This window comes from Rana temporaria, chromosome 5 (assembly GCF_905171775.1).
Source record: "Rana temporaria chromosome 5, aRanTem1.1, whole genome shotgun sequence".
Taxonomy (NCBI): domain Eukaryota; kingdom Metazoa; phylum Chordata; class Amphibia; order Anura; family Ranidae; genus Rana; species Rana temporaria.
The window spans coordinates 346,066,641-346,210,819 of NC_053493.1; the positions used below are offsets into that span (position 1 = coordinate 346,066,641).

The following is a 144,179-nucleotide window of genomic DNA, read 5'->3' on the forward strand; positions in this document are numbered from 1 at the left end:
TGACAACACTGAAGAAATTACACTTTGCTACAATGTAAAGTAGTGAGTGTACAGCTTGTATAACAAAATAACGCAACACACAGCCATCAATGTCTCAACTGCTGGCAACAAAAGTGAGGACACCCCTAAGTGAAAATGTCCAAATTAGGCCCAAAGTGTCAAGATTTCGTGTGGACACCATTATTTTCCAGCACTGCCTTAACCCTCTTGGGCATGGAGTTCACCAGAGCTTCACAGGTTGCCACTGGAGTCCTCTTCCACTCTTCCATGATGTGGATGTTAGAGAACTTGCCCTCCTCCACCTTCTGTTTGAGGAAGCCCCACAGATGCTCAATAAGGTTTAGGTCTGGAGACATGCTTGACCAGTCCATCACCTTTACCCTCTGGTTCTTTAGCAAGGTATTGGTTGTCTTGGAAGTGTGTTTGGGGTCGTTATCATGTTTGAATACTGCCCTAGACCGAGTCTCCCAGGCAGGGGATCATGCTCAGTATGTCACAGTACATGTTGGCATTCATGGTTCCCTCAATGAACTGTAGCTCCTCAGTGCCGGCATCACTCATGCAGCCCCAGACCATGACACTCCCACCACCATGCTTGACAGTAGGCAAGACACACTTGTGTTTGTACTCCTCACCTGGTTGCCACCACACACGCTTGACACCATCTGAAGCACCAAATAAGGTGGTGTCATCAGACCACAGGACATGCTTCCAGTAATTCATGTCCTTAGTCTGCTTGTCTACAGAAAACTGTTTGCGGGCTTTCTTGTGCATCATCTTTAGAAGAGGCTTCCTTCTGGGATTACAGCCATGCAGACCAATTTGATGCAGTGTGCGGCGTATGGTCTGAGCACTGACAGGCTGACCCTCCACCCCTTCAACCTCTGCAGCAATGCTGGCAGAACTCATAGGTCTATTTCCCAAAGGCAACCTCTGGATATGAAGCTTAGCACGTGCACTCAACTTCTTTGGTCGACCTTGGTGAGGCCAGTTCTGAGTGGAACTTGTCCTGTTTATCAGCTGTATGGTCTTGGCCACCGTGCTGCAGCTCAGTTTCATGGTCTTGGAAATCTTCTTAGAGCCTAGGCCATCTTTATGTAGAGCAACAATTATTTGTTTAGATTCTCAGAGAGTTATTTGCCATGAGGTGTTGAGATCCAGTAAACTGGTATGAGAGAGTGAGAGCGATAACACCAAATTTAACACACCTGTTACCCATTCACACCTGAGACCTTGTAACACTAACGAGTCCCATGACACCGGGGAGGGAAAATGGCTAATTTGGCCCAATTTGGACATTTTTACTTAGGGGTACCCTCCTAGGAGCATACCATTTCCATTTGGACTTCTGGCAAAAAATTGAGAGTATACTCTGCCCTCATATGTTTTTAACTACAATACATTGAAAAGCGTTACATCAATTCAACATATGTAAGTGAAGAACTCTATATATAAAAAACCTGTCTAATTCAACGTATATCTATGAATGGTATTGGAATGTTATATATTTGTATTCATTCTCTTTAATATTCTATTTTAGAATGCAAAATATTATTGCTTAATTATACCCTTGAAGAAGGAGACACATATGCATTCTGAAACGCATCGGGTGCAAGAATTAAAGTATTTAAAATTATGTGATGATGTTGACAACATTGTAAATATGTTTAAGCATGCCATGTATTTGTATATATGTGAGTTTTATGCACACTTTTTTACATAAATATTTAATAAACAATTTACTACTTTGCATATTTTTTAAGAAGTTTGTGCCTTAAAAGTCCACTACAAGGGGAGTTTGTTTTTCTCTGTTGCCAACGGTTTAGACATTAATGTTTGTGTGTTATTTTGAGGGGACAGAACATTTACACTGTTATACAAGCTGTACACTCACTACTTTACATTGTAGCAAAGTGTCATTTCTTCAGTGTGGTCACATGAAAAGATAGAATAAAATATTTTCAAAAATGTGAGGGGTGTACTTACTTTTTTGAGATAATGTATGTGCTTCTACTATAGAGGCTCTAAAAAAGTGTATAGAGTTAGGACTGCAGATAATACTGGTGTGCTGTGAAGTGGCTCTGCAGCTTACGCATGTATTTGCAAATGTGTGCAAACTAAACCCCTGTTTTTAATTTCAATGTTTTCTTAGTAAGGTATAATGCCGCGTACACACGACCATTTTTAATGGTCTAGAAAATACAATGTTTTTTTTTCAACCCGATTGTTAAGCCTGCCTTGCCTACACACGACCGTGAAAAAAAATTCTCTAGCAAAGCGCGGTGACGTACAACACATACGACTGCACTAAAAAAGGGGAAGTTCCATTCGGATGGCGTCACCCTTGGGGCTGCTTTTGCTGATTCCGTGTTAGTAAAAGTTTTGTGAGAGACAAATCGTGCTTTTCAGTCTGTTACAGCGTGATGAATGTGTTATCTCCATTACGAAAGCTAGTTTTACCAGAACAACCGCTCCCATCTCAAAATTTGCTTCTGAGCATGCGCTTTTTTTTTTTAACATCGTTAAAGCCCACACACGACCATGTTTTACGACGTGAAAAACGACAACGTGAAAAACAACGCAAATAATTAGAGCATGTTCTAAATTTTTAATGCCCATTTTTAACGTCACGTAAAATGCTCTGGAGCCCACACACGATCGTTTTTAATGACATTAAAAAAAAAATCATTTTTCACATTGTGAAAAATGGTCGTGTGTACGCGGCGTAAGAAGTAACATCTTAGGGCAGCAGCAATTTTTGGTTGGATAGATAAAAAACAAGTTGTATTCCTTATTGTGCTCTAGTTTAGTCCTGATAAGTAAATCTGACCTTGTATGTTTAAGAACATATAGTAAATAAGCGAGCAATGTAAACAGAATTCAGGAAAACTAAAAAAAAATATGGAACCCTTCACAAATTTGCGTGTCATCTTTGCACAGGGGCCATGCTAATCTTCTCTGTATCGTTCCAATTTTAGTATATGTCCTGCCGAAGCGAGGACAAAAAAACAATTTTTTCAATGCATGCTGTTAGACATTATAATATGGTTGGTTGCATTGCAGGCTGGTCAGTAACTTGAGTTGGTTTTGTTTGACATGCGTTGCCCTTCCATGTGTTCCTTGCTCCAAAGACCAGGTATAGATGGGGAAAATGGCCATTTGTTTGTACTGTTGGAAGACTGGTGAGGGGCGCACTGGACACCTTTGATGCCATTATGATTTATGCTGGGTGTCCAGTGCACCCCTGTACCTTTAAGAAGGGGCGGGCTCCTTGCTGGCTCACCTGTCCTTTACCTATCCAATATAATGCATGTGCTTTTACTATGGAGGCTCTCAAAAATTGATAGTTAGGACTGCAGATAATACTGGTGTGCCGTGAAGTGGCTCTGTAGCTTACGCATGTACTTTCAAATACAGTGAAACCTCGGATTGCGAGTAACGCGGTTACCGAGCGTTTCGCAATACGAGCACTGTTTTAAAAAAAAATCCTGACTCGGTTTGCGAGTGTTGTCTCACAAAACTAGCAGGATTTAAGCCACAGCAGTACCACGTTTGGCCTGAGGTGGGGGTGCCAGAGCCGAACGGAGCCGTTCGAAAAAATTCTCAGTTGCCGAGCCTTTTCAAGGTTTTCCAAGTTCAGCCGAGCTGTCCTTGGGCCTTTCCGAGGTTCTCCAGCGCCCCCCTCCCCCACCTTCACATCAATGGCATGCAATACTGCATGTGGCCAGATGTGGAGGGGACAACCTGAAGTCTTCAGCTGCCATTTTTGCTGTGCTTCTGCAACTTTAACGTGGAATGGGCTTCATATATATATATATATATATATATATATGTGTATATATATGTATATATGCTGTCAATTTATGCCCTTCTATATATGCTCCAACATGGAGTATTTCAAAGATTGGAGTTAGGACCACATAACACAGAGAGGCCAGGTGGCAGCTTCTACAAAAAGATGAAAGGATAAGGGGTTGGGAAGGAAGGTAGCTGGCATCCCAGCTTATTATTAGAGACACAGATTTGTGCAGCCTATTGCATTATGGTGTGCACTCCGAAGCTCAAATGTGTGTATATAGAGAGAGAGAGAAAGAGACAATGCCAGTAGGGCAGTGGGCAGTGTAAGTAGAGCAGTTGATCAGTGGTGGAGTCAGTAGAGCAGTGGATGTGTCAGTACTCAGTAGGGTAGAGGTTGGTGTCAGTCGGACACTGGATGGTGTCAGTCAGTAGAGCATTGGATGTGTCAGTAGGAAGGTAGATGGTGTCAGTAGAGCAGTGGGTGTGTCAGTAGGAAGGTAGATGGTGTCAGTATAGAGGTGGATGTGTCAGTACTCAGTAAGTTAGAGGTTGGTGTCAGTCGGACACTGGATGGTGTCAGTCAGTAACACATTGGATGTGTCAGTAGGAAAGTAGATGGTGTCAGTAGAGCAGTGGATGGTGTTAGTTGAGGATGTGGACTTTGTCAGGTGTCACCCCAAAGCTCAAACACACATGTGTGTGTATATATATATATATATATATATATATATATAAAGAGAGAGAGAAAGAAAGAGAGACAGTGTCAGTAGAGCAGTGAGCAGTGTAAGTAGAGCAGTTGATCAGTGGACGGTGTCAGTAGAGCAGTGTGTGTGTCAGTAGGGCAGAGATTGGTGTCAGTAGGGCAGTGAACAGTATCAGTATTTTATTTAAAAAAAAAAATTCTATTATTCTTTTTACATTTTTTTAATGAGCTCTGTTGGTAGCCCTTAGTGAAATAATACCTATATATATATATATATATATATATATATATATATATATATATATATATATAAAATTAATATTTAATTAAATAAACATAAATTACATATTTACTGCCCTCTTCCCCCACTCTCCATCCTGAAACATCCCCCGGTGTGCCTGCAGCAGTAGCCAGTAGGAGAGGAGACGAGGGAAGCCAGCAGTGCTGTGGGTTGGGGGGCACAGGCAGCAGATCAGAGGGTTTATTGGAAATATTTTATAATGGAAGCCCTCATAAACTTGTCACAAACAGCTATGGCCCTCTATAATCATGCCTCAGGGGAATCTCTGGGCACACAGATATAAATAACGAGGGGCTGGTAGAATTCCATAATGACCTCTTTGAATCAAATCTAATGCTAGTATGATCTTTTTTCAAAAAGGAATTGACATTATGATGGCAAAATTAATTAATAGATGATTGAAAAGTAAATAGCGTAATACAACAATACAAAACTGCATAATGCATAAAATGTAAGATCTCTAAGGTTCACACTTGGTGCAATGTTAGACATCGCATGTGATTCGCACTGCTGTGCAGATCACATGTGATGTCTGTGCGATCCAAATTCAGCCATACAGATTGTATGGCTGAATTTGCATCGCATTCGCACCAAAATGGTGCATGACCCTTTTTTTGGTGCGCATTGGAACCGGATCACATGTGTATTCACACCTATGCAATGTAATTCCTGCACCATTTGACAGTTCGCACTGCGATCTGCGAACCAATCTGGGGGTGTCATTAACATTGCATTGACACCCGCAGCGGTTTGCAGATGTCAGTGTTACATGTGATGTGGAAACCCGCACAGGAATGATGCTGGTTGCCACATCGCATATATATGTGAACCGGGGGCTAAGTAGAAATTGAAGCACATGCCATAACTGTCAGGGTCTAACAATGTCACCATCATGGAGAGAAATGCTCCTAAAATGTACACATTGTAATAATTATCAGCCATGTATTTTTGTTTAGCAGTGATCCCCTTACAGCTATTTTATTCCCTATCAAAAATGACAAAGGAAAAGGATCATTGAAGATTTCACAGCTTCCATCTCCAAAACAGAACACATCCCAAGGGGAGGAAAGGGCTGGCTGCCTCTTCTCTCTCACACATGTCAGTGCTAATCCCTATACAAATCATTGCTGAACAAGAGCAAATCAAAGCACCTCCCATGATTATGCATTGTGGTGAAACCTGTTTAGTTGCATTGCATTAATGACAAATGACATTCTCTATTAGTAATCAGGTCAGCCTTGTCTCCGCAGAAAGGTATCAGAGATCTTGAATCCATCTTGTAGAATCTTGGTGAGTTCCTTTTCTTCCAGTGACAGAGCTAAACGTGTCTACAGCAGGGAGGTCTGCGCATGAGTCAGGGTGTGGTCAGAGGATGGAGTGTGCCAGCACAATGACAGGAGGGCGATGATGCTGGGTGCTGTGCCTTTGTCTTCCACCCACACATCTCACTCTGCAATCTCCTTCCCAGCACAATAAGGGTTAATTATCACCCCCTTCCACTCCACCGGCTATTCCCAAATACACTACAAAGTGTTCTCCTGCTGTGTCAGCTACACACACACAGGGTGCAATACACTGATCTGCTAGAAAATACAGCATGTCTTAAAAATATATATATATATATATATTGACTTGTGCACTATATGACTTGTGCACTATATACAGTATGAATATATAGATAGATATAGATATCTATCTATATAGATATATGTATATTATATATATATATATATATATATATATATATATATATATATATATATATATATATATATATATATATATAGATATGGATATATATATATATATATATATATATATATATATATATATATATATATATATATATATATATATATGTATATATTATACTGTATATAGTGCAAAGAAGTCATACTATCTCCAGGCACAGCCCATTTGATTTGATTGCTAACCCAGGAGTCTCAGCAGAGCTGTCCTTGGTGCTGAAATGCTCCTCTGAACACATTTCTCTTATTAGGCCTCCACTGAACCAGCGCTGGCTCATTACTGACATGCACACTTATACCACAACCAGAACACTATATAATCTATATAGACTCTTTTATCTATATATATTTGTGTATTAGAAGAGAGAGATATACTGATGTCTGCATGTCTTTTGCACATCAGAGTATTTATGGAGAATAGGAAAAAAATATATATAGGTATATAGTATATATACTGCATATATATATATATATATATATATATATATATATATATATATATATATATATATATATATATATATATATATATATATATATATATATAATATATATATATACAGATCATACATATATGCACATCAAAATATTTATGGAGACTATATATATATATGTATATGCAGTATATATACTGTATACCTATATATATTTTTTTCCTATATATATATATATATATATATATATATATATATATACACACATCAAAATATTTATGGAGATTATATATATATATATAGACTCCATAAATATTTAGATGTGTATATATATATATATATATATATATATATATATATATATATAAATTATCAGAAGATATACAGTATATATACAGTAGATGTATTGGTGTGTATGAGTGTGCATGTCAGTAATGAGCCAGCACTGGTTCAGCGGAGGCCTAATAATGCCGCGTACACACCATCACTTTATGTGATGAAAAAAAACGACGTTTTAAATCATGAAATAAAACAAAGTTTTTGAAACTTCATTTTCAAAAACGACGTTGCCTACACACCATCGTTTTTTTCAAAATGCTCTAGCAAAGCGCGGTTACGTTCCGCACTCTTTTCCATTGAAGCTAGCTTCATAACATGCTTCTGAGCATGTGCAGGTTTTAAAAACGTTGTTTTAAACGTCGTTTTGCCCACACACTATCATTTTAATTGACACAAAAAACGATGTTTTGAAAAACGACACAAAAAATTGAAGCATGCTTCAATTTTTTTTGTCGTTCTTCACAAGACATAAAACAACGTTTTCCCCCACACACAGTCATTTTAATTGACGTTTTTCAAAACGTTGTTTTTTTCATCACATAAAGTGATGGTGTGTACGCGGCATAAGAGTTCAGAGGAGCATTTCAGCACCAAGGACAGCTCTGCTGAGACTCCGATGTCAGCAATCAAACAATGGGCTGTTCCTGGAGATAGGATGACTTCTGCATATAACAGGTGCTAACAACTGTCTGGAATCATTTAGAAATGCATGCATTTATCATAATTATGTATATAGTATATATTCATCATACAGAATCTTGCACACATGGACACTTATAGGCAGGACCTGGGAGCACAAAAGCAGTGTATGTAATATATATCTAGATATAGATAGATACCTATATCTATATAGATATCTATCTATATATCTATATAGATATATTTTATATATATGTATATATATATATATATATATATATATATATATATATATATATATATATATATATACAGTAAATATACATATATGTATATACACTATATATATATATATATATATATATATATAGAGAGAGAGAGAGAGAGAGAGAGAGAGAGAGAGAGAGAGAGAGAGAGAGAGAGAGAGAGAGATAGTCTCTAATATATTCATTATATTATAATATTATTATTATATATTAATCTAGCAATGTCATGTAATATTAAATACAGTATATTCGATAATGTATTATTATTAGTATTATTAATATTAATATTAACAATAATATTAGTATTATTATTTGTCTGTATTATTATTTCTGTAGCACTTTTACTACTAGGCAAAGTGTTGCTGTGCTCTTAATAATTGGGTGTTTATGTATACAGTATATATTATGGTAAAGCACACATATGCACTTTTATACAATAAATGATATAATAGTGATATTTAGATTTTTTACTGTAATGCATTTAACAGCCCTTGTTTTAGCAACTCTTATGGGAAATTATACATCAGGTCCACTTGCCAGTATCAACCGGCTTCCATCCCAATTTTTATGGAAAAGCATCTCTATGGAATGTACTACTGAAATAAATGGGGGTGTTTGATTCTCGCAAAGATTCCCATGTCTTGCTGCATTATTCCATTTTATCTCTCAGCCCTATTGGTAGATCAATATTTAATGCTTAGAGATTGAAGCTTCAAATGAGTCATATCAGGGGACTAGTGGAACCAATCTGCTTCAGCCTAAGACTGCTAATTATTCATGGGCTCCTGCCTCTTGCTCTTTCTTTTGCACAGCCCTACAGTGCTGACTCAGTGCCTTATTCAGTCTTGTCTCCCTCTCCACTGCTGTAGCTGGATCTCTTGCCTTCACAACCTCTGAGCATCTGTATACATCGCCATGGCTAAAACAGCAATAGGTAAAGATTCAAGCCTATCTCTAGACTTCTAGCATTGCTTATCAGATCTGATTGTTCAATGCAGTTGCTATATTGGAACACTAGTATAATTTAGAATGTAAGCTTATTTTAAAATCAGAATTTTTTCATATTCATTTTAGGAGCTATTTTGTAAACTGCATGTTAGGTTTATTTTTGCTGCTTTTTATTGGAATAATACTTTGCTTTATAGGAAATATTCCTTAATGCATGTAATCATTTCATTCATTAGCAGGACTTGTTCTGTGTAACAGAATATACCTCTATGACTGCTCAGGCTGGTGAACAGGACACGCCCAGGGCACTCTCATATATCTATATCTATCTATATACACATATATATATATATATATATATATATATATATATATATATATATATATATATATATATATATATATATACTTTTATATCTATAAATATATATATTCATACAGTCATATATCTTAGTTGGTAATTAAGGTGTAGCCATATTGCCAAATTTAGCATTTTAATTTTAAACTTATTGTGTAATTCATTTTGTCAGTGACCATTCCTGCATTGAAATATTAGCTGAGACAATGATATACAAAGGATGCATAGTACCTGCTCTTCTATATTGCCAGCACTATAGCACAATGCAGACAGACCCCACCCATCTGCCTGCTTTCTTGTTCACAGGCAGCTCAATGTGGAGCACTTTCCAGTCTGTAATGTGTTGCTGCTGCCCTCTTTCTATTGTATAAGACAAGGTTCAGATCAAATACAGCCAATTCATCATTCTACAATAGCACCAACCTGTTTCTGTTAATCACATGTTGACACATATTCCCAATGAGATTGCTATGCATTTGATCTGTAGTAACATGGCACATGTAAGCATTTATATATATATATATATATATATATATATATATATATATATATATATATATATACTACATGTTGAATTTAGCCAGATTTAACACACAGCATGGTAAACGCAAACTACTTTGCAGCATTTATAGCTCTTTTCAATACTATTTAATTGCAAAGAAGGTGTACAGTGTATTCATTATGTTTAGTCTGAATTAGAAAGAAAGGTGTTATATAGAATAGATCTTGAATTCTACTGAAAAATCTGTTTAAATGTGTACAGATTTGTTTTTATAAACTGTAATGTCAAACTAATACATGAAATTATTTTAATAGATATATAAGAATGTTTGACCATGAGCATTTAAAGGCGTTGGCATTGCAATTTATTGATTTCAACTTTTAAGGTCCAGCCACATACATGTTATTAAGACAGAAGCTTATTGTTGCTAATGAATGGTCAGAAACCCCACCTGCCTATTAACGAGTGATTCTGACTCTCTGGCACCCTTCAGAGGTCCCCCAGGGAGGGGCGGGGGCCACATTGGAAGCTGAATATGTAAATGAAGCCAAAGTGGAGTTATGGGAGTCTGTCCAGCCCTGCAGTGCTGAACATGCCACCCCTCCCTATTGCAGCAATGTAATCAGTATTGATAATTTGTAGTCAGTGGGAGACTGATCACTGCAGAAGGCCACTATCTTATCAATCCTCCACCTGACATTATTTGATAGATGGCTCTACATTTCATCAATCATAAACTTGTCTTGGGTTTTCATTATGACGTTCCAAATCATTACAGTAGCTCATTAGACTTAATGATTTGTTTCCTTTAGTGTGTCTCGTGATTAGATTTGTTCATAGGCGTCTATATAAGTTTATGAAAAAAATAAATGATGAGCCTATTGGAGAACAGGCCAGCATTTTATGAAAATGTACATAAATTATATGACGCGGTTAGGTGTTGGTTGGTATTTTAGTTAAACCTAATTGTATTTTCGGTACATACATACCATGTAAGTTTTCATGATCTGTTATATTATAGATTTTCCTAAATTTGTATATAACGTCACTAGAAAAACAGACATAGATATTCTCAAAAGGCATGGGACTATATGTAATGTTTTATATTATATCTTCACAACAGGTAATCCAATCATATTTAGTAATTCGTTTACCTCCTTTTATTAATTAGAAACAGAAAAAAAATGTGTTCTTGCTTTTGGGAGTGTTTCTGTGTGATCCTGTCCATAATGGTGGGGACATGAGAGTGATCTACTGCCACCTGGTGAGCAGAAGAGAAACAGCAACTTATGTATAAAAAATATTAAAATCATTTCTGCTCCTTTGAATAAAAAGATCCACTATTTTCCTAGTTTATTCACAATGCTATTTCCTATTTTTATTGTATACACAGCTATTTTATGGTCCCAGATCTAGTACACTGATGTGAAACATAAACATGAGGCCAAGGGTCTTCATGTGTTGTAGCAGCGTGGGATAAATGGGTCTAGCGTAGCATGAATATTATGCAAAGTCATTACACAGCCTTATATCCACTGGATTATATATATCACAAAAGTGCTGAAATATTATATAATACAATAGAATTTATGATACAAAACGATATGTACATAAATATGCAAGGGCAGAATAATATATTACATTTTGCAGTAACATATTCCTACAAAAATTTAAGTGCAGTATTATACAGTAAACTATATTTAAAATATGTATTTGGGAGGAGGCTGGGGTTTGGACTTTGATGGTACCATATATCAACTGATTTCCGTATGTAAAAAATTTATATCCAGCACTTCTCCATATAGTAAACTATATTACATTATTGTGTTGCACCATATTTTTATAAAAAATTTAGGGCAGTTTTATGGTGTACTATATTATATTTTGTAGGACCATATTTTCATAATAAATAGGGTAAGTGCTGTTCTCTTATAGCTGACGTTTCAGGTTGAATATATATATATTTTATTGCCAAGTATGCAAGAAATACAATAGGTGAATGGAAAAAGGCAACACATTCACACATAGGTGTAGAAGTGTAACTTGACATTGATTATACAAGAAAGATCACATCCAGATAGAAGGATATCAATCTCTAACAAACATTGGTAAAGGGATAGGGACGTCTTCAAATATTCATCCGTTACTATGTTCTGAAAGTGGGTAGTTACGGGGTAAAGGGATAGGGACGTCTTCAAATATTCATCCATTACTATGTTCTGAAACGTGGGTAGTTACGGGGGTAAAGGGATAGGGACGTCTTCAAATATTCATCCATTACTATGTTCTGAAACGTGGGTAGTTACGGGGTAAAGGGATAGGGACGACTTCAAATATTCGTCCATTACTATGTTCTGAAATGTGGGTAGTTACGGTAACATCAGTTCAGTTATGAATATAACAAGGTCACATAATGTCAAGTTTAGCTGACATTTTAATAGAAATGTTTTACAACACCTTTAGCTTGTCTATTGAATACAGTTGCTGACTTTCTATACTGATGTGCTGAAAGATGTACTTTGCCTAAGGTGGAAGTAGCCATTTTGTGGGTGGGACTCATGGTTGGTCATAACCGTACGGTCTACCACCTGACCAAGAATCTGTGACATCACTGATTCATCATATGACCAGTTTTTCCAACCAGTTTTCATGCGGAACAGTTTCCTATACTAGGTTTAAACACTGTAATGTTTAGTCAATTTTAACAACTGATTTAACCAGATTTCAGCAGTTTTCTATCACAGAAATACCCAAACAGAACAATGCCTATCTGAGTTGTAAAACAAGCCATGCCTTGTTACTGCCTTTATCCATTCAATGGTAATTGCAACCACATTTCTTGAAAATTGCTGTTTGTGAAGCATTAGTTCAATACCCATTACACCACCTCTGAATGGACAGCCAGCATTCCGAGCCTGCCTGAGCATATGCATATACAGCAAAACCTTGGTTTGAGAGTAACTTGGTTTGAGAGTGTTTTGCAAGACAAGCAACATTTTTTAATACATTTTGACTTGATATACAAGCGATGTCTTGATATAAGAGTAGCGTCATGTCACAACTGAGTATAAAAGAGAGGCGCTAAGGTCGCGTACACACGATCGGTCAAAACCGATGAAAACGGACTGAAGGACCTTTTCATCGGTCCAAACCGATCGTGTGTGGGCCCCATCGGACCGTTTTCATCGGATGGACTAAACGTGTGTACACGGCCTTAGTGTAGCAATATGGTTAAATTTAATGAAGGTACAACATTTAGCAACATATTGCTACACATCTCTTTTATACTCTGTAGCTCCTTCTGGATAAATCCCCTTGTGGAGGCTTCCATTTGTGGATGGACATTTTATGGTTACACAACCTTGTCACATTGCTATAATCTTTTTATATGGACTATAAACTCAAGGACCTATGAATGTTGTGGGATGAATCATTTGAGCCTCCATTTTTTCGTATGGGGAAATTCCTTTGGATTACAAGCGTGTTTCCGGGACGAATTATGCTCGCAATCCAAGGTTTTACTGCATTGACTTTCAGAAAGTCGGGTGGAGGTATTTTTCATAAGATACATGTATGATCAGGCAATTGTGGTGGCTTCTGTTTAGCTCATATTCCTGTTGTTATTAGCAGTACTCATACACAATAAAAAAAAAAAAAAAGCCTGTGTGCATTCCTTATACCTATAACAGAAAATAGGATTTCAAGAATAAAAAATGTACAGTAATTAAAAGAAATATTTAATAGATGTGTTTTGTCAGTTACTTGCAAATTACATATTATTTGTGATTCGGTTATGAATTACAGCTAGTCAGTAAGTATTCCTCAGTGTACCTCTAGAGATGTACTTGCCATTGTTTTGCAACACTTCTGGGAGCGATGACCTCACCAGTGAGCCATTGTCTCGACAAGAGTCTCAGCGGTGAGATCAGCTATAACAGGAAAATATTTTTTAATACAGAAAATGCGTTGGTGAAAAAGTATAAGATAATATTTGGATTTTCTTTGTAAAGGTTATATATACAACCATACCCCACATTTAAGTACACAATGGGGTTTATTTACTAAAGCTGGAAAGCGCAAAATTAGGCTCACTTCTGCATAGAAAGCAATGAGATTCTAATCCCAGCTTGTTCAATTAAGCCTGGTAATAAAACTTGGAAGCTCATTGGTTTCTGTGCAGAAGTGAGCCTGATTTTGCCCTCTCCAGCTTTAGTAAATAAATCCCATTGTGTACTTAAAAGTGGGGTGTGCCTGTATTCCAGTTAATTGAATCTCTATGTGCACAGTGCAATAAATGGTGGCAGCCAGTCAGATCCTATCTTCTTTTCTTATCCTGTTATAGCAAACTGAAATCCGATTGGTTGCATATAATTACTGCATTGTCCATATACCTTCTCCTTTTAAGCAGACCAAATTGTGCTTATAGGAAAATATTAATGCAATGAATGCTCTGGGGATGTGAACTTTTTGATCCATGAAGCAAGTTTATTGAGTATCTCATGACAATTGACAGGCCACTGTTTTAGGATTTCTGTAATTAGCTGGCTATTCAACCTTTTAATCAGTTGGTATCACTCAAAATGACACAGTCCATTTATTATGAAAAGCTGCTTATCAATCATTTTCATAGCCAGGATTTTGAGATCTAAGGTGACGGTGGATGAAATGATAACCAAGGCTGGAAAGAAAACTTTTGATATACTGTATACAATCCTCATCTCAAAATTGTAGCCAATTGTAGAACGAGGATAAAATGATTTTAGTTTGTCTTGATTCAACTTAACCATATAGCACAATTACCATAAATCCTAAACAAATCTATAGCATTCAGATTAAATGTGTAAAACAAAAAGGTCTTATGTTAATTTGAAATGGGAAATAATCCTGCACAATATTTTTTATTACAGTTTAGCAAAGTTTTTTGAACCATAGTGTATACATACAGTGCCTTGAAAAAGTTTTTATACCCCTTGAAATTTTCCACATTTTGTCACGTTACAGCCAAAAACGTAAATGTATTTTATTGTGATTTTATGTGATAGACCAGTGGTCTCCAAACTGCGGCCCGAGGGCCGAATGTGACCCTTTGCTTGCCTTTATCCGGCCCTTGGAGCATTATCCCTCCCAATGATATGAGACCCTACTCTGCCATCTGATACCGACAATGGAACACCATTTCTCCCACTGACACCACTAATGGGGCACTATTCCTCCCTATGATACCAGCAATGGGGCAATATTCCTCCCCCTAATACCAGATGTTTACTCCCACTGATGCCAGGAAAGTTTTCACTCCCGCTGGCCAAAGTCCGGCCCTCCAAGAGTCTGAAGGACAATAAACCAGGCCTTTGTTTAGAATGTTTGGAGACCCCTGTGATAAACCATCACAAAGTGGCACATAATTGTGAAGTGAAAGGAAAATTACAAATAGTTTTCATAATTTTTTTACAAACAAATATGTAAAAAGTGTGGCGTGCATTTGTATTCAGCCCCCCTGAGTCAGTAGACTTTGTAGAACCACCTTTTGCTGCAATTACAGCTGCAAGTCTTTTTGGGGATGTCTCTACCAGCTTTGTGCATCTAGAGAGAGACATCTTTGCCAATTCTTCTTTTCAAAGTAGCTCAAGCTCTGTCAGATTGGATGGAGAGCATCTGTGAACAGCAATTTTCAAGTCTTGCCATAGATTCTCATTGGATTTAGGTCTGAACTTTGACTGGGCCATTCTAACACATTAATATTCTCTGATCTAAACCATTCCATTGTAGCTCTGGCTGTATGTTTTGAGGTTGAGGCCCTGCTGGAAGGTGAACCTCCACGCCACCCCAGTCTCAAGTATTTTGCAGACTCTAACAATTTGTCTTCTAAGATTGCCCTGTTTTTGGCTCCATCTATCTTCCCATCAACTCTGACCAGCTTCCCTGTCCCTGCCGAAGAAAAGCATCTCCACAGCATGATGCTGCCACCACCATGTTTCACAGTGGGGATGGTGTGTTCAGGGTGATGTGCAGTGTTCGTTTTCCGCCACACATAGCGTTTTGCTTTAAGGCCAAAAAGTTAAATTTTGGTCTCATCTGAGCAGAGCACCTTCTTCCACATGTTTGCTGTGTCCCCCATGTGGCTTCTCGCAAACTGAAAATGGGACTTCTTATGTCTTTCTTTCTACAATGGCTTTTTTCTTGCCACTTTTCAATAAATGCCAAATTTGTGGAGTGCACAACTAATAGTTGTCCTGTGGACAGATTCTCCCACCTGAGCTGTGGATCTCTGCAACTTTTCCAGAATTACCATGGGCCTCTTGGCTGCTTCTCTGATTAATGCTCACCTTGCCTGGCCTGTCGGTTTAGGTGGTAGGTTTGCAGTTGTGCCATACTTTGCATTTTCGGATGATGCATTGAACAGTGCTCCATGACATGTTCAAAGCTTTGGATATTTTATTATAACCTAACCCTGCTTTAAACGTAATCTCTAACCTGTCTGGTGTGTTCATTGGCCTTTATGATGCTGTTTGTTTATTAAGGTTCTCTAACAAACCTCTGAGGGCTTTACAGAACAGCTGTATTTATACAAAAGTTTAAGTTACACACAGATGGACTCGATTTACTAATTGGGTGACTTCTGAAGGCAATTGGTTCCACACGATTTTAGTTAGGGGTATCACAGTAAAGGGGGCTGAATACAAATGCACACCACACTTTTCAGATATTTATTTGTAAAAAATGTGGGAAACCATTTATAATTTTCCATCCACTTCACAATTATGTGCCACTTTGTGTTGGTCTATCACAGGGGTGACCAACCAGTGGCCCATGGAGCCCTCTGATGTGGCCCGTGACCTCCTGCTCTGGAATGGCGGGTTGGCAAGCCCAGATCGCAGGATGCTGACACGCCATACCACAGTGTCGGTGTTGTGAATGAAGCTGGTGGTAGAGGAAGAAAGAGCCCCATAAGCTGATGCATCCTACAGCGCTGGCTTTTGCCACAGGCAGAGCATATGTCAAAGTTCAGCTAACTCGCAGGATAGACACATGTGCACTATGCTGCACCTGTGGTGTGGGTAAACCACAGCACATCAGTGTGAAAGCAGTCTTGGGCCCTTTTCACACAATCAGCCCAACCAATCGGACCCTCAATTCACCTCTATAGAGCGTCAGATGTCCGTTTACGCTTGCCTGCCTCCAATCCGAAAAACAGATGGGAATTCATCCCCTTCCATCTTTGCAGATCAGAGAGTCTTTAGAGTAGCCGTGACCTGTCATCTGCCTGCTCCGCTCATTGTGGCCCGCAACTGGCTACCAAGTTGCTTAAGTGGCACTCGCTCTTCAAAAGGTTGGGCACCCCTGGTCTATCACATAAAATCCCAATAAAATATATTTACGTTTATGGTTGTAACATGACAAAATGTAGAAATTTTCAAGGAGTATGAAAACTTTTTCAAGGCACTGTATACTACATATATTGTGTTGCATGTGTTGGTATGTCAATATGGGGTAATTTGCAAAAGGGAAGTTGCACTTTGCAAGATAATTTTTCCCAGAGCTTAGTGAATGAGGTGAAGCTATGCTGACTTCCATCATCCAATCATGTGCAAGCTTTAAAGCTGTTATTTTTCATTTTTCTAGCACGTGATTAGGTATGCTATGCAAAAGTGAATATTTGCCTCCTTCACTAAGTTTTGGGGTGAATTCCTTTGCACAGTACAAATTCCAATGCAAAGGGGACAGTATGATTGCTTTAGTAAATCAACCCCAATGCCTCTAGAAAGAAAATTAAATGTCTTTTTTTTGGTGTCAGGCCACTGTCGGTAGTCTCATGAGGCCTGTGTAACATAATATATACAATATAAAATATGATATTTTGTCACATTGTCACAAAACACTGAGCAAAATCTAGAGAACAATCAGTGAGGCTTTTGGAATCTTCTTGTCAGCTTTTGTTTGAGTAATGTGAATCATCTATAAAGACAGGATATGGTTTCTAGATGTCAGTGAAAACCAACAGCATACACAGAACTCTGGAAAAGATCTGTCTGTCAGCAGTCACATGGAATTTTCCATTCTTTGTCATGTCTATCATGAGAATGTATCTGGTATGAAATGTATTTCTTAATTTCAAGGCCATTTTTTCAAATATAGTTTGCACAAGTCATTTAATATTTTCCTATACAAGGTAACAGGATAAAAAATAGAACTGTGTTGTGTTCGGCATTCATAAACCAAGAAGAATGTCATGTTCTATTGTCTATAGGTACTGTTTGGAAAATAAGGTCATAGGTTAGCTCATGAGATGGGTAGAGTCTAATATTAATATTTGGGATTAAAGCAATTGTAGAACCTTCATGGATAAAGGGAGGTGCCTTCTGGGTCTTTGAGCCATAACGAAGGCTGAACTTTGACCTTTGTGCTACCGAGGTGGGGAAAACTATTGTTACATCACTTGAGAAGGCTTCCATCAATAACATCAAGCAGATCTCTGTCATTAGATCATTGTTACCCTAAAGCGTTACAGTCTTGGTCCACTTAAATAAAGAGAAACATTTGAATATGTATTTTGGGGTAGCCAACTCTACATGGGACTGACACCTCTAGCTGAATAATTTAACACCCTAAACTGTTCCCAAATAAATTCTCATGGCTCCTAACAACAAGAGTTGTGCAGCTCTAACTTGTATGATTATGCCATTTCCTGGAATCCTTATTATCACATCAGCATTACCTTATGACATCATCACTACCTTATTATACTATAATTACTTGAAGACATTACATCATCATCTTTTGTCATTAAATCATAATTTCCATGGGATCGTTATAATCTCATTGTATTTCCCCTGTCTTTTGCTATTATATCACCATAATCATAATTAACAAGTGTTATTTAGTATTCCTCATTGCTTATGTATTATATAATTGTGACCTTAGATTATGAATTAATTGTTTAAAAAGTATTGGTTTTTACTTTAGCACAAAGATTTCAGCACTGTCAAATCTGGGTGTAGGAATATTATTTTTAAATTATCTTTTGAGTGCTGACACTTCATATGTCCAATAAGATTATTATGATCATGTAGGATTTAGGTTTGTGTTAGGAGTTAGGTTAATAGTTAGTATTAGAGGGTTAAGGGTTTAGGTTTTATTTTTAAAATAAGTGATAGGATACATTTTACTGTAAGCTTAACTGCTAATTGTTAATCTAAAGTGTTTAGTTGAAAATTAAGGTTAAGGTGAGTATTCAATTTTTTATATAATTTAGCTATAAAAAATGAAATTTATTTTGGGATAGAGTATAGAAGGGCAAGAGCCCTTTATGATGGGTGGCAGATAGTATAGGAAGTAAGAGGGTCATGTTTACAGTTATGAATAGGTTGGAGATCAGTGTGATCTGGGAAAATATGTTATTTTCAATTTTTCTTTAGCTCTAAATCTAATAAATACCATTATCAAAAATGAACGTGCCATCTCAACAATTAAGGTGGTTGTTAAGTTAGTTATTACAATTACTGGAAGCCAGTCTGTAAAAATAAGATATACTGTGCAGTAGGGGTGTAAGGGATCGTCACCGATCCGTGATCCGAACGGGCCACCCCGTTCGGATCGGCACACCCCGCGATCCGCGGAGCGCTCCGGAGCCTAGGCCTAGGAAAGTCCCTGGCTTCGGCCTAGCTCCGGAGCGGCGGCCAGTCTGCTTGCCAGAGCCCAGCGTGACACGCCTCCCCGCCTCCCCGGGGAGGCGTGTCACGCTGTGCACTGGGCTCTAGCAAGCTGAATGGGAATGTTAGCAGTGAAGCACTGGTGTGAGAGGAGGGGGGGGAAAGGGGGAAAAAAGAGCACAATAGCAATTCACAGGGGTGGATTAAAGAGGAAGCAGGTGAGGCTGTTTGGGACTTAAAGTACAATCTTGATGTTTTTACAGCAAAAAAAAAAAAAAAAAAAATATATATATATATATATATTAGGGCTGCGGAAATTAACGATTAATTGGTCGATTAATCGTTAATTTCTTTGGTCGATTAAAATTATTTTGATCGATTGACGATCCGCGGAGTGAGCTCCGCGGTCTCGCCCATAGGAAAGGCCGCGGCTTCGGCCTAGCTCCGGAGCCGCGGCGCGCTGACGTCATCATCACCTGCCCGCCTGCTTGCATCTTCTTCCCTTGCGCACGTGTGTCCATCAGCTACTCTGCAGATGGGTCTGCCTGCCTGATAGTCAGGTAAGAAAGGACAACCATCTGTGTGTGGTAACATTATGGGGCAGATGTATATATTCCTGGAGTATGGGGACAGATGTGTATATTAAAGCATGGGGGCAGATGCTGTAATGTACACATCTGCCCCCATGCTGTAATGTAAACATCTGCCCCCATGCTGTAATGTACACATCTGCCCCCATGCTGTAATATACACATCTGCCCCCATACTGCAAGAATATACACATCTGCCCCCATGCTGTAATGTACACATGGGGGCAGATGTGTATATTCTTGCAGTATGGGAGGCAGATGTGTATATTAAAGCATGGGGGCAGATGTGTATATTACAGCATGGAGGCAGATGCTGTAATGTACACATCTGCCCCCATGCTGTAATGTACACATCTGCCCCCATGCTGTAATGTACACATCTGCCCCCATGCTGTAATGTACACATCTGCCCCCATGCTGTAATGTACACATCTGACCCCATGCTGCAAGAATATACACATATGCCCCCATGCTGTAATGTACACATCTGACCCCATGCTGCAAGAATATACACATCTGCCCCCATGCTGTAATGTACACATGGGGGCAGATGTGTATATTCTTGCAGTATGGGGGCAGATGTGTATATTACAGCATGGGGGCAGATGTGTATATTACAGCATGGGGGCAGATGCTGTAATATACACATCTGCCCCCATACTGCAAGAATATACACATCTGCCCCCATACTGCCCCCACCACATTTACCAGTGGCTAATGCAGAGTTGCAATGCAAGGAGATCAGCTAAAAGTAGTTGTATCTGTATGTGCGTTAATTAATCGAAATTAGTCGATTAATCGATTAAAAAAAAAAACGATTAATCGAACACAAAAATTTTAATCAGTCACAGCCCTAATATATATATATATATATATATATATATTGCTGTAAAAACATCAAGATTGTACTTTAAGTCCCAAACAGCCTCACCTGCTTCCTCTTTAATCCACCCCTGTGAATTGCTATTGTGCTCTTTTTTCGGATCAGCAAAAAAAAAAAAAAAAAAAAGGTTCCTTTTTTTAATTGGTCCAAAAAAAAAAATATATTATTTTATTATATATATATATATATATATATATATATATATATATATATATATATATATATATATATATATATATATATATTTTTTTTTTTTTTTTTTTTTTTTTGGACCAATGAAAAAACGGACCCTTTTTTTTTTTTTTGCTGATCCGAAAATGATCCGATCCGTGACTCCTGATCCGAGGATCGATCCGATCCGTGAGTTTTTTGATCCGTTGCACCCCTACTGTGCAGTGTCTTTGTTTTTTGTTTTAATTATGCAGCTAAATACCTTCTTTCACATTGCCAGTGTGCAGTCACGTGACCGCCCACTGCTCTCTTTCCCCAATCTGAGGACTACAGCAGGAGGGGCTGAGATTCCCATCTGACATCAGCTGGGATGTCACATGACTGCACCCCAGTGATGTTTAGGAAGCTATTTAGCTGCATGATTTAGAAAAAACTAAAACTAAGACACTGCACTGTATATGTTATAATTACAGAGGGGCTGCCAGTAATTTTAATTACTAATTGTACAGACACCAGAGGAAAGGGGTGGGGAAGAGATGGTTCATAGACTAGAAACTGAAAAGGCAGGGAGGGAGAGAGGAGAGAGACTTTGAACACAGCGGGATGATGAAGGCATGTAAACTGACCACGTTATCATGGATCAGCAGCCATGATAATGTGGTCAGCACACCCAGGTGGGCCACAGGAACTGGCAGAATCAACCATGTGTTTTACAATGGGACACATTACATAGCACAAGCACTGTACTGTTTAACATGCATTAAAGGAACAGGATTTTTTTTTATTTCTACTTATTTCTATTTATCTTTAAGTTAACATCACCTCATCTAACACATTTATTTACAAAACATATTGTATATGGGAGTACATGTGGATCAAAAAGCAAACTTTTGTTCTACCAAACTAACTGACATTGCATGGACGGAAGAGGCTCAAGCCAGCGGCAGCATTGGTGTTAAAAGCATGCTGAATCTTCTGCCACAGTTTGCTAATTCTGAAGCAGAATTAATATTTGGCCTGTAGCCAGGGCCTCTGCCATCTTGGTTGAAGCTGGATCAAAACTGTGCTATGTAGAATATTGTAACAGGACAAAATCAAACTATTCCAGTTAGTTTACTCGCAAATAATATGTTTTAGGAGGGTCAAGTCAAATATTAAACCTTCAAATAACCATCAAACTATGTATATGTTCAATTATATCTAAAGCCAACGTTTTTTATTATTTTGGATAGAGTAGGTAATGATGAAACTTCCTGTCATCTGCGTACCATTGGGGAGATTTCCCTTCTTTTCCTGTCCTTTAGACACAAAAGGAAGTAAGAATATATCGAGAGTATATCTCTCCAAATTGAAGGAAATACCCTCTCAGATAGTTATCACAATAACAAGTGTTCCTGTTAGAAGATGTCTCCTCTCTTGTTTTGGTAACAACTCAAAAGTCCCATACTTTCTGTCTCAGTAACAACGGTTCTCAAATAGAGAGGGTGATTCTATTTATCAGGGATAAAGACAGCAAAACAGGGACTCTAAGAGCCGGTTCACACAGGGGCGACCTGGGATCCGACTTGAAGTCTCCCCAAGTCGTCCCAAGTCGGGTGGTTGAGAAAATCAATGGAAGTTAATGGAGCCGTCTTAATGTACACTACTGAAGTCGCTCCGACTTCAGAAAAGGTTCCTGTACTACTTCAATCTGACTTGTAGGCAACTTGTACCCATAGATTTCATTGGAAGTTGCCTCAGAAGTCTGATCACTGTCTTAACTGAAGCAACAATACAGGAAGATAACATACATTTCTCAGGCAAACCCCTCCCTGCCCCTCCCTCCCACAGAGCCGATTGTTATTTGATTGGCCACTGGAAAGCCTCCTGTCCTGGAGGCGAGTTGAAGTTGCCTTGTACTGTCCTGGAGGCAACTTGAAGTTGCCTTGTAAGTTGCCTGATGATTCATACTCAAGTCGTGTCCAAGTTGCCTCCCAAAGTCGTGCTGGAAGTCGTGTTGCCCCTGTGTGAACCGACTCTAACACCTCACCACACTACACAAGACTAAAAAACTGTTTGGCTTTAGGTACATTCTCAAGGCAAATCCAACAAAATGGTGGAAAAATGTATACAGCGGTGTAGACTTTGCCTTTATTTTTATTATTAATATTATACTAACTATAATTACATTCACATATGAATCATATGTCCATTATGTTATATATAAATGTTATATATAAAACTGCTTTCTAGGGATGTTTATCTAATTATGATATACTTAGTGGAATATAATATAATGATATAAAATACTTAGTCGAATATAATATAATTTTAATACAGAGATACATCTACCCATTTGGTATATATTACATTCAATTATTGCTATCCTGACAAGCATAATATAATTCACAGTGGGTGATATATGTTTCCATAGAAACAGGAGGTAGGAGAGTTGTGCAATCAGTTCTTGAATTTTCCATCTACTTACTTTCTTAAGCAAAAAACAAAAAAAGGGGTGTAAAAAATAAGGCTGTGCAATAAATGCTCTGCCTTATGTCCTGGCATGATTAGATTTATTTTTATTTCATTTGCATTTTTTTTTCAATAGCCAGAGGTCAGAATAGCACAAACAGAATCCTATGTATAATTGGACTTTTGTTCAGAGACATACTAAGCTGCACTAGAAATGCACATTAAAAGTTCATGATAAGGTTTTTATCAATGGGGCAGTTCATACATGTTCAATTTGGTGTGCTGTAAACATTTGTTTGAATCTGAGGACATTTACCATATTAAAAAGGAAAGCACAGACAAAATCATGTACATCCTACATTTCCCAAGTTCCCCTCATATGTAGGAAGTTTGAACAAAATATGTGACTTTCTGGTCTCTGTTGCTATGTAGATACCAACTCTAAATCTGGGACTGGAACAATGTAACTGGCTGCAAGTAATGAGGGTACTGGACTAGTAATTCCACAAACTCAGCATGAAATTTGCAAACACCAAATATAGTACTCAAACCCCCTTTCCCCCTAAACCATGACAGGCCACGAGTCCTCAGTGGGAGGGTGTCTTGCTCCAGGGGACTGCTGTAGACAAGGACCTCATCCCCAAATCCCTGGCTTGTAGATGTAGGCGCGCACACCCAGTGCATTATCAATAATAATTTAATGCTTAAAAAAAATCCATAAAAGTGGGTACTCACAAAGTGCAACTCTCAATAACCCCTAAAAACACACAGTGTATAGACATGTGCAGAACCCTAACACAGGGTAGAGTTGACAAGTTTTGGGGGCACTTTCCCTTACTCAGAGCTAGGCTAGTACCCTTTGTTACTTGTTAGAAATAAAATGTAAACTTTTAATAAGCACACAAACACCATTAAAAGTATTATTTGATTTATTTGTTTTTTTAAACTGCCCCATGGTGTACTTTAAATTTTCATCAATCACATTATCCAGTGATCCAGATGTGTTGCCAATCATGATGAAAAACACATAACTAACAGGAAAATTACATTTTTAAAAACTGATCCTTTGCCACTGGACTCTCATCACAGGAAATTCAGGGGGGCTAGCTGTCGAAATCGGGTAATTTAGTTCCACCTCCAAGTCTTGCACAGGTAGAGTTTGGTTTGAACTCCCCATCGACCCAAACCCACTATGTCCATCTGTTTAATATATGGTACTCCCCACAATTGCTGCTCTCAACATGATCCAGTTATTAAATTAACATATATATTTTCATTTTATGTGAAGAGAAAGTTAAATGAAAAAACATTGTTTTATTTATAGCATATTTTACATCTATTAGGACTAAATGGTAGTATGGAGATGAACCATAGCAAGTATTGATGAGTAATCACACAATTCATTCCATTTCTTGTTGCTGTACATCCTCAACTTGCTGCAGACTAGCAGTTGAATGTGGGGATAGACTCTGGTTTTTGGAGGATGGCCACATTATTGTTTGCTGTTTCAATTATGTGAAATGCCACTTGAATGTGTTTGCATGTGCCATCCATTGGTAGGTGCCTGCAGTTTACAATACTTATTTAAAGGGGTTTTAAAGGTAAATGTTTTTTCACCTTAATGCACCCTATGCATTAAGGTGAAAAAACATCCGACGGTACCGTCCCCCCCCCCCCCCGAACCTCCGTTTTACTTACCTGACCCCTCGAAAGTCCCGCGCGCGTCCACGTGATCCTCTTCGGTTCCCAGCCTGGCCGTTGATTGGCTAGGCTGGACGGATTGATAGCAGCGCAGCCATTGGCTGGCGCTGCTGTCAATCTCAGCGGATGACGTGGCGTTCCGGGGGGCGGGGCCGAGTGATACAGTCGGTGGCTATGCCCGCCGCTGTATCACGGGAGCCCCCTCGCAAAAGCTTTCCACCATGTGAGCTCGCTCGCATGAAGGTGGAAAGCGTTTGCGAGGAGGAGCCGAGACAGCCGCCGAGGGACCCCAGAAGACAAGGTTAGGGGACACTCTGTGCAAAACGAGATGCACAGTGGAGGTAAATATAACATGTTTGTTATTTAAAAAAAAAAAAGTTTGCCTTTAGTGACCCTTTAAGTCTTACATAATTTATTCTACAGAGCCAAAGTAGGCATGCAATATGTATCAAATAATATGTATCAAATAATATTTGTCGTCATTTCCCTTACTAGCTATACTGTATGACATGATGTTGATATAGTGGTCCATGGGTAAAATACATCTTTTTGTTTCAAGAGTGTGCAGATTTTCTTTCTTTTTGTTTTTTTACATTCAACATTAATTGAATATATAACATTACAAAACTAACAAAAATTTGCAAAACATTAAGCAAAATATAAAGAACTCCAAAAAGATATGTTTACAAATTAACATATAAGTGACAAAAAGAAAAGAATAAAGGAAGAGAAAAAAAAAGAAGCAGGTGGCTTATCAGTGCATCCAATGTTTATCAGTAAGCTGCCTATTATTACATGCAAGTATATTCTTATAGGAATCAGTTACAAAGCAAACTTTGCATATTTTTCCATTGGTGACATCAACAGATACATAATATGCTATTAAGACTCCTCTTAATTAAAACTTAATTTATTGCATAAATCCAATTATTACAAAAATGCCTTTTTAACTATTTTTTTGTAATGTTTTTATTATCACTTGGAAACATTTTAAAGCTTTTCTGGCATACAAGGTGGGTTGGTAATAAGAAGGGTACCATAACAAATGGCTTTGTACACTCAGAGATAAACATTAACATTCTTTGCACTAGTACTCCTGAACTTCCTGTGAACTGATTTATATACAGTAATAGTAATATGTAGCAGCATGAGAATTACTGTTATTATGGGGTTTTGCTTTGAATCATTTCAGTATACATATCTTAAATTATTTTTTTAAACATTTTTAGAATTGGATAGAATATGGAATGTAAAACTCGTTCCATGTTTATTTTTTTCCATCCCATTTGTAAGATGTCCCTTCATTTCCTGTCTTGTATGCACAACCGGAAAATAAATCTGTCCAAAGTTAGGGAAATCACCACTTGGATGGTTGTTGGATGGAAGATTTACCTTGCATTTTCCTCTCTTTCAATCCTTGTGATAGTGATTACTACAATAAATAAAGATCACAAATCTCTCCGGCAGCAATAAAATCCTGACAGAGGTTCTAACCCCTCACTACTCTAATCAAAACTAAAAGATTTTTGGCTTAAGATACGCTTTAGCTAACAAAAAGCATTACATAAACCATTAATTATTTTTATTAAATCCCACTATATTCAAATAAACATTTTCTAAGTAGACTCAAATACCATACGTTTTTTTTTGATTATTTACCGTGGAAATCTTGAGCATTTTTGTAAGGTGTTTTAACATTATTCGATAAACTATAAACTGCTTAACCTCTTCCATACCGGGCAGTTATACACCCATCCATACCGGGCCTATTCTGGCACTTCTCTCCTACATGTACAAATCATAATTTTTTTGCTAGAAAATTACGCAGAACCCCCAAACATTATATATGTTTTTTTTAGCAGACACCCTAGGGAATAAAACGACGGTCATTGAAACCTTTTATCTTGCACGGTATTTGCGCAATAATTTTTCAAACGCCTTTTTTTGGGAAAAAAATTGTTTCATGAATTAAAAAAATTTAAAAACAGTAAAGTTAGCCCAATTTTTTTGTAAAATATGAAATATGATGTTACACCGAGTAAATAGATACCTAACATGTCACGCTTTAAAATTGCGCACACTCATGGAATGGCGCCAAACTTCGGTACTTAAAAATCTCCATAGGCAACGATTTGAAATTTTTTACAGGTTACCAGTTTAGATTTACAGAGGAGATCTAGTGCTAGAATTGTTGCTGGCACTCTAACGCACGCGGCGATACCTCACATATGTGGTTTAAACGGCGTTTACATATGTCGGCGGGACTTGCGTGTGCGTTCGCTTCTGCGCGCAAGCTACCGGGGACAGGGGCGTTAAAAAAATAAATTTTTATTTCTTTTTTTTTTTATATATATTTATTTCTTTTTTACACTTTTTTTTTAATTTTTTTTTTTTTTTTATCACTTTTATTCCTATTACAAGGAATGTAAACATCCCTTGTAATAGGAATGTGTGTGACAGGTACTCTTTATGGAGAGATGCGGGGTCAGTAAGACCCCACATCTCTCCTCCAGGCTGGAAAGCATGAAATCGGTGAAAAAAAATTCACCGATCTCATGCTTGTGGTTGCTTAGCAGCCGCAATCGCGGCTTTGTTTACTTACGGGACCCGGGCGTGACGTCATCACATCGCGCCCGGGTCCTCCGACGGTCATAGAGATGACTGGTGACCATCTGGTCACCAGTCATCTCTATGCTTCCTGCGAGCGCCGGACGATTCGTTCTCCGGGCCCCCGATGGCACGGGAGAGCCCGGAGAAGCACCGGATGGCGGCGGGAGGGGGGGGATGTCCCCTCCCGCCGCCTGTAAGAACGATCTAGCGGCGGAACCGCCGCTATGATCGTTCTTACGTTGTGCAGAATCGCCGGCAGTTTAGAAGGATATCTGAATGATGCCTCTTAGCTGCAGGCATCATTCAGATATCCACCCGGAAAGCCCAGGACGTCACATGACGTCCACTCTGAACGGCAGAAGTTCTTTGTGGACGTCATTTTACTATGGGCCGGTAGGGAAGTGGTTAACAACCAAGGAAACACTTATCCAAAGCTGTTATAATAATGAAGATATTGTAATTATTTTACTAAAGAATGTTGACTTAGCATACATCAATCAGCCAAACCACTGACAGGTAAAGTGAATAATATTTATTATCTCATTACAATAGCATCTGCAAGTTGGTGGGATATAATAGGAAGTAAGTGAACATGTTGTCCCTGAAGTTGATGTGCTGAAAGCAAAAAAAATGGGTATACCAGTTTGTTGTGTATGAGGCTGCATAGCTGCAGACCAGTCAGGGTGCCCATGTTGACCATGTCCATAGCCAAAAGAACCTACAATGGGCACAGAACGAAACCATGGAGCAATGTAAGAAGGTTGCCTGGTCTGATTAATCAAATTTTTATTTATTATGTGGATGGCCAGGTGTGTGTGTGTCTCTTACCTGGGAAAAAGATGGCACCAGGATGCAGCATGGGAAGAAGGCAAGTTGGCGGAGGCAGTGTGATGCTTTGGACAATGTTCTGTTGGGAAACCTGCCATTCAAGTGGATGTTATTTTGACACTTACAACCTACCTAAACATTGTTGCTGACCAAGTACACCCCTTCATGGAAATCGTATTCCCTGTAGACAGTGGCCTCTTTCAGCAGGATAATGCACCCTGAATTTCAAGAATGGTTTTAGGAAAACAACATTGAGTTTGAGGTGTTGAATTGGCCTTCAAATTTTCCAGATCTCAATTCAATTAAGTATCTATAGCAGGGGTGTAAAAATCAATTTTATCGTGGGCCACATCATTATTGCCCTCAAAAGGGCCGGTTGTATCTGTAAGATTAGATGTCCAGCGCATCCCCTCCTCTTACATTAGATGACAAGAGCTGCCCCACCATCAGAAGTTGAGTCCCCTACTCTCCCTTACATTCCTTATATTCCTTACATTCCTTATGCTGCTGCTGGGAAGAAGCTGGATGCATTGCTTGAAAGCAGAAAGTAAGGGTCTGGAGCAGCTGCAGGAGAGGTGAAATGGCCTGAAGGGCCGGATTCGATCCACGGGCCTTGTGTTTGACACCTGTGATCTATAGGATGTGCTATAAAAGTCCGCTCCATGGAGGCCCCATGTCGCAACTTACAGGACATAAAGGATCTGCTACTGACAGATCGGTGCCAGATACCGCAGCATTCCTTTGGAGGTCTAGCTGCGTCGACGGGTCAAAGCTGTTTTGGCAGCAAAAGTGGGAATTACTCAATATTAGGTTACAAAATGTACAGCTCATCAGTGTAGTAAAACTATGTTCATTTTTAGTGCCCAGTCATGTATGTACAGGAGAATAAAAAAAATTGGATGACTGAAGTAAATATAACATCACTAAGCTAATTGCACATTCACTTTATTTAGTGATCATTCAGTGCCACTTCGTTAAATCTGAACTCCAGGCAGCCATAAAAGACACAGATTGATGTTGCTCTGTATTCATTAATACATAAATTATTTGATTTTTAAATGCATTCAGTGTAAGTACCTGCATTGGAATTGGTATCAGCTTCTTTCAGTCCCTATATAGCAGAGCTCAGACTGGAGGAGGGAGAAGCACTAAAAGTAGCAATCAGTTGTGCTGCAGTGCATTGTTAGTGTTAATGGAAGGAAAGTGCAAAGTGACAGAGAGGTGAGCTCAACAGTGTGCTGCTTCTCCTTTCACTGTCCATTCACAGGCTGGGGAAAGGACAAGACCTAAAAGCAGAGAAAAATCAGGTCTCCTGCCCTGACACATATTGCTGTGCTGTGTGGCAGGGCTGAGTAAATCTCAGGACTGGATGAATAAAAATTCACATCCTTTGGCACTCAAAACCCTTCTTGTATACAGTTAGGTCCATATATATTTGGACACAGGCACAATTTTCATTCTTTTGGCTCTGAATGCCACCAGAATAAAATTAAAGCAAAAAAATCCAAATTAATTTGAAGTGCAGACTTTCAGCTTTAATTCAAGGGATTAAACATTAATATCAAGTACAAATTTTAGGAACTGTAACCATTTGCATACACAGTCTCCCCATTTTCCAGGGCTCAAATGTAATTGGACAAATTAATCTAATGATAAATAATAATGTTAATTTTTAAAACTTTGTTGAGAATCCTTTCCTGGCAATGACTGCCTGAAATCTGGAACCATGGACATTACCAAAGACTGGCTTTTCTCCTTTCTGATGCTTTGTCTTCAGTTGTTCTTTGTTTGTGGGTCTGTCTGCCTTTAGTTTTGCCTTCAGCAAGTGAAATGAATGCTCAATTGGATTGAGATCAGGTGATTGACTCGGCCATTGCAGAATATTCCACTTCTTTTCCTTCAAAAGCTTCTGGGTTGCTTTTGCAGAGTCTTTTGGATCATTGTCCATCTGTAATGTGAAGCACCATCCAATCAACTTTGCTGCATTTGGCTGAATCTGGGCTGACAGTATATCGCTAAACACTGCAGAATTAATCCGGCTGCTTCTGTCTTCTGTTACATCATCAATAAACATCAATGACCCAGTGCCACTGGAAGCCATGCATGCCAATGCCATCACACTGCCTCCACCATGTTTTACAGATTATGTTGTGTGCTTTGGATGATGAGCTGTTCCAAGCCTTCTCCACACCTTTTTCTTCCCGTCATTCTGGTACAGATTAAGCTTAGTTTCATCTGTCCAAAGAATGCTTTTCCAGAACTGGTCTGGCTTTTTTAGATGTTTTTCGGCTAAGTCTAATCTGGCGTTTCTATTCTTCAGGCTTATGAATGGTTTGTATCTTGTGGTAACCCTCCGTATATGCTCTCGTGAAATCTTCTCTTGATTGTAGACTTTGACAATGATACGCCCACCTCCTGGAAAATGTCCTTGACTTGTCTGAATGTTGTGAATGGGTTTTTCTTTTGCAGGATCTTGCGATCATCCACCACTGTTGTCTTCCGTAGATGTTCAGGCCTTTTTATGTTGCTGAGCTCACCAGTGCGTTCATTATTTTCTCGGAATGTACCAAACTGTTGATTTGGCAACTCCTAATGTTACTGCTATCTCTTTGTTTTGTTTTTGAAGCCTTACAATGGCCTGTTTCACTTTTGTGGATATTTCCTTTGAACGTATGATGTAGGTTCACAGCAATAGATTCCAAATCCAAATTCCACACTTAGAATCAACTCCAGACCTTATACCTGCTTAATTGATGAAAAAATAACGAAGGAGTAGCCCACACCTGGACATAAAACAGCTTTTGATTCAATTGTCCAATTACTTTTGGTCCCTTAAAAAAGAAGGATGGCTATTCTTAAGAGCTGTAATTCTGAAATCCTTCCTCCGATTTGGATGTACATACCCTCAAATTAAACCTGAGAGTGTGCACTTTCAGTCAGTATCCATTATATAACTACAGCTTGAATATCTTTTATCCTTTAATATCTATCTAATTCCTTTTTTCCCTTCTTTTTCTTGCAATTCTATTTCTCCTCTCTTCTTTTGCCCCTCATCTATCCCCCCTCCTACTCTGAATCAATACAGCTTGAATATGTTTTTATAAATACATGAAAAAACGAAAATTGTACCTGTGTCCAAATATATATGGACCTAATGTATGTTTTTCATCTGTGTATATAGCTGTTTGCCTGGAGTTCACCTTATTGTCTCTGATTTAGTTTGTTTTAAAACAGTTGGTCCAATTTTTTTAAACACTTTACCAAGTGTTATAGTTTAAATGTTGTGTAAGCCCCTACCTTATAACTTTCTCTCATACAAGGATGCATGTGAAGATATATTTCAACTGAACAGAGCAACTGTAGGGCATTCCTTTTCCACGAGTGGGAGGTCTCAAAATAATAATAATACTATAATGACATTCATTGTTAAGGTATGCATATTTAGCTAACCAGAACCTATCAAGTATACTAAACAATAAAGAACAGATGTAGTGGCATAAAAATAATCATTTAAAACAAACTTTCTTCAGCAAACTTTTAAAGGCTTCCAGTTTTTTAGATGGGTCATTTGATGTGCTGTTACTTACTATAACCAGCCATAAGCTATCTATTGGAGACATCAAATACACAACCATTAAACAACTGATTTAATTGGTTTACTGTCATTATGTTAATTAGGCTGCTTCCCAATTGTTATAGAATTCTGCAAATTCTCATCTTTTGTACAAACGGTACCTTCATTTTACTTAATTGATTGTTACAATTATGGCATGCATGACACACATTTTTTTTTTGCATTCTTTATACATTTTCTTTTTTTAATACATGGCAAGAGAAAGCATACAGACTAAAAGAGTTAGGGAAGGCACATGGTGTAGTAATTTACATTATCCTTTAACATTTTAATAGCCAATACTAAAATACACAGGTTTACATTTTTGTGGAAACAGTAAATAAAGTTTTATTGGAACCACAGGTAAACAATGAACAAAGTAGTGGGTTGATGGGTTGGAAGGTTGGAAGTAGGTCCTACGCAAGAAGGACTGAATTCTACTTTTTGTGGAGTATACATGCTGCTGTACTAAAGCAGTGTCAAGCCTCGTACACACGACCGAGGAACTCAACGGGCGAAACACATAGTTTTCCTCGTCGAGTTCCTTGTGAGGCTGTCGAGGAACTCGACAAGGCAAGTTCCTCAGGCCTCGTACACATGACCGAGTTTCTCGGCAAAAAACAGCAAGAAACTTGCTGGGAGATATTTTTTTTGCCGAGGAAACCGGTCGTGTGTACATTTTCGTCAAGGAAACTGTCGAGAAACTCGACGAGCCAAAAAGAGAGCAAGTTCTCTATTTCCTCGACGGGAGTCTCAAATTGGCTCGTAGAGTTCCTGGTCGGGCTGGTTTCCGACGAGAAACTCGAGCGTGTGTATGCTAAGAAACCTGCGCTTGCTCAGAATAAAGTATGAGACGGGAGTAAAAGTAGCATTTGTAATGGAGATAACACATTTTTCAAGCTGTAACAGACTGAAAAGTGCAAATCGTCTCTTAACAAACTTTTACTTAACACGCAAACACATGAGAATAGCAAAACCAGCCCCAAGAGTCTAGCCAGTGGAATCGAACTTCCCCTGCCGTTGTATGTGTTGTATGTCACCGCGTTTGAGAACGAGGAGATTTTGTCTTGACTGTGTGTACGCAAAGCAAGCTTGTCGAGTTCCTCGAAAAGCCTAACAAGGAACTCGACGAGGAAAACGTTGTGTTTCGCCCGTCGAGTTTCTCGGTCGTGTGTCCGAGGCCTTACTGATGGTCCTGTGATTACAATGGTGGTGCTTGTCGAGGTGAACACAGAAAATCACCATACAAATGAGGGGCTGAGGTGTCTGTCTTGGATGTAGGGAGTATGGTGAAGAAAGAGTAGGAGGAACGTGAGGGCATGAAATGGAGTGGGGAGGAGTAAGGTGCAATGGCCAGGAAATCAGGCAGGGAGGACGAAAAAAAAAACTCTTCTTCAGCGATTATGGGTTTGATTCAGGGAGAACCTGCAGCTCTGATAGAAAACTGGCAAGGACTATGGAGCAATTGTTTGAAATCGTCTGTGCGGGTGAAATTTATCCAGTAAAACTGTTTTGTTCTTGTAATAAAACACTAAAACGTTACTCACAAACGAAGCACTTAAGCAGTGCGGGCTCAGAATGTATCAAACAACAAGATGCTCGCTGGATGACGTCACCACTACGACAAATGGGCGTGACTTTCTCAGTAAGGGGCCTTAAATGCTTTGTTTGTGAGTAACATTTTAATGTTTTATTGATGGAATAAACCCTTTGGCATACAGAGAGCACTAGATTTGGCTTTTTTATTCCTATGTTCACCGGATCCATTTGAGGGATTATTTTACCGGTTGATACTGAGGTGGAGGAGAGCACCTGCACTTTTGTTTATCTGCACTGATTGGTGTACTTTAGTTTGGAAGATATTAAGGACTTTTTATCACATTGAATTTTTTATGTCGCTTTGTTTGAATGTTTTTTTATTGTCTATTATTCCTACACAAGGAACACTTGTAGGGGGGAGGGTTCTAGTCACACCCCCCCCCTCTATCTGAATAATTGATTGTGTACCTTGTATCCTGATATTTTGCAAGTTGATCACTTATTCTTGTGAACACTAACATTCGGCAATTTTAGTTTGAAATTTAGGCAGCGTAGCACTGTTTTGTTATATATAGAAGTATTTTATTGTAACTTTATTTTATTATTACAAGTCTTTTAACCATGATTAGGTAAAACTAGATGGTGTAGTAGAAAGTAATGTGAATTCTACATTAGTAAAACAAGCATGGCTTATAAATGATATATGGAAAAAAAGGAAAAGATAAAATCTGCGGAATTTAATTATTGATTCTCTTGTCACACTGCTAAAATCAATCCTTTTTGACCTTTATAAAAGACATTTAAATGCATAAGTCACAGTACAAAAAAATAGCTATTTCAATTAAACTTTACAATTTATTGAAAGTCTGTTTGCTTCTCTGGCATTAGCGTCTGGGAATGTCAGTCTTCTATACTAATGACCCCTACTTTAATTTGCAAAGACATACTGGGAGAAATATCCACAGGATCTTAACATCACCTTCATTATATACAATCGTTTTGCTCCATTCCATCTATCAGTCTAACATTTTGATGCTTCATCATAATTTAGCAACAATTATATACACCAAATACCAATACATTTTAACATTACCAGGTCAGAACCAGTGGCGGCTGGTGAAGTTTTAGGATGGGGGGGCGCAAGATCCCGCCCTTCCTTTTTGACCCCTCCCATTTCCCATAAGCCCCACCCCTTATAGAATCCACCCACTCCGTCCAGTGTATTCCACCCATAGTGTCAGGATTATACAGCCCTAGCATCCCAGGACAGAGAATACAGCCCTAGCGTCATAGGACAGCGTATACCGCTCAGCCTCACAGATCAGGGTATGAAGGTATACATCATCTGTCCTGTATACAGCTAGATATATACACCCATCTTCCTTCCTGTATATAGAGACCTTCCTCCATCATCACTGACTGCATATATACATCATCTGTCCTGTATACAGCTAGCTATATACACCAACCTTCCTTCCTGTATATAGAGACCTTCCTCCATTATCACTGACTGCAGATATACATCATCTGTCCTGTATACAGCTATGTATACAGTAACAGGACATGCTGGTAGGTTAATTGAATCCTGTCTAAATTGGCCCTAGTATATGTATGAATGTGTGTTAGGGACCCTAGGTTGTAAGCTCCTTGAGGGTAGGAGCTAATGTATATGTAAAGCGTTGAGTAAATTGACGACGCCATAGAAGTACCTGAAATGAAATAAATAAATAATAATGATGTATATCTGCAGTCAGTGATGATGGAGGATGGTCTCTATATACAGATGGGTGTATATAGCTGTATACATTACAGGACATATGTACTCACAATTTGTGACTATTATGTAGTGTAAAGTAGTCCGTACATGGCATGGCAGAAATCCCCAAACTCATGTATTCCAAAGCAGCCAGCGAGACATGATGTGGCACACTCACTGACACCCTGATGCTCCAGTCATTGTATTATACACCCATCATCACTATGCTTATCCCCATTTTATACACCCATCATCATCCTCCAGTCCTCATCATTTTATAATACACCCATCATCACTATCCTTATCCCCATATTATACACCCGTCATCATACTTATCTTTGTATAATACACCTGTCGTCGTCATCATCATCATCCTCCTTGTATATTACACTCATCATCATCCTCCTCCTTGTATAATACACCCATCATCGCTATCCTCATCCTTGTATAATACACCCATCATCGCTATCCTCATCCTTGTATAATACACCCATCATCGCTATCCTCATCCTTGTATAATACACCCATCATCGCTATCCTCATCCTTGTATAATACACCCATCATCGCTATCCTCATCCTTGTATAATACACCCATCATCGCTATCCTCATCCTTGTATAATACACCCGTCATCATCATCCTTGTATAATACACCCATCATCATCATCCTTGTATAATACACCCATCATCGCTATCCTCATCCTTGTATAATACACCCATCATCGCTATCCTCATCCTTGTATAATACACCCATCATCGCTATCCTCATCCTTGTATAATACACCCATCATCGCTATCCTCATCCTTGTATAATACACCCGTCATCATCATCCTTGTATAATACACCCATCATCATCATCCTTGTATAATACACCCATCATCGCTATCCTCATCCTTGTATAATACACCCATCATCGCTATCCTCATCCTTGTATAATACACCCATCATCGCTATCCTCATCCTTGTATAATACACCCGTCATCATCATCCTTGTATAATACACCTGACATGATCCTCATCCTTGTAATACAACCGTCATCACTATCCTTGTATAATACACCCGTCATCATCATCCTCATAATACAACCGTCATCACCATCCTTGTATAATATACCTGACATCATCATCCTCATCCTTGTAATACACCTGGGTTCAACAAACAGTTGAATTCTAAAACAGTTGATGCTTCTAATCTAGAAGCATGGAGCACCAGCCCTGGTTTTATGAGATGATCCTTCTTCTCCTTTAGCCTGGGTTCACATTGATTGCGATGCGCGAACCAGTGCAATTTCAGCGTTGGTTCCCACATTGCATCTTTTCTGCAGGCAGTTCACACTGCCCTCTGCGAACCACTGCGGGTGTCATTACAATGTTAATGACACCCCCAGATCGGTTCGCAGTGTGAACTCGCACAGAAATTGCATCACATAGGTGAGAACACACATGTGATCTGATTTCAGTGTGGGGGAAAACAAGTCCCTCTCTGCACTTTTTTTCTTAAGCATCTAATGTGAGTTCAGCCATACAATAGTATGGCTGAACTCGCATTTCACAGACATCGCATGTGATTTGCACCGCAGTGCGGGTGCAAATCACATGCCATGTCTTAGATCGCAGTAGTCTGAACAGGGGCTCATACCCTACCTCCAGTAGGTAATAAGAGAAACCAACAAAACAAATGCAGGGATGTAAAGGGTTAACCTCTGTCCTCACGTGATAACAGAACATTCAGTGTACATTTAGGCTCAGTCTTATTTACTGCTGGGACAGTTTAACTGTAAATGGATGACAAGTTTTAACAGTCAGTGAGATAGCAGCACTTCAATGGCAACCTGTCACAGGGGAAGATCGGTATCTCTCTGTCCTGCAAAAAAATAGACTATGCCTGTGTGCAGAGAGCTGTTATCAGCTGTTATCACGAGTGAGTGAAACATTTACTTCCCTCAGTCCCTGTGCATATACAGAGCTGCTTCCCCTTCTCCCCCTCATAGGGGTTTACCTTTGCCGTTATGGATCCGTTGCTGGCACTCAGTCTCAGTCTATCATGTGTTTCCAGTGCACTTCACTTCACACTCCACTGCCTGTCCATCAAATGCATGGAGAAACCTGCTCCGCATACTTCCTGTCTTGTCTCTCGGGCGCAATGAGAGAGAAGACAGGAAGTGACATCATGATCCAACTCGGCTGTCAATCAAACTGCCTGGCCGTAGTAATAGATACTACGAGCGCCGGGCAGAAGCTGTGGCGATTCAGAAAGCGCCACAAGGCGGGACAAAAGCCCGCAAATGAAGCGCTGCGTCTGCAATCTTGTCATTGCATTGACGTAGCGCTTCCCATAGTGCACGTGGCCGGCGCCACGTAGTGCAGTATTAGTAAAAGGACATTTTAAGGGGAAAAAAAAAATCTTAAAGGGCCCGTTTTTTTTTTTTTTTTTTTTTTTTTTAATTTTTTTTTTTTGACTACAGGAGAGGGGGGGGGGCGGCGCCCGGGCGCCCCCTATGGACGGGCCGCCACTGGTCAGAACACAGAAAAATGAATGCTGATTGTTTTCTATGGGTTACTGTACTTTGCCCTTATTTTGCTTTAAAGCGGGGTTTCAACCACAATTAGCATTTTTTAAATGTATGTCCTTTCATCCTGCGTTTTTATAATATAAATCCGGTCACTTACTATTTTACAATCCGCTGCCGCTCCACATAGTTATTCAAAAAAGATAGTTTATAAAACTATGTCCACACCATTGTCATTTTGCTTGTGGGCAATGTGAACCCCACAAGCACTTACTTCCTGGACGTCTTGGATATGGAGTGATAATTGGGTAGCACACTGCATCCTGGGAAATGATGACACACATTTCCCAGGAGCATTAGAGGGAGATGATGTCAGGATCCTAGGTGATTACAAAGGCAGATTTTGTGGGACCGCATAGCAACAGGCATTTCCAGATGAGTAAAACCATTTTTTTTTCTTTTTTAGGTCTAATGAGCACAATAATGAAAAAAACTAATTTGGGATGGAAACTCCACTTTAAGGGATGTACCCATTTGATAGCTTTGATATATAGAAGGTTCAAAGTACTAAACCAGTGTCAGTGCCAGCAACACAGATTTGATACTACTGTGCTTGGCAATTTTTTATTTTTTTTAATATTCTAAATACATTACAAGACACGTTGGGTTGCCACTTAGGAATTTATGAATAGCAGTAGCTCATACTTGGCATATGTTCTAGGTCGTTTAGACATTCAGTAGTAACTCACAAATCCAAGTTTTCCAATTTTTGCTGTGTCAATGTTTATTTAATCTCATAATGGTGTTATTTATGGACTAAACATGACCTCCACAGAAGGCCAGTAATCATTCACAAACTTGGTTTAGATCACACAGGCTGCTCTTTGCAATATCAATAACCAATCATCAATCCCATGGGAAAACCAATGCAAGAGAAAAATATAAAGCTGTATTCAAGGCAATGGCTAAATATACAGAAGAAATACATATATGGAATCTGTTTCCCTGCCAAAAATGTGTCCTTCTGTCCATCTAGCCCAGGGGTGCCCAAACTTTTGAAGACAAAGGGTCACTTAAGCGACTTTGTAACCGGTCGCGGTCCACATCAAGCAGATGGATGGCAGTTCCGTGTCTGTATATGCGGAGCGGACACAGCCCACTATACTTTAATTAATTTTTTTTTAGCGGATTGCATTGGATTGGAGGTAAGACACAAGTCGGCTTACATCTGCCACTCCTTGTCAGGTCACCTGAGGTCAGGTGACAAGTGCACCCCGTTAGGGTCAGGGATGCACCACAGGGTAGTGAACCCTATAGCCGACTGCTGCAAACAGAGAGGAAGCGCGAGCTCAAGATTCCCCAGGGCGCGGAGTCTAAGACCCAGCTTGGTGTTCACCAGAGCCTCTGATGGTGAGGATGGCTCCAGGTTGCGACCCCTGGCGTCCCCTAGGTCACGCCTTGTAGGGAGAAAGGGGAAGCAGCCACTGAGAACACAAGGAATAGTGATGGGTAAGCCGAGGTCGGGGCAACAGGCAGACTAGGGTAACCAAGGGACAGGCCAAAAGGTCAGGGTCACAGGCAAACAAGAGTAGTCAGGGACGAGCCAAAATTGGTACACAGAAAGGTTAACGTATCACACGGCAGACAGGAACTCAAGCTACAAACAAAGTTGAACAGCACTGCAGACCTGTAGTGCAACAGTTAATATAGACTTCCTGGGATGGCCTGGGGTGGGGCCATACAGGAAGGAGAGATGATAAAAAGGCAGCCAGAACAGAGTCAGGCCTCTAATGAACAAATGGAGATGGGTAAGCTGCCAGACTTTATTGCATATCCATGACACTCCTTAGAGGTGAATGGAGGGTCCAATTGGGTCGGTCAGACAGACCGTGTGAAAGGGGCCCAAGGCTGCTTTTACACAGATGCACTGCAGTTTACCCTCACCAAACTCGCAGTTAATAACAGAAGTCTATGTCTCAGTGCAGGTAACCTGCAGGTGCACTGCTCTGCATCTGCGGATCAGTTTGAAAGCAGCCCAGTAACCACTGCAGAACACATATGCCCAGATATACCCTGTGATTTTAGTAATAAAACTGACCTTTAATAACAGTATTCTATTCTATTCCATCCCAGAGCAGGAGGTCACGGGCCACATCAGGGGGCTCCGCAGGCCACATGTGGCCCCCAGGCCACTGGTTGGGCACTCCTGATCTAGCCATACAATTTATACAGCTCTGCTATATAGCACAGCCCTGTCTGGCAGGGCAGGAGACCTGAGTTTTTTTTCTGCTGCAATTAGGCAACACATACATCTCTTGTCCCTCTCGAGCTTGTGATTGGACAATGAAAAGCAAAACAAGCACACCAATGAGCTCATCTAATGGTCACTACACTTTTTGCTCCTATCAGCAAACTCCTTGAACTGTAGCACAGCTGATTGGCTTCTTGTGCTGTTATTTCCTTCCCTAGTATTGGCTTTGCTAAACAGGGACTGCAAAAGGCTGATAGCAAGTCAAATCCAGGTACTAACAAGGTTCGCATTAAAGTGTTACTAAACCCAGGACCCTGCATTCACTATATCTGGTCTCACACAGTACACAGAACATGGAAATTAAATTATTTTAGTAAATATAAACTGCTAAATACATTTTTTCATCAGCATTATATAGCAGTCTTATGACTTCTATCAGTGTCCAGATGAGCACTGGTTAAAGCTTGTAGGAGGAGTTTTCATTCTCCTCTTACTGTCCTATGAGGCTACATAACCACTGTGCTGTTCACATGCACCCTCCCAAGAAAAACTCTCTAGCAATACCCACCAAACTGAGCATGTGCAGAGTACCCCCAAGGCTCTGTCCTATCAGAAAATGGATTGGGGACTGTGGAAGAAGGGGAGGATCAGAGAAAACATGATCAAACAGCCTTTGTACACAATGCAGAGGATTAACCCCTTAGGTTCCATAGTGAGTATAACACGCATGCTTTACTGCATATACTCTTGTGGGTTTAGTAACACTTTAAAGACATATTATTGAATACCGAGCTGCAAAATGTTGTGTCTTTGATATCCGCCTGGAATTCTATTTTATAGCCGAACTAAAGGAATTATGCTTAGTTCCTCTCTAATGGTCCGGGTCCCTTGCCAGAGCTACTATCTTTTTCCCGGGTTTTAATTTTTGAGTATCTTCATTGGGCAGCACAGGATGATGAAACTCCAGCACACAGGGACCATGCCAGCAATGTAAGCTGAGCCTCACATGCTCAGTTCTGTTTACATGCCACGTAAGACTGCTTGCAGGCAGGTAGGCATATTTTATTGCAGAAAAGAAATTGCATGTTCTTTCTGAGATAATAGCCTGCCTGTTCACAGACTTTTGAAAAATGCTTTTAGTTCTACTTTAGGTTCTTCAAAGGCAATATCAGGCCAGCTTAGAGATCCACAGGACGGTTCAGCTGAGAAATATGATCCCATCAGTGTGTGCTGGGTCTGCCCCAAATTCCCTTGTCTTAGGCCCTGTACACACGATCAGTCCAAACTGATGAAAACGGACTGAAGTTCAGTTTCATCGGTTAACCGATCGAGTCCAACGCGGTGACGTAAAACACAACGACGTGCAGAGAAAAATGAAGTTCAATGCTTCCAAGCATGCGTCGACTTGATTCTGAGCATGCCCGGGTTTGGAACCGATGCTTTTGCGTGCTAACCATCGGTTTTGACCTATCGGTTACCAATCCATCAGTTCAATTTTAAAGCAACTTCTAAATTTCTGGACCAAAGGATAACAGACTGATTGGGCCCACACACAATCGGTTTGGACCGATGAAACTGAACTTCAGTCCATTTTCATCAGTTTGGACTGATCGTGTGTACAGGGCCTTAGTTAATGCAGCTTCAGAATAGCTCCAGATCTCTACAATTTTTATTATATGATAGAGAGTAAGTCAAGCAACCCTGTGGAGCTGCATAATTTTTAGCGTTTACCTTATCTCCACCCTCAGTCATCATTACCTATGTCGATGAAATTTAGAAGAGGAGATTAAGAGAGGATATGATCAACATGTATAAATACATAAGTGGTCCATAAAGTGAACTTGGTGTTGAGTTATTTACTTTAAGGTCATCACAGAGGACAACGGGCACTCTTTATGTCTAGAGGAAAAGAGATTTAATTTCCAAGTACAGAAAGGTTTCTTCACAGTAAGAGCTATTAAAATGTGGAATATACTCCCTCAAGAGCTGGTTTTGACCAGCTCAGTAGATTGATTTTAAAAATGCCTGTATTCTTTCCTAAATGTACATAATATTACTAGATAATAACATTTATAGTATAGGATTATATATATAGGATTGTACGATTTTCATTTACTTTTTTTCTTAAGAATTTGTCCCCCACCCCCTCTTTTATTGGTTCAACTAGATGGACTTGTTTCTTTTTTCAACCAGACTAACTATGTATGTGTAGCACTACCCCTGCAGGAGCCACTTGAATATTGTTGGTCCCTTACTCTGCTTCTTCAACCCCAAGAAGAGACTCAACCCCACTGGCACACCTGGCAACAACGTAGTGTAAATACCACAGTAAATGGACACAGGTTATAGTGAACACAGAAAGTATCTTTACTGTGAACTTGCTTTGGGGAAATGAAACAAACAATAATAGTAATATAGCATAGTAAGCAAATATGTTATGGTAGAACAAAGAGCAAATGTTACTGAAAAAATAGACACGTGCAAATCTGCCTGCTTTCAAGGGACTACTTTAAGTTAACAAAATAGGATGTCACTTCAATTAATTTTCTTCCAACTCTACTCAGATTGGGCTATAGGAGTCCAGGCAGGAGGAGGGTGGAGGAATGACCTTGGTTTTTGTGTCAGTTCTCTCCCTTCTTCACCCCTGCATCACAGTCCCAGCAGGCCCTCTTAAACACAATACCTGACCCAGTGCACTGAATCAACCCCCAACCTGGATCCACTCATAAGTGACGAAAGTCCCGAATACAGATGGGGCCTGTAAGACTTTGGATGACTTTAAGGTGGTACACTTGTTGATTTCCTGTAATGGAATGAACAAAGTACATCCGAAGCGACCTGGTAGACAGCAAGGACTCTAATGGCTTTGGTAATCTTCAGTTAAATTGGACAGGTGCTTTCACTGCCAGGCAGAGTGTAACCACATCACAGTTCCTCCTAATTAAATGAGGCAGAGTAACATCAGTAAGTCAGTGTTCTGGCTTAGGGAGGATTTGGGCAACATCCCTCTCACCAAATCCTGTGGCCAGAGGCCCAAGGAGAGAATATTGTGGTACCGGTCCTTACGGGTGGTCACCTCCTCACGGAAACACCACACACTGACAAAGATGCCTAAAGATGCACACAGGGTCCTTGTTTTAGTTCTGGATGTCCGCCGCCAACCTCAGGGCTTTAACAGGAATGATCACACAAACATAGGACCGCAGCACCCTTCTCCAGCGTCCAGTCTCTCTCACACCTCGTGGTAACTCTCCCTTCTCCCGGGAAGCCTCTAGGGCAGTGTTTCTCAATTCCAGTCCTCAGGCCCCCCCAACAGGTCAGGTTTTCAGGATTTCCCTCAGATGAAAAGGCTGTGGTGATTACTAAGGCAGTGAAACTGATCAAATCACCTGTGCAAAATAATGGAAATCCTGAAAACCTGACCTGTTGGGGGGGGCCTGAGGACTGGAATTGAGAAACACTGCTCTAAGGTAAGATTCCTCCTATGCAACAATGCTTGTTGGGATGTGTAGCTCTCCCAATGCTGATTTCAATGAGGCAGAACTCCATCTCCCAGAGTTACTTGCCACTCCTGCAGTCCTCCCTTGATTGGCTAGCTTCCCTCTGCCAATGAGGAAACAGGAGAAATAGCAGAGTGGGTGGCCTTGCCTGTGAATATGTCTATGACTCATTCTACAGTGAGAAAAAAAAAGGGAGGAGGGAAATCCCTCCTGCAGAGCTGACAAGCTGTGTCTCCCTAGACCCGGCCAGCTTGACAATGTAGCGGGGATTCAGAGCAGCCGCTACATATTTAACTTAATGTAAGTGGATCAATTTACCTCCCCATCTACAAAACTGTAGCTAGTTACCAATCTATGTGTAAAATTACCGCCATCACCATCATCAGCTCTTCCAATTACTAGATAAAGATTTGACTCTTCTAACATTACAGAGTGCGCAGACATACTGTGTTTAGCTAGAAAATCTTCATGTTCAAAGCAAATTTGACAAGGTGTGTTTTCAAATGCCTGTAATATTTATCTGTGTGAAAATAAAGATGTTCTCTTAATAAAGAATCATCCAAACAGCTTTTTGGCATATGATGTAAATCTGTTTTATTTTATTTTTTCTAAATCAAAGACATGAAAACCATATGAAAAAAATATTGCATTTCAGAATTAGTTATGCATATTGATTGGCTGTAAGAAAGAGCTGCTCCCCCAAAAATTCAGGTTTAGGCATGTTTTTAACGTTGCTTTCTCCTGCCAGGAGAAAGGTGTTTAGAAGAGTTGCAGTGTGAATGAGGCCTAAGAGATAAAGAGTATACACATGCTATGGTTAACTTTAATACTCTTATAGTAGCATTTAAACATTACCAACATTTTTAAAGTGGTTCCTTAAATAAAGTTTCGTTTTTATTGAACAGAATTTCAAAACAAGCAAGTAAAAGCTTTCAAATACAGGCCCAAAGAATCCATATAGGCATCAAATAATGAGATTATACAAAGTGTTGCGCTTGAATCAGAGTGGAGTAGTGTCACAATCATTTTTGAAGAGTGGGGACATTTCAAGAATACTTTATATGACTTGTAATGCTAAACTTGTGCTGATGTCCCCGTGATGTCTCAAAATGGACTGATAAAGGGGTCAAAGAAAAATATGGGGGCATGCAGCAATAAAGCAGTCACAGAGTTAAATCAAAGGAATAAAACTAAACAAAATTATAAGAATAACATACAAACAAGAAAAAAAGTACTCCATATGCCAGTTATATATCATAACAAAGATTAAAAAACGTATAAGGGATTGTCTTTAAAGTGTTTGTTAAGCCAAAAGAAAATTCACATCCTGGTCTCTTAAAGGGGTTGTAAAGGTACATTTTTCCCCCCTAAATAGCTTCCTTTACCTTAGTGCAGCCCTCCTTCATCCTTCCATTTTGCTTTTAAATGTAAGGGGGCGAGCAGGAGGGTCAGGACGCTCTCTACTTTGCAGATAGAGAAAGGAGCTGTGTGTTAGCGGGCATCCTGACTCTCCTGCTCGCCCCCTCAAGAGGCTTGCTCCACACCAGGGAGAAAGCCTCGCATTACTGTGTGTAGTTACAGACAGAAGAACAGGAAGTGAGGATCTCTCAGAAGAAATAAGGACATTTAAAAGCAAAATCGAAGGATGAGGTAAGTGAAAGAGAACTGCACTAAGGTAAAGAAAGCTATTTACAACCCCTTTAAAGCAGATTAAACAGCACAGTGCTTGTGCTGTGTAATCTGCCCCACTCTAAACTGTAAAAAACCTGGCTGATCCTGCCACTTCCTGTATACCCCGCTCTGCGCTGACCGCGATAATCAGGGTTGCTGACCCCTAACCACCACGTTCAGCATACATCCCTCCATCATCCGCAGCTGTCCTCTCAGCTCTTCTCTCTCTCCCTCACCCCCTCCACCCTGCTTGTCAGCTCTGTGTTCTGCTGCCATTATTAAAAATAAAAAACTTACAATGGTCACTGCTGCCAGCCCCTCTATTATAGGCCGGCATACCCATAAAAACAAGGATTGTAAATACATTTTTAGTGCTATCTTCAGGCCGGTCATGTGACTCGCGGCCTCTTTACATCTACGAGACAGGGCTTCTGCGGGAGGGGCTGAGCAGACATGTGACCTCCCCAGCTGATGTCAGAGGGAGATCTCAGCTCCTCCTGCTGTAACCATGTATCAGAGCTGTATCAGACACGTGACTGGCCTGAAAATCGCCCTAAATAGGTATTTACATTCCTCGTTTTTATAAAAGACTTACACAGTGAAGTATGCCTGCCTATAATAGAGGGGCTGGCAGTGAGTTATCATTTTGAGTTAACAAACACTTTAAGGTATATTTGGGTCCAAGTTATCCATTTAGATTGAAAGGATGCCAGGGAACTAAAATAACGTTTAGAGCATGATTCACTTATAGTAGCTGCTTATTTATTTAAATCTACAAATCAGATCTACAAGAGGGACAATTGTGGAGGAAAAAGGTACAGAGGGATTTGAGTTAAAAACAGGAACATTTTTACGAATTCTACAAATTCAATTTTTCCTAATGGGTGTGTATCCTATTGATCATTCTGATTCAGTGCTAATGTCACTGCCATTATAATGGAAAATCCCTGGGTTAGAGCACTGGTAAGGTTGTAGAAGACATTATAGTTTATAGCCAACAATAGAAATGCTGCATTGGGATAAATTATTTTTAATTTAAGAGTATGTTTAAATCACATACAGTAAATATAAAAAGTCTACACACCCCTGTTAAAATTTCAGGTTACTGTGAAGTAAAACAATGAGACAAAGATAAATCATTTTAGAACTTTTCCCATCTTTAATGTGACCTATAAACTGTACAACTCAATTGAAAAACAAACTCAAATCTTTTAGGGAGGGGGAATAAAAATAAAATAATGTGGTTGCATAAGTGTGCCCACCCTCTTATAACTGGGGATGTAGCTGTGTTCAAAATTAAGCAATCACATTTAAACTCATTTTAAATAGGAGTCTGTACACACCTGACATCTATTAAATTGCCTCTGATTGACCCTGAATTCAGCTGTTCGAGTAGGTCTTTCCTAAAAAAATTTTAGTCGTATCCTACAGCAAAAGCGTACGCCGATTCACGAACACGCGCGTCGCAAGTCCCGCTCACGTCGCAACCACTGACGTCCTATTGACGTCAGTGGGAGCAATGCACGCCGGGAAATTCCCCGGACGACGCATGCGTATTTAAATCGGCGCGGGAGCGCGCCTGATTTAAATATGACACTCCCCTAGCCGCGGAATTTGAATTCCGCTGGGGGAGTTAGGATCCGCCGTCGCAAGTTTGGAGGTAAGTGTTTTGTGAATTTGACACTTTCCTCACAAACTTGCGATGGCGGATCTTAATTCACATAGGTTACACGGGTCCGCAGAGAGATTTCAAAGCATCGGGAGGATCTCCTTGTTAAAATCAGTAAGGAGAAGGATACAATTTTTTTTCAAGGCATTCGATATACTGCTTGTGTTTTACCATATATGGTATGCTATGCTCTCTCGATCTTCCCTTTTCCTGCAATGCCTTCTGCCACCATCTATAACTATTCACTGGTAATGTTTTATTAATTATCTATTTGTTAATGTTTTATTTTCTACATTAAAGATCTTAGTAAATATATACTATTCAACCAAAAGTTGATAAACACCTGATGATCACACCTACTACATGGCCAAAGTATGTTGATGCCTCTCTCAATTGTTATGCCCAGGTTGAAGGTTACTGCTACAGAATACAAGGATATTTAGTACAACTGTGTGCACCAGCTTGGGGAAGGCCATTTTCTATTCTTGTATGACCATGCCCTTTTTCACAAATCCATGTCCAAGACATGATTTGATAACTTTGGTGGGGAGGAACTGGAGTGGCCTACACAAAGACCTGACCTCAACCCTTCTGGAATTCTGAGTCAGATTCAACATCGGTACATGTCGTCACAAATGCTCTTTGAAGTGAATGGACCACAAATTGTTGCATATACACCTCAAAATCTTGTGGATTGCTGTCCCAGAAAGATAGAAGCTGGGATAGCTGCAAAGGGGGCAGGGGCAACTCCATATTAATACCCATTGATTCAGAGTGGGATGTCCAACAGGCTCATATGGTTGTGATGGTCAGCTTTTCACAAAGTTTTGGCCATATTGGGGTTGATTTACTAAAGACAAATCCACTTTGCACTGCAAGTGCATTTGGAAGTGCAGTCGCTGTAGATCTAAGGGGAAGATCTGAAATGAGGGGAAGCTCTGCTGATTTTATCATCCAATCATGTACAAGCTAAAATGCTGTTTTTTATTTTCCTTGTATGTCCCCCTCAAATCTACAGCGACTGCACTTCCAAATGCACTTGTAGTGCAAAGTGGATTTGCCTTTTGTAAATAACCCCCATTGTGTACTTCAAGGACATATTTATAGGTGGCACAGAGTGTCAGTTGTCTGCATGATGGAAGAGGCTTAACCATAGCCACTACCTCTCTTTATAACAGGTAAAAGTGCACATTACATTTTCTGCCAAATAAAGCCGATTATATTTTTACTTCACATCCCCCTTCTGTTCTGCAATCTGTAGTCTGTAGCATGTTAAGATCTTAAAGCGGATGTCCGACGGGAAAAAAATATTAAAAGCCAGCAGCTACAAATGCTGCAGCTGCTGACTTTTAATATTAGCACACTTACCTGTCCTGGAGTCCAGCGCCGTCGGCAGCAGAGGAAGAGCGATCGCTCGTCACTCTGCTGCTCCCACCGCCATCCTCTGTGAGGGAACCAGAAAGTGAAGCGCTCCGGCTTCACTGCCCGGTTCCCTACAGCGCATGCGCGAGTCGTGTGCACCGTGCTCACTGGTCCCAGCTGTGTTCTGTGAGCCGAGTGTTTCCCAGAACACGACGGGGGGTTACGGGATCTGACGTCCTGCCCACAGTCTACCCGCAGACTGTGTGGACAGAAGTGGGTGCAAATACTTGTCTTTAGACAGGTATCTGCACCCCCTCCCCCCTGAAAGGTGTCAAATGTGACGCCGGAGGGGGGGAGGGTTCCGATGAGCGGAAGCTCCTCTTTAGGGTGGAGCTCCGCTTTAACATGTATAATTGTAACACATTATAGTAACAAGTAGCAACACAGGAGAACAGTCAAAGGGTTTGCTTAAGTAATTAGGGGCAATTAGAGTACCGTGATGCTCTTTACTCAAAGGAATATTAGATAAGCTTTGTTCTGTGTCCTTGTCAATATGATAACACAAAAATTACATGTTTCCAGCATTTAAGAAGATATAATTCAGACATCTAGCCGCCCTGAACTATCTTAAAGTGCTCCCAGCTTCTGTTAATGCACAATGACTACATGTATCATTATACCGTATATGTCACCCAATACACCTACTGCTGCTTAATTCAGGTTCAGGTTTCATTTGATTTACTGATAGGCCGTATTTAACTTAATCGCTTTCTCTGCCAGCAAGTTTATTAGAATAGCAGAGCGAAGAGTAAAGATCTGCCTCCTAAATGATGTCTGTACCTTGCAGGCTGATGCGGGTTTAATAATCAGATTCATGTTTTCATCACCAAGAGCATTTTGTGAAAATAATGAGTTCCTGCAGTTCTAGCTAAGCCTGGTTCCTCAAATTTATTGAAACATGAAGCGTTGCAAGTGACATATCTAGGTTAACCTGAGGGATTGCTTGTATAGCTTCTGCTCTGTGTGCGCCCTAGAATAGATTCCCCAGGTAATTATGATTTAAGAACAGCAATAGGGGGGGCTATGCGTTGCGGCAATGGAAAATAGAAAAAAAAACGGTTAGTGTTTTCATACAGAATATTTTTCATATTTAATGGTATTTAAGAATTTAAGAAACTTTTTTTTTTAAGTATAATAATTAGCACTGACCTTGTTTCCTTCTAATCAGAAATAATCTAGTATGCAACATAGTGAATCTCCAAAACCTGACTCCTTCGAAAACTGTGCTCATGGATTAGGCATGCTGCCACCTGGCAATACCAATCAGACACACATACTGGGGCAGAAAAAGCTGCTTCTGCACCATGGGAGCTGAGTTTTATCATTGGTTTAGATCAGCACCAATTATTTGTCTTCTCAGATCTCTGTTTATGGCAGACATAGTATAGTACTAAATATATATTATATCCCTGAAGCTCTATATATCCTGGTATGCCACCTTTTCCAGTGTTCATAAAGTGTTAGCATTCTGGATCAATGCAAAGATTAGCAAGAAATGTGAACTTGAATCAAAAAGGGCTGGCATCTCGGATGCTCTTGAATAAAAGTCCTTTATTGGTTACATGGTTACACGGGTACAGGCTATATGCTGATGCGTTTCAGCTAAGAAGACTTCATGATGTTTGATGAAGGCTTCTTAGCCGAAACGCGTTAGCGTATAGCCTGTACCCATGTAACCAATAAAGGACTTTTATTCAAGAGCATCCGAGTTGCCAGCCCTTTTTGATTCAAGTATTGTATTTGGGGCCTGAACGTCCTGGCTAGAGCACCGGATCACAGTTTGTGGACTTTTATATTGGCAGTGGAGCTGGGGTAAAATGTTGTTTCTCTCAAGAAATGTGAACATCCCTAATGCTGACGTATTCACATCCTTCTTGATTGTTTTTTTTTCACTAGACAATATTTCTAAGCACGCAGCATTACTTGGTCTGGGCTCAGATCAATGAAACTGTGATACTGAAAGACGAAAAGGAGGCAGGCAATGTAAAGGAGCAACAATTCAATAACTGCATAGAGCTCTGTAGAATAAGATGCATTTTCTTTTTCAGTTTACAAAAGTGGCTGTGGTTATCAAGTAATGTTAGGGTACTGTATATGATCACTAAAATAAAAAAAAAATTTTGTTCATGCACATGGCTGGAACTAGAGAGACCTCAGGTAAGTGTTAAGGGGGCTGGGGGAGGCTGCTGCACATAGAAGGCTTTTTATCTTAATGCATAGAATGCATTAAGATAAAAAAAAACTTCTGCCTTTACAACCCCTTTAAGAGAAACTTAGGGAAAAACCAGGTGAAAAACTAAATCAGTTAACTACAGCCCAGCCAAAACTAAAATGACATAGTAACCCCTGTTCAAGACAAGGGCCCGGATTCAGAGAGCATTTACGACAGCGTATCTCTGCCGTCGTAACTCTGAGTTGCGGCCTTGTATCTATGTGCCTGATTAGAATCAGTTACGCATAGATTTCCCTAAGATCCGACCGGCGTAAGTGTCTTACACCGTCGTATCTTAGGCTGCATATTTACGCTGGCCGCTAGGTGGCGCTTCCGTATATTTACGCAAGGAATATGCAAATTAGGTAGATACGCCGATTCAGAAACGTACGTCCGCCCGGCGCATTTTTTTACGCCGTTTACGTTAGGCTTTTTCCGGCGTAAAGTTACCCCTGCTTTATGAGGGGTATCCTATGTTAAGTATGGACGTCGTTCCCGTGTCGAATTTTGAAAATTTTACGTCGTTTGCGTAAGTCGTTTGCGAATAGGGATGTACGTAAGTTACGTTCACGTCAAAAGCAATGACGATTTGTGGCGTAATTTCGAGCATGCGCACTGGGATTCTTTCACGAACGGCGCTGTTCGAAAAAAACGTCAAATACGCTGGGTCACATGTAATTTAAATGAAACACGCCCACATCATCCACATTTGAATTAGGCGGGCTTACGCCGGACAACATACGTTATGCTGTCGTAACTTAGGGCGTAAGTTCTTTCAGAATACGGAACTTGCGCCCTAATTTACGGCGGCGTAACGTATCTGAGATACGTTACGCCTGCCAAAAGATACAGGATTGTATCTGAATCCGGGCCAAGGAGGCTACAGTTAGGAGCCCATTAGTCATGCCAACTTCTTGCTAGCCCCACAAACCACATACTATTTGACTACCCCATGATTTAAACATTATTTTCTACAATGTCAACGCATAGGATGAACTTTATATATCCAATATGACCAGGAGGCTTTTATTTAAAAATATGAGATTACCCCAGACACAAGAGTTTGATTGGACAAATCTATATATTACAATAGATTACATCAAGCGCAATCACAAACAAAAAGCTTGTATACAATCTTTATATTACAATTAAACATTTTAATACATGACAAAGGATTTCCACTGTGAGATAGGTAAAGAGACTCCACAGCAGTAACTGCCTGTCTTAAGGCTGGCTTTGTCTTATTGAAACCTCAGACACTACTACTACCACTACTTTGACTAATTCACTTGTAGATGTAAATTGCAGCTTGTGCTATTATATTGTACTGAAAACAACATATTTTACAAATCAAAGGGGCTTGGAAATAATAAAGTGATAAAGTGCCCAAAACTCTGCCTTAAATATTAAAATAAAAAACATTAAAGCTGAAACATAAGTACTTGTTTGCATATAACAGTAAAAAAAAAAATACTATCATATCCTATATGGGTTACAAAACCAAAACTTAAATCCCCTTTATATGTGCATTAATATGCTGTGCAAAATAAAGTGCTGAAACACAATATATGATGTGTTACTAAAAAGTGGTCAATTCTCATAAGCGTCAATTGGCAAAATCAATCAATAGGCAAAAAGTCAATTGGCAAAATCAATCAATAGGCAATTGGCAAAATTGATCACCCAAACACTTTCAGTCCACAGTCCACAGCCAATGTGAAAATGTGCATTCATTTTCTTTTCTTTTTTTTGTACCAGTGTAACTTGGACCAATGTATGCATATCTTATACCTGAAAAATCCATGCTTATGCTGCAAATCACTGTTGTAATCACTGCTACTACAGTGATAACAACAGTCCTCCAGGTCCCGTGCCAAGGGGCTGCAATCCTGCATAGTATTTTTGACACAATGGGGTTTATTTACGAAAGGCAAATAAACTTTGCACTACAAGTGCACTTTCAATGCACTTGGAAGTGCAGTCGTTGTAGATCTGAGGGGAAAATCTGAAATGAGGGGAAGCTCTGCTGATTTTATCATCTAATCATGTGCAAGCTAAAATGCTGTTTTTTATTTTCCTTGCATGTCCCCCTCAGATCTACAACGACTGATCTTCCAAGTGCGCTTTCAGCGCACTTCCAAGTGAATTTGCCTTTCGTAAATAACCCCTAATGTGTGCTCTGATTAAACAACATAGAGTTTGTCATATTACCTCCATGCCTCTCCACCTTGTCCAATCAAAGAATGCCTTGTATTCATTAAAAAAAATACAAGACTTTCTCTGAATGTCGGCGCTACCAAGCAAACAACCTCCTGTGGTTACTGTACAGAATTACAGCCACTTGAGACTGGGCAAGGCCAGATAATACACAGTCAGAGTGGTCTCCCTGTACATTCTCAGTTTGGTCTCTATTACTGTAGAGAATAGTTCCTTGTTGAGTTGAGTTAGTTAAGTCACATAGTATTGACATCATACATTTGGGCGTGTATACAGATCCTAAATGACAGCCCAGTCCTTTCCTCTTCCATGCCCAGTAACTAAAAAAAGAACACAGTAGGTGGGAGGTCACATCTTGATTGATGGATGATCCGCCTCCCATAGCAGCATGAGGACACAGGCTGTAGTGGAATACTCCTCCTACCTGAAGTCTCAGCACTTGGGTGGATCCTGCAGTTTATTACATGACTATAGTATACAAATCAGCCAAAAAGGTATATATTGGCAGTATTTTAATGTGAAAATAAGATTTATAAGCTGTGGGCACTGAAGGGGGGGGGGACAGATTAACTATTTTCATATTACTGGGTTTTAGTAACACTTTAATATTTAAATATTTTTTTGTATTGACACACAAAAAATATATATATTGCTCAAAAGCTATATTGTAATGAACATAACATAACTAAACTCTCTATCCTGTGTATCACCTTTGCTAATGTGTGTGTGATTTTCTACCATGCTAGATAAATACAAAGTTTCAGAGGAGTGTAAACAATGTATGTACTGACACAATAAATGCCCACTGTGCTTTTGATCATTTTCGCATCACCAGACAAAATTTCCCAGCATGCACCATTTACTGTTAATTGCTTCTGATTATATTGCCATTTAGTGCAGCAGATCTTCCATACACAGGACAGTGAATTTATCTTGTAGCTTTTCTCATGAAATGGATGGGTGATAGTAATTGTGGATTGGTGTTCAGCTTCTTGTCCAGGGGTAGTATTGGTAATTATCAGTGGGAATTGGAAAATTTTGCTGAACTTGATTTTGATGAAAATGTCTCCTTTTTTGCACACATTTTGCCAAAATTTCATTGAAATTAATCTCTAATTTTGCCATGTGGCACTACACTTGTTTAAATCTAGGTGGACAGAGTTCCTGCATTTCAAAAGAAAACACTTAAGCCTCGTACACACGCTCGGTTTTCTCGGCAAGAACCAGCAAGAAAACTGCTGGCAGAGCTTTCTTGCCGAGTAAACCGAGCGTGTGTACGAGGCTTTCAGGTTTCACGTCTGGAAATCTGCCCAGAATCTCGACGAGAAAAATAGAGATCCTGCTCTCTATTTTCTCGTCGAGATTCTTGTCAGCCTGTTTCCTGACGAGAAACCCGAGCGTCTGCATACTTACCTGTCGCTGTGGAAACCCGCGCATACTCGAAATGACTTTGACGAATGCGCGGTGGCTTCCACGGCATAGGTAGGGTGAAGCAAGATGGCGGCGACAGCATCAAATGTGACGAGCGCAAGAGATTCTTGCCAAGAATCTCGTCAGGAAAAACAATGTTTTTTTTCCTGACGATATCCTGGCCCATGTGTACGAGGCTTAACTATTAATAGATTCTGTATGGCATTTTTCTTCAATCAGTACATGGCCAGTATAGTGTATGCGATTAGACTTGGAGTCTTCTAAAATAAGACCCCTTTCACACTGAGGGCATTTTGCAGGCGCTATAGCGTTAAAAATAGCGACTGCAATCCGCCCTAAAACAGCTGCTCTCGAGAGCTTTCACACTGGAGCGATGCGCTGGCAGGGCGTCAGGAAAAGTCCTGCCAGCAGCTTCTTTGGAGCGCATTAGCAGCGGTGAGGTCACCACTGCTAATGCGCTCCTGCCCATTGAAACCCTGTTTGGGGGCAGTTTTAACCCTTTCTCGGCCATTAGTGGGGCGCTTTTAACCCCCGCTAGCGCCGGAATGTGCCGGAAATCCGATGGTAAAATAGCGGCGTTTTTTACCGCTATTTTACTGCCGACGCTATGGGCGACACAAGTGTGAAAGGGGTCTTAGGACGTGGAAATTATCTGTACAATACGTCTTTCTTGCCTTGAGCTGTTCCTATCTGTAGTATGAATGTTATGAGATGCTGAAATGTTTTTTTTTTTGCCTTATCTGAACTGTGGCATTGCAGGATTTGTGAAGGTAAATTCACGGTAGAGTTGGCTTTGTGAGGATGTTGTATGCGGTAATTGTGCTGCGCCATATGGATGTCACTAGGTGTTCAGCCACACTGTGATAAGTATGTGGATTTGTTTTTACCTTCTGTCACTCCAGCATTCTATTCTGTGGTTTAGCAGTGAAGATCTTACATAATCTGACTTTTTTTATTAAAAGTTTCTTAAATTTTTACATAATAACTGGAACAAGTGATAAACAAGCAAACGCTGAGAAGGGATTACGGCCATATCGGCCACAGCAGGAAGAAATCACACTGAACTCATTTTTGTTTAAAGGATCTTATGAATGCTAAATATAATTTATTATAGCAGACGTAAGCTGTTAGGTTAGGTTTGCTTTTATCATAAATTTATTAGGAAAGGTGGTAATGTGAAAAGCAGAGAAATCATTCCGAACTGCTAAAAAAAAAAAAAAAACAGGGCTCACAGCGTTCTTGTTCTAGATTGGAAGCTGCAGCGGCGTGCCCTGGGGAGCTGACTTTAGCAGAGGCTTTGCTGGAAGCAAAGGAAGACATTACCTATTTAATTAAAGTGAACCTAAATGTACACTTTAAATGTGCTTTAATGACTTGAGCTCCGGAAAGGTTTTACCCCCTTTATGATCAGGCCATTTTTTGCTATTCGGCACTGTGCTATTTTAATTGGCAATTGCACTGTCATTCAAAGCTGTAGCCAAAAAAAAATTACATCATTTTTTTTCACACAAAAGAGCTTTCTTTTGGTGTTAATTGATCACCACTGTTTTTTTTTTTTTTTATTATTCTTATTATTCTTATTATATCTAAAAAAGACCAAACAATGTGAAAAAAATTATATTTTCTACCTATCCAATTAAAAAAAAAAAATAATAATAAAGTTTTTGCATAAATTTAGGCCAAAATGTATTCTGCTACATGTCTTTGTTTAAAAAAATGACAATAAGTGTATATTGATTAATTTGTGTGAAAATTTTAGCATCTACAAACTATGGTATAGATACTGGAATATTTATTTATTTATTATACTAGTAATGGAGGTGACCAGCGACTTATAGAGGCGTGCAATCTGCCACTAACTGCCACTGTAGCAACTGACTAACTGCCACTGGCATCTACAGTGATACTAATACAGTGATCAGTGCTAATACTATACACTCTACAAATGACACTGGCTCGAAAGGGGTACATTTCTTAGCCATTGTGCTATTTTTACTAAGCAATGTGGCGGTTTTTACTCCCTGCTCTGCAGGGAGGAGAAAAACGGTATATCGCTGCTGTCTGTAAACAGACAGCAGCGTAAACAACATATGGCTCTCTTCTGCCATTCGCGCAGCCGATCAGCAGGTGCCAGCCATAAATCATTGCCCGGGACCCTTGTGCTGCAGAGAATGGCAGCTCAGGCTTCCCGGTGCGCACACAGACCCGGAAGAAAGCTGCAACGTACACGTACGCATAGGTGTGCACAGCCTATTGCATTAGGGTGTGCACCCCAAAGCTCCAACACATATGCGCTTGACATATTTACCGGCCTCTTCCCCACTCTCCATCCTGAAACAATGGGAGGAAGGGGGAGTCAGGGAGCACACAGGGGGACCCGGACAACAGAAAGAAGAAGAAAAGAGACAAGAGGGGTGGCATATATTGGTATCGATTCCCTGTATTTTCCTCCTGTGGCAGTTGAATGTCGATGAGAGGGAGAGGAGGAGAAGCCTACTTTCAGCTGCTGCAGGAGGAAAATACAGATCGGTTCCACTGAATTCCACCACCGCCGCTTTTCCTGTTCAGGTTCTGAGGGTTGGCAAGGAAGGATTGTGGTTAACCTGTCACCTGCCCACCATTGATGGGTTGCCAACCCCAGGATTAGGGTGTGCCCAGGCACACCTGGCACACCCCTTGCGCACGCCTATGCACGTACGTGATTGTGCCTGTACGAGCCAACCTGCCGCAGCAAATGTACATTTTTATTAAATGACTTTGCAGAAGCAACAGAGTAGTAAAGTCTTCTTAAGACAGAAGAAAATCACGTGTCTTGGTACATCACATAAGATGGATTTGCGGGCAGTACCATGCAAATTATTGTTTTATGCCCCCAATGGCCAAATGCACATCCAGAACTGGGCATGTATATTGCAAATCTAGCCTAACATTATAGTGCCAATAAAGCGGTATTAAACCCAAACTCAAACATTTAAATATATTGCTATTTACCAACTTTTAGATAAAGAGGCTGCTTTTGTTTGCAGACTCTTTCTTTTATTTTCACCTGGTGATCTGTTATTTTTCAACGGAACAAGCTGTCCTGCAGTTGTAGCAGTTACAGGGTTGAGAAAAACCATTTACTACTGACAAGGGTGCTTGCAATGGTCAGCTTTTATTTATTTATGTAAAACCTTTATTACAAAAGGGAAAAAAAACAGTTTGCTGATAATGCTTATAAATTGTGAGTTGGAGTTTGGCTTCAATTTGTTAGTGTTTCTAAATCTGCTAGTGCACCTAACACTCCCCTTCCCCCAGATTAATAATGCTGCTGTCCAAAGGTGCCCCATGTGCACCTTCGTCAAGAATGTAGACATCAAATACAGGGAGGTGTGTTACTGGCCAGATCACCAGGTAAGAAAAGATGGGAATAAAGCCTAAAAAAAGAAAACAAATGCAACCACCACATCTAATAATTTGAAAGCCACAATATATTACATTTTTGGTTTCGGGTTTGAGGCCAGGTTCACACTAGTACACCACGACTGTTGTACGACTGTCATCCTACATTGCCCCGCAACATCAGTCCTAAATCGGTCCTACTTTGGTCCGATTTGATTGAACAGGATAAGAATATGCCCTGACTTTGAGATAGTCTGACTTGTCCTTTAACCAATCAAAACTATCCCAGTGTGACATAAATTCCTTTTACTGCTGCTGCAATCACCATGTCGGATGTCACAAGTTGGATGGTAAGGACAAGGATCTGACTTTGATCCGACTTCAATGATATTCAATGGGCTGAAGTAGGATCAAAGTCGGACCAAAGTAGCGCAGGAACTTTTTTCAAAGTCGGACCGACTTGTATCGGACCAGTTAAGACGGCTCTCATAGGGAATCATTGATTTGCATACGTCGTGCGATATGAACTCCCAAAGTCGGAGCGTTTGTCGGACAAGTGTGAACCCAGCCTGATACTGCGTTAATTCCAAACTACATACATCTGTTTTAGTCTTGTTGGTTGCCATCTGTGCAGTGTTTGGAAACCATGGCTTCTATGGAGTAGGACTTGGGGCCCAATGAGAGAGTGTTACCAAGGGTTGAGGTGAGTAGGGATTAGAACAACCAAAAAACCCTTTTTGAGGAGGACTTTTTGATTGCATTGGTCTCTTGTCACCGTGGGCCAGATCCACAGCCAGCGGGCTTAACTTAAATCTTCCTATTTAAGTTACACCGCCGCAAAATTTCTACCTAAGTGCCCGATCCACAAAGCACTTACCTAGAAATTTTCGGCTGTTTAACTTAAATCTGTGCGGTGCAAGGCGTGCCCAATCTAATGGGGCGAGTCCCATTTAAATTAGGCACGCTCCCACGCCAGACGTACTGCGCATGCTCCCGACGCAATTTTCCCGACGTGCATTTCGCGAAATTACGTTGCGCCGAGTTTTGTGAATCGCGCCGGGAAAAAAAAGTTGCATCGGGGAAAAAAAAGATGCGGCGGGAAAAAAAAAAACTTGACATCGCCTCGGGAAAGAAGGGTATACTTTTACAAGGTGTACTAACTTTACACTTTGTAAAAGCAGCCCTAATTTTGCATTTGCAAACTAACAACTTACGGAGACTTCACGAAGGGAAACCGCTTTGTGGATGTCCGTAAGTGCTAATTTGCACACCCGAAGCGGCATTTTGACGAGAAATGCCCCCAGCGGCGGCCGCGGTACTGCATCCTAAGATCTGACAGTGTAAAACTATTACACCTGCCGGATCTTAGGGATATCTATGCGTAACTGATTCTATGAATCAGCCGCATAGATAGAAACAGGGATACGCAGGCGTATCAGCAGATACGCCTGCGTATCCCTTTTGAGGATCTGGCCCCATAAGTATATGGTTATACTGAAGGAGATATTCTAAAACTGGAGAGTGCAGAATATGGTGCATCTGCGCATAGTAACCAATCAGCTTCTAACTTCAGCTTGTTCAAATAAGCTTTGACAGTATAAGAAGGGAGGACCCCCACCATGCCAACATCCATAGTCATAAATAAAGGAATGGGGCAGAAAAACTTTCTCAAAGAAAAGGAGGACTTTGTGGGCATAACATAAGGCAAAAAAGTATATAAAATATAAAAGTCTTTACAATAAAAATTTACAAAAAGCAGAATGGAAAAATAGACACAAATTAGAACATACAAGAACACCCTCAACTGGACATGGTCAACAGCTACCCAAGTATCAAACAAGGAGGCATGGATTTTATTAAAATAGTATTATAGAATAATCCATTATAAATGTATATGTGTATCAAAAGATGGTGTCCATCATCCATGAATTCCTCCAAGCTTGCGTAGTCAACACGTTTCACATTTAATTGCTTCCTCAGGACAAAACTGGGTAGGTGCTGATTGACCCTGAACATCAAGTATTGGATAACATCACACAAGACAAATTAAAGGGTAAAAACATGTTCCCACAATGGGCTAGAGATCCAAAAATCTGTCAACGTTTGCAAGCCCAAATGGGGTCCCCAACTTTTAGCGGATTCTACTTTAAATGTATAGCCTGATGGGGCAAACTGGTCTCCTTTGTCTTCTCTACAAATGTCAAAAACATAAAAAACTAAAATAGAGAATTATAGGCTGTAAAAATACGTCTGGACACTTTTATTTCTTATTGTAAAATGTTATTTTAGCTGATCGTATAAGACTGACAAGGACAGATTAATTAGTAATGAAACAATCTGTCGGTATATAAGAAGTAAGAGCGAGGCATACAGATGGAGCCCAGGATAATGTTACTTTTGGATCGATGGTGATAAAAAAAACATCCATTGCCGTGTTGTGCCAAACACTTCACCAGTGTGTACGCCATCTGTCTGCAGATAACAGTTCAGATCATACCGCCGAGCTCATTAATACATGCACTCATTACTATACACTCATCTTCTGACGCTCTCTGCCAACATTAGGTTTATATTTAGATTGTAGGGTATTCACAGGATATTCTTTTGATTAAATTTGATTTTCTTCTGTCATTTCGCTGTGGCAGACATAATAAAATATTATAATTGTTTGAATAATAATACAAAATGTTATATGCACTTGTGTATGCAAGGAAAAACGTTAACACTTTGTCACCCCACAACGGATAGATTTGTATGACTGCAATCAATAATTTTCTGGCACATAATTTTTAGAAAAATAAAATATTGTCTATGTAATTTAGTTGAACATATGTATGCAGGGTCCCAAAAACATCACAATAAATCATACGATAACATTAAAACAAAAAGATGAAATGATCAAACTTCAAAATATCGTGGGTTCAGAGCGTTAACACAAAGATAAGGATCGTTGTATTCAGCCATGTAATATAATTTTCAAACCTCAGATAAAAATATATGTCATTTTTTTGGGGAAAATAATAATCTATATCCTGGTGCATTGGCTTTATGAATTAAGCCTAAGGTACCTTACTTGAAAATGTAATATGAAGTAACTCACTATTACCTTAGGCCTAATCTCCGACCTATATAGACCCTCTGGGGCAATAGAAAAAGATCATTGCTGCTCACCACACCATGACCCAGGTCCTACCCATTAACCTTTAAGTGTGCTTCTGGTAAAAAAAAAATAGATTCTATTAAATTGTAAGCTCTTATGAGCAGGGCCCTTTTAACCTTCTTGTTTTTTCTTGTATTGTAACTGTACTGTACTGTACCTTTTATATTGTAAAGTGCTGTGCAAACTGTTGGCGCTATATAAATCCGGTATAATAATAATTCATAATATTAGCTATTAGGCTAAAGGTGAGGTTTAGTGGTTAAAGTGGAGTTCCACCCATTTTTTTTTCCACATGACCGCGCAATTGTCAAATAAAGCAACACTGTGCCGTATCGTAAAAAAAATTCCCTGGTTAGGAAGTGGGTAAATCTTTCCGGGGCTGAAGTGGTTAATTTGAGATGTGGATCTGTGCTAATAAACAAATACTTACTAGCCTGTTCATCTCTAAAGAGCGTTGGCGTTGTTAAAAATTGTACTTTTTTAAATGTATGCTTCTATCGCCAAGTACACAGCGAGGGTAAATTGATGGCATCAGTGCAAAATATGCTGCAGAGAGGCAGAGCAGCCAAGACGTTTCTGTGCCCAAACACTGTAGAGAAATATTCAACACTGCTATGCAAAGTACAAGTTGTATAATTGTGTAACCTTAACTTGGATTCTCACAGTCTACGAATAAAATATGTTTTTTTCTGATTTAGTTACTTCAAACTCAATTTAGGCAGAATTTGGCCTGAGTGAGCAGGATAAGAGATGTGCGGGTGGAATATCTGTAATAAAGGGATATCAATAGCTGGGTGAAAAAATGGACTACTAAGAAGAAATCTCAGAAAACGTAGTAGTCCATTTTTTCACCCAGCTATTGATATTTGATTGGTCCGTGTACCAAATTTAATGGTAGCAGCTGTAGCCACTTGAATGTGGTTTATTTGGAAATTGGCTTTGTCTTCATTTCTATATTAGTTAAATTTAATGAGCGCTTGTATTGTGTTCCTGGGTGGGTGAACGCAACTATCTTATATAATAAAGGAATTTCACTGGAGTATCTCTGTAATATAGGGATAGTACTGGAGTATCTGTAATATAGGGATAGCACTGAAGTATCTGTAATATAGGGATAGTACCGGAATATCTGTAATATAGGGATATCACTGGAGTATCTGTAATATAGGGATAGCACTGAAGTATCTGTAATATAGGGATAGTACCGGAATATCTGTAATATAGGGATATCACTGGAGTATCTGTAATATAGGGATAGCACTGAAGTATCTGTAATATAGGGATAGTACCGGAATATCTGTAATATAGGGATATCACTGGAGTATCTGTAATATAGGGATAGCACTGAAGTATCTGTAATATAGGGATAGTACCGGAATATCTGTAATATAGGGATATCACTGGAGTATCTGTAATATAGGGATAGCACTGGAGTACTTGTAATATAGGGATAGCACTGGAATATCTGTTATATAGGGATAGCACTGGAGTATCTGTAATATAGGGATAGTACCGGAATATCTGTAATATAGGGATATCACTGGAGTATCTCTTTAATATAGGGATAGTACTGGAGTATCTGTAATATAGGGATAGCACTGAAGTATCTTTAATATAGGGATAGCACTGGAGTATCTGTAATATAGGGATAGTACTGGAATATCGGTAATATAGGGATATCACTGGATTATCTCTGTAATATAGGGATAGTACTGGAGTATCTGTAATAAAGGAATATCACTGGAGTATCTCTGTAATAAAGGGATAGTACTGGACTATCTCTGTAATATAGGGATATCACTGGAGTATCTCTGTAATATAGGGATAGCACTGGAGTATCTGTAATATAGGGATAGCACCGGAGTATCTGTAATATAGGGATAGCAGCACTGAAATATCTGTAATATAGGGATAGCAGCACTGAAATATCTGTAATATAGGTATAGTACTTTTACCATTTACCATTGATGACTACCAGTGATGGTTTATTTTTTCCCCTAGTAACTGCTTTAGACTATTTGTTTGTAGCTTTTAGTGCAGGGACTAGCAGTCTTTTCCCTATTAGGAGGCTTATTTATAAAAGGGGAGTGGATATCACTATCCATTCTTTAAAACACATCACTGCGCTGCGCACATCCTATATCATTCATAAAAAAATCTGTAACATGTACCGGTCACATGACCAGGCTTCCCTCCTGGCTTTTTTGTTTGGTGTTTTCTATTCTACTTTGTTACTGCCCACTGGCTTCAGAATCCTGGGGGGTCCGATAGGTGGGTGGGGTTTGGTTGGTTGGGTGCCAGGGGGGCACAGTTTCCCATCTTCACCCTGGGCACTGGATGGTCTTGTCCAAGGACCAGGGGCGGACTGACCATTGAGTCACTTGGGCACTGCCCGAGGCCCCCATGTCACTAGGGGGCCCCATCAGGGTTGCCAGGCTCAGTAAAACCAGGGACAGTATGTAAAAATCGATGTTTTTTTTTACATCTGTCCCTGATATGTCTGAAACCAACATGCTTCTGATGTGAAAATCCTGAGATTTTAGCTGCTCCGCCTCTGCAATGCCTCCTGGCGTGGTGGCCATCTGAAAGCCCGGAGGCCCCATAGTCTTCTATTGCCCGGGGGCCCCATGAGTTGTCAGTCCGTCCCTGCCAAGGACTGACCTCCAATATAGCAAAGCACATCCATACCCTTTCCTATTACCAGGTATTACCATGTTTATAGAAGAGGCAGCTCGAAATCTGTATTATGCATATCCTGCAATGATCAGAGAATTCCCCAGAAAGACAATAAAATGAGTTGGCAATAGTACACTCTGACTTTTGATCATGCCGTTTAGCAAAATAATTTACATATTCCATAGATGTTAGCTTTATATATAGTTACCAAAACCGAATACCTGCTAGCAATATCTTTTATCAGCAGCCAAGCTAGGTTTTCCTTTAGGCACAGTAGACCTGTGTTTGTTGTTGGAGGAGGAACAAAGGAGGCTTTTTTCCTGAATAGTTATCACACACATATTCCTTCCTATCTTCAGCACAACTACAGCCATCTATAAGCTTTTTCATATATTGCCAAATAATTCCAGACAGGTTAGGACCAGCAAAACAAGAAAGTGTGAAATGAAGTGATCCCAAGGGGCATTGCATTGTTTGCCAAGGTCGTTATGTAATTACCGGCTCTGGTGATCCAGTCCTGCATCATTTTTTTTCTATCTTCTGACTCTCCTGATTCCAGTTTAGGTTTAGAATGAGAGAGCAGATGGCAATAAAGCAATACGGTGTCCCCATCTTCCTTTCTTATGTCCCTAGAGACACACAGGGGCAGATCCACATAGAAATAGATGGGCTCAGCGTATCAGAGATACGCTACGCCGCCGTACCTTACCTGGCATAATTTTGAATCCCCAAAGAATTTGCGTCGTAAGTTACGGCGGCGTAGTGTATCTCTGGTGGCGGAATTCAAATCTGTGATTAGGGGGCGTGTTTCATGCATTGCGATAAATGACATCGGTAGGACGTCAATTTTTTTTAACTTAGACGTGAGTTACGTCCTTCCCGATTCACGGACGACTTACGCAAAAAAAAAATTCTAATTTTGACGTGGGAACGACGGCCATACTTAACATGGCAAGTCTAACTATACGCTGCAAAATACCAGCTTTAACTATATCCCGGAAAAAGCCGACTAGAGACGACGAAAGAGAATGCGACGGCCGCGCGTACGTTCGTGGATCGTCGGAAATAGCTCATTTGCATACCCGATGCGGAAAACGACGAGAACTCTACCCAGCGGACGCCGAAGTATTGCATCTACGATCCGAAGGCGTATGAAGCCGTACGCCTGTCGGATCGAACCCAGATGCCGTCGTATCTTGGTTTGAGGATTCAAACTAAAGATACGACGCGGGTAATTTGAAAGTACGCCGGCGTATCAGTAGATACGCCGGCGTACTCGCTCTGAGGATCTGCCCCACAGAGTGCTGCACTACAGTATACAGCTAGAGCATCAAGACACCAAGGCCTACCAAAAAGATTTCACATAGTACATGTGCTGCAAGTTAATATATTTTACACATTGGCTATACAAAAAAATAAACTTGTCAATGCAGTTGTTTAGTAACTATCATTGAACTCAAGGTAAACATCTGAATACATTGCATTTTCTCTATGGACGCTACCATAGGATTATTATTTCTGTCCACCCAGTAATGAGATTTGCACAGCCCTGGCAGACCACACAGACAGCCTTATGACCTGATTTTTCTCTCTTGCTGTTAAGCAACTCAGCCTGGTCACCTCCCCACCCCCGGCTTATGCCTGAGCAGTGAAGGATCAGAAACAGACTGATGGGGTCTTCCTTCTGTTCTCTTCTTTTGCCAGTATGTTCATGGAAGCATATGTGCATTCAGCACGCCCGATTGGCCACAAGTGCAGCCCCTCCTTTTTCCAGTAGTGCTGCTATACAGGGGATTGGAAGAGTGTAGTTCAATTCAGGTATATATAATAGATAAATATACTTTTTAGGATGTGATAATAATTACATTAGGACATATATTGGTATTTTTATAACAGCCTGAAGCTTGGTTTCAAAGATTAGAAGACAATAAAGTTTTTTTTTATATATATATTTTAATACTGTTGGACAATGGCTACTACATAGCTCCCAACTGTCCCTGATTTCGAGGGACTGTCCCTGATTTGGAACAAAGTCCCCCTGTCCCTCATTTTGGTTTTAATCTATATAGTTGTATATAAAATGCACTTTTTATCTTTCAAAAATGTTTCCCAGTGCTAAACCTTTCATCCAATTTCGAAAAAGCCAATATAAAGGAATAGCAGTGGTAAAAAAAAAAAAGCACTTGTGTATTTAACAAATTATTTATATTTTTGTATAATTCTTCTTGAAGGGGGCGTGGCAGGGTGTGTGTCCTATGCCTACATACTTTTCCTAATAAGTGTCCCTTGTTCCTATCTGAAAAAGTTGGGAGGTATGCTACTAGGTGTATAGGTGTGTGCAACCTATTGCATTAGGGCGTACACCCTGAAGCTCTAAAGCCGCGTACACACAATCAGTCCATCCGATGAGAACGGTCTGATGGACCATTTTCATTGGTTAACTGATGAAGCTGACTGATGGTCCTTCACGCCTACACACCATCGGTTAAAAAAACGATCGTGTCAAAACGCGGTGACGTAAAACACAACGACGTGCTGAAAAAAATGAAGTTCAATGCTTCCAAACATGCGTCGACTTGATTCTGAGCATGTGTGGATTTTTAACCAATGGTTGTGCCTAACGATCGGTTTTGACCTATCGGTTAGGAATACATCGGTTAAATTTAAAGCAAGTTGGCTTTTTTTTAACCGATGGTTAAATAACCTATGGGGCCCACACATGATCGGTTTTGACCGATGAAAACGGTCCATCAGACCGCTGTGCTCTGGTTAACCTATCATGTGTACGAGGCCTTAGAGACACGTTTGTCTACATATATATGGCCTCAGCACATTGATCTGCTGGCACAGTGAAAGAGAAATGTGTAAGCACTTGTCTTATTGCAGAACCGGTAAGAGGGAGATCTTTCCCATCTTCGCGTTGGCACGCAGGGCAATATTGTTAATGCGCATGAGGTGATTAGGGTGTGCCCAGGCACAACCGTCACACCCTATGCACATGCCTATGACTAGGTGTGTAAGCTTTTAGGTTTCAGCATTGCCACCAGTAAGGCACCTGCTCTCATGCATATATCATCAATCATTTATGTGTTGTATAAAGATATAATACAATTTTGACATTTTTAAAGGAACATTGTTGCATTTTTTGTTTCCTTAGCCTACAAAGAAAAAATGAAGGAGCTGTCCATGTTGTCCCTGATCTGCTCTTGTTTCAACCCTGAGCCCCGAAACCTCAATGCATACACATATGATGGTAAGTACATTAAAGTAACAATACAGTTATTGTTCTTTTTACTTGTAGCCAATAAGGTTATGTAAATTTTCTGCAACTCATCAGTTGTACCTCTTGTGTGAGTAGGATGAGGACTGTACACTTTATAATAACACAGTTGATAATTTACTTAGATCCTATGACATGACATAGACATAAGGCACAAAGAGATTGATTTACTAAAACTGTAGAGTGTAAATTCTGGTGCAGATGTTCACGGTAGCCAATCAGCTTCTAACTTCAGCTTGTTCGATTGAGCATTGGCCAAAAAATGAAAGGGAATGTATTGGTTTCTATGCAGAGCTGCACCAGATTTTGCACTCTCCAGATCAGCTTTTATTAATTCATGTAAAACCTTTATTGTAAATGGAAAAAAAATGGTTCGCTGTAACTGATTAGAAAGTGTGAGCAGGAGTTTGGCTTTTTTAGTGCATTGAAATCTACTAGTACGTTTAATACTGACCCCCTCTGCCCCCCAGACTGTCAAGGCTGCTGTCCGCTGTGCCCCTTGTGCTCCTTCATTCAGAGTGGAGACACTTTAATACAGGCGGTGTGCAACTAGCCAGATTACCAGGTGAAAACAGAGGGGAAAAGCCCCCAAAAAAGAAAAGTAAGGCAGCCACCACATCTGATGATGCTCAGCAATATATTACAGTTTTGGTTTTGGGTTTAATACTACTTTAAAAAGGATGTGATTTGCAGTTCTAGACTTCTGCAGTGTCCTCTGCTGGATGGATCAATTTTGGTATCACATCTCTTCCGATCAAACATATTAATCCTGCTTTACCAAGTTGCAACTCTGCTAATAAGTGCTTAAGGCATGCTAAAATGACACTCAATAATACTGTTTAGAGACCACATTAGCACGCTTTAAAGTTTAAAAACAGCTGGAAGGGGTAGGCTTTTTCCATAATACAAGTGCATTATGGCAAACTTAGTTAATAGTGTACCCCCCTCCAGTGATGTCAAGTCAAGCCTTGCTCTCATTGCTTTTTTCCCCACCGCCGCCATCTTCATTTATCGTCTCCACTGCTTCTTCTGGGACACATATCGCTTCTGTTTAGCCATTGGGCAGCCAATGATCATTTAACTTATGGGTATGCATCACAAAATAAAAAAAGGAATGGAGTCTCTGTAGTCGTCATTCTAACCACATTTAATTGTCATATTGTAGATATGGAGGTGAAACAGATTAACAAGCGTGCATCTGGCCAGGCATTTGAACTGATACTGAAACCCCCCTCCCCCGTCTCCGAGGCTCCCCGGATTTTGGCCTCTCCAAAGAAGAAGGATGTTTCACTAGAAGATATACAGGCAAAGCTAGAAGCTGCAGAGGAGAGAAGAAAGGTAACTAACGTTTCTTCATTAGAAAGTAATGCAAACTAATTCTCCCTGGGATTTTATAGAGATTCTATTGGTTAAAAGAAAACATCAGGAATTACCAGTATAGTGGGGCCATGTTTATCTTTACAGCTGGCACACATAGGGTAAAAGTGCTCTGAAAAGTGGCCTCTTACTATGACCTTGGCCTAAAAGAACCCTCAGATATGACAGGGCATATCTCTGGTCTAGCCAGTTTTTGGGAAAGATAGGTGTCTTTTGGCCCGAGTGCTCCCTAGAGAAACAATTGGTTGGCCACAGGAATATTGTTTGGTTTGTAGTTTATCACAGACAACACGTATGCATGTCCTTAGTCACAAACCCCCAACTATCGCAAACCAACCCAGCCCCCACTCCCCCCCCCCCCCCCCAGGGCCGCCATCAGGAATTATGGGGCCCCTTACACAACTTCAGGCATGGGCTCCCCTGGAGCAGAGAACCGGGGGGGGGGGGTGCTGCCCTGCCCCCCCTTATTACTGAGCCACAGATCTGCACCCACCAGCACTCATCAATTTAGACCAATCCTATGCAACCTCTAACCTCCACAAGAACAACTAACTCTCTTGTGCAACTTCTGGCACCCACTAGAGCAGGGGCGTCAAACTTAATTTCATCGTGGGCCGGATTAGCATTATGATTGTCCTCAAAAGGGCCAGTTGTATCTGTAAGATTATATGTCCAGCACATCCCCTCCCCCTATATTAGATGTCAAGAAGTTGCTGGGAAGAAGCTGGATGCATTGCTTGAAAGCAGAAAGTAAGGGTCTGGAGGAGGACCAGAGGAGGGCTGAAGCTCTCCTGCAGCTACAGGAGAGGTGCGAGTGCCACATGAAATGACCTGGAGGGCCGGATTCGGCCCGTGGTCCTTGTGTTTGACACCTGTGCACTAGAGCATACATCAATTCTGCAGCCTCTGACCCCCAACAGAAAAAAAACATTCCACCCTCCTTTGTGTAACTACTGGTACCTATCAATGCATACTTCCATTATGCAGCTGCTAACTTCCACCCGACAGATCACCATCTCTTGTGTAAACACTGGCCCTCACCTCACCAAGGTACACATGGTTTACAGCATAACCAACTTCTACCACTAAACAGATATTTATGAGTGCGGTTGTTCTTTTTCTGTAATTTTAAAGGCAATGTCACTTTGCCCATTCAGGGCATAGTGGCAGTGCCTTCTACTAACCAAGACCCCAAGAAAGGTATAATCACCAATCCACGTTCCTTCACTGCCTTCCTAGCCACCCTAGGTAAGCTCTGATTTTGAATGATGTTGGTTGGATTGAGTCTCTGCCCCAATTCCACCCCACCCCCTCATCCAATGTGGGAAGGTCACATGTTCCCCAATACCTGGAAACCTGTGTTGACTTTAGCCTGGAATAGATGCTGAAAATATGCGGAAAGGAATGTTTCTTATTCCAGCACTGGTACTGATCATGTTAATAGAGTACATAGACTCACCTACTTAGCATTTTCAATATGCAATTTCTTGATGTAACTCATCTTAGCATCTACAACACAAAAGCAAACAACAAAATTCTATATAGTTTGGTAAAAAAAAACATCATTATTTATATAATATATATATATATATATTTTGCCACATCCCCCCCCCCCCGGTACTAGTGGGACTTTAAATATATATTACATTACCAATAAAAACATAGGTATAAGAACATATGTAGAATGACTGTTGTCGAGTCTGTGTAAGTGGTCCTAAGAGCAAAGCCCAGTGTGTTTTGAGACAGAATACAACCCTTCATCGGGGACATTGGTATATAAGGATCATTGAATATTGTTCTATAAGGCCTCGTACACACGACCAAGGAACTCATTGTAAATTAAACATCGTTTTCCTCGACGAGTTCCTTGTTAGGCTTGTCGAGAAACTTGACATACTTGACTCATACTTTATTCTGAGCATGCGCGGGTTTCTAAGCATACACACAAACGTGTTTCTCGTCGTAAACCAGCCCGACGAGGAACACGACGAGGAAATTGAGACTCCCGTTGAGGAAAAAGAGAACTTGTTCTGTTTTTTCCTCGTCGAGTTCCTCGACAGTTTTCTCATTGAAAGACATACACACGACCGTTTTCCTCGGCAAAAAAACTCTGCCACCAAGTTTCTTGATGGATTCTGTCGAGGAAAACAGTCGTGTGTACGAGGCCTAAGAGAATAATCATAGCAAGTCACAAATGTTTGTAGAAGCAGTTTGCATGCCTAGATGCTTTATTGTATACACCTGTAGCCACGGAGGTGATTGGAACACCTGAATCCAATGATTTGGAGGGGTGTCTCAATACTTTTGGCAATATACAGGTATATAGTTATATATTTGAACTGCATGGATTTTTTTTGTAGAAAACAGGTCTTTTAATTTCATTCAATGATTAATGTGATGCTTTTTTTCTCAAAATCCAATTAAAGTCTCAGGAAGCCCAGATCTTGAAGCAACTGGCAGAAAAACGAGAGCATGAAAGGGAAGTTCTCCAAAAGGCTTTGGAAGAAAACAATAATTTTAGTAAAATGGCTGAGGAAAAATTGATCCTAAAAATGGAACAAATTAAAGAAAACCGTGAGGCCTACCTAGCTTCCCTCTTGGAACGCCTTCAAGAAAAGGTAAAGCCAAATGTTGTCAAAATGTATACGTCACTTTTTTACCAGTTCTTGCGGTGCCAATTGCATCTTCTTAGTTTTCTTTATGAAAAACTGGATAGGAAAAAGGATAAATAAAAAGATGTTGCCAAACCCTTGGCATTTTTGTGTAATGAATAGGATGATCGCATTCCAGTCTATTTCTTTATTGGTTTTAAATTTGTATGCTAGCTTGGGCAAGAGGAGGGGTGCAGACCTTAAAACTCAAAGCTACCATACCAAGGGGGTTTATTTATTTATTACAGGTACTTGTATAGCGCTGTCAATTTACACATATACAGTATATTGTACATTGACATCAGTTTATGTTCTCAAGGAGCTTACAATCTAAGGTTACTAACTCACATGCATACATACTAGGGCCAATTTAGACAACCTACTAGCATGTCTTTGGAATGTGGGAAACTGGAGTACCTGGAGGAAACCCACATAGGCACAGGGAGAACATGCAGACTCCAGGCAGGTAGTCCTGTGGTTTGGAATTCGAACCAGCGACCTTAGTGCTGGTAGGCGGAAGTGCTAACCACTTAGCCACTGAGTAACTCCAGCAAGTACCATAAAATGTAATATCAGTTTTGGGTCAGCTGACCCTGTAAAATACACCTATGGTGAGATCAGGGGAGGACTGACCATTGAGGCACTCAGGCACTGCCTGAGGGCCCTCTGCCACTAGGGGGCCCCATCAGGGTTGCCAGGCTCAGTAAAACCAGGGACAGTATGTAAAAATCTGTGTTTTTTTACATCTGTCCCTGATATGTCCGAAACCGACATGCTTTTGATGTGAAAATCTATCTACGGTGCAGATAGAGAAAGGAGCTGTGTGTTAGTGGGCGTCCTGACTCTCCTGTAGTCCAAGGGAGAAAGCCTTGCATTACTGTGTGGAGTTACAGACAGAAGAACAGGAAGTGAGGATTTCTCAGAAGAAATAAGGACATTTAAAAGCAAAATGGAAGGATGAGGTAAGTGAAGGAGGACTGCACTAGGGTAAAGGAAGCTATTTAGGGAAAAAAAATTGTACCTTTACAACCCCTTTAAATGAAATTTACTTATCATCTAAGAAGAGGAGAACATGTGTTTTTAAAACATGGATGCAAAAACATAGCAAAACCTCTGGCAGAATGTAGTGAATTGCTCATAACAAGAAAAAATATATATTTGTATTACCTATATGTAAGAATTATTCAAACTTTAAAAGTTTTTGATACTATGCTATTATACAGTATAACTGAAAAAGACAAGGAACACAAATATACAAGAAAGAGCTGCCAACACTAAATGTGTCACAACGTGTGAAAATAATTATTATTTGTGCGAAGTATAGCGCTCAATCCAACTAACATAAACAAAAAAAAAATAGTGAAACTCAAAACTATCACAGAGTATAAATAAAAGCAACTTATAATAACAATGTGATACCCTAGGGTAGTGATCCCACAAAGTGCTGCAGAAGTGTACACAAAGTGCTAAAAATGCAAAAAATAACAAATAGCAAAAAAACTAAATTAAATCACAACACAGATTAATGTGCCGTACTGGGCAGTGATCCTAATCTCCAGTGCTGCAAGCTAGAAACATATATAATTCACAAAGTAAGATTTAAATATGTCATGATTTTCCAGAAATAGTCCAAAATATATAAATGCAATCAGTTAGGGCCAGATTCACGTAGAAGTGCGGCAGCGTAACGTATCGTAGATACGTTACACCGCCGCAAGTTTTCATCGCAAGTGCCTGATTCACAAAGCACTTGCAATGAAAACCTACGCTGGCGGCCTCCGGCGTAAGCCCGCGTAATTTAAATGGGCGTGTGCCATTTAAATTAGGCGCGCTCCCGCGCCAGACCTACTGCACATGCTCCGTTTCGAAATTCCCGCCGTGCTTTGTGCGAAGTGACGTCATTTTTTCGAGCGGCGACGTGCGTAGCGTACTTCTGTATTCCCGGACGTCTTACGCAAACGTGTGCTGTGTAAAGTTAGGGCACCCAAAACGACGACTAAATTTGCGGCGGGAAACTAGACTAGCAGCGACGTAGCGAAGGCGAAAAACCGTTGTGGATCGCCGTAACTCCTAATTTGCATACCCAATGCTGGTTTACGACGCAAACTCCCCCCAGCGGCGGCCGCGGTACTGCATCCTAAGATCCGACAGTGTAAAACAATTACACCTGTCGGATCTTAGGGCTATCTATGCGTAACTGATTCTATGAATCAGTCGCATAGATACTCTGAGAGATACGACGGAGTATCTGAGATACTCCGTCGTATCTCCTTTGTGAATCTGGCCCTAAGTTCCTTGTGTAGTGACTCTACTGTGCTCCACCACTCCAACGTCCATATAAGTGCAAACAGGGAATTCCTTATATTAGTGAGTCCACTTTAAAAGAAATCATGCTCCACCACTGTGCAATATAGCAGCTCACCTGAAGTATAGATCCATACTTTCATATACACTATATTGTCAAAATATTGGGACACATGTCTTTACACATGAACTTTAATGGCATCCCAGTCCGTAGGGTTCAATATTGAGTTGGCCCACTCTTTGCCGCTAAAACGGCTTCAACTTTTCTGGGAAGGATGTTAGACCATTCTTCCAGAAGCTCATTTGTGAGGTCAGGCACTGATGTGGACGAGAGGGCCTGGCTCACAGTCTCCACTCTAATTCCTTCCAAAAGATGTTCCATCAGGTTAAAGTCAAGACTCTGTGCCGGCCAGTCAAGTTCCTCCACCCCAAACTTGCTCACTATATTGACAAAAGTATTGGGTCACCCCTCCAAATCATCTGGTGGAGGGGACATTATGGTGTGGGGCTGTTTTTCAGGGGTTGGGCTTCGCCCCTTAGTTCCAGTGACGGGAACTCTTAAGGAGTCAGCATACCAAGACATTTTGTACAATTTTGTGCTCCCTGCTTTGCGGAAAAAGTTTGGGGACCTCAACCTAATAGAACACATTTGGGATGAATTAGAGCAGAAATCCACAAGCCAGGCCTTCTTGTCCAACATTAATGCCTGACCTCACAAATGCACTTCTGGAAGAATGATCAAAAATTTCCATAGACACACTCCTAAACATTCTGGACAGCCTTCCCAGAGGAGTTGAAGCTTTTATAGCTGCAAAGGGTGGGCCAACTCAAACTGAAACCTACGAACTAAGACTGGGATTCCATTAAAATCCTTGTGCGTGTAAAGGCAGGCGTCCTCATACTTTTGGCAATATAGTGTCAGTAAAACTGCGCTTTTGTGAAATCACACAGGGTGTTACTCTTTATCAGAATCTCCTTTCCTTAGTCCACCATTATATGTAAATAAAAATCTACATAGTGTAGTATTTCCATAAAACTATTTATTAAAAAGTGATAGAAAACACTCACATGTAAAAAAAAACACTCCTAAATGAGTGTTATAAAGCATAGAAAAGTCCAAAGGATTACTCTCAGCTGAACTTCCAGTTTCGGCCACGACCGGAAGTGACATCACTGGGATCCTCCCGACGTGTTGCGTCACAAACCATGTGACTTCCTCAGGGTTCCCATAAACAGTTGTGCTGTGCCAATAATAACAGCTTGAAACTCATAATAAATCATAAAATAGTAATATTAGAAATAATACATACAGTAACGTACAACAACATAAAGCATCAAAAGCTGGAAGTCAGCCATTCCAGTATATCCACAGATGTCATTATATTGAAAGTGAGGGCCATGCTGGCATTTTCTTTTTGTTCTGCAAATCCTGGCATTACAACATTGAATAGGTGCTTCCCACTATGTCATGTAAATTCTTTTTTATCTGGTGTTTTTGCCCATTTTTTTGCTTGGCAACAAAATTATTTTGTAGGTGTATTCTCTCTGGAATTTTCTAGGCCAGAGTCCTCATGTCCCCATGTCCCTTTTATATACTGTATTTGCCGGCGTATAAGACGACTGGGAGTATAAGACGACCGCCTATTTTTCCAGCCAAAATGTTGGTTTTGGGATATACTCACCGCATAAGACTACCCCCTTCCTACTAGTCATGCCTCGCCTCACGGTGCCACCATTACATGCCAGACTGTGCCACTACATGCCAGACTGAGCCCCATTACATGCCAGACTGTGCCCCATTACATGCCAGACTGTGTCCCATTACATGCCAGACTGTGCCCCATAACATTACATTACATTACCCCTCCATTGTGCTGTTCTCCCCGTCCACGCTCCGCTCCGTGTCCCCCCTCACTGTGCCCTTACCCTATACCATAAGACATGCAGAATCGCGGCCGTACTGTACGTTTTTTCAAAAGCAGCGCCTCCTACGTCTTCTGTTCTGTGATAGGCGGAACAGTCAGCTTCCCAGGAGGCACTGTGTTCAGTGTTCAATGTATTGGGTGGGCTCCTGCGCTGTATGGGATAAAAGTGAAAGGGAGTGGGCCAGAGAAAAGGACAGTGGGGTGAGTGGGCGTGAATACTGCAGCAAACACCAAGAGTGTTGTCCTCTCAAGACAAATAAATTGATACTGTGTAGATGTGGAAGTGTCTGCGCTGTAAAAAAGCTGGACTACAGGGGGGGCAAAAAAGTAAAAAAAAGTAAAAAAAGGGGGGTGGGGTGACAAAAAATCCGTGGATAGTGGGCCGTGAGATAGTAAGTATATTGACACGGTGGGGATAACCCACAATGAAACGTGAAATAGGTGTGGTCTAGCCTAAATAGTGTATCTAAAACACATATAAAGAATCTTCAAATTATCAATGATAAGTGAACAGTTCGAACAAAAAACTCCCCAAGCGATTAATAGAAATAAACAAATATCCGATTTGGTAAAACTTGAAAGAGAGTGAAGTGTTATGGACAGTATTGGAGTACAGTCCAACAAATAAACAGGTACAGTGACTGATAATAGATAAGTGAAAAAAATTCAAACTCAGGTGAGTGGAGGTGCGTGCTTGGGTAGGTCCACACAACGTGTACCCTTCACCAATAGTGAATCAGAAGGCTTACCTCTCTGCTCACATACAAACCCTGAGACAATCACTGTACCAGCAGGCTGTTAACTGGATATCTGCTTGTCTCGATCGTGGTACATATATGTAAAGACAATGGTGTAAAAGTTGTAGCTTTATCTTCTTACAGGCAATAAGGAGACATAGTGCCCAAAAATAAGCAGTGGCTGATTGTCCACTTACACAACTTACAGGAGTGTATGAGGAGCGTGTGCCTATCTCCACGAGCGCCGAGCTCGTATCCCAATCTTCTTCCAGCTGTCAGTTTCTTTTTAGCAACATATGAGCCGTCCGCTCATGATGAGGTATATGAGCGGGGATGGAAGAAGAGAGGGGGGGCACATCGCATAAACCATGCAGCAAATAAATTTATTAAAACAAATAGATAAGTAAAAGACTCACATGGGGCAGTCTCAGGGCGGTCCCGTAGCAACGAACGCCGCGCTCGTCCACCGTCCGTCAGATGCTGCTCCTACTGTGTACTCTGTGTTCCCGACGCGTATTCGTCACATCACGTGACTTCCCCTGATGAAGTCACGTGATGTGACGAATACGCGTCGGGAACACAGAGTACACAGTAGGAGCAGCATCTGACGGACGGTGGACGAGCGCGGCGTTCGTTGCTACGGGACCGCCCTGAGACTGCCCCATGTGAGTCTTTTACTTATCTATTTGTTTTAATAAATTTATTTGCTGCATGGTTTATGCGATGTGCCCCCCCTCTCTTCTTCCATCCCCGCTCATATACCTCATCATGAGCGGACGGCTCATATGTTGCTAAAAAGAAACTGACAGCTGGAAGAAGATTGGGATACGAGCTCGGCGCTCGTGGAGATAGGCACACGCTCCTCATACACTCCTGTAAGTTGTGTAAGTGGACAATCAGCCACTGCTTATTTTTGGGCACTATGTCTCCTTATTGCCTGTAAGAAGATAAAGCTACAACTTTTACACCATTGTCTTTACATATATGTACCACGATCGAGACAAGCAGATATCCAGTTAACAGCCTGCTGGTACAGTGATTGTCTCAGGGTTTGTATGTGAGCAGAGAGGTAAGCCTTCTGATTCACTATTGGTGAAGGGTACACGTTGTGTGGACCTACCCAAGCACGCACCTCCACTCACCTGAGTTTGAATTTTTTTCACTTATCTATTATCAGTCACTGTACCTGTTTATTTGTTGGACTGTACTCCAATACTGTCCATAACACTTCACTCTCTTTCAAGTTTTACCAAATCGGATATTTGTTTATTTCTATTAATCGCTTGGGGAGTTTTTTGTTCGAACTGTTCACTTATCATTGATAATTTGAAGATTCTTTATATGTGTTTTAGATACACTATTTAGGCTAGACCACACCTATTTCACGTTTCATTGTGGGTTATCCCCACCGTGTCAATATACTTACTATCTCACGGCCCACTATCCACGGATTTTTTGTCACCCCACCCCCCTTTTTTTACTTTTTTTTACTTTTGTGTTCAGTGTTCGCCTATCACGGAGGCCCTCTCGTCCGAGGACGAGAGGGCCTCCGTGATAGGCGGACACTAAACACAGGACGAGAGGGCCTCCGTGATAGGCGGACACTGAACACAGTGCCTCATGGGAAGTTGAGTATTCCGCCTATCACGGAACAGAAGACGTAGGAGGCGCGGCTTTTGAAAAAACATACGGCCGCGATTCTGCATGTCTTAGGATAAGGTAAGATGTTAGGTTACCATCGTATAAGACAACCCCCGACTTTCAAGAAGATTTTAAGGGGTTAGAAAGTCGTCTTATACGCCGGAAAATACGGTAGCTATCCTTAACCTACCTCAATTATCAAAGTGTCTGATATGAGAACAATATTGCTTACTGGCACCCAGTCAGGTTCTTCTATTTATTTTCCTACTGTCAAATTTCAGCACAGATTTTCTGTGAGACAACTGATATAGTTTCTATTTTAGGAACTTTAAAGTGGTTGTAAACCCTTATGCCGCGTACACACGATCTGGCTTTTGCCAAATAACATCGGAATTCCGATAAAATTCCATCGAAAAAAATAGAACATGTTCTATATCTAAACTCAGATGGAATTCATCAGAATTTCCGATGAAAAACTCAGATGGGGCTACACAAGATTGGAAAATCCGATGAAAAAAGTCAGTCGGACTTTTTCCATCGGAAATTCCAATCGTGTGTACGGGGCATTACAGACCACTTTAACCTACAGGTAAGACTAGATTAAGGCTTACCTGTAGGTGCAACAAATATCTCTTAAACCTACACAGTTTAGGAGATATTTGCAGAAAAGTCTGCACTGATATCTATGGCGCATGTACGCCGTAGAAAACGGTGCAGGTGCACTGAGCGTGCCGTTAGTGAAGGCGATCGTGCCGTTACTGACGGCTCCTGTGCACATGCGCCGGAGTGACGGTATCGCGGCTCGGCCAATCACACCCCCGGAGCTGCGATACCCGGAAGTCACTCGGGTATCATGGTGGCGGTGAGGAGAGGAACGAGAGTCACTTCAGGGGCTTCGATCTCAGGTCCTCAGCTCATTATGCCTTTCTCTTGTTTTTTTTTTTTTAAGAAATACTGTATTTATTGGCGTATAACACTCACTTTTTTACCCTGAAATTAGAGAGTAAATGGTGCCTGCGTGTTATACGCAGGGGGCTGGGGAAAGTGTTTTTCCTGAAACTTCCCTCTTAAAGTTAGGGTGCGTGTTATACGCCTGTGCGTGTTATACGCCGATAAATACGGTATTTTAGAGGTTTTACTTCCTCTTTAATGCAGTGTCCTGGAAATGTTCTCCTCCTTTACCTTACCATCTATCTGTGTTGTCTTTCAGGAGAGGCATGCTGCTCTGGTCCGCAAGAACAAGGAGATCCAGGAAGAATTATCTGGCTGAACACAGATGACGACTAGTCTCCTATTTGCCTATATTTACGGATCATGCGATAACGATATGGAAAATGTTTGACATCACAAATAAAAAAGAAAACCAACAAGAACTCATTATGAACAAAACATAAAAAAACTTCAAAAGTGTGGTCTCTTTGCAGAATGATTTGCTTCATGTTATGAAAAAAAAAATAAAAAAAAAGTGGGTCTTATTTTGTAAATATTTACATTTTTGTTAAAAAATTACAAGTATTGCATTATGCAAGTTATTTCATAATCTTACATGTCCTGTAACAGGCTTTAGGTGTTGTCTGTTTCTTCTGAATCAAGTTTGCAGAATCCTTCCAGAATTTCGTGTCCAATCTAATAATCTCATTTCCTGCTGTTTTTCTTTGGAAAGTAATTTACGTATAAGTACTGATGAGGTTAGTGGTGGTAGGAAGGCCAACTGTCACTAAGCTATAGCACATATTTTGTAAGCTTTCCACTTTGTTAATTCAGTCTTTCTATCCTGAGTACAATGATGTTACTTAATGTCAGTGTCCAGACAGATTCTTTATGTCAGAAAAACAATGAAAATCTCTTTTCCTTGTGAGTCATGGTACATCGTTACAGTAGTTTCCAGTGTGGGCTAAACTGCTATTCCATTCATTTATACAATTTGTAGCACCTGGACAACAGGTATCACTTGGGCTTCATGTTCAAAGTCTAAATAAAGAGCCTTTGTTTTTTTTCATTTTATACCAACCACTCAGATATTCCCTTTATAAAGCCCCAAGTGCCACAAAAAACAAAACAAATAGGAAGCTCTGATTGGTTGCCATGGATAGCTAGGCTCCTTCAGACATCCTCGGCCATAAGGTCCATTAGCATTGTTTAGTTATCAAGTGAAATGCAGCCAAGAGGCAAATAGGGTTTTGATTTTAACACGATACCTTTAGCAAAAACACCAGTAGAGATAGCAAATAAGATGAAACAACAATGATGCATAGGGGCCCTCTAATATGCAAAAATGGGTCTTGTTCTCCTAGCAATAGCTCCCTGAAATCTGTCATGGGGAACACGTCAATGACGTCTGTTGCCATCAAAGGTTTTCTTTGTACGACATAACACATGCTCTTAACAATACCTCTATGTGAGATCTGTAAGATTACTTGTTCTACCAGGAGAAACTTGCCTTTTTCTCAGCAGTATGAGGGTTACCTTTTTAAGCAAAAAAAATAACCTGAATATGTAACCAGTAAATCTACAGGGATCATTAGACAGGGTGCACGTGCCAAGTGTGGAATTGCCTAACAGCCGCAGAGTGTCAAACATAGTTGCGATTTTGAAATTGTTTCTTGCCCCATTGAAATTGCTGCCTGCATATTCTACTCTTCATTAGTGCTATTTCCTGTATGTCATTGTGAGCAAGCTGTGGTTAATAAAGAATTGGGGTTCTGAGATCTTATACATGCCTCTTGGCTTGTTTGTTATTTCTTTGTCATTTGGTTCTTTTTTAAATAAAGTGAACCTATACAGGCAGTCCCTGAGTTACGAACACAATAAGAGCCGGTTCACACTGGGGCGACTTGCGATCCAACTTCATGTCGCCTCAAGTCGTCCCAAGTCGTGCTGTAGAGAAAAACAATGTAAGTGAATGGGAGCGGTGTTAATACACACGACTCAAGGCGATCCGACTTCAGAAAAGGTTCCTGTTCTACTTCAATCCGACTTGTAGGCGATTTGTACCCATTGATTTCAATGGAAGTCGCCTCAGAAGTCGGATCACTGTCTTAACTGAAGCTACTTTCCAGGAAGATAACATACATTTCTCAGGCAAACCCCTCCCTCCCCCTCCCTCTCCCAGAGATGATTGTTGTTTTATTGGCCACTGGAATGTCTCCTGTCCTGGAGACGACTTCAAGTCGTGTTGTAAATCTCCCCAGATCGCCCTGTGGTTCATGTTCAAGTCGTGTTGGAGTCGCCTCTGAAAGTCGTGCTGGAAGTCGTGTCGCCCTAGTGTGAACCGACTCTCTGGACTGTAGGTTTGTTCGTAAGTTGAAGTTGTTTATAAGTCGCAACACTCCATTCAAGTGATATGCCTAGTACACACGATCGGGTTTCTGAAAAGACCATCGGAAAACCCGAGGGGAAAACCGTGAACCGGCTCGGTCACTTTTCCCCTTGTACACAAAGCCGGTTTTCAGGAAAACTGCCTGAGAGCTTAGGTCGGGAAAACCGGCCGTGTGTATGCTCCACAGCAGCGTTTCCCCATAGGAAAACTGCGGGAAAAAAAATCATTTTCTAATATTTTTACCGCAGTTTTTCTGTTGGGAAAACTGCTAGGGAGCATACACACGGCCGGTTTTCCCGACCAAAAGAAAACATGACAGTTTTCCCGTCGGGCATAACTTCCGGTCGCCTGTGCATGGATGTACGATGTGGGATGTCATTTAGCGCTTGTAGTCGTTCCTCATAATTAAAATGCTCCAGTCCCCATAATAATTTAGTTGCCCTTCTCTGGACTCTCTCGAGCTCCAGCACATCCTTTCTGAGGATTGGTGACCAGAACTAGGGGGTTAGGGGTTTATATAAGGGTTATGTTTTTTTATTTCTTTATTAATGCATTTATTTATTTATTAATGATTATTATTTCTTTCATTTAATTATTGCATTTGAGCAGAAAAATGCTCAAAAACGCTTGAATCAAGCATTTCCATACATTTCTATGGAACTAAAAAAGGCTTCAAAAATACACCAATCTGCCCGATTCGAGCAAAAAAAAAAAGCTCCATGACTTTTTTGAGCTTCAGGAGACTTGTAGTGGAGATGTCAACCCACTCCATAGAGAATAATAAAACAATTTCTCCTCCAGCATTTTGGAACCTTCGAGCTGTCAGTGTTGCCTTAGTTCGGCCCAGCTACGGCAGCTGCAACAGTAATGCACTTCTTTGTAGCTACTTTCAATATCTTATACTTGTCATCCCCCATCTTTAGCCGCTTAAGGACCGCCCCATGTACATATACTGTGGCATGGTGGCCCGTAAACGCGAAATCATGTACCTGTACTTGATTGTTTTCTTCGGGCTCTGGGGCACTTCGCTGTGTCCAATCACAGCAGGAGCCAACCCAGCGATTGTTTCGAGAAAGGCAGAACGGTGGTCTGCCTATGCAAACAAAGCAGATCACCATTTTGCTAGTAAGAAAGACAGAGATGCTAAGCAGGAACACGATCTCTGTCTTTTTTCAGTTAAACTAGCCCCCACACAGTAAGAAATCACTCCCAGAGAACACAGTTAGCCCTCACCCCTGATGTTAACCCCTTCTCTGCCAATGTCATTAGTGCAGTGACAGTGCATTTTTTTATCACTGGTCCCCAAAAAGTGTCACTTAGGGGGTTATTTACAAAAGGCAAATCCACTTTGCACTACAAGTGCAAACTACAAGTGCAAAGTGCACTTGAAAATGCACTGAAAGTGCACTTGGAAGTGCAGTCGCTGTAGATCTTCCTTACTGGTAGAAGGCTGCCCTCTAGTTCTGGAACATACAGCACTTTCTTTATAAGGCTACTCTGCTTGTCTCCTTGTGGTGTAATGCAGTTCAGGAAGCCCTGGCCTTCACCTTCTGAAGTGACGCTTTTCCCATTTGCTAGGAAACCGTTGTCTTTGCCACTCCATGATGTGTCTGTAGTTTCCTTTGTGATTGCTTTGACTCTTTTATGGATAGATCTAGCTTTGGCCGCTTGGCTTTACAAATAGAACAGTCATTTTTTAAGTGACCGGTCCTTTTACAGTGAAAACAGGTTCTGCTTTCTTTTTGTGCTTTGTGCCTTTGTACATCGTGAGAGCTTTGTCATCATGGTGCGTATTTTCTTTCCTTCTGTCATATTCATCGATTAATTTCCTTTTGACATATTCCAGTGTCGGCTCCTTCTAGGGTCTGGTTTCTAAAGCATTAATAAGAGTAGTAAATGTCTCTGGAAGACTGCATAGGAGCAGGGAGATTGGTTATCTTTAGTTATGGTTATCTTTGATGTTCTCTCCGATGGCACGTAGCTGCGCTATGATCTCTAGCATAGCTTTCACATGGTCACACATTTGCTGGCCTCCTTCAGGTCTCATCCTGTATATCTTTTTAAGCAGAAATAACTTTCTGTTTAGACTTGAACGCTCATGCAGTTTCCCTAATTAAGTCCACATGCCTTTGGCCAGTCTCTGTAAATTTGAGGGGTTGATCTGAAATGAGGGGAAGCTTTGCTGATTTTATCATCCAATCGTGCAAGCTAAAATGCTGTCCCCATGCAAGAAAAATAAAAAACAGCATTTTAGCTTGCATGGTTGGATGATAAAATCAGCAGAGCTTCCCCTCATTTCAGATCTACCCCTCAAATTTACAGAGACTGCCCTTCCAAGTGAACTTTCAGTACAATTCCAAGTGCATTTTGCACTTGTAGTCTGCACTTGTATACTGCAAAGTGGATTTGCCTTTCATAAATAACCCCCTTAGTGTCATCTATGTCTGCTGCAATATCGCAGTCCCGCTAAAGATCGCTGTTTGCCGCCATTACCAGTAAAAAATAATATTAAAAAAAAAAGTCAATAAATCTATCCCATAACTTTTGCGCAAACCAATCAATATACGCTAATTGTTGGAAGAAGCAACAGCAAGTAGCTATCTATATTGTGAACTATATATATATGTATTATACCTATCTATACAGTAGGTGGCACTGCAGTATTATAGTGTGTATTCTCTGTGGATGTACCTTCTGTATCTAAGTGTGCACTTGTATTGTCCTGTTTTCTGTAAGACATGCATTGCTAATCCTCCATGAAAGGAAATTATTCTCTGCATACAAGTTTCCAAGTGCATGATTCAATAACCTGCTAATAGGTTATGTGTCCCAGGCACCCAGGCATTGGAGAGGATATCACAGGCACCCAAAAGCACCCAGAGGCACTGGAAAGAATACTCAGTGAGTACAGCAAGCCAGTGAATACTGTATACAAGCTACTGAAACATGGCAAGTGGTTCAGATGTAAAGTTTGCAATTGCAAAGCTGAACAATGCCAATTACCAGCTGTGGAAGTTCAAGATAGAAGCGCTTTTGAACAAGGATCACTTGTAGACAAGCCCACAGACGGAGAGATGGAGGAATGGGACAGGAAAAATAGGCAGGCAAAAGCAACTATTAGCTTTCTAGTGGAAGATGACCAGCTTATCCACTTAAAGAGGTTGTAAAGGTTTTTTTTTTTTTTCTAAATAGGTTACTTTAAGCTAGTGCATTGTTGGTTCACTTACCCTTTCCTTCGATTTCCCTTCTAAATGTTTTTTTTTCTTTGTTTTCTTTGTCTGAATTTCTCACTTCCTGTTTCTCCTCAGTAAGGTGTTCAGTAAGCTGTTCTAAATGACTTTTCACCGCTCTGATGATGGTGGAAAGCTTACTAAGGAAAAACAGGAAGTGAGAAATTCAAACAAAGAAAAAAAACATTTAGAAGTGAAATCGAAGGAAAAGGTAAGTGAACCAACAATGCACTAGCTTATAGGAACCAATTTAGAAAATAAAAGACGAACCTTTACAACCCCTTTAAGAACAGAGAAAATGGCCAAAGGCATGTGGACTTCATTACAGAAACTGCAAGAACGATCAAGTCTAAACAGAAAGTTTTTTCTGCTAAGAAAGTTATACAAGATGAGACCTGAAGGAGGCCTGAAAATGTGTGACCATGTGAAAGCTGTGCTAGAGATCATAGCGCAGCCATCTGAGAGAATATCAAAGATAACCATAATGTTCCCTGCTCCTCTGCAGTCTTCCAGACATTTACTGCTCTTATTAATGCTTTAGAAACCAGACCCGAAAAGGCGCTAACACTGGAATATGTCAAAAGGAAATTAATCGATGAATATGACAGAAGAAAAGAAAATACGCACCGTGATGACAAAGCTCTCATGATGTACAAAGGCACAAAGCACAAAAAGAAAGCAGAAAATGTTTACATTGTAAAAGGACCGGTCACTTAAAAAATGACTGTTCTATTTGTAAAGCCCGAGCAGCAAAAGCTAGATCTATCCATAAAAGAGTCAAAGCAATCACAAAGGAAATTGCAGACACATCATGGAGTGGCACCTTTAAAGTAACACAAAGCGGCAAGCCACGCAGCTGGTGCATAGACTCAGGTGCGACAAGCCACATGACTAGCGATGAGACCTTCTTCACAAACATTGATTACAGTGCAAAAGACAAAGTTTTCCTTGACAACAAGAAAAGTGTCACTTCAGAAGGTGAAGGTCAAGGCTTCCTGAACTGCATTACACCACAAGGAGACAAACAGAGTATCATTATAAAGAAAGTGCTGTATGTTCCAGAACTAGAGCAGCCTTCTCAGTGAAAAGTCTTGCAAACAAAAGTCTCACAGTTATTTTCCAGGGTGATGAATGTAAAATTCACAATACTGTAATAAGTGATTCCTTGCAAAATCAACTATACAGGCTCATCACCACAGACCAGCAAGCCAATATAGTCTCTAATGACCTACACAGAAAATGTATTCACTCATGGCACAGGTGGCTGGGACACAGAAGTCCAGAAGCTATACAGGACATTATAAAAAGAAGAAGATTTGACAAATAACGCCTTGCAAAGTGCTTATGAAATACAAGTGCTGTATTAAAGCAAAAGCCACACATGCACCCCTTCCACAGGCGTCTCAAAGAAAAACTACCCACCCCCTGCAGCTCATACAGAGTGATGTATGCGGTCCAATGAAAGCTCCCATGTCAGGTGGGAACAGATATCTACTGACTTTCATTGATGATTATTCCAGGTACACAACTACTTATCTGATGAAACACAAGAATGAAACATCAGAGAAACTTCAAGAGTTAATTGCCATGTCTAGCAACAAATTCCAATGCAAAGCAGGAATAATACGCACTGACAATGGTGGAAAATACATAAGCAAAAACGCCAGACAACCACACCATACACTCCTGAACAAAACGATGTAGCAGAAAGTAATCACACTCTTAAAGAAATGCCTAGATGCATTTCGTCGGATGCCAACCTACCTCACAAGTACTGGGGAGAAGCAGTCATGACTGCAACCTACCTACAGAACATACTACCCTCAAGAGCCATTAAAAGTACTCTATTCGAAATGTGGCATGGATCAAAGCCTAACATAGGACACATCACAGTTTTTAGATGTAAAGCATGCCTATATTCCAAGTAGAAAATGATCCAAGCTGCAGAACAGAGCCATAGAGGGCATTCTAGTAGGCTACAGTGAGGAAACTAAGGGTTACAGAATCCTACACCCAAATACTGACAAAGGGACAATAAGCCATAGTGTTTATTTTCATGAGAGCCCATCACCAGAAACACTGATCCCTGAAAGCTGTGAAGTGAAGCAAACCAGAAGAAAAGGTCGACCAAAGTGAACCTTTGCAGAGGAGTCAGAACAAGAGGTTGCCTAAATCAAGTTTCCCTCACCAGACCTGCTGAACTGCCCTAATTCAGAAGATCCATTCGGACTACAAAGGGAATACCACCCCGCAAGCTGTCATACACTGTCAAACACACAGCATACTTGAACCAACATCCTGGGAAGACATAGAAAAACTGCCAAAACCTGAAGCCAATAAATGGAGAAAGGAAGTAGAAGAAGAGTTAAAGTCACTTTAAGAAAATAACACTTGGACACTCACGTTGCTCCCTCCTAAACACAAAACTATAGAAAGTAATTTGTCTTTCAAAGTAAAGTCAGACGCAGAAGGGAATATCCACAAATACAAAGCCAGACTAGTTGCCAAGGTTGACTCACAGAAATTCAGTGAAGATTACGATGAAAAATTCACTCCCATCAGAGCGCTTCTTAGTGTTGCACCCGGAAAGGGCATGCAAGTCAAACACCCAGACGTTAAAACTGCTTTCCTATATGGAGACATTAAGGAAGATCATATGCAAGATGCAAAGGAAGTGAAAACTCATATGGAATCTAAAGATCAATGAAACAGAAAACGTGCTACTCAACAATGACATGTATCGCAGAGCAATCGGTAAACTGCTATATGTTGCCACTTTGACAAGACCAGACATAGCGCAGCAGTGGGCATACTATGCAGGAAAGTCTCTACTCCCTGTCAGCATGACTGGAACGCAATAAAAAGAGTGATATAATACCTTAAAGGAACAATTCAGATGAAGTTACGGTTACCAGCAACATCAGATCCAAAACTGGTCGGGTATGTGGATGCTGATTGGGCCAGGGACTGCACAGACCACAAATCCACAAGTGGATTCATCTTCCAGTGTGGGGAAGGAACCAAAAGTTGGTCTAGTCGAAATCAAGCAACTGTCAGGCCCCGTACACACGTCCGAGAAACTCGACGAGCAAAACACATCGTTTTGCTCGTCAAGTTCCTTGTGAAGCCGCCAAGGATCTCGGCGAGCCAAGTTTCCCCATTGACTAAGGAGGAAATAGAGAACATGTTCTCTATTTGGCTCGACGAGTTCCTCGTCGGTTTCCTCGGCCAAAAGTGTACACACGACCGGTTTCCTCGGCAGAATACGGCTCCCATCGAGTTTCTGGCTGAATTCTGCCGAGAAACTCGGTCGTGTGTACGGGGCCTTACTCTATCTTCAACTGAAGCAGAGTACATTGCAGCAGCACACGCACGTCAAAAAGCAATATGGAATTGTCAACTCTTTTTGTGGACATTGGGATAGACATGTCAAAACCAATTCCTATTTTGGAAGACAACCAGGGATGTATAAAGCGTATGCAATCAGAAAGGGTCAATCCTAGGACCAAACACATTGACGTCAAGTTTTATTTACCGAGGGACAATCAAGAGCAAGGTGTTTTTTACATTCAATACTGTCCATCAGAGGAGATGACTGCTGATACGCTCACCAAGCCTTTATTGAAGGAACGTCATAATAATTTTTTTCCAGAAGAAGCTGAATATTATTTGAAATAGCACATGCTGTTGAGAAGGAGTGTTGAAAGAAGTTACAGCAAGTAGCTTTCTATATTGTGAACTATATATATATGCATTGCTAATCCTCCATGAAAGCAAAGTATTCTCTGCATACAAGCTTCCAAGCTCATGATTCAATAGCCTGCTAATACTTATTAGGATTTTTTTTTTTTTTTTTTACCAAAAACATGTAGTAGAATACATATTGACCTAAATTCAAATGAGATTAAAAAAAAAAAAATATTGGATGTGTTTTATAACAGAACGTAAAAAATATTGGGGCAGATTCATCAAGAGATACGACGGCGGATCTCCTGATCCGCCGTCGTATCTGTGAGAGCCGACGGTCGGATCTGTGAGATCCCACGGTCGGATCTATGCGACTGATTCATAAGAGTCAGTTCCGCATAGATCTCCCTTAGATCCGACTGGTGTAAGTGACTTACACCAGTCGAATCTTAGGCTGCAATCTCCCGCCGGCCGCTAGGTGTCGTCCCTTTTTTTTTACACGTTGCATATGCAAATGAGGAGAACCGCCGATTCACGTCCGTACGCCCGCCCGTCGCTCTTTTTCAACGTCGTTTGCGTTCGGCTTTTTCCGGCGGATAGTTACCCCTGCTAATATGAGGGGTAGCTAATGTTAAGTATGGCCGACGTTCTCGCGCCAAGTTCGAATTTTTTTACGTCGTTTGCGTAAGTCCATCGGGAAAACGGATGGCCGTAAGTAACCTAGCCGCCGAAAACAATGACGTCCTAGCGACGTCATTTGGAGCATGCGCACTGGGCTTTTTCGCCGGCGACACATGCGCAGTTAAATCGGCGCGGGAACGCGCCTGATTTAAATTGTACACTCCCCCTAGCCACGGAATTTGCATTCCGCCGGGGGGAGTTAGGATCTGATGGTGCAATTTGCGAGGTAAGTGCTTTATGAATCATGCACTAGCCTCGCTAAATTGTACCGCGGATCGTAAAACAAGTAGATCTAGCGGATCTAAAGATCCGCTGATCTACATGAATCTGGCCCATTGTCTTTTTTTTCAAAAGTGTTTTTTGTTTATAGCGCAAAAAATAAAAACCACAGAGGTGATCAAATACCCCCAAAAGAAAGCTCTATTTGTGGGTAGAAAAGGGAAACATTTTATTTGGGTACAGTGTCCCACGACTGCACAATTTTTAGTTCAAACAACGCAGTGCAGTATCACAAAAAATAGCCTGATTAGGAGGGGGGTTAACCTTCTGGAGCTGAAGTGGTTAACCTAACAAAGAAAAATGTATCTTATTTTTATATTTGTACAGCACTTAGAGCATTGTAAGTGGTTTAAGAAATGGGACACTCCAACTTTCTTAAGGCATACTATCTAGAATGAAGACCATGACACTGGACATGAAAGATCATTACTGGACAAAAGAGAACACATTGTACAAGAAGGCTTCCTAGTGCAACTGGAAACGGGCAACCTCAACACAGGGACAATGCTAGTATTGATAAATATGAGAAACAGAAATTACTGGTTGGCAGTAAGATTGTAGGCACATGGGCATAAAACACACTATTATCCAAAAAAAAAAAAACAAGAGACACAAATATACCAGATAGAATAGAGAATATATGAGAACAAAATCCAATAGGCATCAAAAAGAACAAAACAGCAATAAGGCAACTAAGGAACTGAAAAACATGACCCTGGCCTAGATAATGCCAGAGAGAATACAGGTACAAAATCCTTTTGTTGCTAAGCAAAAAATGGGCAAAAATACTAGATAAAAGAAAGAATTTCACATGACATGGGAAGCACCTAATCTACGTTGTAATACCAGGATTTCCAGAACTATAAGAAAATGCCAACATGGCTCTCAGTTTCAACAAAATAACATCTGTTGATATACTGGGATGTAGTGGCGGCTGGTGCTCAATTATTTTTTTTTGGGGGGGGGGGGGACAAACTTAAAAAAAAACAAAACATCAATTGCAGCCTCACTGTGCCCAAACGCACCTACTGTGCCCATAAATTGCTGCCACTGTGCCCATCAAACGCAGCCACTGTGCCATCAAACGCAGCCACTGTGCCATCAAACGCAGCCACTGTGCTCATCAAACGCAGCCACTGTGCCATCAAAAGCAGCACTGTGCCCAAACGCAGCCAGTGTGCCCCATCAATTGCCATCAGTTTGCCCCATCAAATGCTGCCAGTGTTCCCCCCGCCCAGCACTTACCTGTCTCGGGTCAGCACTGTCCTCCACGCTCCCTCCGAGTCCTCGATGTCTTCTCCTGTCCTCTTTTGCTATGATTGGACGCCTGTTAGGTGTCCCATCTCAGCGTCTGTCGCTTCAGCCAATCAGGTGACAGGTAACCAGACCCGGTGCACCTGATTGGCTGAAAGGCGGGTCAGTGTTAGGGAAGCAAATTAATTCTATTCCCTAACACAATACTGTGTAAACAGCGAACACACAGCAGTGCGCCTGCTGTTTACCAATTTGAAAGCCCATTAGAGCCCATGGCTCTAATCAGGACGCCTATTAGAGCTGACGGCTCTAATCAGGCACTTCCAAAAACACCCCCGCCGCTGTAATTCAGATTTCCTGTGCCCGACAAGAGGCTGGACAGCGGAATGGGGGCGGCAGCGGCAACAATAGATTCATGCAATGCATGAATCTATCTATTGGTGATTGACGGGTGCAGGAGAGGGGGGCAGCACTCTTGCGCCCTCTATGGACGCACCGCCACTGCTGGGATGCCTGTATTCCTGCTTTTGGTGCTTTATGCTTTGGTACGTTACTGTATGTATTGTTTATAATATTACTATTTTATTAATTATTATTACTTTCAAGCTGTCATTATTGGCACAACACAACTGTTTATGATGGATTGTGAATTATAAATATAGTACTGCCAAACCCTGCCTGTGTACAGTTTAGATCTTTTAAAGAAGTCTTACCGTAAAAATATTTTTCCATCCTGTCCCGTTTTGGTAGGTGCTATGGTTCAAGAGCTAGCATGGTCACTAGTGTGACCCCCATCCACTCCCCTCACTACTACATGACAATGCTGCTCTGTAGGAGAAAAAAATCGAATTATTAGCACAAAAACAGCAGCCTCTTAGCCTATTCTGAGGGAGGGGGAATATCAGACCATCCACCTGGAAAACATCCAGGGGCATGCACACAGCAGAGGGGTAGAGACAAGTGAGCCCTGCTAAGCTCCACAATAACAATGATAAGTCAATAGACATGAATGGGAAGAGGGCACATCAGAGCTCGCCTGTTTTTAATTTGTCACGTACCTGGTTGGAGGCCGAAGTGCTGAGGGGGCTCCCCTTGCGGCTAAGGGCAGAACACACCTAGGGAATGCAGTGCGCAAAGAAGCACCGGTTGCCAGTTGTAGTAGTCTGCAGAGATGATCACTGGATGGCAGCAGGAATAAACAGGATGTGCTGCAGGGCAGCTTCAGGCATACTTGGCAGCAGTGTAAATAGGAATCAGAACCAAAATCCAGGCGGGGAGTCATACACGGTAGATCCTTCAGTAGCATAGGCACATAGCAGAAACTGGAACAAGCCGGGATCATACACAAGTAGACAGATAATAGCAGAGTCGTGAGCCAAGCCGAGGTCAAATACAGTTGATCAAGCAGAAGCAAAGCCAGTAGTTTAAGACAGGGGTCAGAGCCAGGATTTAAGATGAAGCAGGTCAAAGGGCAAGCCGGGTCGGTAACAGGAAGTCCAAGATCAGGATACACAATCCCCATTGAAAACGTCAAACTTGGGAGCTGCGGTGGCTCAACGCGATTGGCACTGCGCTGACAAGCCATTCACCTCTGCAGCTAGGGGTTCGGATCCCGGTCTCGGCTACATGTGAATTTAGTTTGGTGGTCTCAGCCCGGCTCCCGGTGGGTGTGCTATGCGAGGTAAGCCTGCGCTTAGTACGCCCACCCCCCTCCCACAAAAACCACCACACTTACACTCGAAATTGGGTTAACATCACGCACTTTGACCACGCGGTCTCTAAAAAGAGAGGCGAAGGACTAACGGGGCTGGTTGAGCGGGCTAATCCTCTCACTCCCTTATAGGGAGTCCCTCTGCCTCGTTGGGCTTCAAAGCGGAGCAGGTAGGGCGGGCTGTGAGGGAGGACCCCCTCACACACCTGCCATTGCCACCCGGGGCATGGAGAAAGGTGGCAGATTGCCAAACTTATGACGAAACGCGTCTGGGACGGCGTGCAGTGACGTCACCGCGTTCAGCGACCGACATTTGTTTGTGTACATGCTCGCATTTCACGGATGTCTGTGAGTAAGATTTTATACTTATTAAACCTGCTTTTTAAACATTATTACGCTATGGTCCGGTTTCTTTCAATTACATTTACTGTATGACCCACGGATCGATTGCATGATACGGATCTGAGCTTCCATGATATGATGATAACCTACTGTGGCTTTGAAATACCCTGGGTTTATTCGATGTTGGATTATCGTACATTGCTGTCTTTATCTGCGATCTGTTAAGCTGCTCTCCATGTGGTGATGGTTTCCATGGATATCAAGATCACCTGGGTGTTGTCCGTCCTGATCCTAACCATTTAAGGCGTCCATTTAATACTCAACACTTATTTGGACTTTGTTCACACTCTCATATTTATACCAGCCTTGTTGCTGAGTATATATAATAGTTGGCGCAGTTTTATTTTTTCCATTTGTATTTGTGTTTGTACCACATAATTGCAGCCTTCTGTTTTTTTCACACCTTTTGATTAATTTTTTGGTTAGCGCAGTTTTTTCTTGAATGAATGAATGAATGACTTGTATAGCGCAACTCATGCGAACTGAATCGCCTCTGGGCGCTTTTTCCAGCCAGAGTCTGCTTGGCTGGTGCGGTCATTTTATCCCGTAGGATTTCGACATGCTGGGACACACAGTCATACACACAGATATACATATATATACTGGGCCAATTTTGGACAAGATCCAATTTACCTACCAGCATGTCTTTGGAGTGTGGGAGGAAACCAGAGTACCCGGAGGAAACCCACGCAGGCACAGGGAGAACATGCAAACTCCAGGCAGATGGTGTCGTGATCGGGATTCGAACCAGTGACCTACCAGCATGTCTTTGGAGTGTGGGAGGAAACCGGAGTACCCAAAGGAAACCCACGCAGGCACAGGGAGAACATGCAAACTCCAGGCAGATGGTGTCGTGGTCGGGATTCGAACCAGTGACCCTTTTGCTGCCAAGCGAAAGTGCTACTCACTGCACCACTGTGCTGCCCTTCTTGTATTAGGATACACAAGGCACAGGAACATGGGAGGTCTGAAGACAATCCAGCAATGCACATGTGCAAATGTGCGCAGCCATATTAGATATTGACATATTTGCCAGGTCTTCTCTGAATTCTTCCCTGACATGTGTGTTGTATTTCAATAAAGAACTGTACATGCTCTGTGTACTAACATAATCCACACAGCGTTTTTCCTGCCGGGATGTAGTCCCAAGGGAGGGGGCGAGCACACTGACTAACCCCCAGCCAGAACGGCTCGGATGATGGGGCAAGCTTACAGAGGAGGAACAGCAAGTGAAAATTTCAGACAAAGAAAAAAAACATTTAGAAGGGAAATCGAAGGAAAAGGTAAGTGACCCAACAATGCACTAGCTTAAAGGAACCTATTTAGAAAATAAAAAACAAACCTTTACAACCCCTTTAACCAGGGGCGGACTGACCATTGAGTCACTCGGGCACTGCCCGAGGGCCCCTTGCCACTAGGGGGCCCCATCAGGGTTGCCAGGCTCAGTAAAACGAGGGACAGTATGTAAAAATCTGTGTTTTTTTTAGATCTGTCCCTGATATGTCTGAAACTGACATGCTTTTAATGTGAAGATCCCAAGATTTTAGCTGCCCTGCCTCTGCACTGCCTCCTGGCGTGGTGGCCATCTGTAAGCCAGAGGGGCCCCATAAACTTCTATTGCCCGGGGGCCCCATGAGTTGTCAGTCCGCCCCTGCCTTTAACATATCTGTGCAGCCAGGAGGAAGAGCTCCAACTAGATCATCAGAGCAAAGCATTTTGCCTGATTCATATCAGTGAAGTAATGAATTGCTTAAGAGAAATTACATTAGAGTTAGGTTAATATGAAACATGATCAGGAGAATGAGCAGTCAGGGAATAACTGTAAGGCCTCGTACACACGACCGTTTTCCTCGACAAAATCCATCAAGAAACTTGGTGGCAGAGCTTTTTTGCCGAGGAAAACGGTCGTGTGTATGTTTTTTGTCCAGAAAACTGTTGTGAATCTCAACGAAAAAAAAAGAGAACAAGTTCGCTTTTTTCTCGTTGGGAGTCTCAATTTCCTCGTCGTGTTTCTTTTCGGGCTGGTTTACGACGAGAAACACGTTTGTGTGTATGCTTAGAAACCCGCACATGCTCAGACTAAAGTATGAGGCGGTAGCGCACCTTCGGTAAAAGTAGCGTTCGTAATGGAGATAGCACATTCGTCACGCTGCAAAAATTATTGCATCGTTTAAATGCTGCGCATTTAAATCATCTTTAGAATGGTCCAAAAATGAACAATAATGATCTTCTTTTGCTGCTGATATTCACACAGAGTTCTGACTAACTTTTTGTAACATTTTTCATGCTGATCTCATGAATATTTTTGAATAATTTATATAGCCAGATTATTATTTTTTTAAATACAGATTTTTAATTATATTTAATTATTATTTAATTTCTAGTCATCTCCATGATTTATTTTTGTTGTGTCAAGTTACCACCATTGTAACATTGTTTGGTCTTATCTGATCTGTCCCTTTATAATTAGACCTTTTGTATTTTTTTGAACGTTAACCTGCCTACTCACAAGCTAAATTTTTGGGTTGATTTAAAACACATAGGCAAGTGAACTGTAAAACAAAATGACCATTTATTCTGGTAAAGTTTATAAATAAAATAAATAGAAGGCAGCACTGAAGAACAGCAAGTCCTATGAAGAACGACCTAAAAAACAGAAACGAGCGGACAGGAACGCACTGTAAAAAAAATACAACCTGACCACACGCCCTGAAAGACAAGATATGAACCCACAAGCACAAACTGAACAGCAGAAAACGATCTGAAAGCACAAAGACTGAAAAGCGCAAATCGTCACTTACAAAACTTTTACTAACATGCGGCAACACGAGATTAGCAAAAGCAGCCCAAAGGGTGGCTCCAATGGAATAGAACTCCCCCTTTATAGTGTCGTTGTACGTGTTGTACGTCACTGCGTTTGAGAACGACAAGATTCTCGACAAGCCTGACAAGAAACTCGTCGAGGAAAACGATGTTTCTTTTACGACGAGATTCTCGGTTGTGTGTACGAGGCCTAACTTGCAGTTTACTAAATAGATGCAAAGTTACAAGCAATATAGCAAAACAGGGTCAGGATAACAAAAACATGCATACACTACAAAGTCATTAACTCTTCACAGCAGTGTTTCTGTGACTCAGTCAGGGTAACATGTAGTCGCATAACATAGTCTCTATGGGCTTTATTTACTAAAGCTGCACATAAACCAATCAGCTTCTACAGTGGGTGACCGCGATATTGTGTCAATCTCGCTTCCTTTCTCGGCGAGATTGACCACCTACGAGCCCCATCGCGGGAGCCAGCGCCGAGCTGGCCAGCCGCGATGGAGACAAAGCCGTCATAGAAGCGACGGGAGATCCGACTTGGATTCCCGCCAATTCTAGCGTCGGCATTTGGTATGCATTCCTGAGAGGGAGAACTCCACGCCAATTTTTAAATAAAAAACCGGCATGGTTCCCCCCCCCCAGGAGCATACCAGGCCCTTAGGTCTGGTATGGGTTGTAGGGAGACCCCCCTATGCCGAAAAACCGACGTAGGGGGTCCCCCTACAATCCATACTAGACCCGTATCCAAAGCACGCTACCCGGCCGGCCAGGAAAGGAGTGGGGACGAGCGAGCGGCCCCCCTCCTCCTGAGCCGTACCAGGCTGCATGCCCTCAACATGGGGGGGTCGGGCACACTGCGGGCCCCCCCACCCCAGAGCACCCTATCCCCATGTTGATAAGGACAGGGCCTCTTCCCGACAACCCTGGCCGTTGGTTGTCGGGGTCTGCGGGTGGGGGACTTATCGGAATCTGGGAGCCCCCTCAAATAAGGGGGCCCCCAGATACCGGCCCCCCACCCTAAGTGAATGGATATGGGGTACATCGTACCCCTACCCATTCACCTGGGGGCAAAGTGTTAAAGTAAATAAACACCCACGTGGGTAGGTACCGGAGCATGATGGGACTGTGAGGCCTATATAAGTCGGATTCAAGCCGCGCACCCGTCATTGCAGCGAGGAGAGGCGTCGGGTCAACATCGGGAGAAGGCAGAAGAAAAGTGAAGAAGATGACGTCACAGAAGAGCGGACTGGCCGCCGAAAATAGAAGAAGACTCCTGGAGAGCGGAGAAGACCCCTGGAGAGCAGAAGGAGAGCGGAGGAGACCCCCCGGACAGCGGAAGAAGAAGCCCCCCCCCCCCCCGGAGAGCTGAAGAGATCCAGACGGCGGTGAAGAAGAAGCCCCCCCTGCTTAAAGAGCAAAAGAAGACAGGGGGGCCTCCGGAGCAGACTAATAAATTATTTTAAAAACCATGTGTTGTGTGTTTATTTACTTTAACACTTTGCCTCCAGGTGAATAGGTAGGGGTACGGTGTACCCCATATCCATTCACTTAGGGTGGGGAGCCGGTATCTGGGGGCCCCCTTATTTGAGCGGGCTCCCAGATTCCAATAAGCCTTCCGCCCGCAGACCCCGGATCTCCCGTCGCTTCTATGACGCGCTCGCTGGAATGTGCATTGTCTATTTCAGCGAGTGCGAGATGTCGGCACCATGTCGCCGAGAATCAGCGTGATGCTGTCGTGCTAAAAACACAATATCGCAGTCGCCCACTGTAACTCCAGCTTGTTCAATTAAGCTTTGGCAAGAAAACCTGGAAGCTGATTGGTTTCTATGCAGATGTGAATCTGATTTTGCACTCTCTAGCTTTAGCAAATAAACCATTAAAAGACTCTTTAACAACAAAGAGTAGAGATTCACTACCTTCGCTACTGAGTTCCAGGGTGGCTTCTGTAACACAGGTGAACAGCTAGAGGCATCCAAGGCCCAAGGACAAAAGATCAATCCACTGGAACTGGAGTATTCTGGTAGCAATTGAGGAGGGACTTCTAATGATAGCTGGGTCTTTCAGAGAATGCCTGCATACCAGTTCTGACAGTGGAGGGCCTCTCATCTGTCTGCATATCACTTGCCAAATTACCTCCACTTCTTCAGGTGTGGACTCCCTGAGCTTCTGATGGAGGGAAGCTGAGGAACTGGGCATATCCGGGGACCCGGGGAGCTGTAGAAAATTTAGTTAAAGAGGCCTGTAACTATATCTAAGGATGGTGTGCATATGGGTGCTCTGCAAAATAGTGCATAGAGAGATTTTCTTTATGTAAATTATGCTTTATAAGAGTATTTTCACCACTTTGGAGTAAAAGTGGTTGTTAACCCACTCTGCTAACTTCTTCTCAAATCCTCCTTGTTTATGACAGATGTTTCTGTCTGTTTTATTAAAAAAAATGCCGGCTATACCTGATTTCACAGAGCCGCTTGGCACTCAAATGACCGGCAGGCTCTCTCCTCTCCCCGTATGACAGCTGAAGTGGGCGGGGTCGAGATTCCCCTACTGAAGTCAGTCAGGGCGAGAGGAGGAGACAGGTGGCCGGTCACATGAGTGCCAGGCAGCACTCTAACATCAGGTTTAGTCTGCACTTTTTTCATAAAACACAGAGACAGGAGCACCTGTCGGTAGTAAACAAGGAGGATTAGATAAGATATTCAAAGTTATCTTAGCAGCAGGAGGGGAGGGGGGCAGGCACTTGATGCAGAGCAGACAGGCAGGGAGGGAGGGGGAAGAGGATGTAGAGAGCAGAGAGGAGTGCTGCGGATGACAGAGGCACGTAAACTGACCACGGTGTCAGGGCTCAGCAGCTATGATAAACTGTGGTCAGTTTACAGGGGGAGGGCATAACCATGCAGGATCAGCCAGGTATTTCAGGTGATACAGGGGGCCAAATTACACAGCACAAGAACTGTGCTGTATAACATGCTTTAAAGAAACAGGGTTTCTTTTTTCTTTAGGGTAACAAACACTTTAACTAGAGCATTAAAATATGTTCTTTTAGTTCTTTAAAATTGAGGAAGTTACTTCAATAAGCAGCAAAGCCTCTTCAACATTTCTGAACGTCTACTACAAGTCATACTATGAATTGAATAGAAGAGAACCTTTGAGGGCAATATGCAACTTTATTCTGTATATTTAATTGATACTGATTATGTGAGAAGCATTTATGATCTGATTCCTTTAGAAAGCAATAAATGTGTTTATAGCTTTTATACAAAAGGCCTTGTATAATAGATGACAAGGTTATGGCACACATTCAGGCATTTTCTGAAACATCAAGAATAGACATTGCCTGAATATTAAGGGACATGTGACTTCCAGGATTTTTCCACTGGCCTGGAAAATCTCAATAACATTCGGTCACAGACACAAGCAAACAGGGTATTGCCATTGGAAGCAAATTGAATTGACTTTGTGAAATAAGTAAAGGAGAGACCAAGCCTCCATGCATATTTGATCATCACCACTATTTAAAAAATTAAGCTGACAAGTGACTTCAAACCCTCAAATTTGAGCCTCACACATTTACATAAAATAAATATTTTTATTAGAGGAAAATGTCACTTTCTAAAAGATAAAAGATAAAATTATAACATACATAATTCCCATAGAAGCATTTGGTTTCTTATATCATTAAAAATACTTTTTAATTTCAATACTGAAAAATGACAGGTCTGCCAACTAAAATATAATTTCTTGCAGAGGCAACCTCCCCAGAAATTATAGACAATGCCCATTTTTTTATGTTCACAGCAATACAAAATTAAAATAAACACATAGGGGGTTATTTACGAAAGGACACTTTGCACTACAAGCGCTGGGTTTCCTAGGCGTATGTGGAAGTGGGCGTGAGCCATGCAAATGAGGCGTGACCCCATGCAAATGATGGGCTGAGTCTCAGACAGATACGTATAATGAACGGCGCATGCGCCGTCCCGTGGACGCATCCCAGTGCGCATGTGCAGAATCACGTCGGATCTACTCCCTAAGATACGACGAATCACTGCCTACGGCGTGAACGTAACCTACGCCCAGCCATATTCACGTCCAACATAAACAACGTAAAATACGACAGCTTGAGTTCCCTGGTGCAGACCTTTGCATGTCTGCTGCTGAGTTACACCTCCTTTATGGGGAATAACTTTACGCCGGACGTACGACTTACGCAAACCGCGTATAGCATGAGCCGGGCGCACGTACGTTCGTGAATCGACGTATCTCCCTCATTTCCATACTTGAATAGAAAATCAATGGGAGCGCCACATGCGTCCAGCGTAAATATGCGCCCACGATATGCCGGCATAGGCAAGTTACGTCAAGTTACGTCGTTCGAATGAAGCCTATTTTTAGGCTTATCTTAGTTTGTGGGTCGGCGCATAGATACGACGGCGCACATTTGTCCTTACGACGGCGTATCTTGAGATACGTCGGCGCAAGTGCTTTGTGAATCCGGGCCATATTGCTGCTTTACCATCTTTCCATATTTATGTTTCTAATGATATTTTATTATACCACTATGAGTATGTGCATATAAAAATATTTTGCTTGATTATATTTTAACTTTATTTTTATTTTTTATACTCTGTACCATATAGGGGGGGGGGGTATTTATAATTTGGTTTTATAGCCCCCACTCCACCTATAGTTTGCTTGAGTATTTTTATATTTACTCTTTTTTCTGGAATTTTTGGGTTTGTATCTGGTTTGGCAGTTATCGTATGGCTCACGTCATGTGAGCTTCGTCAGGACGTCATGACGTTCCCAACACCGTTTTTTCAAGACTACGATGAGTCCTTCCATGGCCCGGTGTCGCCACTTTGTAATGATCACAGTCAATTAAATCGATGTGTAAATCTCAACTGCAAATAGTGTGAAACACATATATGGCCATTTCTGTGCGTTTCACATTTATATCATACATGCATTTTAAACATATATACATAGCACTTGCTCAATTGGTAGACCTAATACATAAATGCAAAATAATTTTCATCCTTACAATAATAACGTTTTTTTTTGTATGAGATAACTGCGGTTTGCCCATTATATTTGAACAACTGAGTGGGTTCTTTCCCCGCAAATCTTTTTGTATTTAGTATTAGACATGTGCATTTGTTTTCGTTAGAATGCATTTTCGTCCGAAAATCTTTTTTTTTCGTTATCGTTTTAACAAACGATAACGAAAGAGCAAAAAACGAAAACCGAAAGATCCGACATAAAAAATGCTTTATTTTCGTTTTCGTTGCGGTAAAAATTCGATATAGAGAGATTCGACATTATAGGGAAAAGATTCAACATCATAGAGAAAAGATCCGACATTATAGAGAAAAGATTCGACACTATAGAAATAATAGATTCGACATTACAGAGAATAGATTTCGATTTATGAGAAAATAGATTCGACATTATAGAGAATAGATTCGACATTATTACTAGTCATACAACATTAGAATTCTTGTAGGCGGAATATTCGAACGGAAATGTACAATTCAACGTGAAGATTCGACGTTCCGTCGAATATTCTTTTGACCATTCGGCAGAAACCAAGTATTATTGGATTTTCGGACGAAAGCTATTCCCCAACGAAAAACGAAATAAATCAAAATGATTTTCGGGAGTAACTAAATACATTTATTTTCCAAACGAAAACGAAAAAACAAAACAAAATATTCCAGTCTGCACATGTCTATTTAGTATAACTGGCTGCCATTTGAATACATATTGCTGCTTTACCATCTTTCCATATTTATGTTTCTAATGATATTTTATTATACCACTAGAGCAGTGGTTCTCAACCTTACTACTGTAGTGCCGTGACCCCTTGATAAAATTTCCCAAGTTGTGGGGACCCTTAAAAGTAAAATTATTTTCGTAGTGTGGCCCTCCCCGAGTCCCCTCCACTCATACAGTATTTAAACCTCATATGGTAAGTTTTAGGATGTACCACTCTCTTTGTTCTCTTTTGTTTCCCTTGTATCTCCCTCTATCCCAATTTATTTTGTTCACCCATGCTGAAATTAGGTCTCCTCTAGCCCCTCCCACTTCACATCCCTCACCAGTCAACTTACCTCTAGTCTCTGCCCCCCAGCCATGCCGTGAACTGAATGTGCAGCTGTGAAGAGGCTGAGTGGGTGGCCGTGGGCTCCAGGAACAGCCCAGTTGGGCGGCCACAGGCTCCAGGGACAGCCCTGCTGGGCAGCCACAAAAAAGTTGGGAGAGTGGTGCGGGAACAGCCCAGGATTCGGTGACCCCTGGCAAATCATCATTTGACCCCCGAGGGGGTCCCGACCTCCAGGTTGAGAACCACTGCACTAGAGGGAGTATGTGCATATAAAAATATTTTGTTTAATTTGATTATATTTTAACTATTTTTATTTTTTATACTCTGTACCATGTAGGGGGGGGGTATTTATAATTTGGTTTTATAGCCCCCACTCCACCTATAGTTTGCTTGAGTATTTTTATATTTACCCTTTTTTCTGGAATTTTTTGGTTTGTAGCTGGTTTGGCATGGAGCCATGTCTCTAACTAATTGCTAAAGCGGAACTTCCACTCATCTGATTCCTCCACCCCTGCCACAATTGTCACCTTTCAGGGGGAGGGGGGACAGCATACCTGTCTTTGACAGGTATCCTTTCCCACTTCCAGGAGTCCGGGCCGTGGTCCATGAAGTCACCGCAGGGGCTCCCTTCTCCTCCCCCAGCTGACGGGCCAATAGGAGAGAGGAGCAGGGCCTTGTAAATGCGCAGTAGAGTTTCCGGCGTGAAGCCGAAAGGCTACAATGCCGGTTCCCTTATCCGTAATGGTGGCGGCAGCAGTGCCGACATCGCTGGACTCTATGACAGGTAAGTGTCCTATTATTAAAATCCAGCAGCTGCAGTATGTGTAGCTGATGGCTTTTAATTTTATTTTTTTTGTCCGGGACACCATTTTGCCCCTGTACAACTCATTAGTAGGAACGTATCTAGAATTTGTAGTTCCGTTTTGGGCAACAGTTCACAAAAAGGATATCGGGGAAGTGGAGAAAGTGCAGAGAAGGGCAACCAAACGGATAAGAGGCATGGAGGAGCTCAACTATGAGGAATGATTAGATGAACTGAATTAATTTTCTCCTAAAAAGAGGCGATTAAAGCGGGGGTTCACCCTAAAAAAAAATTCTAACATTGCATGGAGCCGACCTATGAGACCGACAGTATGCTATTGAGCGTGTTTAGCCAATTGAAGGGCGGCTTTTTCTATATTAGATAAAGATTTCTTTAGCAGATTTGTTTGGCCATCGATAAAAATTCCGCCCCCAGCACTGCCCATCATTGAAATATCCGCCCCCTTCATGTACATATCCGCCCCTCTCCTACATGAAAGTGCCTCGGCAACGCGAGACAACAGCTTATCTTAAACTCAGCTGTTCTGAGGCTCCGTTCTGCGCATGCGTAGTTCCGGACAGGTATTTTTCGATAGGGGGCATTTCTCAACAGGACACCAGCTTTAGACCATTCAGAATATGAATCATTATTCACTACTCTCTGAATTCAGTATTTTAGCCAGTTTTCTATCCATTTACAAGCTGAATTTTCCAAACCTGTAGACTTTAATTTACACATTAGCCGCGTGTGGGGAACTGTGTGAAACGCTTTGGCAAAATCCAATTATACTGTATCCACAGCCACTCATTTGTCTAAGGCAGGCCATAGACAATGCAATGGTTGCAGGAAAGACATTTATTTGATTCCCCCATCAACACAGTGTTGACAAGGGAATCCCTCCTGCTAAGCAATTGCCTTCTCCCAGTAGGGGGTGGGAGAAGCCGTCACTACCGGGAGAAGACCGTGATTATCGCTAGCGGCTTTAGCAGGCTGGTTGTACCCAAGTTGATCGATTGATCAACTTGGTACATTCAGACTGCCCATTAACGGTTTCAATCTTAGCCGGTTCCTGTTGAACCAGCCAAGATTCAAACTGTGTATGGCTGGCCTAGGGTTTTTCTTAACCCCCTCAATAAGAGCAAAGTGGCCTGTGCATGTGATAGTGTGAGGAGCGCGCGTGCAGGTATGGCGGACTCGATGTCCACTGGCCACCCACGATAGTAAACAAGCTGGATCCCCATTTTGACAGAGGACAACATGGAGATCTGCTGTTCCTAGTGATCAGGAACAGTAATCCCCTTGATCACCCCCTAGTGTTAACCCCCTTCCCTGCGAGTGTCATTTATACATTGATCAGTGCCTTTTTTTAGCAATGATCCCTGTATTGCTGTCACTGGTCCTCAAAAAGTGTCACTTAGGGTCAGATGTGTCTGCCATAATGTCGCAGTCCCACAAAAAAATCGCAGATCGCCGCCATTACCATTAAAAACAATAAAAAATAATTAACATTCCAAAAGCTTTCCCTATTTTGTAGACGCTAATACTTTTGCACAAACCAATCAATGTACACTTAATGCTTTTTTTTGTTTACCAAAAATATGTAGCAAAATACATATTGCCCTAAACTGATGAATACACTTTTTATATATATATATATATATATATATATATATTTTTTGTTTTTGGATATGTATTATAGCAGAACATAAACAATAGAATTTTTTTTTTCAAAATTGTCAGTCTTTTTTTCCGTTTATAGCGCAAAAAATAAAAACTGCAGAAGTGATCTAATACCACCAACAGAATGCTCTTTTTGTGGAGAAAAAAAGGACAGAAATTTAGTTTGGGTACAATGTCACAGTGCCGTATCCTGGAGGCGGAGTGCCGTATCATCCGGAAAAAAACGTAAGCGCAAAACTACGCATGCTCGGAAACGAAAGAGTACATACAAGACAATTCAATACATTACATCACTTCCGAATTAGTATTTTCTTGTGTTGAGTAACCTCTTTGTAACGGAAAATCCCACATTCTACTTGAGTGCATCTGTCAGTATTTCGCTTCCCAAGCTCTGGAACATGAGACCAGTGGATCTGGCTAAGTTACCCAAAGAACTAGGCATCACCTGGGGTAAACCAGAATAAGAGCTGTTTATTTGAACACAGGTACAGAGATATACACTCAGATGACAACCCCCCCTTCTTTGCATAATGACTCTGGGCGGGGAAACTTTCCCTTCACCAGTAGCATGACACAGGTGTATTTAACTTTATAATAGTAGACCATTTTTGGGAGGGGCTGCTGGAGAAATCTCCCCCCCCCCTTTACAGCTAATCCACATAGACATATACATCCCATAATAAGTTGCTCCCAAGGCAGACGCAAACAATAGAACAATGGGATACAGCTACACCTCAAACGATCTAGTAAAGGTATAGCCTAGTCTAGTAAAGGCCCGTACACACAATCGAACCTTTGTCTGACCAAAATTACATCGTAATTCCGACGAAATTCCATCGGAGTAAAATAGAACATGTTCTCTATCTAAACTCCGATGGAATTCAACGGAATTTCCGATGGGGCATACACACGGTCGGAATTTCCGATGGAAAAACTCTGTCTGACTTTTTCCATCGGAAATTCCGGTCGTGTGTACGGGGTTTTACAGTCCCAAGTGAAAGTGCCTCTTCCTTCTTTCATCACAAACCACACATACAGAATCGAGGATAACGTGGTAAAGGAAATGCTGTGTCTGGTGTGGTTGTACGGCGAGTCGGGTTAGGCAAACCCGACTGGGGTTCTCGGTCACCCTGTGTCCCTAATAGACCCTTACACATAGGAGGGGCCGGGGGAACTGGACAAGGAGTTTCCAGAGCTCTCCAGGGTAAGCTGTGTTCCACAAGCCCTCCGTCCAAAGTGACTCCCGTCACACTCTTCACTTTCGATATGAGACTAGCTTGCAACAAAAAACAGACAAATATTCATCCAATAATCTGATTGTGTGTACGAGGCTTAAATCACACAACTCCAACATCCTGACAAGGGGTTGCTAGGTATGCCTCATTTTATAATGTGTGGGCTGCAGTTTACATTGTAAGCATCTTCGGCCAAAGCTGTGCGCCTGATTAGAGGAGTAAGAGTTTGCAAATTATGGAAATTCCTCCCTAATGTCCCAAAAGTTTAGATCCGAACTTCTGATTAGTCAAAAACTCTGAGCTCGTCCCCAATCACAAATTTCCCTTTTCACCTTCTTAATATTACACCCCAACTTCCATATTATCTTGTTCATGTAATGTCATTGATAACAGAAGCCTTTTAACCACTTAAGCCCGGACCATATTGCTGCCTAAAGACCCAAGGGGTTTTTACAGTTCGGGACTGCGTCGCTTTAACAGACAATTGCGCGGTCCTGCGACGTGGCTCCCAAACAAAATTGGCGTCCTTTTTTCCCCACAAATAGAGCTTTCTTTTGGTGGTATTTGATCACCTGGCTTTGGCCAATTATGGCTCTCTGTTTTTTGCAAGCTGTGATTGGCCAAGCATGCGGGTCATAGTGCATGCTTGGGTAATCATCAGCCAGCGATGCCGCAGTGAATTGTGGTCTGTGAAACGTAACTCGAATTTGGCGCGAACGACCCGTTTTGTTCGTATTTCGACAAACGATCGAACATACGATGTTCGAGTCGAACATGAGTTCGACTCGAATACGAAGCTCATCCCTAGTGGTGTTACATGTGAGCAATGCATTGATTTGTCCACAGTATCCCATGTAATAGTACATACAGTTCTTTGCAGTAATTGTGAAATAAGAGGTCTCATTAAGCATCTCCAGCACGGCACCGCCGTACATAATGTCACTTCTTATCGGCAATAAAAGAAATTGCAGCATTTTGTGACATCATCCTGGTCCCCAGTGCCCTCATTAAATGAACACACTGGTATCGGCTACTTATGTCAGACTTCAACCTAATATACAATAATGCTGGTATGGTGATCTAATAATCCTATATATCGAGGGGGTGACCTCAGTCCTTGGATCCATCTCATTAAACCTTTCCATAACCAGACACCTTCCTGTAATTGGAGTGACCTTTGTCATTCTTTCGCTAGTTCTAATCAGCTTCTGAGGTTTGCATTTTTAGTAAAGAAGTTTTCCTTAAAGTGCATCCAAACCCAAAAATGAAAATGTAATATATTGCAGATTTATTCCCTAGATGTACTGACTGCAGTAGTTTTCTATTCTTACCTGGTGATCCTGCCAGTAACATACTTCCTGTCACGGGGTGCACACTCACTGCACTGTATCTGTGGAGGGGCAGCATTGTCACCCTAAGCTGCTCGCTCCTGATTTGGACTACAGAACATCTCTCCTTTCCTAACCTAAGAGAGAGGTGTTCTGTAGTCCACAGTAGTGAAATGAGCATGGCTAATAGAACTACTTGGGATTTTAGTGGTGTAAAAGGCATTGGCTTGAGACATGGATGGACATCGAGGAGCTCAGCTATGAGGAAAGATTAGCTAAAGTGAATGGATTCTTTCTTGAGAAGAGGTGACTAAGGGGGGATATTAACCGCTTCAATTCCCGGGCATTTTCACCCCCTTCCTGCCCAGGCCAATTTTCCGCTTTCAGCACTATCGCACTCTGAATGACAATTACGCGGTCGTGCGACGTGGCTCCCAAACAAAATTGACGTCCTGTTTTTCCCACAAATAGAGCTTTCTATTGGTGGTATTTGATCACTTCTGTGGTTTTTATTTCTTGCTCTATAAACCAAAAAATAGCGACTATTTGAAAAAAAAACACAGTGGGCCAGATTCAGGTAGAATCGCCTATCTTTGGGCGGGCGTAGCGTAGCTCAGATACACTACGCCGCCATAAGTTTGAGCAGCAAGTTGTGTATTCACATAGAACTTGCGCTTAAACTTACGGCGGCGCAGTGTAACTGGGCCGGCATAAGCCCGCCTAATTCAAAATAGACTGGTTGGGGGCGTGTACTATGTAAAATAGTAGTGACCCCACGTTTTTGGCGTTTTTAACGAACGGCGCATGCGCCGTCTGTGGACATATCCCAGTGCGCATGCTCCAAATGACGTCGGCAAATCGTCATGCTTTCGACGTGATTGTAAATTACGTCCAGCCCTATTCGCAAACGACTTACGCAAACGACGTAAAAAATTCAAATTTCGAGGGAGCTGCGGTGGCTCAACGCGATTGGCACTGCGCTGACAAGCCATTCACCTCTGCAGCTAGGGGTTCGGATCCCGGTCTCGGCTTCATGTGAATTGAGTTTGGTGGTCTCAGCCCGGCTCCTGGTGGGTGTGCTATGCAAGGTAAGCCTGTGCTTAGTACGCCCACCCCCCTCCCACAAAAACCACCACACCTACACACGCACTCTAAATTGGGTTAACACACGCACTTTGACCACACGGTCTCTAAAAGAGAGGCGAAGGACTAATGGGGCTGGTTGAGCGGGCTAATCCTCTCACTCCCTTATAGGGAGTCCCTCTGCCCCGTTGGGCTTCAAAGCGGAGCAGGTAGGGCGGGCTGTGTGGGAGGACCCCCCTCACACACCCGCCATTGCCACCCGGGGCATGGAGAAAGGTGTCAGATTGCCTCTGGGGGAGGCCTGCCTACTCCCAACTCCTGCAGTCCGGCTCCTCTCTCGAGTACACGCACAAAATACACTTTAGAAATAAAAAAAAAAAAAATTCAAATTTCGACGCGGGAATGACGGCCATACTTAACATTGGCTGCGCCTCATAGACCCAGGGGTAACTTTACGCCGGAAAAAAGCTTAACGTAAACGATGTAAAAAAAATGCGCCGGGCGGACGTACGTTTGTGAATCGGTGTATCTACCTAATTTGCATATTCCTCGCTGAAATCTACGGAAGCGCCACCTAGCGGCCAGCGTAAATATGCAGCCTAAGATACGACGGTGTAAGAGACTTACGCCGGTCAGATCTTAGGGAAATCTATGTGTAACTGATTCTATGAATCGCATAGATACGACGCCGCAACTCAGAGATACAACGGCGTATCCGGAGATACGCCGTCGTAACTGCTCTCTGAATCCGGGCCAATATTTTTTAATTTTTGTTATAATAAATATCCCATTTTTTTTTAAAATACTAATTTTTTTTTTTAGTTTAGGCCGATACGTATTCTTCTACATATTTTTGGTAAAAAAAAAAATCACAATAAGCGTATAGTGATTGGTTTGCGCAAAAGTTATAATATCTACAAAATAGGGGATAGAATTATGACTTTTTTTTTTTACTAGTAATAGCGGTTATTTTTGTCAGGACTGCGTTATTGCGGCAGACAGATCGGAAACTTTTGACACTATTTTGGGACCATTCACATTTATACAGCAAACAGTGCTATAAAAATGCACTGATTACTGTATAAATGTGACTGGCAGGGAAGGGGTTAACACTAGGGGGCGATCAAGGGGTTAAATGTGTTCCCTGGGAGTGATTCTTACTGTGGGGGGAGGGGACTGACGGGGGGAGGTGACCGATCGGTGTCCCTATGTAGAAGGGACACACCACCGGTCTACTCTCCCTGACAGGACGTGGATCACACACACAGATCCATGTCCCTGGCTCTGGAAATGCCGATCGCGGGTACCTGGCGGACATCGCAGCGTCAGGCACGCGCATCGGCAACCCGCGTCACTTGCCAGGCACAGATTTTCCCAGATGTGCGCCCTCGGCATGCGCAGGGAACTAGTAAACATGAGGACTACCAGGGACGTCTTCCTGGCAATTGAGCGTCGCGATGTAGACGTCTTTTGTCTATAGCGTGGCTGAGAAGTGGTTAGGGGTGGATATGATCACCATGTATAAATACATATAGTAAATGACCCATATAGTGAACTTGGTGCCGAGTTATTCATTACAAAGGACAAGGAGGACTCTAGACTTCTGGAGGACAATAGATTTAGACTGGAGTTGCCCCTCTGCAAGAGCAGTCACTCCAGAGCTTAGTAAATGAGCTTCACTTTGCAAAGAATACCCAATCATGTGCAAGGAGAATAAAACAAACAGCATTTTTGCTTGCACGTGATTGGATGATGGAAGTCAGCAGAACTACTGCTGGTATTTGTCTACCTCTTAACCTTCACATGCGGAAAGGCTTTTTCACAGTAAGAGCTGTAAGATTTTGGAATAGACTCCCTCCAAAACTAGTTTTGGTCGGCTCAATACATTATTTTAAAAAGGAGCCTGATGCATTCCTTAAATGCACAAAATATAACTGAATATTGACATTTATAGGTAATATCAGAGATTGTTGGTCCAGGAATATCTGATTGCCCTAGGGCAGTGCTCTCCAAACTGAGGCCCTTTGCTTGTCATAATTCAGCCACTATTCCTCCCACTGATACTAATGATGGGGCACGATTCCGCCTACTGACACCACTGATGGGGCACTATTCCTATCACTGATACCAATGATGGGACACTATTTATCCCACTGCTACAAGATATTATTTCTCCCACTGGACACAACGAGTGGGCCATAATTCCGGCTGCTGACAACAATGATGCATGCACTATTCTTTCCACTGATACCAACAATGGGGCACTATTACCCCAACTAATACTGATGATGGGACACTATTCCTCCCACTGATATCAATGATGGGGTACTATTCCTCCCACTGATACCAATGTTGGGGCACTATTCTTCCCACTGAAACCAATGATGGGGCAGTATTCCTCTAACTAATATCAATGATGGGGCACTATTCCTTACACTGATATCAATGATGGGGCACTATTCCTCCCACTGATACCAATGATGGGGCATTATTCCTCCCACTGATATCAATGATGGGGCACTATTTCTCACACTGGTATCAATGATGGGGCACTATTCCTCCCACTGATATCAATGATGGGGCACTATTTCTCACACTGATATCAATGATGGGGCACTATTCCTCCCACTGATATCAATGATGGGGCACTATTCCTCCCACTGATATCAATTCTCGGGCACTATTCCTTCCACTGATACCAATGATGGGGCACTACTCTTCTCACTGATATCAATGATAGAGCACCATTCCCCTACTAATACCAATGATGGGTCACTATTCCTTCCACTGATACCAATGATGGGTCACTATTCCTTCCACCGACACCAATGATGGGGTACTATTCCTCCTACTGATACCACTAATGGGGCACTATTCCTCCTACTGATACTAATGATGGGGTACTATTCCTACCACTAATATCAATAATATGGTACTATTCTTCTCCCTGATACCAACAACTGAGCTGCACTATTCTTCAATATAATACCAATGATGGGGGGTGCTATTCATCTGATCACAGGCACCCTAATTGTTTTCCTCCCACCAATCACCAGGCTAATGGCATTGTTTACTAACGCTAGGAATGTTCTCCTCCCACAAGCCCCGATTCGGCCCCTGAAGTCTGATGGATAGTAAACTGGCCCTTTGTTTTAGAAAGTTTTTGTCTTAGGAGATCAAAAAAATCTATTTCCTCTGCTGGCAAAAATGGGGTCCTGCTTTGAAGACTTGTGCCTTCCTCTGGGTGAGCTGCGGGTACAGGGTTCTGGATTTGGAGCTTTTCTATTGGTTGAACTGGATAGACTTTTGTCTTTTTTTTTCTAACTACGTCACTACATGATGTTAGGGGCTCACTGGATTTCTGGCAGAAACTACTGTTGTTTTATTATACTTTTCAAACAGATTGAACAAATTACTTTTATAGGTATATTATTTAACAGACCAAAGGGGAGCAAATAAAATAAATTGATCATTATGGTTCACATATACTTTAATACTAAGGAGAGTACAGTGGAACCCTGGATTACGAACATAATCCATTCCAGGAGAATGCTCGCAATCCAAAGCACTCGCATATCAAAGTGGGTTTCCCCATAGAAGTCAATGGAAACTAAAATAATTTGTTCTGCATTGACTTCTATGGCATGCAATACCGCATGTGGTACAGAGGTGGGGGGCGCTGTAGAGCCTGGGAAATACTCAGAAAGGCTCAGGGACAGCTCGGCTCTACTCGGAAAACCTCAGAAAGGCTTGGGAATGGAGTATTTCCGAGTTTTTCTGAGTATTTCCGAAGCAGATCCAATCGGATCTGTTCGGCTTCGGCTCCCCCGCACCTCTGGCTAAAATAAAAATAATAATAGATGCCAATGGGCACTGACTGGCAGCATAGACCCCTCAGTGTCCATCAGTGCCACCCCTCAGTGTCCATCAGTGCTCCATCAGTGCCACCCCTCAGTGCCCATCCATGCCCAGTGCCCACCTATCAGTACCCATCAGTGCCGCCCATGAGTGCCCATCTGTGCTGCCCATGAGTGCCCATCTGTGCCGCCTATGAGTGCCCAGTGCCGCCTATGAGTTCCCATCAGTGCCGCCTATCAGTGCCACCTGAGTGCCCATCAGTGCCGCCTATGAGTGCCCATGAGTGCTGCATACCAGCGCTGCCTATCAGTGCCGCCTATCAGTGTCCAATAGTGCCGCCTCACCGGTGCCCATCAGGGCCACCTCACCAGTGCCCATCAGTGCCACCTCATCGGTGCCCATCAGTTCCACCTCATCGGTGCCCGTAATCGAAGTAGAAAACTTACTTATTTACCAAAAAAATTAACAGAAAAAAATAAAAACGTAATGTTTTTCAAAATGTTCTGTCTTTTTTTAGTTGTTGCACAAAAAGAAAAAATCGCAGAGGTGATCAAATACCACCAAAAGAAAGCTCTATTTGTGGGAACAAAATGATAAAAAAATAGTTTGGGTACAGTGTTGTATGATCGCGCAATTGTCATTCAAAGTGCAACAGCGCTGAAAGCTAAAAATTGGCTTGGGCAGGAAGGTGCGTAAGTGCCTGGTATAGAAGTGGTTAAAGGCAACATGCAATCAAGGAAATGTAAATGTGGGTTCACATAGGCAACCTCTTTGTGGCACTTTTATTTGTGGTACCCTTAATATGACAACCATCTGTCTGTTTTAATACACAGTTTTTGCAAACATATTTAGATTCCCCTTTTTATGTTATATATAGCACCTGTCAGTACAACTGCCCACTGCACATAGTGCAACCAACATGCAAATACAACTCCCTGTAAATTATGAACTGCCAATGACTGATTGTTTTAACTATCAGTTAACATGAGAATTGATTTGAATAGTCAGTTTCACTTACTCCTAGAAATTTTTGAAAGTTGCTATGATTTTGTATGCCCACTAGATGGCACTAAAGCACTTTATAACAGCCATCGGACATAAGCAATACTAGTACTTCTACAAGCCATACAAATGAATTCTGTAGGTTTAGTTGCATTAAATCTAATAAACTTTAAAAATAAATTCTGCGAGGTATACAAAGCTGACTTATGATTTAATCTGTCCGAGGCTACCTAAATCTGAACTGTTTAAGTGTTAGCATCAAGAGTACAATTATAGGTAGTTTATTTCATTTTGGGCAATCCCACCAAATATGAAGCTGAGTGCCAGACTCCAACCAGCTGCGAAAACAAGTTCCAGGGAAATCAGAAGCATATTTCCATATTCTAGTGGGAACCAAATACCAAGGGGTTTGTGCCTTAAAGTTAGTTTCCACAGCAAAAACATTAGAAGACGCAGACTTAGCCCAGGTGCACGCTGACTGCGGGAATTAAATTGTGCGAGTTCAGCTGAACTCAGTCCCGACTTCGCAGGCGATGTGCAGAGGTCAAATGAAAACGCACTCCCAAATCGCCAAAAGTAATACAGAAACTACTTTTGGGAATCGGTGTGGCGCCATAAATGCGGCGTCGCATCTATTCGGACGCTGCCAAATCGCATTAATGTGAACCAGGGCTTAGTGGCGAACCATATATAAGGTCTAGTTCCCATTTGGAGACATATGAGGGGGGACCAGTGTTAGAACTAGCTAAAATTTGCTTAACCACTTCAATACCAGGCACTCACACCCCCTTCCTGCCCAAGCCAATTTTTAGCTTTCAGCGCTGTCGCAATTTGAATGAATATTGTGCAAGCTAAAATGCTGTTTTTTGCTACATGCTACACTGTACCCAATTTTTTTTTTATAATTTTGTTCCCACAAATAGAGCTTTCTTTTTGGTGGTATTTGATCACTGCTGGGGTTTTTATTTTTTGAGCAAAAAAAAATGTTTTTCTTTGTTTCTGTTATAAAATTGATGGGCACTGATATGCGGCACTGAAGGGCATTGATATGTGGCACTGGTATGCAGCACTGATGGGCACTCATAGGCGGCACAGATGGGCACTCATAGGTGGCACTGATGTGTACTTATGGGTGGCACTGATAGGTGGCACGGATGGGCACGGAAGGGGACTGATAGGTGGCACTGATGACACTGATGGGTGGCATTGATGGGCATCACTGATCTGGCACTGATCTGGGCACTCATAGGTGGCACTGATGTGTACTTATGGGTGGCACTGATAGGTGGCACTGATGGGCACGGAAGGGGGCCGATAGGTGGCACTGATGACACTGATGGGTGGCATTGATGGGCATCACTGATCTGGCAGGCATCCATAATGGTGCCAGTCAGTGCCCATTTGCTGGCACTGATTGGCATATATTTAGCATGTTGTGGCAATCCTTGTGGCCATGGGGACGTACCTGGCCATCCACATGATGGGGGCTTTCCTGGTGGTCCTGGCGGCATCCCTGGTGGTCCAGTGTGGACATCCACAGGGGGCAGCACTGGTAAACAATCAGCGCAGACCCCCCTCCTTTCAGGAGAGCTGCCGATCGACTCTCTTCTACTTGCGTCTGTCAAACGCAAGTGAGGAAAAGCCGATCAATGGCTCTTCCTATTTATATCGTGATCAGCCGTGATTGGACACGGTTGATCACGTGGTAAAGAGCCTCCGAGATCGGTGTAACGGTGTGTCAGACTGACACACCGCACCACCGTTCGCTGCAATGTGCGCCCCCATAGGCCTGACCTCACAAATGCACTTCTGGAAGAATGGTCAAACATTTCCATAGACATCCTCCTAAACCTTGTGGACAGCTTTCCCAGAAGAGTTGATGCTGTTATAGCTGCAAAGGGTGGGCCAACTCAATATTGAACCCTATGGACCAAGACTGGGATGCCATTAAAGTTCATGTTTTTGTAAAGGCAGGCGTCCCAATACTTTTGGTGATATAGGAGGTTATTTACTAAATGTAAATCCACTTTGCACTATTAGTGCAAAATGCACTTGAAATTGCACTGAAAGTGCACTTGGAAGTGCAGTCCCTGTAGATCTGAGGGTGACATGAAAGGAAAATAAAAAACAGTATTTTAGCTTGCACATGATTGGAAAATAAAATCAGCAGAGCTTCCCCTCATTTCAGATCTTCCCCTCAGATTTACAGCGACTATACTCTCCTGAGTACACTTTCAGTGCAATTTCAAGTGCACTTTGCACTTGTAGTTTGCACTTGTAGTGCAAAGTGGATTTGCCTTTAGTAAATAACCCCCATAGTGTGTGTACAGTATAATAATATATTTATTAGAATTGCTTATTGCAGCATGCTTTCCTCTGCCAGCTAAAATACCAAAGTGCAGGATTCTTTGATTAACCACTTACCCCCCGGACCATATTGCTGCCCAAAGACCAGAGTACTTTTTGCGATTCGGCACTGCGTCGATTTAACTGACAATTGCGCAGTCGTGCAACGTGGCTCCCAAACAAAATTGGCGTCCTTTTTTCCCCACAAATAGAGCTTTCTTTTGGTGGTATTTGCTCACCTCTGCGGTTTTTTAGTTTTTGCGCTATAAACAAAAATCGAGTGCCAATTTTGAAAAAAAATAATATTTTTTACTTTTTGCTATAATAAATATCCCCCAAAAATATATAAAAAAAAACATTTTTTTTCCTCAATTTAGGCCGATATGTATTCTTTTACATAGTTTTCATTAAAAAAATCGCAATAAACGTTTATTGATTGGTTTGCGCAAAAGTTATAGCGTTTATAAAATAGGGGGTATTTTTATGGCATTTTTATTAATATTTTTTTTACTAGTAATGGCAGCGATCAGCGATTTTTTTTCGGTACTGCGACATTATGGCGGACACTTCGGACACTTTTGACACATTTTTGGGACCATTGGCATTTTTATAGCGATCAGTGCTATAAAAATGCATTGGATTACTATAAAAATGCCACTGGCAGTGAAGGGGTTAACACTAGGGGGCGGGGAAGGGGTTAAGTATGTTCCCTGGGTGTGTTCTAACTGTAGGGGGGGTGGCCTCACTAGGGGAAATGACTGATCTTTTGTTCATACGTTGTATGAACAGACGGTCAGGCATTTCTCCCCCTGACAGGACCGGGAGCTGTGTGTGTTTACACACACACAGCTCCCGCTCCTCGCTCTTTAACGAGCGATCGCGTGTGCCCGGCGGCGATCGCGCCCGCCAGGCACGCGCACGGGAGTCGGGGGAGAGCCGGGGGCACGCGCCCCTAGTGGCCTGCGCGAGAGCTGACGTATAGCTACGTGCTCTCACGCAGGGGAGCCGACCTGCCGCCGTAAAACAACGGCGGCTGGTCGGCAAGCTGTTAACAGAAGCGTTTTGTCTTATATTTGAATAAAAAAAAAAATTGTGGGTGATGCCAAACCTCTGAGTGCCAATGTATGCATTAAATGCATATACTGTATACAACCACATATACATGTATTTTATTTCTAGAGAGTTTGCATTCTCAAGATTTTTCATATATATATATATATATATATGTATATATACAGTACTGCTGCAATACATGTCCCAAGATTTATTCACCACCCTTCCCCCCCTTAGAGAATTATATTTCCTTTATAAAATCAGCATTGTACCAGACACAATTAGCAGACACTTTTTTCTGTATAGTGGCATTGACCCCTTGCATTGTTACCTGACCCCGATCTCCTGCACACACTTCTTCAATGTAATACTATTGCAGGTAGCACCTGGCTAAGACAATGCATTTCTATTATTTACATCTTAAGCAGCTTTTCTCATTATTGTTAATGGCATGTTTAGAAATCCTTCTCTCTGGACTGTTAGTATAAATCTCGGCCATACTGTGCCTTCAGTGACAGTACGCCATTAAATCTTCCCTTAGGCACGGCCATCAATCACTGTACTGCCATTCTGCGCAGCTGAAAAATGCAAAAGCTGTTTGTGATCTGAGCTAAGAGGCCGTCTTGCCGTCTCTTTTTCATCTTCATCAAAACTACTTTGATTTTGAAGATCTGAAACAGAAAATCAAGGAAAGTGGAAAATGCTCCAACATCTGATAACACGCGAATTACTGGCCTCCACTGCCGCATACTGGAAATTTTCAAGCAATCAATTATATGCGTCAGGTTGCTTGTGCTGCTTTTTTTGCTTATTGCATATCTGAAACTTTTAGGAATTCAAGTATACTCTACAAATTTTACGTGAACTTTGGATGTTAAAGTGGAGCTATAGGCAAAACTTTTTTTTTTCTTCGGTAGAGCAAGGGAGAGTTATAACCCCTGTCAGATATTTGTTTGCCTGTATCCCATTGGGAGATTTACCTTCACTTCCTGTCTCATAGCTAAACAGGAAGTGAGAGGAAATCCCTGCAAATTAAGGGAATTCCCTGGGGACCCCCAGGTCACCAGAACTAGTGTCCCCATTGGAAGATTTCCCTTCTATTTCTTTTCTGGGGACAACCCAAAATTTGTGATTTTCTTTTACTTTCAATGATAATGAAAAATGGTAAACAGGATAAATAGAGAGGGTGAATCCCCTTAATAGGGGGGCGCAGACAGCAATAAAACTGACAAGTGTTCCAACCCCACTCCACTTTATCCAAAACTTTAGTTATACTTTAACCTGCCTGGCGGTCTTCCCGTGTGTGACACGGGGTGAGATTTTCAGGCTGCGAATGGTTACCCCGTGTCACACACGGGCTTGCCTCGCTCGATGCAGAAAAAAGGTTTTCTTACCTTTTCTCCGCGATCCAGCGTTGAATCCTCGCAGTGCACGGCGGGCGGATGTCCGCTCGATGCTGTGTGTTCCCCTGATTCCCTTCCCTGCGAGCGTCGCGACGCAGGGGGCGGAAGGAGGGGGGGGGGCGGCGGGAAATTCAAACGTATAAAAAGTAAAACAAAGTAAAACACAGTAAAAACACACTGATATCATTGGATTAAATTTTAAAAAAATACAGTGACCTTTGATTGCCCCCCCCAGTGCTTTCCAGTGCCCTGTCTGCAGAATTACTGTATCAGTGTCTGTATATTGCACAGCAATAATGGCAAAGCGCGCCTCTGCATCAAACTTATTATGCGACTTGCTGCCAAACAGCGACAGCGATGCCGAATCCATTGCGGAGGAGCTGAGCGACAGCGACGCGTGGGAAAGTTCATCGTCGGATGCAGAAAGTGATGTGGTTGACGATCCTGCACCTGTGCCCAGCGACGTGCGGACCTGGTGCGCAATTGATTGCGCTACGGAGCACGTAGCGCCCCCTAGGTTTCCGTTTACAGGATCACCTGGAATAAAAGTGGACATAGAGGATGACAATCCCTTAGAATACCTCCGACTATTTTTGACCGATGAGGTGATCGACAAAATTGTTTTGGAGACCAATCGGTATGAAGAACAGCAATCTGCTACCCAGCAGTTATTTTCAAGACGCAGAAAATGGGAGCCTGTGACCAGCAAGGATATATGGAAATTCCTTGGCCTCCTAATTTTGCAGGGAGTGGTGGGAAAACCACTCCAAAAGTGGTACTGGACCACAAATAAATTATTGGCCACACCTTTTTTTGGAACAGTAATGTCCGAATATCGGTTTTCACTAATAATGAAATATTTGCACTTTGCAAATAATGAGGAATTTGACGAACGGTCTCATCCAGCTCCAAAGCTTAAAAAAATTTGGGATATTTACCAAATGGTCCTGCAGAATTTCCAGCGGACCTACATACCGGAGAGGGACATTTCAATAGACGAAAGTCTCATGGCCTACAAAGGTCGCCTAAGCTGGATTCAATTCATTGCGTCTAAGCGCGCTCGCTTTGGGATAAAATCCTTTATGTTATGTGAGTCCAGCTCGGGATATATTTGGAACTCAGTACTTTATACTGGCAAAGGGACCAAATTCTCCCCGAGATTCAGTGATTTTGGGATGGCAACCGCGTCAGTGCTTTCATTGATAGAGCCCTTGCTCAACCAGGGCTACTGTATCACTACGGACAATTTCTATACGTCCCCAGAACTATACGAGTTCCTACTTCTGAATAGGACAGACGCTTATGGGACTGTGAGGCCTAACCGGCGTGACATGCCGTCAGGATTTCCAAACAAAAAGCTCGGGAAAGGACAAGTAGCTGCATGGCAAAAGGGGAAAATGTTGGCTCTGAAGTGGCGGGACAAAAAGGACGTTTCCCTTTTGAGCACGGTCCACAACACCTCGACCGCCATGGTCCATACCAAAGGTGGGAAAGACGTTCTAAAGCCACAGGTGGTGTTGGACTACAACCACACGATGGGAGGTGTGGACAGGGCTGACCAGGCCATGACTTTTTACCCTGCAATGAGAAAGCAGCAAAAAAAATATTATAAAAAGATTTTCCGACATCTTTTGGAGCAATGTCTTTGGAACTCTTTCATCCTGCTCAAAAAAACAAAATGTCAGGTCTATCGTCCATGCGGACTTTATGTGGAAGGTGGCTGAACAAATTTTCCTCAAAAACCAAAAACCAACGGTGGTAAACCGTTCTGGACGACGGGCTTCTGGGGTTGTAAATCCAGAGCGACTAACTGGTCGACATTTTTTGGAATATGCACCACCCACTCCAAAAAAAGCAGCACCCTCACGGATGTGTGTGGTTTGCTGCTCCAAGCGCGACGCCAGCGGAAGGAAAATTCGCAAAGAAACGCGCTACTGTTGTCTCGACTGTGATGTTGGACTTTGCGCCATACCGTGCTTTAAGGATTTCCACACCCGAGACATTTATTGAATTATCATTTTGCACCCCTGTTTGACCCCCCAAAAAATCAGAGTATCTGAATATATTATTTGTTAAAATTTATTGAATAAAAACTATTGTTATTATTAAATTATTATTTGTTATTATTTATTATATTATAATTTATGATTTTGTGTTTCAAACTTTGTCATAGTCTATTAGAGACTCTGGTTTGGACAGATTTAGGTGAGTTATTCCTAAGAATTGCAGGCCTGCAATCTAAAACGCCAAATTTCCATGCAAAATAATGGTACCGCTTTCAGCACCTTTTTTCAGAAAGAATCATACCGCCAGGGAGGTTAAAGATTAAGTTCACCTTAAAAAAAAAAATTAAAAAAATTCTGCAGGTAAATATATTTATTGTAATTTTTTTGGTAGGAGCCTGTAAAGCATTGCACCCAGGCTCCTGCAGTTTGTCTGTGTAACTGTCTGCCCACACCTCCGATACAGGCAGGCAGTTACACTCTGACAGGAAGCTCAATGAACTACCTAGAGTGCTCAACAGTGCCCTGGTAGTTCCTTGAGAACTACAAGCTGACAACCACTAAGACTGTTGGTACTTGTAGTTTTCACATTCACACAGTGGCTGCGTTTGATGGGCACAGTGGCTTCGTTTGATGGCTCGTGGCTGCGTTTGATGGCTCAGTGGCTGCGTTTGATGGCTCAGTGGCTGCGTTTGATGGGCACAGTGTCTGCTTGTGATGTTTTTTTTCAGAATTTTTCAGTTTGTTTGAACCCCCCCAAAAATTTGGAGCAACAGCCGCCACTGAATTTGGACATGTGATGTCTGCTGAATAGGAGGACCATTGACCTATTCTTTCAGCAGCACCCACATATTATGGTTGATGGTAAATAGATATTTTACATTTTCTTGGCAGGTACATACAGTATATATAAAATATTTTCTAAAACATGTCTTACCTAGCAGGTAGCACTCTTGGCTCCTTTTCATGTGTAGCACATGGAGCTCTTGGTTCTTTTTTACAGGCTTTACAGGCTATCCCTGGTCCTTGTGATGAAATGCCCCTTGATTACAGACCTCAGTAGCTCCAGCTGAAATGTATACACACATGATTGAATCAGAAAAATGGCACATGTTCTATTCATTGCTGGAACACATAACCAAATAATTACATCTTTATTCAAGTGTCTACTTTTGCAGTAGTAGCACATTTCCTTTTTGCCTATTACTGAGGCAGCAGTCTGCCTTATTTTCCTCTCTAAAGCTATTGTTCTTGCAGTAAAATAAATACATTAAATGAAGCAAATGCCCCAGCTTTAGGCCTCATGTACACAGATGTATTAGAGGCTCAAAAGTGCTCAAGCATATAATTCCTGGTGCTTTCCCATGCCCTGGGAGCCGCAGGTGGCATATGCAGCTATTGACTCCTTTCAATTATAATCAATAAGCAAATGCTAACTATTAGCTGTTGTAATGGTGGCATTTACTGTTCAGAACACTAGTCACTCCAGCTTACTAGCTGTGCACTGGATGAGCAGTCTTCTGAACACCCATGTGCTGTGCAGGACCCAGCTATGTCATGCAGGCTGCCCTAGAGTCCCTTCCTCCCTGCAGTTGTTAGTGATTAAGAAGAACAATGGAAGACTGTGGACTGTGAAGGTGTGGAGGGCCCCTACAAAATACATACATGCTCAGAGAAGGACTTTCAATTATTGGCGTGGGGGAGGGACTCAAGAAATAACATTACAGAATAGTGAACATAACAACATATCATGAAACAATGTTTGAAATAAACTGGCTGTGGATAAAACTGCAATCATGTCATGGTCTTGAAACATGGGAGATTTTATGTTCGCTTTTAGCCATATTTCACTTTCTAGCTATTTATATATTTTTCCTCTCAGTAATGTATTTGCGCTCCCATTTTTTTAAGGTTTAATAGTTCAGTTATTCATTTAGGGCAATGAGACAGGTTCTCTTGACAGGCCATCCACTCACCATTACCACCACCACCCATTGATGCTTATCTTTTCTGTGATCCTGTGATAGATTTCTGTAATAATGCCTATTTAATAAGCTGAGCTAATTTTTTTATTAGAACTATTAATAATGTTTAGTATTATTTTTCATATATTCTTTTTGATACCTTTTTATATATAAATATATATGCATGAATGAAATCATATTAGTACCTATTTTCCTTGATGATATATATATAAGATATGTTTAATGCAATGAATTGTGTTTAAAAAAGTGCTTTCCACTCCACTTTCTTCTTGTCTGCTACCTCCCATCAAAGGAATCCTTGTTCTGGACTGCTTATGCCCTTATAAGGCAACACGCCTGCTTGTTGCGTATGAATATCTAAATGGACTATTTTCTGGACTATTTCGAACAAAGGACTGCCTTTTCCCTGCCCCTGTTCTTGGACAAGCCCCTTTCCCAGCCCACCTCATTATATTCCTTGTAGGTTTCATTAGGAGACCCCTATGATTTAGGGTTGAACAAAAGACTTTGCCATGTGCTTACAAGAGGGGAGGGTAAATGGGTGGGGTCCAGGGTGATTGGGAGGGATCGATGGGTGTGTACTTATTGTGAACCAATGAAAATGTATGTATCTGTGATGTCATGAGCATTATAAAGGCAATGGGAGGGAGCTATTCGGCCTTCTGTTCTGCTCTTCTCTCATTTTCCTGCTGCATTCCACAAGAAGCTGTGTGTGTGTGTGTTTGTTTGTCTCTGCTTATCTCAACAGATTATACCAGTGAAACACTGCAAGCCTCTCCTGTATTGAGACAGGAAAACAGTCCATATCAATCCCTTTTCTCTGTGTTAGCCCTGAGGCCTCGTACACACGACCGAGGAACTCATCGTAAATGAAACATCGTTTTCCTCGACGAGTTCCTTGTTAGGCTTGTCGAGAAACTTGACAAGCGTTCTTTGCGTACACACTGTCAAGACCAAATCTCGTCGTTCTCAAATGCGGTGATGTTCAACACATACGACGGCAGGGGAAGTTCGATTCCACTGGCACAACCCTTGGTGCTGCTTTTGCTAATCTCATGTTACTGCGTGTTAAGTAAAAGTTTGGTAGGAGATGCTTTGCACTTTTCCGTGTCTGTTACAGCGTGACAAATGTGCTATCTCCCTTACAAACGCTACTTTTACCGAAGGTGCGCTCCCGTCTCATACTTTATTCTGAGCATGCGCCGGTTTCTAAGCATACACACGAACGTGTTTCTCGTGGAAAACCAGCCCGACGAGGAATTTGAGACTCCCGACGAGGAAAAAGAGAACTTGTTCTCTTTTTTTTCGTCCAGTTCCTCGACAGTTTTCTCGATGAAAAACTGAGGCCTCGTACACACGACCGAGGAACTCGACAGAATCCATCAAGAAACTTGGTGGGAGAGCTTTTTTGCCGAGGAAAACGGTCGTGTGTATGCTTTTCATCGAGAAAACTGTCAAGGAACTCGACAAAGAAAAAAGAGAACAAGTTCTCTTTTTCCTCAACGGGAGTCTCAATTTCCTCGTCGGGCTGGTTTTCGTCGAGAAACATGATCGTGTGTATGGTAAGAAACCTGAGTTTCTCCACAAGCCTAACAAGGAACTCGTCGAGGAAAACAATGTGTCTTTTCCAACGAGTTCCTCGGTCGTGTGTACGAGGCCATACACACGACCGTTTTCCTCTGCAAAAAAGCTCTGCCACCAAGTTTCTTGATGGATTCTGTCGAGGAAACCGGTCGTGTGTACGAGGCCTGAGTCTAATCCCTGTGTAAGATCTATACAGTCTGTAGTGACGCTAATACAGTGTTAAAGCGGAGCTCCACCCTAAATAAAACATAATCTCAATCTTAATAATGCTCCTGAACAATGCTTAATCCGATATGTGCATCTAAAAAAACGTTTACTGTACCTTATAACCAAGATAGGCTTCCGGTCTGCAGACATCGGGTTTCCGACAGGTTTTCCGTTCTTTCCTGTCCCGCGCAGTGTCTTCTGGGAGCTTGTGTCATAGCTCCCTTGTTATCATATTTGGCCCGTGTTAGAGGAAACATCGCGCGACTTCGTCCAGCAGGAAGTGACGCGCGATGTAAACAATGGAAGGAGGGCGGGCATTTGAAATCTCTCCATTACAGGACAGATCGAGCGGTGGATGCTGGGATTACAGCATCACCGCATCCAGGAAGTCTCTGCTAGTGGGATTCATAATGCCCACAGTGAAGAAGATGGCAACGGCTGAAGAGACGTAATATAAGTTATTATTAGAGACAGCAGCACATATAGACGGACCACGAACACACAAAACGTGAGTTAATGTAAGCATTAAGAATAACTGTTTAACTAACCCCCTAAAAAAAAAAGTTTTGCCATGGGAGATCCGCTTTAATGACCTTCTTTCCTCCCCATATGACAATGTGCAGACCTGAGTACTGCATCCTTGAAGCAAAGACACATGCCCAGGGCCGCTGATTAGAGGGTAGTAGAACAAACAAAATAAATGCACAAAAGGTACTATACTGCGCTAAAGGTAAAAAAAAAATGATAAAGTATTAGTGAAAAACAAAGCTGCGACAACTAAAAACATGCGATACTCATGTAAAAAGATACAAAAAAACGGGAATAAGGTTGCGCTAAATACTATGTGATACAAAGTGATATTAAAACGTGCATAATCAATTAAATAAATATATGCCACATAGATGGTAAATATATATATATATATATATATATATATATATATATATATATATATATACATAAATAAAGTTGTATAGATAAAGTCCAAAAAAATAATAAATAAGGAAAAAAGAAAGTCCAACGCTGGTGAATGTTGCGCCGTCAGACGTAAAGATAATGTTGAAGTGAGTAAATCTACCACCACAAAAGTAGTTGAAAGAAAAGCTGCTCCTCAAAGGTACACCGGAAAGGAGAATAGGTATATGCCCTTACCAGAACTGCTGGACCCCCTATTAGACGAGGTCGTATGCACCTGCAGATAACCCTCTGCGGGGTAACAGGAAATCCCAGAGCCGTGCGTCACTCCACTATCGGTTCCCAGCAGCTACGTGTGTCCCGTCTGTTGTGTCCCTTGGATGGGATCTCACCCTCTCATGAAAGAACGATCCGCTCCTGGACTCGGACTCAGCATGCCATAAGAAACAAAAAAGGGGGCTCGAGATGGTGTAATAGCGTAACCACCGCCTAAAACTGTCGGACAAAGCAGTGTATGTGTGTATCATCATCTGCTCCTCTGCTGCCACTTCCAACAATGTCTCCTTTCTACTTCTTACCGTACCCCCCTGTACAGATCCCAGGCCCCATAGGTTCAACAGGGAGGCCCAGAGCAGCGGGAGTGGGTTCAGATACTGGAATTATTCCCCCTATGGCCCTCTCTGTGTTTACAAATGCTTCAGTTTATGAATGAACAGGGAGTCTCTGTAAATCCTGCCAGCCGCATCTTTGAGGCGCTGTAGGAGCGGTGTATACACCGCTCCTAAAGCGCCCCTGCCCATTGAAATCAATTGGTTCCACTAGATTTTAGTTAGGAGTATCAAACTAAAGGGGGCTGAATACAAATGCACACAACACTTTTCAGATATTTATTTGTAAAAAAAAAAAATTAAAACCATTTATCATTCTTCCACTTCACAATTATGTGCCGCTTTGTATTGGTCTATTACATAAAAACCCAATATAAAATACATTTAATTTTTGGTTATAACATGACAGAATGTGGAAAATTTCAAGGGGTATGAATACTTTTTCAAGGCACTGTGTGTATATATATAGTATCTCACAAAAGTAAGTACACCCCTCACATTTTTGTAAATATTGTGTATAGTGTACAACTTGTATAACAGTGTCCACTCAAAATAACTCAACACACAGCCATTAATTTATATTCATATATAATATGTATATATATATATATATATATATATATATATATATATATATATATATATATATATATAGTATATAGGAACTAAGACCAAACATTTTGAAAATAAAACTGTTTCCTATTTGACCCCTTTTTAGTAAGTAAGGTGATGTAATTTTTTGCCCCAATTTTTGGGAAATTAAAAATATGTTGGTATCATGGTGGTTAAAGCATTAATTAGCAAATAAACCACAGATATATGTCATTATTCTATTCATGAAAAAAAGTTGCACAAATGAGACAGGTGACCATGACACCGTGGTGATGGTGCTCCCTCTTTAATGACAATGAAGCACTTCATGTACTGGCAGGTGGCAGTGTTAAAGGATACTTAGGGTCTGAGTGTGTGATCTGTCATCCTGCTCTAAGTACATTCAGTCTCATCCCCCCCCCCCCTCTCCTCTGAAACATCCAAGTTTAATAGTGAAATATCTGTTTGTGTTTTCTCTAGGGACAGTTAAGCCCCGTACACACGATCCGAAAATCATACGAAAAATGCCGCTTTCGAAACGATCGTACAATAATCGGATCGTTAGTACAGAGCTTCCGAGAGCCGATCAGGACAGTTCATCCGATTTTGTTCTATCGGACATGCACGGAATTTTTTTTTCGTACCATGCCAGATCGTAAGATTTTCGTTTAATCAGTACAGCTGACGTTCGAAAATGCAATACAAATGCATTACAACACATGACATCACTTCCGATTTTTTTTTCTGCCGTACGAGAATTTTCGTGACTTTAGTAAACTCATCAGATTCAACGTGAGATTAGCATACAAAAAAAAACGGACGATTATTCGTCCGATAATCGGATCGTGTCTACCGGGCATTAGACATGTATAGCTCTCACCCTGGTTGCTATGGACAAAATAAAACAATTTCTATCAGTGTTATAAATTATTTCTAGACATAAAGAGAACTGTCTATTAGGTGGATTCAGAAAGCCCGCCCTAACTTTGCGGCGGCGTAGTGTATCGTGTTTACACTACGCCGCCGTAAGTTAGCGAGGCAAGTACATGATTCACAAAGTACTTGCCTGCTAAGTTACGGCGGCGTAGCGTAAATGCGGCGGCCGCAAGCGCGCCTAATTCAAAATAGGCTGAGGGGGCGTGGTTTATTTTAATTTTATTGACCTGACGTGATTGACGTTTTTTTGGAACGGCGCATGCGCCGTCCGCCTACATATCCCAGTGTGCATTGCGGCAAAGTACGCCGCACGGTCCTATTGGTTTCGACGTGGACGTAAATGACGTAAATCCCTATTCACGGACGACTTAGGCAAACAACGTCAAATTTTCGAATTTCGACGCGGGAACGATGGCCATACTTTACATTACTATTCCAGCTATTTGATGGAATAAGTTTAGGCCTGATAACGTAAATGGCGTATCTGTACTGCGTCGGCTGGGCGTACGTTCGTGAATAGGCGTATCTAGTGATTTACATATTCTACGACCGCAATGGAAGCGCCACCTAGCGGTCAGCCTATTGCACCCTAAGATAGGACGGCGCAAGCCATTGTATCTTAGATAGGTTTAAGTGTATCTCTGTTTGAGAATACACTTAAACTTAGGACAGTGCAAATTCCGAGTTAGGTCGGCGTATCTACTGATACGCCGGCCTAACTCTTTTTTTTGTTTTCTTTTAAAGTGTGTTTTGTGCGTGTACTCGAGAGAGGAGCCGGACTGCAGGAGTTGGGAGTAGGCAGGCCTCCCCCAGAGGCAATCTGCCACCTTTCTCCATGCCCCGGGTGGCAATGGTGGCTGTGTGAGGGGGTCCTCCCACACAACCCGCCCTACCTGCTCCGCTTTGAAGCCCAACGGGGCAGAGGGACTCCCTACAAGGGAGTGAGAGGATCTAGCCCGCTCAACCAGCCCTATTAGTCCTTCGCCTCTCTTTTTAGAGACCGCGTGGTCAAAGTGCGTGCATGTTAACTCAATTTCGAGTGCGTGCAAGTGTGGTGGTTTTTGTGGGAGGGGGGTGGGCGTACTAAGCGCAGGCTTACCTCGCATAGCACACCCACCGGGAGCTGGGCTGAGACCACCAAACTCAATTCACATGTAGCCGAGACCAGGATCCGAACCCCTAGCTGCAGAGGTGAATGGCTTGTCAGCGCAGTGCCAATCGCGTTGAGCCACCGCAGCTCCCATACGCCGGCCTAACTCTTACTGATTTCAAGTAATATATTTTTTGCCCATGGCAACATATCATTATTTCTGTTTTAACCTCCCCTACCATTCTAAAAGTGCGTATTCAGAAAGCTGGTCACTATGGTCAGAAACGATAGAGTTCTCTTTCTACACTTTTAATCACGAGGGCCATTTGAATAATGAAGGAAACTTCACTTCCACTAGAAAATAAAAGGTTAATGTGTTATGAGCAATATGGGAACGGAAGGTGCCTTTTGTCCCCCTGGCTAATTGTTCTGGATAGTCACACCCTTGGCTGTAGCCCATATCATTGTATCTTCTCACTAACCCTCTCCTCCTCCCTCGCCTCCTTTCTTCTCACAGTCCGGCGGCTGCGCTCATTTCAATGCTGGCGATATGAAGCTATTATGATGTGTTCAGACTTGTACAGTACATGACCTTTTTATGAGACTTTATCACCTTGCTCTTTATATGTCTCTCTTGCAGTCAGTTCTCATCTTCCAGAACTCTGACTTTTTGTCATAACTTACATGAAAGAAATTGGAAAGTTTTCTGCCACTGGTCTGACTTAATGTCTTTCTACTTATAGTTTGCCTCTGGTGTTTCCACACTAGACGATGAGACTGATTGACCCCCTGACTGGCTGACGTGCCAGCATTGCACTTGATGGTGACTATCATGGAGGATTCTAGACAGGTACAGGCTCTGAAGAGTTGGTAAGCATCCTAGACTGAATAAGCCTAGCATCAAGTTTAAACAGAGGTATGACCTTACGGATAGCTACACTTCTCTTCCTTCTGTAGAAAGTCAGAATTGGAAAGTTCTGAAAGAAAAACGAATTTAAAGCAATACTTTGGCTGCCATACTTACCTTCATTGCAGAGCTGTTCCTTGCAGTAATCTCTTTTTGCCACAAGATGTCCTCAAATCTTCTGGTAAAGAGTCTCAGGCCTCGTACACACGACCGAGTTTCTCGGCAAAAAACAGCAAGAAACTTGCTGGGAGATATTTTTTTGCCGAGGAAACCGGTCGTGTGTACATTTTCGTCGAGGAAACTGTCGAGAAACTCGACGAGCCAAAAAGAGAGCAAGTTCTCTATTTCCTTGACGGGAATGGAGAAAATTGGCTTGTCGAGTTCCTCGATGGCTTCACAAGGAACTCAACGAGCAAAACGATGTGTTTCGCCCGTCGAGTTTCTCGGTCGTGTGTACGAGGCCTTAGTGTCATTCAGCCTGCAAGGCTGATGAGATCCTGTAAGTGTGGGGCATCAGAGACTCGCCCCCCCTGAGCAGGTGTCAACACAATGCCCTTCACCTGGGTTGCCACCTGCCTGTAAATTTACAGTTTATAAAAATCATCCAATTTACAAACTACCTGTAAATGTCCATTATGGGCATTAGCTGGCCAAAAAATATGATCACAGGTTGACTTCAGAAGTGTGCGTAAACAGTTCTGAAGCCGGACAGGTTCGAGCAGGGCTCGGGTGGGCTCAGGCAGGCTTGGGCAGAGCTCAGGAAGGCTCAGATAGAGGTGGGCGCACTGTGACGTCACGGCGCCACTTTGCATCTTTTATGAATTACAGGACTGGAAGGGAAGCCAGGATTTAGAAGCAGGAGCGCCGTCAGGACTGTCACTGGAGGACTGGTGGTCTGTAGAGAAGAGGTGGTGTATGAGGATAAAAACAAGAGGAGCCACAGAGCTGCCCAGAGGACTGTGTCAACTGCTCTACACTTGAGCAATCAATGAAGGAGGTCAATGACACCTCCAGCCAGGCCACACAAAGTCTGTGGGGAGGGGTCACTGATGTAAGGGGGGAGTGAATATATAAGGTAAGGGGGGGCAGTGATATAAAGGTTCCCCCTTATATCAGTAACCCCACCTTACCTTAGTGTATTCACTCTGCGAAAGGGGGCCTGTGGTCAACAGAATCCCCCCCCCCCACATCCCAGCATTCCCCCTTACATCAGTGTCCTTAGAGTTCCCCTTCACATCAGAGTCTGCAGGATTCTCCCTTACACTGCAAAGGGGAACTCTGCATAACTTGATATAATGGGTAACTCTGATGTAAATGGTATTTCTGCAGAACCTGAAGTAAGCGGGAACTCTGATGTAAAAGGGAATGCTCTGGTGACCAGAGTCCTCCTTACATCAGAGTTTCCCTTTACACTACACTAGAGTCTGCAGAATTCCCCCTAACATCAAAGTCCTCAGAATTCTCCTTTACATCATAGTCCACAGTGTTGCCTTTTACATCAGGATTCTCACTGTCCTGCACTGTAAAGGGGAACCCTGCAAACTCTGATGTTATGTCAGTAAATTTTACTTTGTGAGGTTGGCAATCCTGCCCTTCACTCACAGTATAGCAATGCAGAGAATGATTGTTATGTTATCACGTTATAACCTCTCTCTGCATCATCCAGGACCACTCAAAGCCAAAGAGGACGCCTGTAACTAGCATGTGACTAGCATGAAAATACCTGGTAAAGGTAAGTGAAGAACAAAATAAAGCATATCTTACCGCCATGGGAAACTGCCATGTGGAGAGGAGGCTGAAGGCTGAGCTTGGAGTTGGGCTTAAAGCGGAGTTCCATCCAAAAGTGGAACTTCCACTCATTTGTCTCCTCCCCCACTTTGGTGCCACGTTTGGCACCTTTTAGGGGGGGAGTGGATACCGGACAGATATTCTGTCCCCACTTCCAGGAGACGGGGTCGTGGCGCATTACATCAGTGGCTTGGCTTCCTCCTTCTTCCCCCACCACCGGGACAGTAAGAGAGCACAGCGGTGCCTCGCTTATGAGCAGTAGGGACCCGGCGTGAAGCCGCAATGCTTCACTACTAGGTTCCCTTTACCGGCAATAGCGGCAGCAGCATCAACTGTGGTGCCAGCATCGCTGGACTCCAGGACAGGTAAGTGTCTTATTATTAAAAGACAGCAGCTGCAGTATGTGTAGCTGCTGTCTTTTCATTTTTGCAGCGGTGGGTGGAACTCCATTTTAAGGATATTATTAAGCCATGTTTTACACATAGCTTGCAAAAGTTTATTGTATTTTTTTCCCTTCCTCCTTTGCCTGTTTCAGCACCGTGAAAAGAAAAAGCATCATCGGGGCTGCAATTAGAAATCATGGGGCTCCTTACAGCCTACCTGACAGCATGGGCGTCCGCTGAACTTTTTTCAGGGGGGGCATCATTTTAAGGTCATCCATGCTCGGTCCCTTTTTGACAATGTCATGAAGGGGAGGGGCTTATTCATTATCACATAAAGCGCAGGCATGCAAAGGTTTGAGAAACCTGATGCAACTATCAAGCAACTAGCAACTTTGAATAACAATATAATTTACCAGAGATCTCGGCAGCGGCGCTGTGACAGGGAGAGGAGAGCCGTGGGCTGGCTGTACTGTTTACCTCCCCCGATTGCCCCCCTCCCCCTCTCTGTCAGCTGGAGCTAGAAGAGAGAGAGAGCGGCTCTAATTGGATTCGCCGTACCGCCGCCTTGCTTCCTGCCCGCTGTTTTTCTCCCCGAGGATCATGGCACTGGTTTCTAGGGGGGGGGGCAAGCACCCTCCCTTGCCCTATGGAGCGGACGCCCATGCCTGACAGCTACAGACCCCATCCCCACATAAATCCCACTACATAAGACATTGAAATATCCCTATGTTTTGGAGCACTGAATTTCTTTCATTCTCAATGTAGGTAAATGTGAAAGGAAAGTAAATAATCATCAAAACAATCCAAATCAGCCCATAAAAATCTTAAATTCAATTTTTAGCACTTAGCATTAGCAAAAAAGAAAGAAAGAAAGAAAGAAAGAAAGAAAGAAAGAAAGAAAGAAAGAACTGGGTGCTTGGAATGACTGCAATGTAATGAAAAACATATAATTAGAAGTAGAAAATCAAAATGACAGCCTGGGTGGCAAAACAGTAATGTTTTGCCTAACCATGATCTAGCCAATGTTTAATTTTGTCTGTCTTATGCCATCATTCCCTTGGCATAATATTGCACACCCTCATAGTGCCAAATCAGTGGCTGCTGGTGCTCCATTGGTCGTGGGCGGCAGACAGACCTGACCACAGACATCTGGCCCACCAGGCCCCCCATCAGCCATGCACTTACCCCATGCAGGCCACGCCTGTGGCGGCAGCTTCCCCCCTCCGTCTCCTCCATGTTCTGGCCATCGTTTCTCCTCCCAGCCAATGGGGTCTTTGGATTTCCGGCCAATGGGGTGGGTGGCTTCTCCTGCCCACAAGTAAAATGGGAATCCACAAGAATGGAAAATAAAAGGTATTTTTTTACGATAATTATCTTCTAAGGCAGCGCTAATGACATGAATTATATCAATATGCATTATGCAAGAGTAATATTTATTAAAAAAAAAACAAAGATGTGGGTGGAACTCCACTTTAACCACCCAGTCTTGTGCGTACATTGTCACCGGCAAAACCTTAAAAATATTAATTTCATGCAGCTGAATAGCACACGGCAGATGTGAAAAACAGTAGCAGTACCTTGAATAAAGTAGAAGAATTTTATGAGAATGAAGTGTAACATTTCCATTAAAGTTCTATGCTGAAAAAGGAAGTGTTCTCCTCTGTAACAATGCTCTTTCACTGGCATACAATGGAACAGACATGTTTATAAAGTCTCAGAGTCTCACTCTATGAAATCACTCCGGCGCAGTGTAGTTTGATCCTGATTACATAAAATTCCCACCAGAAGGGAAGTACCTTTAAGCTAAAGGCCATTCAATACTAGTACAGGATATCCTCTACTTGTTGATAATTTCCTCTGTACAGACGAACATGGAGAACATTGGAGTATTCAAAGAGGCTAAAGAGACAGCAAGTCATCTAGTAGGTGGAAGCAACATTGTTATGAGAACGTAATGTTTCCTTATTTGTGTCATTAAGTTATTTTTAATATCTCTGAGTTAATCTAATCCATCTAAATATAAGGGAGAAACATATTCATTGCTATATAAAATAGCGTTGTTCCTGTCATGGTGCCATGATGCTTTTCATTGTAGGGTTTCAATTAGAAAAGCTCTAGTGTTGAGGGATTTAAATGTGAACTCCAGAAATGATCTGTATTGCATAGTTCCATTGGTCCAGCTTGGCCTGGTGTAGGTAAGCATTAGGGCTGCAACTAATGATTATTTTCATAATCGATTAGTTGGCTGCAGGGGCGTCCCTAGGGGGGGGCCAGAGGGGGCCCTGACCCCCCTAACATCATGCTGTGCCCCACCATGTGCCCCCCCAAAAAAAAAAAATTTTTTTTTTTTTTTTTTTTTTTGTTGTTGCAATTTTTGTATTTTGCTCCCCGAGAGGGAGAGCGTCCCCAGTAAGCTCTGCAGGGAATTCCTCCCCCTCCCTGTGCTCGTCGACACTGCATAATGCGAGCGCTCACACAACCAGATATTCTAGCCTGGGCCGTGTTTAAGTGTGTGCACTGCAGACTGCAGTACACTGTAATCACTGAACTACATTATCTCCATCCCTTCTGTCCCCCCGATCTGTCTCCCTCCCCCTCTCCTGTTCTTTCAAAACATTCACAATTTACTTTCACTTTCAGTTAGGCAGATAATATACGGTGCAATTTTCTTTCCTGCATCCACAGATTGCAGGAAAGAAACTTGCATGATTCCCCCATCAACAGACAGTGGTGACGGGAATATCCCTCCTGCCCAGCAATTATATTCTCCCGACAAACAGTGATTATCACCAGTGGCTATACAGCAACCACTAGTGATAATTATAAGAGAATCTGCTAATTAATGGTTCAAATCTCAGCCAGTTTCTGCTGAACCAGCTGAGATTTAAACTGTCTATGGCTGGTCTTAGCTCTTAGGCAGCCCTACATTGATTAGCACTGTGGAGTGTCGGCTTCCTGGCGTGATCGGGCATGTGGGATTTCAAACACACCCGAGCCCATCTCTATTGGTTGTAGACAGTTAAGCTCCCTGCAGGTTGTTTAGCAGCAGTGGACCCTTCTCTGATATGCTGATCGGGATGCAATCCAGGTGATGCTCTTAGTCAAATCCTAGTCATAAATATCAGTGATTTTATTGATCAAAGCCCACACTTTACAGGCATAGAGCCCACATGGCTGCTGATCATACGGTTGATTATATTTATGTGGTTACTCTTGATGCTAATAAATACTGTGTTTATTAGATCTGACTGGGAGCATCACCTGGATCACATGCCGATCAGCATGTCAACAGAGAAGGTTATACAGCATTACTGCTGCAAGGTGACCAGCTGGGGGCTCGGCTCTCTATAACCAATAGTGCCAGCCTTCCCCTGCATGCACCCATAATGTCACCAGCACTAGATCCTAATAGACTGCCGCAGCTGCCAAGGAGACAGATGCCAGACCAGCGCTGTAAATAGCAGGGACAGGACAGCTGGGGATCCCCCACTGTGGCAGAACACCAGGGCCCGGTGGCAAGACAACCTTTGCAATGTGTTCTGTATTTTTATATGTTGGTTCTATGAGCGCATTGAGGCCTGCTGGTAATGACTGCGCTCCCAATAAGCATTTTAAATAAATAAATAAATAAACCCTGATAGTTCTCCCACTGCTTTGGACCCTTATATTTTCTTGGTGTGCTGGTGACATATATCTCTTGTTTTCTGCCACCCTGGGGGGCCCCAGTATAGTAGGAAGGGAGCTCACTGCAGAACATGTGAAAGGGCCCATAGTGGGATCGTAGTAAAGGGCCCCAGGATATATATATATATATATATATATATATATATATATATATAATTGCATTTTATAGTTGGCCCCCCTACTTTTGTCCCTGTCCCCCCATGTGCCCCCCCTAAATATGAAAGCTGGAGACGCCACTGGTTGGCTGATTATTGTTTCGATTAATCAATTATTCAGATAATTACCTTAAAAAAAGTGTGGTGTATAATTTAGTTTTAAAAAAAAGGCAATTTATTCTTAAGTATCTCTAAGCAGTGGTAAATATAAATAACCAACTACATGGTTAGGAAACAAAGTCTCTAATCCACTCTGAGAATACCAGACAGAAGAGATATACTAATACAACATACAATGCATTAACAACACATTACATATCAAGGCAGCGCTACCTAAAAACATATATCTATATATATATATTTATTCTAATAAATAAACACTATATCTGAAAAAGTGAGTGCCGGTTCACACTGGGGCGATTTGTGATCCGACTTGAAATCGCCTCAAGTCGTCCCAAGTCGTGCTGTCAAGAAAAACAATGCAAGTGAATGGGAGTGGTGTTAATACACACAACTCAAGGCGATCCGACTTCAAAAGAAGTTCCTGTACGACTTCAATCCGACTTGTAGGCGATTCCTACCCATTGATTTCAATGGAAGTAGCTTTCAAGTCTGATCACTGTTCATAGTGAGGCGATTTTGCCAGAAGCAGAGAGGAATTTACCCAGAAGCCACCAGGTACTCCCCTGTCCCCTGGCAGCCCCCACCTTCTTCCCACCTTCTTGGCACGGATTACTTTCACTTTCTTAGTACGTTGTCTCTGTTTGCAGCATAGCTGCCAGAGTTAGGAAAGAGGCCGTGGATAATGAGTCCCTTATGAGGCTGGTAAAAGAGAGACCATGCCTCTACGACAAGAGGGACCCCCTTTTACAAGGACCAAATGAAGAGGGACAATGCCTGGCTGGACATTTCTCGCCTGACCTTTGAGGATTGGGGCATATTGTCTGAGACCGACCGCACTGCCAAAAGTAAGTTTAACCTTTTTATTACATTTTCCTTGCCTAGGTAGTTCCATACATGCCACTTGTTTGCACAGAGAATGGCGGCATGAACTCCCTCTTGAAGACAGCAACAATAGAGCACACCGGCATCAATAGATCCCCTGGCAGGAACAGTATATCCCATGCTGGCAATAGTAGATGCAGACAGGAACCATAGATTCCCCAAAAAAGTAGATCCCTAAGAGGAACACTACTTCAAATGACAAGAACAACAATGGATCCCTGATCGGAACACTAGTTCACATGATAACAACAATAGATCCTTGACAACACTAGATCCCTGGCAGGAACAATTAGGTCCCCCAAAAACAATAGATCCCTGATCGGAAAACAAGTTCACATGAGAACAACAATAGATCCTTGACAACAATAGATCCCTGATCGGAAAACAAGTTCACATGAGAACAACAATAGATCCTTGACAACACTAGATCCCTGGCAGGAACAACAGATCCCCCAACAACAATAGATCCCTGATGGGAACACAAGTTCACATGAGAACAACAATAGATGATTGACAACATTAGCTCAATAGCATGAACAAAAGATCCCCCAACAACAATAGATCCCTGAAAGGAACACAAGTTCACATGAGAACAACAGTAGATCCTTGACAAAACTAGTTCCCTGGCAGGAACAACAGATCCCTCAACAACAATAGATCCCTGATTGGAACACAAGTTCACATGAGAACAATAGATCATTGACAAAACTAGATCCCTGGCAGGAACAACAGATCCCCCAAGAACAATAGATCCCTGATCGGAACACAAGTTCACATGAGAACAACAATAGATCCTTGACAACACTAGATCCCTGGCAGGAACAACAGATCCCCCAACAACAATAGATCCCTGATCGGAACACTAGTTCACTTGAGAACAACAATAGATCCTTGACAAAACTAGATCCCTGGCAGGAACACTAGTTCACATGAGAACAACAATAGATCATTGACAACATTAGCTCAATAGCATGAACAAAAGATCCCCCAACAACAATAGATCCCTGAAAGGAACACAAGTTCACATGAGAACAACAATAGATCCTTGACAAAACTAGATCCCTGGCAGGAACAACAGATCCCCCAACAACAATAGATCCCTGATCGGAACACTAGTTCACATGAGAACAACAATAGATCATTGACAACATTAGCTCAATAGCATGAACAAAAGATCCCCCAACAACAATAGATCCCTGAAAGGAACACAAGTTCACATGAGAACAACAATAGATCCTTGACAAAACTAGATCCCTGGCAGGAACAACAGATCCCTCAACAACAATAGATCCCTGATCGGAACACAAGTTCACATGAGAACAACAATAGATCCTTGACAACACTAGATCCCTGGCAGGAACAACAGATCCCTCAACAACAATAGATCCCTGATCGGAACACAGGTTCACATGAGAACAACAATAGATCCTTGACAACACTAGATCCCTGATCGGAACACAAGTTCACATGAGAACAACAATAGATCCTTGACAACACTAGATCCCTGGCAGGAACAACAGATCCCTCAACAACAATAGATCCCTGATCGGAACACAGGTTCACATGAGAACAACAATAGATCCCTGACAACACTAGATCCCTGATCGGAACACAAGTTCACATGAGAACAACAATAGATCTTTGACAAAACTAGATCCCTGGCAGGAACAACAGATCGCCCAACAACAATAGATCCCTGATCGGAACACAAGTTCACATGAGAACAACAATAGATCCTTGACAACACTAGATCCCTGATCGGAACACAAATTCACATGAGAACAACAATAGATCTTTGACAAAACTAGATCCCTGGCAGGAACAACAGATCCCCCAACAAAAATAGATCCCTGATCTATTGTAACGCACAGAGAGCATTTTAGACACAGGAAAACAGGGAACAGGGAAGAAGAAATCAAACAGGAAGAAGAATGATGTCAGAAGAGCTTAGTAGCTCTGATTGGCCATTTCTGACATTCCCTGTCCTGGAGGCGATTTATAAATCGCCCCAGATCGCCTCAGATCGCCCTGTGGTTCACATTCAAGTCGTGTCGGAATCGCCTCTGGAAGTCGCGCTGGAAGTCGGATCGCCCCAGTGTGAACCGGCTCTGAAGGTGAAGGTCATTAACAGGTAAGAAACAGTAGAAACAAGAGTCCGTGTTCAAAGAAAAGCAAAAGAGATCTCAACGGCTTGAAATGTTCATCCACTTCCACCAGAACCACCACTCGTGAAGATAATTCGGGGTCTAAATACACCCCTGTTGTAATTGCTCTTACCAAAAGGTACTGTAAATACAGCGTTGTATGAACTCAAAAATGCCTCTCCACTTCTCCAGATTCAAAAGGGTACATAAACGCATCCAAGGACTGGTGCTCAAATATAGGGGTAAAAAAAGCCACAATAGTGTAATACCGTATAAACTTTTTATTTAAAACCTCTCCCCTTTAAAATTGCACTTACAATATATAAAAAATTCAAAGGCAATACATCACATCACGTTGGTGCAGCGGGAGCATATCAGGGCGATGTTTCTGTGCCTCCGTAGTCCAGCCAAACCACCAAACAAACACACTTCCGTGTATCGCGATCTGCATGATGACGTCACCTAACTGACAGCTACTACAATCAGACGCGTTTCGTCGGTCATCGACATCATCTGTGGGCGTGTGGCGTGTGACGCCCACAAATGATGTCGATGACCGACGAAACGCGCGATTACATGCACCTGCTGTCACTAATGCTGGCCATACAGAAACCTTTTCAGACAGTTTATGTGGTTTTCGTCAGAAATTACATTAATTTTAAAATGAATGGGCCAGTAATGCATAGATGAAACCAGGAGAGTAAAGACTTCATGCACTGCATTTAAACACACAGTGAAAGTGCAGCCATCAGATCAAGGTAAGTATGCATCTGTGGAAGGGTGAGAGGGTGGTGTGGTGGGTAGGTAAAAAAAAAAAGGATAGGTGGGGAAAAAGGATAAACACACTTTATTTTAAAGCATACCAATCCTTTAGCCATTCCCCATTCAATCCTAAGCTCAAACATTTTTGCCTTTTAGGTATATTTTTCATTTCCAAAGCTGCTCCCCTGCTATGTCCATTGTTATGTTAAATATCCAGTGGTGATAGAGGAATCTCATAACAGCAGCAGGAGCTCCCCGGAGCCATTCTGTCCCCGGATGTGTCACATGGATATCAGTGACATGGGGGGGGGGGCATCTGGTACTCTCACCCCGGTGGGGAGGGGGCGCAAAATCATTACTGTGCCCCCCAACTGTGCTGTGTTGCCCCCCCTGCCCAGGAACTCCTGTGGTCCAACCTGCCTCCATGATCCCTCTGGTGCAGGCGGCCCATGTGTGTGTGAGAGAACTACGGAGGGGAGGGGCGGTGCAGAGCGTGCGAGGGCTATTGGCAAAGCTTTCGGCAGAGGATACTGAGGAGCGGCTGGGTGTCGGGAACAGTACCTGGTGCTGGGGAGAGCCCTGCTCTGATGGATTATCATGGAGAGGTGAGCAAAATCAACCGATCCACACTGTTAATGTGGGGGGGGGGGTGAGTTGTGCAGGAATCAGGTAGGTCAGTTTAGTGGTCAGTATAGGAATCAGGTAGGTCAGTGTAGGAATCAGGTAGGTTAGTGTAGTGGATAGTGTAGGAATCAGGTAGGTTAGTGTAGTGGTCAGAGTAGGAATCAGGTAGGTCAGTGTAGGGATAAGGTAGGTCAGTGTAGTGGTCAGGAAGGCAGTGTAGTGGTCAGTGTAGGAATCAAGTAGGTCAGTGTAGTGGTCAGTGTATAAATCAGGTAGGTTAGTGCAGTGGTCAGTGTAGGAATCAAGTTGGTCAGTACTACTGTACTAGTGAAAGGGATTCAGACAGTGCTAAAAGTCTGGCGGGGGGGGTGAAAATTCTTGCCTTGTCCCGGGCGCTAACAACCCACGCTACACCACTGACTGCATATATAATTATAGGAAAATATGCGTATAAAATAGTTTACCATTTGCCAATAAAAAAATATATATGTCCCCCATATTTCATTTAAAAAATGTGGTCACCTTACCCTACATTCCAAAATAGGTACATAGGTAATAAACTACAAAAGGGAGATCTCATGGCTCCAGACTTGAAGAGATCCTGAAGGAGCCAGAAGATGACTAACCAAACCAAATCCGCCTATAACTAAAATATGAATTTTATCTGGATTGCTTTATTAAACTGATCATGTTAAGGTCTCTTGCACACTTGGGGCCGGATTCACATACAACGGCGCATATATATGCCGCCGTAGCATATCTCTTTTACGCTACGCCGACGCAACGCAGAGAGGCAAGCATGGAATTCACAAAGCAAATTCTCCCAATGTTGCGCCGGCGTAACGTAAATTCGTAGGCGTAAGCCAGCCTAATTCAAAGTAGGTGGAAATGGGCGTGATCCATTTAAATGAAGCGTGACCCCATGCAAATGATGTGCCAAACGAACGGCGCATGCGGCGCTGTTCCCTGGTCCATACCTTTGCATGAGTTGCGCCTCATAGATGGGGGATAACTTTACGCCGGACGTACGTCTTACGTAAACCGCGTATATTAATGCGCTGGGCGCAAGTACGTTCGTGAATCGGCGTATCTCACTCATTTGCATATTCGAATCGTAAATCAATGGGAGCGCCCCTTGCGGCCAGCGTAAATATGCGCCCACGATACGACGGCGTAGGAAACTTACGTCGGTTGGAAGAAGCCTATTTTCAGGCGTATCTAGTTCTGTGGGCATGGCGCACAGATGCGACGGCACACATTTACACTTACGGGGGCGTATCTTGAGATACGTCGCGTAAGTGCTACGTGAATCTGGGCCTTGGTGTTTAGCCCCAAATGCATTGAGCTCTGGTGTTTACCTGCGGGTGGAGTGCACAGGTGTCCAATCCAGCCTATCTGTAAGGGCAGTGAACAGTAGTAGGGTGCAGTGGTGGCAGTCACGTCCTCCATGTTTCCCTCTTCGTTGGGCGCCAAGTAAGGGTCACATGAGGGGCCTACCCCAGGGTTGGTTCTTCTAGGCTAAGCTAGGCACCTGTAAATATTTTATTTTTTAGAAAATAACTTTTCTAAAAAATAAATATATATATATGCGGTGCCAATTTTCTTATCTGGACTTCCGTGACTTATTCACCCTCTGGGTGATTCCACCACCACTTATGTGCTAAACTCTCACCAGATGATGGTAGGTATAAAGCCTGTAATCAGCATCCAGGTATAAGTTTTCCTTTATGGCAATGTTTCCGTTTCTCCTCCGCTAGACCCACATGTAGGAAAAAAGCCTCTGTATCCACACCAGCCTCCAGCTACTTTCCTTACTCCAAAAGAAAAACTCCATATGGTGTAGTATGCAAAAGCTAAGCAGATTTATTTGTAAACATTAAAAGCTTTAAAAGATTTTCAGTCACATTTCCCAGTGCCCAAACCGGCACTAGTCTGTTCAGCGTTGCTGCTATGGCCCTTCAGCGCGCGTTCCACGCCTCGATTGTGTGCTGCTCGATGCGCAGAAGTGCCGTGGAGGTGACGTGTGACGTAATTCCGATCGTATTTCCAGTCGTGAAGAAAAAATTTACCATAAGCCTCTACGCGTTTCGTATGTACGCATGCGTCGTCAGGAAAGTAGCTGGAGGCTGGTGTGGATACAGAGGCTTTTTTCCTACATGTGGGTCTTGCGGAGGAGAAACGGAAACATTGCAATAAAGGAAAACTTATACCTGGATGCTGATTACAGGCTTTATACCTACCATCATCTGGTGAGAGTTTAGCACATAAGTGGTGGTGGAATCACACAGAGGGTGAATAAGTCACGGAAGTCCAGATAATAAAATTGGCACCGCATATATATATTTATTTTTTAGAAAAGTTATTTTGGGAGTTCCTTTGGAATTTTTTGATATTTGGAACATTGGACTATACAGGTATATATATTTTTGTGTATGGTTTTGGTTTAATTACCCATGACTGCATAATACGGGGCACGCTTTGAGCACGTTGGTGTTATTATATATTTAAATGACTCATATTTAATGATTGATGTTTATGAAAGATTTAAAGTGTTATATGCACATAGGGGCTAAAATTTAATTTTGCATGGTATCAGTGCAGTAGTATATGTACAACATATACAAACACATATCACCAATAGCAGAAGTTTCCCACAGGGTGGCGGTAAAGAGCTGAAAAAACATGTGATTTGGTAAATGTTGGCTGAAAAAGTCCTGCCGTGTGTATGCATATCAAGTTCACTGCCAACGCCCTTCGGAGAAAAATCCACGGAAAAGTCAGATGGAAGTCTGATCGTGTGTATGAGGCTTTAGTCACTTTATTTCTTTTTTTGTTGAGTCCATCAGTGGCATACTCCAGCAGCTGATGTCTTCGGGATGAACCCCAAGTTCTGATGACTTTTACATCTCGGCAGTAGTAGGCAACATTCTTTTATTCCTCACGGGTGCTCTTCTCCTTCTCTCTCCCTTACGGGCACTCGGCCCCTGTGCTTGGGGCATTAGGGCTCAGGGGCTCCTTTTCTCCACACCACTCCCAACCACGGTTCCAGACTTTTATAACACAGGCTCAGTGGGTTGGACCCAAAGGAAAAACCTGCCAAAACCTAAGAACCCGAGAAAGTATTAACTTCTACCCTCTCGTCCCGGGGAGCATTTAATTCACTTTTTCCAACCCGCTTGCATGTCAAACTCAATACTAGGCTGACAGCTGCTGTTGTTTTTTAGTTATTTTTTAGTGCAATAAATAACAATAATAAGAAACAGTAAAAAAAAAAAAAAAAAAAGCCTGGTTTCTGGCATGGCGTAGCAGCTTGGTTGAGAAGACGACAAAGGTCCCTGTTCTTATGAATGAGCGAAGTGGTATCATTAACCACTGAGAAAATCGGAGTAAATGTAACACTGCCGGACTGCTGAAAAACGAAACAAATAGGCCACAGGGAAGACTGCTTCCTTTATGCCCCATTGAAAAGATGACTATTGTATTACAATGTACACCTTGTGCACCAAAAATATCATCTATAAATTGCCTGAGAAAAGCATTTAATATACAAAGTAGCGGAAATTTTCTTTGTAAAGTCTAGTATTTCAACACAATTGAAGCTCTTAGAGCTGATACAATGAGGGCTCTGACAGCCCAGAAGTGAGTAACAATTAGGAAGTTGGGAGGAAATATATTATGTAAATAAATATATATATATATATATATATATATATATATATATATATATATATATATATATATATATAGATATATAGATATAGATATATATATGAAATTTTAACTAATTCCTGACCTTACAGGTGTGTACTTTGTGGGCCCATTTACATTTGTGCAGTGTGTTAATGCATGTGCAAAAGAGTGCGTTATGTCGCATATTAACGTTGCATTAAGGCAGTCCATTGAGATCAATGGATTTCTGTTGCAACAAAAGGTCCCAAAATTAAAAATGTGTTGCAGCACGTTGTATGTTGGCTTAGTGCATTGTGGTTCTATTCAAAAGGAACAGCACCACAGCGCATCAATGAATGCAATTTATGTTGCAGTGACAGGCACATTGCCACAAGGCATGGATGCAAATGAGACCTTAACCACTTGCCGACCAGCCGCCGTCATTATACTGCGGCAGGTCGGCACGTTCCCGCAAACCGTCGTAGCTGTACTTCGGCCCTTTAAGCGGGGATAGAAGGCGCGCATGCGCCCGCTACACTGCGGGGATGCCGATGCGCGTGGCTGTCGGTCGCGAAGACCGCCGGCCACGTGCGACCGCGGGCACGAGAGCCAGAACAGGGACGTGTGTGTAAACACACAAATCCCTGTTCTGTGAGGAGAGGAGAGACAGATTGTGTGTTCCTACTAGCTAGGAACAATGGGCCAGATTCACAAAAGAGATACAACGGCGTATCTCCTGATACGCCGTCGTATCTCGGTTTCTAACTATGCGACTGATTCAGTTACGCATAGCTAGCCCTAAGATCCGACAGGTGTAATTGAATTACACCGTCGGATCCTAGGATGCAATACCTCGGCCGCCGCTGGGGGGAGTTCGCGTCGTAAACCAGCGTTGGGTATGCAAATTAGCAGTTACGGCGGATCCACAAAGGTTTTTCCCGTCGTTACGTCGTCGCAAGTTTTAGATTCCCGTCGCAAAGATAGGGCACCTTTAATATGGTGTAAAAGTACTCCACCATGTTAAAGTATGCCCGTCTTTCCCGCGTCGCTTTTGAATATTTTTTTTTTCCCGGCGTAAGTACGTTACGCACGTCGCGATTCTCAAAACGTCGGTGCGTCGTAATTTTGCGCAAAGCACGTCGGGAAAATTGCAACGGGAGCATGCGCAGTACGTCCGGCGCGGGAGCGCGCCTAATTTAAATGGTACCCGCCCCATTTGAATTGGCCCGCCTTGCGCCGGACGTGTTTACGATACACCGTCGCAAATTTCCAGGTAAGTGCTTTGTGGATCAGGCACTAAAACTGAAAACTTGCGGCGGTGTAACGTAAACGGGTTACGTTACGCTGCGCCGCAGCTATGTGAATCTGGCCCAATGATCTGTCATCTCCTCCAGTCAGTCCCATCCCCCTACAGTTAGAACACACACAAGGGAACACAGTTAACCCCTTGATTGCCCCCTAGTGTTAACCCCTTCCCTGCCAGTGTCATTTACACAGTAAACCAGTGCATTTTTATAGCACTGATCGCTGTATAATTTTCAAGGGTTCCAAAAAATGTGTCAAAAGTGTCCGATCTGTCCTCCATAATGTCGCAGTCCCGATAAAAATCACCACCATTACTAGTAAAAAAAATTATAATAATATAAATGCCAAAAATCTTTCCCCTATTTTGTAGCGCTGTAACTTTTGCGCAAACCAATCAATATACGCTTATTGCGATTTTATTAACAAAAATATGTAGAAGAATACGTATCGGCCTAAACTGAGGGGATATTTATTAGAGCAAAAATTACAAAATATTGTGTTTTTTTTTTAAATTGTCGCTGTTTTTTTGTTTATAGCGCAAAAAATAAAAACCGCAGAGATGATAAAATACCACCAAAACAAAGCTCTATTTGTGGGAAAAAAAAGGAAGTAAATTTAGTTTGGGTACAGCGTCCCTAAATAGCTTCCTTTACCTTAGTGCAGTCCTCCTTCACTTACCTCATCCTTCCATTTTGCTTTTAAATGTCCTTATTT

The 144,179-nt window shown here is 41.8% G+C and overlaps 1 protein-coding gene and 1 non-coding gene across 2 annotated transcripts; one reads left to right on the forward strand and one right to left on the reverse strand.

Annotated features, from left to right (window-relative positions):
- Nucleotides 1-2,895: 2,895 nt before the first annotated feature.
- Nucleotides 2,896-3,002, reverse strand: LOC120942079. The gene has a single exon (XR_005749880.1). It is a non-coding gene; the product is annotated as a U6 spliceosomal RNA (small nuclear RNA).
- Nucleotides 3,003-8,992: 5,990 nt separating this feature from the next.
- On the forward strand, nt 8,993-80,554 carry STMN2 (stathmin 2). Its single transcript, XM_040354480.1, has 5 exons — nt 8,993-9,162; nt 67,084-67,179; nt 68,372-68,544; nt 71,010-71,201; nt 79,052-80,554. Exons 1-5 carry the CDS (start codon nt 9,144-9,146, stop codon nt 79,109-79,111), a joined length of 540 nt encoding a protein of 179 aa, XP_040210414.1. The 5' UTR covers nt 8,993-9,143; the 3' UTR covers nt 79,112-80,554.
- The last annotated feature ends 63,625 nt before the right edge of the window (nt 80,555-144,179 follow it).

Excerpts from the sequence above, each read along its gene's own strand:
- STMN2 (XM_040354480.1), top strand. Across the intron at positions 67,180-68,371 it reads CAATGCATACACATATGATG|ATATGGAGGTGAAACAGATT; the intron begins GTAAGTACATTA and ends GTCATATTGTAG. Across the intron at positions 68,545-71,009 it reads CTGCAGAGGAGAGAAGAAAG|TCTCAGGAAGCCCAGATCTT; the intron begins GTAACTAACGTT and ends ATCCAATTAAAG.